Source organism: Ranitomeya variabilis, chromosome 2 (genome assembly GCF_051348905.1).
Source record: "Ranitomeya variabilis isolate aRanVar5 chromosome 2, aRanVar5.hap1, whole genome shotgun sequence".
NCBI classification, from domain to species: domain Eukaryota; kingdom Metazoa; phylum Chordata; class Amphibia; order Anura; family Dendrobatidae; genus Ranitomeya; species Ranitomeya variabilis.
The window spans coordinates 717,834,970-717,979,148 of NC_135233.1; the positions used below are offsets into that span (position 1 = coordinate 717,834,970).

General features: G+C 44.7%; 1 protein-coding gene across 1 annotated transcript; it reads right to left on the bottom strand.

The window, feature by feature from the left end:
* Positions 1-10,165: 10,165 nt before the first annotated feature.
* Positions 10,166-106,054, bottom strand: LOC143807686 (amine sulfotransferase-like). Its single transcript, XM_077289514.1, has 7 exons — positions 105,946-106,054; positions 105,672-105,840; positions 85,036-85,244; positions 43,308-43,434; positions 30,525-30,619; positions 13,137-13,317; positions 10,166-10,770 (listed from the first exon to the last, which is right to left on the bottom strand). Exons 2-7 carry the CDS (start codon positions 105,838-105,840, stop codon positions 10,640-10,642), a joined length of 912 nt encoding a protein of 303 aa, XP_077145629.1. The 5' UTR covers positions 105,946-106,054; the 3' UTR covers positions 10,166-10,639.
* Between the last annotated feature and the right edge of the window lie 38,125 nt (positions 106,055-144,179).

Below are 144,179 nucleotides of genomic sequence, written 5' to 3' on the forward strand. Positions count from 1 at the left end.
TCCCCTGTGTAATCATCGAATTTATTGACAATGCACTGTGGTGGACCCGGGCACTATTCACTCACCTGGTTCTTTAGTTTTATTTAAATACTCTCTATGGCACTCTGCTACAGATGGTCGAAACTTCCTGACTAATTTCTACTGGTTTTGGGTAATAGTGTATCCGTCCTCCCCAAACCAATAACCTATACTCAGAAATATCTACATCGACCACTATCTCCCCTCCGGTATTTCCCCCCCCCCCCCCCCCCTCTCTTCACCCCCAGTTTTTGTTGTTCTTGAGACACATGTTTATTGTTTACTATTTTGTTTTCAGCCTATTGGATTGCACAACCCGAACCTCGTGACCTAAAATCGCCACCAATATTTTAGGCAACTAACTATAGTTATGGTCACCTCGATATTAATATGCAGTTGTATGGTACTTTTTATTCTTTTCAGAAGTATGTAACACGATGTCCCAGATTCATGTGTACCATTTTGTTTGTTCATGTAATTTGAAAATTTGAAAATAAAAAAACTGCTATTTGGGCACATGTGTAAGGAAGTGCACAAGAGAGAAGATGAGTAGAGTTGATGCCTAGCTGAGTAATTGCAAGCAAACACCACCATGTGCTGGTCAAAGGTGAAAGCGAAAGTAAAGGAAGAATTATAGTAATGGGAACCTAATAGTGGAATCGATGTATCCACAGGAAGAGTTTAAAGACAACACCAGGTCAGGTGACACCTGTGTTTTAATTACTAATTATAAAATGCCTGGCAGGGCTGAAAAGAGGCAGTTGGCACTAGAACCTGTACCAGGACAGGTCAAGGGGCTGCGAGGTGGGCTTACAGCCACCTTTGCAACAGAAGGGTCTGAGAGCAGTCAGAAGCTGCAGAAGACCTGAGCTGCAAGTAAGATCCAGGCCTCTTGGCAGTAAAAGTCATTGACCACTGCCAGCAGTAGTCTGTGACCAGTGCCAGTAGAAGTCCATAACCAGCAGCTCCAGTAGCATAATGTAAGCAGCATCAGTAGAAGACCGTGACCACATCTGAACCAGGCTCAGGAGATGATCCGGCTGTAGCAGAGGACCGTTCCTGTGGGCGTTATGTCCAGTGTAGATGAATGATGCAGCATGTGGGCTGGGGCCGTGCTTTAGGGAACGGAGACGGCTAGTGTGGCGAGCACATTGTATATCCAATTATTCACATATCTAGGATCTGCGGCCTAGCGGGAAATACAGGTGATCCCCCCACTAGTGGCAGTGTAACAATCAGATGTGTTTACAGAGACTACGACGAGGACAGTCCTAGTACAGAGAGTGACGCCTGTGAAGTTGAAACATAAAAGTCAATAACAGTTAACTGCTAGATAACAAGAACAGTGTATGTAATAGAATGTTGCATAGATATTGTATTTAGTCACATTGCTGAGTGTCATAATATATTGTATTGAGCCTCTTACAGTAACCAGTCATGAAGTGTTTACGTACATATATTCGCAGAGTCAGAAAGGAAAGAGCGCTATTTAAGTTTTGGAGCATAATTCTGTCTGGAATAGATTGTGGATGCCCCTGATATGCAAAAACGGCAGAAACCCCTGACAAGTGTCCCCATTTTGGAAACTACCCCCCTCAAGGAATTCATATAGTGGTGTACTGAGCATTTTTAACCTATGGTTGATTCACAAAACTTTGTAACATTTACATGTGGCTACTAAAAATTATACCTTTTCCACTAAAAACTGTTTTAGCGCCAAATTTATAATTTCCTTGACTGATAATAGGAGAAAATGGACTCAATAATTTGTTATGCAATTTTCACCAAATGTAGCAGTACCCCATATGTAGTGTACAGTGTTTGAGCACACAGCAGAGATTGGAGGGGAAGGAGTGCTACTTGGCCTTTAGAACACAAATATCATTTGAATACATGCCATTAGCTGAGCCCCTGAGTTGCCAGATCAACTTACTGAATTCATCTAGGGGTGTGATGAGTATATTGAACCCACAAGTGTTACACAGAATTTTTATACTATTGGGACATGCAAATACAGGTCCTTCTCAAAAAATTAGCATATAGTGTTAAATTTCATTATTTACCATAATGTAATGATTACAATTAAACTTTCATATATTATAGATTCATTATCCACCAACTGAAATTTGTCAGGTCTTTTATTGTTTTAACCCCTTAATCCCGTATGACGTACTATCCCGTCAAGGTGACCTGGGACTTAATTCCCGGTGACGGGATAGTACGTCATACGCGATCGGCCGCGCTCACGGGGGGAGCGCGGCCGATCGCAGCCGGGTGTCAGCTGCATATCGCAGCTGACATCCGGCACTATGTGCCAGGAGCGGTCACGGACCGCCCCCGGCACATTAACCCCTGGCACACCGCGATCAAACATGATCGCGATGTGCCGGCGGTGCAGGGAAGCATCGCGCAGGGAGGGGGCTCCCTGCGGGCTTCCCTGAGCCCCCCGCAGCAACGCGATGTGATCGCGTTGCTGCGAGGGTCTTACCTCCCTCCCTGCCTGCTCCAGACCCGGATCCAAGATGGCCGCGGATCCGGGTCCTGCAGGGAGGGAGGTGGCTTCACAGACGCCTGCTCAGAGCAGGCACTGTGAAGCAGCCTGCACTTCTCTCAGATCGGTGATCTGTCAGAGTGCTATGCAAACTGACAGATCACCGATCTGTATTGTCCCCCCCTGGGGCAAAGTAAAAAAGTTAAAAAAAAAATTTCCAAATGTGTAAAAAAAAATTAAAAAAAATATTCCAAAATAATGAAAAAAAAAAAAATAAATATTATTCCCATAAATACATTTCTTTATCTAAATATATAAAAAAAAACAATAAAAGTACACATATTTAGTATCGCCGCGTCCGTAACGACCCGACCTATAAAACTGGCCCACTAGTTAACCCCTTCAGTAAACACCGTAAGAAAAAAAAAAACGAGGCAAAAAACAACGGTTTATTATCATACCGCCGAACAAAAAGTGGAATAACACGCGATCAAAAAGACTGATATAAATGACCATGGTACCGCTGAAAGCGTCATCTTGTCCCGCAAATAACGAGCCGCCATACAGCATGATCAGCAAAAAAATAAAAAAGTTATAGTCCTGAGAATTAAGCGATGCAAAAATAATTATTTTTTCAATAAAATAGTTTTTATCGTATAAAAGCGCCAAAACATAAAAAAATGAGATAAATGCGGTATCGCTGTAAGTGTACTGACCCGAAGAATAAAACTGCTTTATCAATTTTACCAAACGCGGAACAGTATAAACGCCTCCCCCAAAAGAAATTCATGAATAGCTGGTTTTTGGTCATTCTGCCTCACAAAAATCGGAATAAAAAGCGATCAAAAAATGTGACGTGCCCAAAAATGTTACCAATAAAAACGTCAACTCGTCCCGCAAAAAACAAGATCTCACATGACTCTGTGGACTCAAATATGGAAAAATTATAGCTCTCAAAATATGGTAACGCAAAAAATATTTTTTGCAATAAAAAGCGTCTTTCAGTGTGTGACGGCTGCCAATCATAAAAATCCGCTAAAAAACTTGCTATAAAAGTAAATCAAACCCCCCTTCATCACCCCCTTAGTTAGGGAAAAATAAAAAAAAAGTATTTATTTCCATTTTCCCATTAGGGCTAGGGTTGGGGCTAGGGTTAAGGCTACAGTTAGGGTTGGGGCTAAAGTTAGGGTTAGGGTTTGGATTACATTTACGGTTGGGAATAGGGTTGGGATTAGGGTTAGGGGTGTGTCAGGGTTAGAGGTGTGGTTAGGGTTACTGTTGGGATTAGGGTTAGGGGTGTGTTTGGATTAGGGTTTCAGTTATAATTGGGGGGTTTCCACTGTTTCGGCACATCAGGGGCTCTCCAAACGCAACATGGCGTCCGATCTCAATTCCAGCCAATTCTGCGTTGAAAAAGTAAAACAGTGCTCCTTCCCTTCCGAGCTCTCCCGTGTGCCCAAACAGGGGTTTACCCCAACATATGGGGTATCAGCGTACTCAGGACAAATAGGACAACAACCTTTGGGGTCCAATTTCTCCTGTTACCCCTGGGAAAATACAAAACTGGGGGCTAAAAAATAATTTTTGTGGGAAAAACAAAGATTTTTTATTTTCACGGCTCTGCGTTATAAACTGTAGTGAAACACTTGGGGGTTCAAAGTTCTTACAACACATCTAGATAAGTTCCTTGGGGGGTCTAGTTTCCAAAATGGGGTCACTTGTGTGGGGCTTCTACTGTTTAGGTACATTAGGGGCTCTGCAAACGCAATGTGACGCCTGCAGACCATTCCATCTAAGTCTGCATTCCAAATGGCGCTCCTTCCCTTCCGAGCCCTCCCATGCATCCAAACGGTGGTTCCCCCCACATATGTGGTATCAGCGCACTCAGGACAAATTGGAAAACAACTTTTGGGGTCCAATTTCTCCTGTTACCCTCGGGAAAATACAAAACCGGGGGCTGAAAAATATTTTATGTGGGAAAAATTTTTAGTTTTATTTTTACGGCTCTGCATTATAAACTTCTGTGAAGCCCTTGGTGGGTCAAAGCGCTCACCAAACATCTAGATAAGTTCCTTAGGCGGTCTACTTTCCAACATGGTGTCACTTGTGGGGGGTTTCTACTGTTTAGATACATTAGGGGCTCTGCAAACGCAATGTGACGCCTGCAGACCATTCCATCTAAGTCTGCATTCCAAATGGCGCTCCTTCACTTCCGAGCCCTTCCATGCGTCCAAACAGTGGTTCTCCCCACATATGGTGTATCATCGCACTCAGGACAACTTGGACAACAAATTTTGGGGTCCAATTTCTCCTGCTACCCTCGGGAAAATACAAAACTGGGGGCTAAAAAAATAATTTTTGTGGGAAAAAATTTTTGTTTTATTTTTACGGCTCTGCATTATTAACTTCTGTGAAGCCCTTGGTGGGTCAAAGCGCTCAAAACACATCTAGATAAGTTCCTTAGGGGGTCTACTTTCCAAAATGGTGTCACTTGTGGGGGGTTTCAATGTTTAGGCACATCAGTGGCTCTCCAAACGCAACATGGCGTCCCATCTCAATTCCTGTCAATTTTGCATTGAAAAGTCAAACGGTGCTACTTCCTTTCCGAGCTCTCCCATGCGCCCAAACAGTGGTTTACCCCCACATATGGGGTATCAGCGTACTCAGGACAAATTGTACAACAACTTTTGGGGTCCAATTTCTCCTGCTACCCTTGGAAAAATACAAAACTGGAGGCCAAAAAATAAGTTTTGTGGGAAAAAAAAGATTTTTTATTTTCACGGCTCTGCGTTGTAAACTGTAGTGAAACACTTGGGGGTTCAAAGTTCTCACAACACATCTAGATAAGTTCCTTGGGGGGTCTAGTTTCTGATATGGGGTCACTTGTGGGGGGTTTGTACTATTTGGGTACATCAGGGGCTCTGCAAATGCAACGTGACGCCTGCAGACCAATCCATTTAAGTCTGCATTCCAAATGGCGCTCCTTCCCTTCCGAGCTCTGTCATGCGCCCAAACAGTGGTTCCCCCCCACATATGGGGTATCAGCATACTCAGGACAAATTGGACAACAACTTTTGGGGTCCAATTTATCCTGATACCCTTGTAAAAATACAAAACTGGGGGCTAAAAAATCATTTTTGTGAAAAAAAAAAAGAATTTTTATTTTCACGGCTCTGCGTTATAAACTGTAGTGAAACACTTGGGGGTTCAAAATTCTCACAACACATCTAGATAAGTTCCTTGGGGGGTCTAGTTTCCAATATGGGGTCACTTGTGGGGGGTTTGTACTGTTTGGGTACATCAGGGGCTCTGCAAATGCAACGTGACGCCTGCAGACCAATCCATTTAAGTCTGCATTCCAAATGGCGCTCCTTCCCTTCTGAGCTCTGTCATGCGCCCAAACAGTGGTTCCCCCCCACATATGGGGTATCAGCATACTCAGGACAAATTGGACAACAACTTTTGAGGTCCAATTTATCCTGATACCCTTGTGAAAATACAAAACTGGGGGCTAAAAATCATTTTTGTGAAAAAAAAAAAGAATTTTTATTTTTACGGCTCTGCATTATAAACTTCTGTGAAGCACTTGTTGGGTCAAAGTGCTCACCACACATCTAGATAAGTTCCTTAGGGGGTCTACTTTCCAAAATGGTGTCACTTGTGGGGGGTTTCAATGTTTAGGCACATCAGGGGCTCTGCAAACGCAACATGGCATCCCATCTTAATTCCAGTCAATTTTGCATTGAAAAGTAAAATAGCGCTCCTTCCCTTCCGAGCTCTTCTATGCGCCCAAACAGTGGTTTACCCCCACATATGGGGTATCGTCGTACTCAGGACAAATTGCACAACAACTTTTGTGGTCTAATTTCTTCTCTTACCCTTGGGGAAATAAAAACATAGGGGCGAAAAGATCATTTTTGTGAAAAAATATGATTTTTTTATTTTTACGGCTCTGCATTATAAACTTCTGTGAAGCACTTGTTGGGTCAAAGTGCTCACCACACATCTAGATAAGTTCCTTAGGGGGTCTACTTTCCAAAATGGTGTCACTTGTGGGGGGTTTCAATGTTTAAGCACATCAGGGGCTCTCCAAATGCAACATGGCGTCCCATCTCAATTCCAGTCAATTTTGCATTGAAAAGTCAAATGGCGCTCCTTCCCTTCCGAGCTCTGCCCTGCGCCCAAACAATGGTTTACACCCACATATGGGGTATCAGCGTACTCAGGACAAATTGCACAACAATTTTTGAGGTCCAATTTCTTCTCTTACTCTTGGGAAAATAAAAAATTGGGGGCGAAAAGATCATTTTTGTGAAAAAATATGATTTTTTATTTTTACCGCTCTGCATTATAAACTTCTGTGAAGCACTTGTTGGGTCAAAGTGCTCACCACACATCTAGATAAGTTCCTTAGGGGGTCTACTTTCCAAAATGGTGTCACTTGTGGGGGGTTTCAATGTTTAGGCACATCAGGGGCTCTCCAAATGCAACTTGGCGTCCCATCTCAATTCCAGTCAATTTTGCATTGAAAAGTCAAATGGCGCTCCTTTCCTTCCGAGCTCTGCCATGCGCCCAAACAGTGGATTACCCCCACATATGGGGTATCAGCGTACTCAGGACAAATTGTACAACAAATTGGGGGGTCTATTTTCTCCTGTTACCCTTGGTAAAATAAAACAAATTGGATCTGAAATAAATTTTGTGTGAAAAAAAGTTAAATGTTCATTTTTATTTAAACATTCCAAAAATTCCTGTGAAACACCTGAAGGGTTAATAAACTTCTTGAAATTGGTTTTGAGTACCTTGAGGGGTGCAGTTTTTAGAATGGTGTCACACTTGGGTATTTTCTATCATATAGACCCGTCAAAATGACTTCAAATGAGATGTGGTCCCTAAAAAAAAATGGTGTTGTAAAAATGAGAAATTGCTGGTCAACTTTTAACCCTTATAACTCCGTCACAAAAAAAAATTTTGGTTCCAAAATTGTGCTGATGTAAAGTAGACATGTGGGAAATGTTACTTATTAAGTATTTTGCATGACATATGTCTGTGATTTAAGGGCATAAAAATTAAAAGTTGGAAAATTGCGAAATTTTCAAAATTTTTGCCAAATATTCATTTTTTTCACAAATAAACTCAAGTTATATCGAAGAAATTTTACCACTATCATGAAGTACAATATGTCACGAGAAAACAGTGTCAGAATCGCCAAGATCCGTTGAAGCGTTCCAGAGTTATAACCTCATAAAGGGACAGTGGTCAGAATTGTAAAAATTGGCCCGGTCATTAACGTGCAAACCACCCTCGGGGCTTAAGGGGTTAATACTGATGATTTTGGCCTACAACTCCTGATAACCCAAAAAACCTGTCTCAATAAATTAGCATATTTCAACCGTCCAATCAAATAAAAGTGTTTTTTAATAACAAACAAAAAAACCCATCAAATAATAATGTTCAGTTATGCACTCAATACTTGGTCGGGAATCCTTTGGCAGAAATGACTGCTTCAATGCGGCGTGGCATGGAGGCAATCAGCCTGTGACACTGCTGAGATGTTATGGAGGCCCAGGATGCGTCAATAGCGGCCTTAAGCTCATCCAGAGTGTTGGGTCTTGCGTCTCTCAACTTTCTCTTCACAATATCCCACAGATTCTCTATGGGGTTCAGGTCAGGAGAGTTGGCAGGCCAATTGAGCACAGTAATACCATGGTCAGTAAACCATTTACCAGTGGTTTTGGCACTGTGAGCAGGTGCCAGGTCGTGCTGAAAAATGAAATCTTCATCTCCATAAAGCATTTCAGCCGATGGAAGCATGAAGTGCTCCAAAATCTCCTGATAGCTAGCTGCATTGACCCTGCCCTTGATGAAACACAGTGGACCAACACCAGCAGCTGACATGGCACCCCACACCATCACTGACTGTGGGTACTTGACACTGGACTTCAGGCATTTTGGCATTTCCTTCTCCCCAGTCTTCCTCCAGACTCTGGCACCTTGATTTCCGAATGACATGCAAAATTTGCTTTCATCAGAAAAAAGTACTTGGGACCACTTAGCAACAGTCCAGTGCTGCTTCTCTGTAGCCCAGGTCAGGCGCTTCTGCCGCTGTTTATGGTTCAAAAGTGGCTTTTCCTGGGGAATGCGGCACCTGTAGCCCATTTCCTGCACACGCCTATGCACGGTGGCTCTGGATGTTTCCACACCAGACTCAGTCCACTGCTTCCTCAGGTTCCCCAAGGTCTGGAATCGGTCCTTCTCCACAATCTTCCTCAGGGTCCGGTCACCTCTTCTCGTTGTACAGCGTTTTCTGCCACATTGTTTCCTTCCAACAGACTTACCATTGAGGTGCCTTGATACAGCACTCTGGGAACAGCCTATTTGTTGAGAAATTTCTTTCTGGGTCTTACCCTCTTGCTTGAGGGTGTCAATGATGGCCTTCTTGACATCTGTCAGGTCGCTAGTCTTACCCATGATGGGGGTTTTGAGTAATGAACCAGGCAGGGAGTTTTTAAAAGCCTCAGGTATCTTTTGCATGTGTTTAGAGTTAATTAGTTGATTCAGAAGATTAGGGTAATAGGTCGTTTAGAGAACCTTTTCTTGATATGCTAATTTATTGAGACAGGTTTTTTGGGTTATCAGGAGTTGTAGGCCAAAATCATCAGTATTAAAACAATAAAAGACCTGACAAATTTCAGTTGGTGGATAATGAATCTATAATATATGAAAGTTTAATTGTAATCATTACATTATGGTAAATAATGAAATTTAACACTATATGCTAATTTTTTGAGAAGGACCTGTATAACAATTTAGTGGTAAAAGATATTTTTTTATTTGCTGTAAATTTGTTAGTTACACAAGAGTTAATAGATGAAACTAGATCCCACAATTTATTGTGCAATTTTTCCAAAGCTGCAACAGAGACCAGATGGAGTCCAAAGCTTTTTTTTGTATTTACAGGAAAAATCCAGTGTAGCTGCTGAGCGGAGAGTAAAGGATAAATGTGAACTGAGCCTTATTCTTATTTTTGGAAGGCAAAATAACCAAACACACAGCAGTACAAGAATATTTTATCTTATTTTAACTGTTTTATTTTTTGACAATCATCTGCTTGAGGGCTTTTTTTTGTGAGACAAGTTAGCGTTTTTTTCAGTACCATTCTCTTATCTCAGGATGTAACCAGCATTCTCTTTATAAATGATTTAGCAGTAATGTTTGGACCAATTTAGACTAAATAATAACACAAGACATTGTTTGGCATTCTCTCCAAGGGTTTGTGAAAGTAAAGGTACCGTTACACTTAGCGACTTACCAACGATCACGACCAGCGATTGTGATCGTTGGTAAGTCGTTGTGTGGTCGCTGGGGAGCTGTCACACAGACAGCTCTCTCCAGCGACCAACGATCAGGGGAAAGACTTCGGCATCGTTGAAACTGTCTTGAACGATACCGAAGTCCCCTGCAGCACCCGGGTAACCAGGGTAAACATCGGGTTACTAAGTGCAGGGCCGCGCTTAGTAACCCGATATTTACCCTGGTTACCATTGTAAAAATATAAAAAACCACTACATACTCACCTTCTGATGTCTGTCACGTCCCCCGGCGTCCACGCGCTGCTGCAGAGAGCTTTCCCTGCACTGAATGTGTCAGTGGCGCCGGCAGTAACAGCGGTGACGTCACCGCTGTGCTCTGCTTTACGGCTGGCGCTGACAGTCAGTGCAGGGAAAGGTCTCGGCAGCAGCACGTGGACGCCGGGGGACGTGACAGACATCAGAAGGTGAGTATGTAGTGGTTTTTTTTACTTTTACAATAGTAACCAGGGTAAATATCGGGTTACTAAGCGCGGCCCTGCACTTAGTAACCCGATGTTTACCCTGGTTACAAGTGAACACATCGCTGGATCGATGTCACACACACACCGATCCAGCGATAGACAGCGGGTGATCAGCGACGAAATAAAGGTCTGGACTTCTAGCTCCGACCAGCGACATCACAGCGGGATCCAGATCGCTGCTGCGTGTCAAACACAACGAGATCGCTATCCAGGACGCTGCGACGTCACTACAACGTCACGGATCGTTGTCGTTCTCGTTGTAAAGTTGCTCAGTGTGACGGTACCTTTACAGAATTCTAGGATGCAGTTTCTTCATTGATCTCCCACGTAATCTTTATTGGCAGATCTCCCATCTTCTCTTTGTACAATTTATCAAACATCTCACTCTGGGCCACTGTCATTGTAGTTTTCCAGTCACCAACAATCCCTGGTAAAAGAAGAGAACATGCTGAGCCACTATCTTTATGGACAATGGACTGTATAATTCATCAGATTAAAGTATGTCTTCTCCTTGCTAACATTTTATGGAATGGTTTCCAGTGGCAAGAGCTGTCTGGCAACATATTATCCACTGCTCCCCATAAATTTCTAAAATATGTATGCTCAGCCAGCAGTGAAACTAGTAAGTATGGCCAGGGCCGTATTTGCCACTAAGCACTCGAGGGCACGTGCCTAGGACGGGGAGATTCAGGGGGGCGGCACCTGAGCAGGGTTTTTTTTTATTATTATAAAGTCCGGTCCGGCCGTGGTCACCTTAAGACCCCACCCCTCCATCCCCCCCACCCGCCGCTGATGCCTCCTTGCTGGCACAGCCCCCATTGAAGACGTGACTGTCATACTCACCTCACCTGCTCCAGTGGTGCCGGCTGGTCTGCTCTCAGCGACTGCAACTCGCCCTGTGTGAGCGGTCACATGGTGCCGCCTCATTAAGGTGATGAATATGCATGCATATTCATCACCTTAAATGAGCGGTACCACCTGACTGCGGCGCTCACACGACGAGGGACGGTGCTGAGCAGGGACAGAGGTGGAGGATTCCGTTCTTCTGCGCGGTGTGAGGTGAGTATGATGTCAGCCAGGGAGGACGGGGGGAGCCGGGGAGGATGAAGGAGGACCGTGGTGGACGGGGAGCCGAGCCATACAAGATGGGAGCATCGAGGAGCCGATGAGCCACACATACAGCCAGGCCCAGGAGGGAGATGAGCCACGCATACGGCGGGGCCTGGGGGGGGTCGATGAGCCAGTGCCTGAGCCACCCACACAGATACAGGGAGGGGGAGATGAGCCACGCATGGGGGGATGGGAGATGAGCCAGTGCCTAAGCCACCCATGCATACAGGGAGGGGGAGATGAGCCACGCATACAGGGGGGATGGCAGATGAGCCAGTGCCTGAGCCACCCACGCAGATACAGGGAGGGGGAGATGAGCCACGCATACAGGGGGGGATGGGAGATGAGCCAGTGCCTGAGCCACCCATGCATATAGGGAGGGGGAGATGAGCCACACATGGGGGGATGGGAGATGAGCCAGTGCCTAAGCCACCCATGCATACAGGGAGAGGGAGATGAGCCACGCATGGGGGGATGGGAGATGACCCAGTGCCTAAGCCACCCATGCATACAGGGAGGGGGAGATGAGCCAAGCATACAGGGGGGGATGGGAGATGAGCCAGTGCCTGAGCCACCCATGCATACAGGGAGGGGGAGATGAGCCACGCTGCACATACAGGGGGGATGGGAGATAAGCCAGTGCCTGAGCTACCCATGCATACAGGGAGGGGGAGAGGAGCCACGCATACGGGGGGATGGGAGATGAGCCAGTGCCTGAGCCACCCATGCACACAGGGAGGGGGAAATGAGCCACGCATACAGGGGGGGATGAGCCACCTATGCATACAGGGAGGGGGAGATGAGCCATGCATACATGATGGGAGGGGGGGTAGGCCATTATACAGTATGCATGGAGCATCATATGTGGCTATTATACAGTATGGAGCATCATGTGTGGCCATTATATGGTACGAAGTATCATGTGCGGCCATTATACAGTATGGAGCATCATGTGTGGCCATTATAAAGTATGGAGCATCATGTGTGGCCATTATACAGTATGGAGAACTGTGTGGGGCCATTATACAGTATGGAGCATCATGTCTAGCCATTATACAGTATGGAGCACTGTGGCCATATTTTTTTTGTTTATAATTATTGTATATAAAACAGTGTGATCAGCAGTGCTAAATGGCTGTGGTTGGGACGTGGATATGGGTGTGACTAGTTGTGAAATGGGTGTGGTCAGAGGCATGGCCTAAAATTTGCCGCGGCATGCTACGCGCGCCGCACACTTTGTACCTCCTTCCCTTCTTCAAAAGTTGGGAGGTATGGTACCGCATTTGCCAGATCATGGCAAGTGCCGCAAATCCCATAGAGAATGAATGAGGCCAAACGCAGTGTTGCTGTAAGTGATCCGTTACGCGGCACATGCAGAAAAACTGACGGATCTGCTGCAAAAGGCGACTTTCACATCAGCGATTCTTGCTAAAGTCACTGCCGATAGTGTCATACTCACAAAAGGGGGAGGCAGCACTAAAAGTGCCTAGGGCAGCAGAAACCCTAAATACAGCCCTGAGTATGGCACAGTCATGTGCCTACCTGACTGACACAAAATTGCTTGTAGCTTCTATGTAAGACTGATAATGATCAGAGCTTAAATGCTAGATAGATCCAACTTTTTTATTTTATATACATTTATTGCTTTTTTCATCTCCAATAACCCCTTTACTTGTACCTTACCTTTACGTACAAAACTTCCTTTATTCTTGTCTAATAGTTCATTTGAAAGAAATGTATAATTAGCAAGAGGATCATGTTTCATGTTCTTAAAAGTTGCTTTTTCCACCACGATGTCTACTGCTTCATCGTCAAGGTTTATGCCAACAAATTTGCAGATTTTCAGCACAGCATATCGAAGGTCCTAAAATAAGCACAATACCCCAATATAGTTGCATAAATATTAAGCCATCAAGTAATCTGGTACTATATGTATATCATCTATAACATTTTGATAACATTTTGCCAGTTCTACAGCAATAAGGCACACCTCTTATACTACAGCCAACCCAGCAGATGGAGAGACCCAATCAGGATTGTTCACATTTCAAACAATTAGTGGCAGACACCACCAAAACGGCATGAATTTCACCACAGTAGAAATAGTATAATAGGGACCGACGCATCTTCCACTACAGCCAACCCAGCAGATGGAAAACCAACCAGGAGTGTACACATTTCAAAACATGAGTGGCAGACACCAACAAAGTTTCATAATTTTCACAAGAGTAGAAATGGTGTAATAGTGACCGACACATCTTCCACTACAGCAGTGTTTCTCAACTCCAGTCCCCAAGAACCCACAGCAGGTCATGTTTTCAGGATTTCCTTAGTATTGCACAGGTGATAATTTCATCACCTGTTCAAGCATTAATTCCATTGCCTATGCAATACTAAGGAAATCCTGAAAACATGACCTGCTGTGGGGTCTTGAGGACTGGAGTTGAGAAACACTGCACTACAGCAATCTGGAAGATGGAGACCTAATCAGGAGTCTTCAAATTTAAAATAATTAGGGCAGACACCACCAAAGTGACATCAATTTCATCAGAGTAGAAATAGTATAATGGGGAGTGACACATCTCCACTACTGCCAACCCAGCAGAGGGGCACCCAATGAGGAGCCTTTAAATTTCATAAAACAAGGGCCTGGCACCACCAAAGTGGCATCAATAAATAAATAGTATCATAGGGATTGACACACCTTCCACTACAGCAAATATAGAGGTTTGTCTTCCAAGCCTTGGGGATTCTAAGATTCCCCACCTGCCCCCACAGCCACCAAAGTCACCCAGTGCCCAGTCAATGAGATGTAACCATGCTTACTCATCCAAGTGTCTGTGAAATGCACCCTGACAGACATAGATTTAGTCAAGAAACGGGTGATGTTGTCTGCGACATGATGGTGTGGAGCAGACACAGCTTTCTTAGAAAAGTAATGGCGATTGGGTAACTGGTACTGGGGGACTGTGACAGCCAACAGCTTTCTGAATCCATCTGTGTCAACCAGGCGGAAAGGCAGCATTTCTGTGGCCAACAGATTGGAGATGGTGGAGTTCAACCTCTTAGCTTTGTCATGAGTAGGAGGAAACAACTTTACGTGACCAGAACTGCGGGATCATGGGCTGGCTGCAGTGCTAAAAAAGGGCAGATTGTGATGAATAGGACAAACTACTGGACCATGATGGAGATGTTACAGTGGATTGAGAAAGTTGTGGTATGCTCGTTTTCTCAGATCGATCAACAACAGCAGGCATATCCGCTTCCGTTACAGCTGACTCAGCATTACAGGACCGGGTAAAGAACCCGAGGTTCTACGGTCATAGACCTGAGTCACAATACTTGATTTAGTAACAGAGGAGGAGGAAAAAGTAGCAGATGTGATTGATGGGGTGGTTGATGCTTGTTGAGGTCTGCTGGTCCCCATTTTAGCGCAGTGGGATTCCGACCATAATGTTTGTTGATTGCGCATGTGAAGGTTCACACATGTAGTAGTCAAATTATTGAACTGGTTCATCCTTTGTGGTGACAAAAAAAGCTTAGGCTAGGCAACCCTTGCCACCCCTGCAAGCTGTAGACCTGCAGACACTGCTGGCCACAGCCACAGTTGTGGCTGAGGATGCGTTGCTCATCGTGGCTGCATCAATACGTATTTGTGCTGTACGGTGTAATGTAACCTCCTTGTCTTCCTCCTCCACCTCAAGCAAAAAACCACATATGATGAAACAGAATCCTAGAAAAACAAAGGGGCACCTATCGCTGAAAATTAGGGTGTCTACCTCCACTGCCAGGCAGGTGTGCTTATAGGGACTATCTATAGGGTTCACCAGAATTCCTGTATTGCAGGGATCTTCAGAGACTTAAAGGGTGAGCCGTCGAGGAGTGGGGGCGCCTACCATAGAAAAGGAATAGGGTGACAACCTCCACTGCCAGGCAGGGCTCAGTAAAGTTACCCTTTAGCGTCTAACAGGTACACACTTTGTCTTCCCAATTTGTATTGTTATTATGAAAAATATAGTTTTTTAACTTCCTCCTCCACCTTCTCAGATGACCTACTTGGCTGTGTGTCTCTGTGTTCATGCCAACTGAGATCTAAGACCTCATCATCATCCTCTGTTTTATCACATTCTCTCACTGAGAGACATCCTTCTTCTCTTAAGGTACCGTCACACTAAGCGACGCTGCAGCGATACAGACAACGATGCCGATCGCTGCAGCGTCGCTGTTTGGTCGCTGGAGAGCTGTCACACAGACCGCTCTCCAGCGACCAACGATGCCGAGGTCCCTGGGTAACCAGGGTAAACATCGGGTTGCTGGGTTGCTAATCGCAGGGCCGCGCTTAGTAACCCGATGTTTACCCTGGTTACCAGTGTAAAATGTAAAATAACAAACAGTACATACTCACCTTCGGGTCCCCCGGCGTCCGCTTCCCTGCACTGACTGAGTGCCGGCCCTAACAGCAGAGCGGTGACGTCACCGCTGTGCTGTGCTTTCACTTTACGGCCGACGCTCAGTCAGTGCAGGAAGCGGACGGCGGGGGACGCGAAGGTGAGTATGTTCTGTTTGTTTTTTTACATTTTACACTGGTAACCAGGGTAAACATCGGGTTACTAAGCGCGGCCCTGCGCTAGTAACCCGATATTTACCCTGGTTACCAGTGTAAAACATCGCTGGTATCGTTGCTTTTGCTGTCAAACACAACGATACACGGCGATCTGACGACCAAATAAAGTTCTGAACTTTAATCAGCGACCAGCGATATCACAGCAGGATCCTGATCGCTGCTGCGTGTCAAACACAACGATATCGCTATCCAGGACGCTGCAACGTCACGGATCGCTAGCGATATCGTTTAGTGTGACGGTACCTTTACTGCCCTGACAGCACAGTACAGTCCGCATAATAATCAGGATATCTGAGTCTAATCAGGATAATCTCCCCCCCAGGGTTAACGTCTGGGGATGAGGGTCAGGATACTGCTCGGACCCTACTTCGGCCTGCCCCAGATCCAAGCTAAAAAAAAAGTTTGGGCGTCGGTGCAGACGATTTTCAGCTCTTGACTGTGAAGGTTTTGAATACACTTTTGATGCCCATGGCATAGAATGTGTGAGCAGCACTTCAGACTCACCCATCTGTTGTTCCCTGCTGTCAGTTAAACGGTTGGAGAGTTGTGACAAGAAGGAAACAATGGTAATTAAGGTGCCACCTTTCTGGACTGTATTGGGTGTGATATTTAGGTGGAGGAAGAGGAGGGGAGGCCACTGGAAGATGCTCTAGCCATCTGCTTGAGCACATGCGCTTTCTGGGCCTCATTAACAAGGTGTACTGCTGTGCTTCTGCCAAAGAAAGGTAGTACCAGAGTAAAGGGATATCCTAAATAGAACTAAGACGTAAATCCAGGTATGATGAAATAAAAGTTTCTAAGTATAGAGTTACTTTTTCATCAGGGTGGACCACATGTAATAAAGGTAGTGGAGTAGCCCATCCAGTAACAGAAGTTGTTAGTTGTGTTTGAATAGGACGTGATGTTGTTGATTCACTAGTGCTTTCATAAACATTACCACAAACTCCGTGTCCACCTTGAACACCAAGCCTAATCCCCCTTCCACCATGACTTTGCTTTTTCCCAGTCATGTTGCTCAGATAGTGTGGTAGGAGCACAGTGTTAGCAAACAAAAATTAGTTTTTTTACTCTGCACCAGCTCTGCAAACAGCTGAATTTCAGCGGCACTAAATGACAAGGTGAAATATGGCGTGCTGAATTGCGTTAGTCACAGAACAAAGAATTGTTTGAGTGTGGATAAGGCCTGTATGACAAAGAAGATATGCTTCAAACAATTTCAATATTACATCTCCCCTACTATATGATGTTAGTAACAGATTTTTTGTGTGTGTGGATGAGGCCTGTATAACATAGACTAGATTCTCCAAAGAATTTCAAGGTGAGATCTCCCCTACTGCAGGAAGTTAGTAACAGAATAAATTTTTGGGGAGCGATGGGTGAGGACTGTATAAAAAAAGACTAGATGCTCCAAATAATTTCAAAGTGATAACTACCCTACTGTTTGACGTTAGTAAGCGAAAAAAATTTGGGCCTGTGGATGAGGCCTGAATAACATAGACTAGATGCTACAAACAATTTCAAAATGAGATCTCCCTTACTGTACGACATTAGTAGCAGAAGACATTTTTTTTGGCCTGTGGATGAGGCCTGTATAACATAGACTATATTAAGAAATTACAAAGCTGCACTCTGAATTGATTATCTATTGGTTAAAGTACCTAATATTTGGCAGTTGTGTGACTGGCCCAATCTGGGTAGAGATAATCGTATGTGACAATTTATCAGGGGCAATAATCTTCATTACTCCGCTGTGATGCAACTGCAAGGCAGTTGCGCGCAACCTCCCCAAGGGGGTGCAGGTAAGGGGGACAAGGTAGCACTCGCCATGCAGCACCACTGTCATGTCGGACGCTGTTCAGACCAGGTCGTCCGACAGACAGCGGTAGTTCCGCTTTTGACCAGTTTTTGCTCATTGGCGTCGACTAGATTTTGTCTAGCTGTTCCGGGGTTAATTTACCTGATCCTCGGATTGGAAGCTGGGCCATGCCCATTGCCTTTAAATAGCTTTCCTGATCATTGGGCGTCGCCGATTATAGCTTCTGTCTTGCGTTGTTATCTCGGTCTGGAGTGGAGAGCTGGTTGTTGGAGAATCGTTGCTGGTGGTGTATTTTCCTTTGTCTTATTTACTCCTTCCTATATTTGTGTTTATTTTGCCCTGCACATTTATAGTGTATTCCTGAGTGACTGCGGCGTGGTGTGTATTTTCCTTTATCCTTGTCTGTGCTAACTGTGGGTATTGGAGTATTGCATTCACTGGGTGGAGGGCGGAGATTTTCAGCTTAGGGTTGAAACAGGAGGCAGGGTGAGGTTCGAGGCCTGGACATGCACACCAGCAGTGTAAACTTCAGGTAGAGGGTCAGTCAGTATTTCCCTAGTCTGAGGGAAATTGCAGGGGCCCGGGTTATTAGCTCTCGCCCACCTAGTCAACCCGTGACATTATAATCGGCCCAACAAAAAAAAAAAAAAGGGGTTCTTTTTTTTGTGTGTTTTGTCATGAATCCCATGACTTCCATAACCCGCCAGTTGGAGGCGCTGTCCCTACAGGTCACGGAGTTGAGGAGGGCAGTACAGCAACAAGGACGAGCAGTATCTAATGTGCAAGCTGGAGCGACAGGAAGAGTTGCTGAGCCGAAATTTCCTTTGCCTGAAAAATTTGCTGGGGAATGCAGTAAATTTGTTTCTTTTCGTGAAGCTTGCAAACTATATTTCCGTATGCGCCCAATCTCCTCGGGTAATGAGGCTCAGCGTGTGGGCCTGGTGTTGTCATTGTTAAGCGGGGATCCCCAAGCATGGGCGTTTTCTTTGCCATCTGATTCTGCTGCATTTGACTCTGTGGAGAGTTTTTTTTCTTCTCTTGGGAAAATCTACAATGAACCTGACAGAATGGCTCTGGCAGAATCTAAGATACGCTCTATTCGCCAGGGGGAGCGAGTTGCAGAGGATTACTGTTCTGAATTTCGCCGCTGGGCGATCGATACACAATGGAATGATCCAGCATTGTGGAGTCAGTTTATTCATGGGGTTTCTGGAAGGGTTAAAAAAGCCCTTCTGATGTACAAGACTCCTGCTTCTCTAGATTCCGCTATGAGTCTGGTTGTCCGCATTGATCGCCGTTTGCGTCAGGGGGAGCATGAGACACCGCCTCTGGGAGAAGGTTTAGGTTCACGTGAGGTTGCTGCAGGTGAGCCCACGGAGCCTATGCAAATCGCTGGGGTGTCACATGTAAAGCGTCGAGCCCCTGAGCTCAGGAAGCAGGGAGCCTGTTTTTACTGTGGTAAAATTGGTCATTTTATTAACATCTGTCCTCTGCTGACTAAGAAAAACGCAACGGCGGAAAACTTCTAAGCTCAGAGGGTGTGGAGGAGACCAGTCTGAGCTTATGTATATCCTCCATGGTGGTTTCTCAGTGCATGCTCCGTGCTAAGGTTTTTGTTGCTGGCAGTGAGCTGCCAATTACTGTTTTTGTGGATAGTGGTTCAGCCACAAATCTCATTGATGAGGAGTTTGCGCGCACAGCAGGTTTTAGGATTGAAAAACTGTCTCATCCTATCCGCGTGGTCACCATCAATGCAGCTCCTCTCTCTCAGGGGGAGATTACTGAATTTGTGGCTGAGGTGAAACTCCACATTGGGGTTCTACATTCCGAGCGGGTTACATGTAAGGTGCTCAGGAATCTTCCTGCTCAGGTGGTTTTGGGTTTTCCTTGGTTGTCTATGCACAACCCGGTAATTGGAAAACTGAGGACATAATTCAGTGGAGCGAGTTCTGCCAGGAGAATTGCCTGGTCACATGTGTGGCTGCGGTGACTTCAAGCGTTCCGGAGTCACTTCTGGATTTTGTGGATGTGTTCTCTGAGAAGGGTTGTTCAGAGTTGCCGCCACATCGTCCCTATGACTGTTCTATCAGGTTTAAACCAGGGGCCAAATTGCCTAAAGCAAGGATGTTTAACATCTCCGGTCCGAAGAGACAAGCGTTAAAAGATTATATTGCCGAAAGCTTGAGCAAAGGGCACATCCGGCCGTCATCCTCGCCGGTGGCAGCAGGGTTCTTCTTTGTGAAGAAGAAAGATGTCGGATTACGCCCGTGTTTGGATTTCAGGGAGTTGAACCAGATTACGGTTCGTGATCCATACCCTATGCCACTGATACCAGATTTGTTCAACCAGGTGGCAGGTGCTAAGTGGTTTACCAAGCTTGACCGCAGGGGGGCGTACAACCTCATAAGAGTCCGTCAAGGTGATGAGTGGAAGATGGCTTTTCTTTCTTTTCTTTCAACGTTCTTTTTATTGAAAAGCATGTTTATACAAACAGAACAATGAATGCTCATCAATACAAGGTAATTTTAACATATAGATTTCAATTACAGAAAACCGCCAATTTTCCATTCCTTAAGCGCCACAGTCTAGTGAGTATATACACACACATATCTTCATAGTAATAAATGAAAATAATAGAATAAACTGCATTCTTGGCACACATTGGCAAACAGTTCAGGTTTAAAGAGAAATCACCTGTAAAATGGTAGGAAGAGGGGGTAAAAAAAAAAAAAAAAGAAGTGAAAATTAGGGTCAAAGAGTAGGAATGGAAGAGGAGGAGGGGGGGAGGTGGGGGAAAGGGACTACGGCACCCGTGATGTCAATGAGTAGGTTTATGATGTTTTTTCTGTTATTTCAGATATAAAGGGTTGTTGCGTTCTGTATAAGGTCCAAGGTCTCCAGATGCGGTCAAAGTTTCCAAGATTATGATTGACTTTGGCAGCCAGTTCTTCGATGTGATACAATTGTTCTATTTTGAGGAGTAATTGGGTATTAGTGGGTATTGTTTTGGAGTTCCAGTGTTGAGGAATCAAGGATTTCCCCGCTGCTATAATGAATTGAGCTAGTTTATCGGTTGTTTTGTCACCTGTCGCAGCTGGGAAGTGGAGGAATACGTTCTCTGGTTTGCACTTAATGCGCTTATGTAGTAGTTTGCATAATAATGAGTTAACATTTTCCCAGAGGGGGGCTAATGCCGAGCAGGACCACCATATGTGTAGATAATTTCCTTCCTCCACTCCGCATCTCCAACAGTCTGCAGAAGCAGCAGGGTTCCACTTTTGGATTTGTTTGGGTGTGATATACCATCTGGTGAGTAGTTTAAAAGAATTTTCTTGGATTCTCACACATTTTGAGAGGCCGTGTGAGTTTCTATAAATGTTTTGGATTTGTGAGTCAGAAAAGGAGCAACCTAGATCTCTCTCCCATCTGGCTAAATAGGCGCGTTTCAACGTTGTGTCGATTTTTATTAATGATTGATATATGGTTGATAAAATTTTGGTAGGGGGTCTCAGTTCAGCACATAATTTTTCGTAAGCGGTTAATGATCTATTAAGATCGGCTTGACGGGCATATTGATTGATTATATGGGAAAGTTTTCTATGCTGCAGAAATGTGAGGCCTGAGAGACCTGAAATCTTGTGCAATTTTTCCAATGATAAAAGGGCACCATCTTCTATTATGTGCTCCACTGAGATTTGCGAAGCCTGTTTTGGGAGAGATTCTAGTAAGTCTGTAAGTGCTGCCAAGGGAGATATAGGAGGAGCTAAATTATGGCGATATTTTCCCCATACTTTAATTGTGGCTGAGGTATGAATATTTTGTATTTTTGTTGGGTACAGAACAACGTTTTGTCCTAGTAATATCGAACGCAGAGGATAAGGCGACATTTCCTGTTCTATATTTAGCCATTGTTTGTTTTCAGTAGATCTGATCCAATGAATTGTTCTAGAGATGTGTGCAGCATGATAGTATTTTATTATGTCTGGAGCGTTTATCCCTCCCATCTCCCTTGGTAATGTAAGGGTTTTTGAGTTGATTCGTGGCTTATTATTTTGCCAAATATAACTAAAAAAGGTTGAATGCACTTTAGAGAGGAAGGAGGAAGGGACTTGGATTGGGAGCATGTTAAATACATATAGAAATTTTGGCAGAATTATGCTCTTTAGTATATTTTTTCTGCCCACCCATGACAAGTGTGCGTCCTTCCAGGAGTGGAGGGTTCTCGTTGTATTTTTTAATAGTCGATTGAAATTAAGCTCAAATAGGTCCTTTTCTGACGCACTCAATTGTATACCCAAGTATTTAAGGCTTTCTGTTTGCCAAGGGAATGAGTACATTCGTTTAAGCATATTTACTACATGTATGGGGAGGCCTAAATTTAAGAATTCCGACTTTGTTTCATTTATTTTGAAATTCGATAGTTTGCTAAACTTTTCCAAAATTGCAAGTATGGCTGGGATAGTCTTCAGAGGTCTAGTGATTATCAACAAGAGGTCGTCCGCAAACGCTACAGTTTTGTAGTGGGTTCCCTGGATCTGCAGACCTGTTATTTCAGTGCATTGTTGGATGGCTTGAATAAGCGGTTCGATCGACAATACAAAAAGTAGCGGGGATAGAGGGCAACCCTGCCTCGTGCCATTGTGTATTTGAAATGAGTCTGTCAAAGAACCATTTAGTTTAATTCTCGCTGAGGGGCATGAGTACATTCCCATGATTGCTATAATTACTGATAAGGGGAAGCCGAATCGTGACAATGTTTCCTGTAAGAAAATCCAGTCGACCCTGTCGAACGCCTTCTCAGCATCAATACCCATTAGTGCCAATGGCAATTTTCTCCATTTAGCAAATTGTATCAAGTGTAAAATTTTGTAAGTGTTGTCCTTCCCCTCTCTTCCCTTTACAAACCCAGATTGGTTCAAGGAAATTAACTGGGGGAGCACCGCTGCAACTCTATCCGCCATCATTCTCGCATATATCTTCAGATCCGTATTCAGTAATGATATGGGTCTATAACTGCCACATTGCTCTGGATCTTTACCTTCTTTGAATATCAAAGATATTCTGGCTTCAAGCAGCTGCCGCGGCGCCACCCCTCCTTCCCGGAGACCATTACACATGTTAAGCAGATGAGGAAGTAATAGCTCAGAATTGATGCTGTAGTAATGAGTCGAAAAGCCGTCTGGACCTGGAGCTTTCCCTCTAGGACATTTCGACAGGGTCGACCGGAGTTCTGCTATAGTGAACGGCTTAAGTAATCGATCTTGTTGGGATTTAGATAAGGTTGGGAGCTTTAAGTGTTTTAGAAAAGATTGGATATCCTGTCTCCTTTGGCTCTTTTCATTTTCATCTTCTTCAGGGCTCAAATGATATAAAGACTTATAGTAGGACAAGAATTCTTTCTCTATCTCAGAGTAATTTTGGGTCTTTAAACCTGACTTCGTTTTAATAACATGAACGAACGTGCGGGCTTGTCTTTTTTTTATTAGTGACATAGTTAGCTTTGACGCCTTATCTCCATGTACATATATACGGTTTTTAAGAGAAGCAAAAAACTTAACTGATTGCTCCCTCAGAATATCTTTTAGTCTCTGTCTCTTGGTTGTGAGTTCTAACAGGACCGGAAGATGGCTTTTAATACCCCTGAGGGTCATTTTGAAAATTTTGTGATGCCATTTGGGTTGACTAACGCACCTGCAGTGTTCCAACATTTCATCAATGATGTGTTCTCGCATGTTTTGGAGAAATTCGTTATCGTGTACCTAGATGACATTCTCATATATTGTTGCGACCGTGATGCTCATTTAGATCATGTCAGGCAGGTGTTACAGCTTCTCAGAGAGAATAAGCTGTATGCTAAACTTGAGAAATGTGTATTTTTTGTTCAAGAGTTGCCGTTCTTGGGTTATATTGTGTCTGCTTCTGGTTTTAAAATGGACGCCGCTAAGGTGCAAGCGGTGCTGCATTGGGAACATCCTGATAACCTGAAAGCACTTCAGCGGTTCCTTGGGTTTTCTAACTACTATAGGAAATTTATCAAGGATTTTTCCATCATTTAAACAGCTAACTGACATGACTAAAAAGGGTACCAATTTCTCCGTTTGGCCTGAGGCTGCTGTGTGCGCATTTGAATTTCTTAAGAACAGTTTTGTTTCAGCCCCCATTCTTGTGCAGCCAGACGTATCAAAATCCTTTGTGGTGGAGGTCGATGCGTCTGAGGTTGGTGTGGGGACGGTACTATCTCAAGGCTCATCTTTGAGTGGTTTGCGTCCGTGCGCCTATTTCTCCAAGAAACTGTCGTCTGCCGAACGTAACTACGATATCGGCAACAGGGAGTTGTTGGCAATTAAGTTGGCCTTTGAGGAATGGCGACACTTCTTGGAGGGGTCGGTACATCATGTAACTGTTATTACTGATCATAAGAATCTGCTGTATCTGGAGTCAGCCAAGCGTCTGTCCCCCAGGCAGGCTCGCTGGGCATTGTTTTTCACGCGGTTCAATTTTGTTGTCATTTATAGACCGGGGTCTAAAAACACTAAGGCGGATGCTCTGTCCAGGTGTTTTCCGGGGGGAGAACCTCGGGAGGATCCAGTACCCATCCTCCAAAAGGGTGTTGTTGTTTCGGCTCTCACTACCGAGGTTGAGGCTGAGATTGCCGAGGCTCAGGAGGAGGTACCATCTGAGCTTCCCATCAACAAATCTTTTGTACCGCTTCATCTCCGCTTAAAGGTTTTGGCGGAGCATCATGATGCTGTCCTGGCTGGCCACCCAGGGGTTAGAGGTACCTTGGAGTTGGTGTCACGTCGGTTTTGGTGGCCCAAGATCCGACAGGACGTGGTCTCATACGTGGTCTAAGACGCCCCGCTCCCGTCCTGTTGGCACACTACTTCCTCTTGAGGTACCTAGTAAGCCGTGGACGGAAATCTCCATGGATTTCATCACTGATTTGCCCTCATCAGCTGGGAACACGGTCATCTTGGTGATTGTTGATCGGTTTTCTAAAATGTCGCACTTTGTGTCTTTGCCTTCGTTGCCTAACGCTAAGACTCTGGCTCAAGTATTTGTGCAGGAGGTGGTCAGACTTCATGGGGTTCCGTCTGACATCGTGTCTGATAGGGGGTCTCAGTTTGTGGCAAAATTTTGGAAAGCATTTTGCTCACGGCTGGGGATCAAGTTGTCTCATTCTTCGGCGTTTCATCCTCAGTCAAGTGGTCAGACGGAGCGTATGAACCAAAATTTGGAACAGTACTTACGCTGCTTTGTCTCTGATAACCAGGAGGAGTGGTCTACCTTTCTTCCTTTGGCTGAGTTTGCCATCAATAATCACCGCCAGGAGTCGTCTGGGGAGTCTCCGTTTTTTTGTGTTTACGGGCTACATCCTCAATTTTGTACTTTGAGTCAGAGGGGCTCTTCCGGCGTTCCGGAGGAAGACCAGTTAGGAGCACAATTGTCATCAGTCTGGAGGAGAGTTAAACAGCGCCTGTTGAGTGTGGGTGCTAGGTACAAACATGTGGCTGACAGTAGGCGTGTGCCAGGTCTGGACCTGAGTGTGGATGACTGGGTGTGGTTATCCACAAAAAACATAAGATTCAAAATACCGTCCCTTAAATTGGGTCCACGGTTTATTGGTCCATTTAGGGTCACCGCCGTCATTAACCCAGTAGCGTACCGACTGGAGCTCCCTACGGTGTATAAGATACACAATGTGTTCCACAGGTCTCTTCTGAAGAAGGTGGTGGGTTCTGTGGACGTGGCGCCTATGCCACCTCCAGTCTTGGTGGATGGTAACTTGGAATTTGAAGTCTCCAAGGTGGTTGACTCTCGTGTAGTGCGCCGCACTTTACAGTACTTTGTACACTGGCGTGGTTATGGGCCTGAGGAGAGGTCCTGGGTACCAGCCTCAGACATTCATGCGGATCGGCTAGTCAGGTTGTTTCATCATCGCCATTTGGACAAGCCGGGTCCTATAAGCCGTGAGGGCCCTGGGGTCCCTCACAGAAGGCGGGGTACTGTCATGTCGGATGCTGTTCAGACCAGGTCGTCCGACAGACAGCGGTAGTTCCGCTTTTGACCACTATTTGCTCATTGGCGTCGACTAGATTTTGTCTAGCTGTTCCGGGGTTAATTTACCTGATCCTCGGATTGGAAGCTGGGCCATGCCCATTGCCTTTACATAGCTTTCCTGATCATTGGGCGTCGCCGATTATAGCTTCTGTCTTGCGTTGTTATCATGGTCTGGAGTGGAGAGCTGGTTGTTGGAGAATCGTTGCTGGTGGTGTATTGTCCTTTGTCTTATTTACTCCTTCCTATATTTGTGTTTATTTTGCCCTGCACATTTATAGTGTATTCCTGAGTGACTGCGGCGTGGTGTATATTTTCCTTTATCCTTGTCTGTGCTAACTGTGGGTATTGGAGTATTGCATTCACTGGGTGGAGGGCGCAGGTTTTCAGCTTATGGTTGAAACAGGAGGCAGGGTGAGGTTCGAGGCCTGGACATGCACACCATCAGTGTAAACTTCAGGTAGAGGGTCAGTCAGTATTTCCCTAGTCTGAGGGAAATTGCAGGGGCCTGGGTTATTATCTCTCGCCCACCTAGTCTCCCCGTGACAACCACAGTGCAAAGTGTGGAGCGCCACTAGGAGGTGGCAGAGTAGTCAGACATGCCAACAAACAGGAGATGAGGTACCAGAAGTAACAGCAGAGCACGTAGTCACAGACAAGCCAGAAGTCAGAGCCAAACGGGAGCTGGGTATTCAAAACGTGAGACGTAAGACGAAGTCGGGGTACAAGCCAGAGAGTCAAAAGCCGGTCGGGGAATGTGGTACAGAGGGAGAAAAGAAGAGGCGGCATCAGAGATCAGGCCGTCATACACAGTAGGGAACTGGTCTAATACAATAAGGGAAGTCGGAGGCAGAAGGAATACTAGGGTATACAGGTCAGTTGCTCTAGTCAGGAAGCATGAACTATCAATGATGCCGGCCTGCAGACTACGGAGGACTTAAAAAGCCCAGCCAGCTCCAAAACAAGGCCGAGAGGATTAACTCCAGCATGACCAGTCCAGAGAGGGAACAGCAGAAAATTACCTCCGAACTAGATCATGACATCCACATTTGGAGAGTGCCAGCAAGACAACTAAAAAAAATTATAGTTTTCTATTGGTTTAAATAATAGTGTATCTTTATCTAGCAGTTGTGTGACCAGCACAATACAGGTAGAGATAATCTTACGTTACAATTTATCAGGGACAATAAACTTCATTACTCCGCATTTGGAGTGTGTCAGCAAGACGATTGGAAAAAATCAAAATTTTCTATTGGTTTAAAAAATAGCGTATCTTTGTCTAGCTGGTGTGTGGCTGGTGCAATCTAGATAGAGGCAATCTTACGAGACAATTTAGCAGGGACATTAATCATCATTACTCTGCATTTGGAGTGTGTCAGCAAAGTGACCTTTAAATGCAATCATAACTTTTCATTGGTTTAAAAAATAGAGTATGTTTATCTAGCAGTTGTGCGAAAGGCGCAAGTTCTGCAAAGATACGCAAACGTAACTTTTTACCTGTAATTTACGCAACTGTGCTGTTGCTGTGTATAATCAAGCTGCGTTCTCAAAAAAAATAGCTACACATTGCTAGATACAGGGAATTTGCACATAAGACTTTTGTAAGGGTACTTGTGAAAATAAAGCCAGTATTTTTTTAGTTCATCATAAGCATAATGCATTCACGATGAGAAAGAGTGACGCTAAGGGATGTGAATGTGGTGGTGCCCACCAAGGCTGTGTGACAGATCCGAAGTTGACTGTATCTCATCATAGGTTCCTGTCAAAATTTGGTCAGTGCACTATACCACTAACGAACTCAGACAAGTGCAAGGATATTGTGGGTTGGATTGCAGACAAAGGCTCCAGTGTGTTGACAAACAGCACCACAAAGTCTTCCAGACAGTTCAGTCTCAGTAGCCAGGCTGAGCCTCTGAATCCTCAACCTGGCCCTTCTTCCTCCCACCATCAAGAGTCACAGGAGACAAATAACTCCAACACTGGCCAGAGTAACTGTTTAGGTTCCCTTGTAATTTGTCAGACCTCTCAACGTGCACCATTAAAGAGGGTCACGAGGAGTGGAAGTGCAGTGATGCCCAAACATTTGAGCACCCACAGCCAGGAGAAAGTTACGTTGCATTAGGTCAATTCATGTCTGAAGAGGTGGAGGATAATCAGGAGGCACAGTTGCCATCAAGTCAGCCTCCAATTGTAACTTTTAAGGAGGATCAGATTGAGGAATTGGAAGACGATGTAGTCGGTGATGAGTGGCACACTGGCACGCCTAGCGAGCACAGCAGTGCAGAGAGGGATGGATTTGTAGCAATAAAACAGGCAAGGAGAGGAAGTGATTTTACCAGAGGGAGAACTTGATCAAGTGTTCCACAGACCCTTCCTAGTCAGCTAGATAGCAGGCCAAGGGTACATTGTTCCCCTGTATGGCAGTTTTTTCTTAAATTCCTTCTTATAAATGAACTGTAATTTGCAGCATCTGCCGAACCAAGCTAAGAAGAGGCAAGAACACTGCCAACCTGAGCACCCCCAGCATTCAAAAGCACATGGCAGCCAAGCACCCGAGTAGGTAGGTGGATCACCTGGGTACAAGGTCAGTGTCTGAGGGTCAAACTACTGCCCCTTCCTCTGTGAAACGGCCTTCCCAACCATGAAGCAGGCTGACGAAGCCACCAGCAGGTGGCGGCACGCGTTGGGTAGTTGTGTAGCCCACACTTAGAGTTTGTCTAACTGCATTATTCACCTGTGTACTGGGGGCTGCCAGATCATTGGTAACTATATGTGGTTTTACCACTAAATGGCTATGCTTATTGTTGGCCGCTTGGCTCTTTCTATCTCTAAAAGCATGGTAAACTGTTCATCACACCTGGGATCTGAGTAGCCTCTTGTGGCTTTTGCATTATTTTTTCCTTTTAGCCAAGTTGCCATATATTTGCTCCCTTTTTGTTGATGAGGGTGTATTGAGGCATTTTGTGTGGTGTATGTATTGAACTCTTTATTAACCCCCAATTTCTAGCCTTATTTCTATATGTATTCATCCACAAGGTTTTGAATTTATTGTGCATTTAATTTGGCTATTTTTATTGCAAGGTTATGCTGTTCATGCAGTCTAGGTAATACTATGGTAACTATTACATTTATTTAGTGAGTTCAGTGTGGGCTACTAACCTTATTGTGGGTTTGTTTGTATGGCAACTATATGCCTTTTTAGTGTTTTTAAAACTGTATGTGGTTTGCTATTTATATTGTTGTTACTTGAATAAAGTTGTGTCTTCCAAATATAGTTTTAGTCCAAGTGTGGTGATCCTTAAAATATAGACCTAGTCTGTCTCTTCTTTTTTGTTGTACTGGTATATTTTTAGGTCTTAGTGTGATCCCACGATCCGTGGTGCCCCCTCAAAACTATCTTTGTCTCATGGATTTCAGTACCACCTTTATGTTGAGGACACTCAGATCTACCTTTCTGGCCCAGACATCACCTCCCTGCTGTCCAGAATCCTGGAGTGTCTATCAGCCATATCCTGCTTCTCCTCTCGCTTCCTCAAACTCAATGTGGACAAATCTGAACTCATCATCTTTCCTCCATCTCATAGATCTCCCTTACCTGATCTATCTATCGCAATTGACGACATCACGCTTTCTCCCATACCGTAAGTCCGCTGCCTCGGTGTAACCCTTGACTAAGCCCTGTCTTTCAAACTGCACATCCAAGCTCTTTCCACCTCCTGTCACCTCCAGCTTAAAATATCTCCAGAATCCGTCCTTTCCTCAACCGTCAATATACTAAAATGCTTGTGCATGCCCTGACCATCTCCCGCCTTGACTACTACTACATCCTTTTCTGTGGCCTCCCTGCTAACACCCTTGGAACTCTCCAGTCCATCCTTAACTCTGCTGCCCAACTAATTAATCTCTCTCTTCCCTACTCCCCTGCTTCCCCCTCTGCAAATCTCTTCACTGGCTCCCATTCCCTCAGCGTATCCAGTTCAAATTACTAATACTGACCTACAAAGCCATCCATAACCTGTCTCCTCCATATATCTCTGAACTAATCTCCCGACATCTTCCCTCACGTAATCTCCGTTCCTCCCAAGACCTCCTTCTCTCCTCCACACTTATTCGCTCCTCACCCAACTGCCTCCAAGACTTCTCCTGAATATCCCCCATCCCCTGGAATTCTTTGTCCCAACACATCTCAACCACGTTCGGATCCTTCATCAACCACGTTCGGATCCTTCAGATGGAACCTGAAAACCCACCTCTTCAAGAAAGCCTACAGCCTGCACTAACCCTGCTGCCTCCTCACCACTACCGAAGCTACCGCCTCACCAACACCGGAGCTCCTGCAACCCTCAACCTATTGTCTCCTTCCCCACCATCCTGTAGAATGTAAGCTCGCCAGGGCAGGGTCGTCACCCCTCTGTATCAGTCTGTAATTGTTAGTTTACTTACTGTAAGTAATATCTGTAATTTGTATGTAACCCCTTCTCATGTACAGCACCATGGAATCAATGGTGCTATATAAATGAATAATAATAATAATAATAATAATAATAATAATAATGTACATGATCTTAATTACCTTTATCATTTCCTCATATGTCAAGAAAAGTATGTCAAAATCCTCTTTGTGCTTGTACCAGCCCCTTACATGATCAAACCACGAGCTACCTATGACTGTAAAACAAGATAAAATTTATCATTATAGAATTTGTAAATACATTAACAGTTTACAATTTTGATGATCACTCTTGCTTTAAATTTGAGGACTAATCTCAAGACTAGAAACTACCACTTTGTCAGGAAGCACTATGGCAGAAACAGTCTCTGTTTTCAGTTTGTTGCTATAGAAAGACTTAAAGGCATTCTGTCACCAGCTTTATGCTACACTATCTCAGAGCAGCATAATGTAGGGGCAACGACTCTGGTTCCAACATTGTGTAATTTACCAGGCTTCTGGCTGCAATTTTAATAAAATCACTGTTTAATCTGCAATTCTATCAGTCCTCTGAATACTGAGTTCCTTATAACACCACCCGATAGTTTTCTGTGTACACTTACCATTGGCAGAAAGCTGCTAAACAGTAGTGGAGGTATGGTTATAAAGAGCTCATGAATATGGAGAATTATATGGGAGAAGGTTTATTAGTCCTCTAGTGATAATCTCCTGGTGATTAGATGGTGATTTAAAAAAAAAAATAATACAGTAAGTAGCCCTGTAAGTGAAACATCACTGACATCAGGGTCTCTGGCTCTACATAATGATGCTCTCAAATTCGGTGGTAACAACCTTTTATCTTTCACTAGCTATAATCAGATACTGTTTTAGATAGATAGATAGATAGATAGATAGATAGATAGATAGATAGATAGATAGATAGATAGATAGATAGATATCTAACTTTAGCTAGTGAAAGATGTAGAAATATACTGTGGGTAAAATAAGTATTTGATACTGTAGAAGGAAAGTACCCCAAAATGTACATCTTTACAGAGAGATGTGTATAGTGATATATAATTCCTCCACATGTGCTCAGTAGCCCCTCCTCCACCTTGCACCATGTGCTGGTATCAGGATTGAGGGGATGTACCTTTGCCAGTGGACAATAGACTTGTAACCTCATCCCCACACACCTGGGGCTGAACACACCTCTTCTTGGCTGGACATAAAAGGGACAACACATGTGCTTGGAGCTGTCTTACCTCTTGCTTCCTGGGATGGACACACATGGCCATGGCTGAGTATACTCTACTTACTAGGCCTTAGGGATAGATGAGCCATAGGTGGGAGGGCTGATATTGAATGTGTGATCTGGGTGATTTGGGCAGTTAATTGTGGGTTTTTATACTGTGTGACATTACAGGATGTTGTGGGTTATTACTGTGTGATATTGTTGGGATATCACTGTATACTGTAGTGATACAACTGTATTAGTGTTGTAGTATCAGCATAATTGTGTATATATATATATATATATATATATATATATATTTATATTTATAGTCGCCAGCTTGGGTATAAATATATATGTACAGTATGTTATAGACTGCAGACTTGTGTGTGTAATAAATATCCTTTATTATGACACTGTTTTGTCTCAGCTAGTATATAATATAAGGAAAAGATAACGCTGAGGCATATTTAGTGGATATTAATTATTAATAGTCAAGTTTGGCAATAACAGTTAATATCGGACCTCAATAGAGGTGTAAGGAGAGTTCCTCTTTGGTATCCATAAGTTTAGTAATATTTGTAGGAGGGAACCCTGTCCTTTTACAGATACACAGCCAATTTTGCAACTTTTCCCACCTATAAAGAATGAAGAGGTCTGTAATATTTATCATAGGTACACTTCAACTGTGAGAGACAGAATCTAACAATAAAACACAGAAAATCACATTGTATGATTTTTAAATAACTAAATTGCATTTTATTGCATGAAATAAGTATTTGATCACCTACCAACAAGCAAGAATTCCATCTCTCACAGACCTGCTACTCTGCACTCATTACCTGTAATAATTGCACCTGTTTGAACTTGTTACCTGTATAAATAACAACTGTCCACACTAGGGTTGAGCGAAACGGATCGTTCATTTTCATAAGTCGCCGACTTTTGGCAAAGTCGGCGTCTCATGAAACCGAGCCGATCCCTGTGTGGGGTCTGCCATGCGGTACGCGACTTTTGCGCCAAAGTCGCGTTTCAATGACGCGAAAAGCGCCATTTCTCAGCCAATGAAGGTGGACGCAGAGTGTGGGCAGCGTGATGACATAGATCTCAGTCCCCACCATCTTAGAGAAGGGCATTGCAGTGATTGGCTTGCTTTCTGCGGCGTCACAGGGGCTATAAAGGGGCGTTCCCGCCGACCGCCATCTTACTGCTGCTGATCTGAGCGTAGGGAGAGGTTGCTGCTGCTTCTTCGGAAGCAGGGATAGTGATAGGCAGGGTACATAAAGCTACAAACCGCTTGTGCTGTAGTGATTTCCACTGTCCAACACCACCTTTTGATTGCAGGGACAGTGGAAGCTACATTTTTTTTTCCTCAGCGCTGTAGCTCATTGGGCTGCACTAGAAGGCTCCCTGACCCTGATAGCTGCGTTGCTGTGCCTGTGTGTACGCCGCTGTGCAAACCAACTGCTTTTTTCAAAGCACAAATCCTGTTTTTCCTTCCTTTCTGCACAGCTATCTTGTGTGTTTGTCCACACTTTTGTGTGCAGCAGTCCTTTTTATAGCTTTAATAGATAAATATTGTCAAGTCTGCCTCCGTGCCATTGCTGTGTGTGGTATCTGTCTCTCATTGTGTGGCACCGAAAACTCTGTGTAATACTTGGCCTTTTTTTTTTTTTTTTGCTAAATTCTCCCTTTTCCAAAAAAAAAATTAGTGGGAGATAAATATTGGCAAGTCTGCCTCCGTGCCATTGCTGTGTGTGGCATCTGTCTGTCATTGTGTGGCACCGAAAACACTGTGTAATACTTGGCCATTTTTTTTTTGGGGGGGGGGTACATTCTCCCTTTTCCAAAAAAAAAATTAGTGGGAGATAAATAATGGCAAGTCTGCCTCCGTGCCATTGCTGTGTGTGGTATCTGTCTCTCATTGTGTGCCACCGAAAACACTGTGTAATACTTGGCCATTTTTTTTTTTTTGCTAAATTCTCCCTTTTCCAAAAAAAAAATTAGTGGGAGATAAATATTGGCAAGTCTGCCTCCGTGCCATTGCTGTGTGTGGTATCTGTCTCTCATTGTGTGCCACCAAAAACACTGTGTAATACTTGGCCATTTTTTTTTTTTTTTGCTAAATTCTCCCTTTTCCAAAAAAAAAATTAGTGGGAGATAAATATTGGCAAGTCTGCCTCCGTGCCATTGCTGTGTGTGGCATCTGTCTGTCATTGTGTGGCACCGAAAACACTGTGCAATACTTGGCCATTTTTTTTTTTTTTGGGGGTACATTCTCCCTTTTCCCAAAAAAAAAATTAGTGGGAGATAAATATTGGCAAGTCTGCCTCCGTGCCATTGCTGTGTGTGGTATCTGTCTCTCATTGTGTGCCACCGAAAACACTGTGTAATACTTGGCCATTTTTTTTTTTTTTTTTGCTAAATTCTCCCTTTTCCCAAAAAAAAATTAGTGGGAGATAAATATTGGCAAGTCTGCCTCCGTGCCATTGCTGTGTGTGGCAATTGTCTGTCATTGTGTGGCACCGAAAACACTGTGTAATACTTGGCCATTTTTTTTTTTTTTAGGGTAAATTCTCCCAGAAAAAAAAAAAAAATAGTGGGAGATTAAGATTGGCATTTCTGCGTGAGTGCTGGTCCTGTGTGTGCCATCTGTCTCAAATTATTGGGGCACAGAAAACCTAGTGTGTACCATTGGGCCTGATTTTCCTTTCAGTGTCAGGCACCTATAAAGGTATATATAAATCCTACAGAAGTTTGAGTTCACCTGATAAGTTGTTTTACAGTAACAAATAGCGTTACTTTGGTTACGTTTTGCAAACAATGAGGAAGTCTAGTGGAAGAGGTCGTGGCCGTGGGCGGTCATTGTCAGCTGGTAATGATGGTAGTGGTGGTGGAGCATCAGGTGGTCGTGGTAAAAGCAGTACAGCACCTAAGTCTCGAGTTGTTGAGCCAGGTTCGTTGTCTGGCTACACAAGGCCTCGAACGCTCTCTTTTCTGGGAGTAGGAAAACCACTTTTGAAGCCGGAGCAGGAGGAACAAGTATTGGCTTTCATTGCTGACTCTGCCTCTAACTCTTTTGCCTCCTCCTCGGAAAGTGCCAAATGTCAGAGCAGTGCATCGTCAGTGGATGCTCCCGGTCAGGAACAAGTCGCTTCCTTGTGTCCTTCACTAAAAACAACAGTGAAGGATGCGTCAGTCGACACAACAGGTTACTCCATGGAGCTCTTTACACATACCGTTCCTGGGTTACACAGTGAAACAGTTAACAGGCTATGCCCATTAGAAGTTGAATCGGACATGGAGTGCACAGCCACAGCCAGATTACTATGCTGTTCCTTTGACTCAGACCAGAACATTGCCCTCGCAGTGTACTGAGGCAGAATCAAAACCAGCGGAGACTATGGTGCTCCGTCACGAACGCAATACCACCGGCTTACACGGTGACACAGACCAAGTTGCACACATCATAGAAGAGGAGGTCATAGATGACCCAGTTGTGGACCCCGATTGGCAGCCATTGGGGGAACAGGGTGCAGGCGGCAGTAGTTCTGAAGCGGAGGAGGAGGAGCCGCAGCAGGCATCAACATCACAACAGGTTCCATCTACCGGGCCCGTATCTGGACAAAAACGCGTGGCAAAACCTAAACCAGTTGGAGGACAGCGTGGCCATCCGGTTAAAGAAGTTCAGTCTGCAATGCCTGAAAAGGTGTCCGATAGTAGAAAGAGTGCAGTCTGGCATTTTTTTAAACAACATCCAAATGATCAGCGCAAAGTCATCTGTCAAAAATGTTCAACTACCTTAAGCAGAGGTCAGAATCTTAAAAGTCTAAATACAAGTTGCATGCATAGACATTTATCCACCATGCATTTGCAAGCCTGGACTAACTACCAAACGTCCCTAAAGGTTGCAGCACCCTCGGCCAATGAAGCTAGTCAGCAACGCTACATCCCTTCCCTCCCTGTAAGCCGACCATTTCCCACACCACCTGCAGTATCTGTGCAGCTTTCGTCGCCAGGCCAAAGCAGTCAGGGAATCACCAGGTTAGTAGTAGGAAACACTGCATGTAGGGCACCGGCAAGAATACCATCTCCAACCCTCTCTCACTCACCCATGTCCACCGGCACCACCGCTAGTTCCACGATCTCCAGCTCTCCAGTCCAGCTCACCCTACATGAGACTCTTGTTAGGAAAAGGAAGTACTCATCCTCGCATCCGCGTACACAGGGTTTGAACGCCCACATTGCTAGACTAATCTCATTAGAGATGATGCCCTACCGGTTAGTTGAAAGCGAAGCTTTCAAAGCGCTGATGGACTACGCTGTACCACGCTACGAGCTACCCAGTCGGCACTTCTTTTCTAGAAAAGCCATCCCAGCCCTCCAACGGCATGTTAAAGACCGCATCGTCCATGCACTCAGGCAGTCTGTGACTACAAAGGTGCACCTGACAACAGATGCATGGACCAGTAGGCATGGCCAGGGACGTTACGTGTCCATCACGGCACACTGGGTGAATGTGGTGGATGCAGGCTCCACAGGGGACAGCAATATTGGGACAGTTCTGCCTAGCCCACGGTCAAGGAAAGAGTTGGCTGTAGGCGTTCGCCCCCCCTCCTCCTCTTCCTCCTCCTCCTGCAGAAGCGAGAGCTCGTCCACAGACCGCAGTCGCACATCCACTCCATCCGCAGCTGCCACTGTTGCACACCAGGTGTGCCATTATGGGACAGCTAGTGGCAAGCGTCAGCAGGCTGTATTGGCAATGAAGTGTTTGGGCGACAACAGACACACCGCGGAAGTTCTGTCCGAGTTCTTGCCGAAAGAAACTCAGTCATGGCTGGGCACTGTACATCTTGAGGCAGGCAAGGTAGTGAGTGATAACGGAAGGAATTTCATGGCTGCCATAGCCCTTTCCCAACTGAAACACATTCCTTGCCTGGCTCACACCTTAAACCTGGTGGTGCAGTGCTTCCTGAAAAGTTATCCGGGGTTACCCGACCTGCTCCTCAAAGTGCGCAGACTTTGCTCGCATATCCGCCGTTCGCCTGTACACTCCAGCCGTATGCAGAACTATCAGCGTTCTTTGAACCTTCCTCAGCATCGCCTAATCATCGACGTTGCAACAAGGTGGAACTCCACACTGCACATGCTTCAGAGAGTGTGCGAACAGAGGCGTGCTGTTATGTATTTGTGGGAGGATACACGGGCAGGCAGTTGGATGGCAGACATGGAGTTGTCAGGTGTGCAGTGGTCGAAGCTACAAGACCTGTGTCAAGTCCTTCAGTGTTTTGAGGAATGCACACGGCTGGTTAGTGCAGACAACGCAATAATAAGCATGAGCATCCCCCTAATGCGTATGCTGATGCAAAGTTTGACGCACATAAAGGAGCAGGCGTCTGCAGCCGAGGAAGAGGAAAGCCTTGATGACAGTCAGCCATTGTCTGGTCAGGGCCGTGTAGAGGACGCGGTAGCGGGCGAAGAGGAGGAGGAGGATGATGGGGATGAGTACTTTTTTAATGAGGAAGCTTCTCCTGGGCCAACAGAAATTAGTGGCGTTGCAAGGCCGGGTTCTGTTTTTGTAAGGGAGACAAGTGACGTAGATTTGCCTGTAACTGCCCCTCAAACCAGCACAACCACAGATTTGCCAACTGGAACTTTGGCCCACATGGAGGATTATGCCTTACGTATCCTCAAAAAGGACCCACGCATTATTAAAATGATGAGCGATGACGATTACTGGTTGGCCTGCATCCTTGACCCTCGCTATAAAGGCAAATTGCAAAATATTATGCCACATGAGAACCTCGAACAAATATTAGCAACCAAACAAGCTACTCTTGTAGACCGTTTGATTCAGGCATTCCCAGCACACAGCGCTGGTGATGGTTCTCACACGAGCTGCAGGGGGCTATAGGGCAGAGGTGTTAGAGGTGCACAGATCAGAAGTGGCGTTGGACAGAGGGGTTTTCTGACCAGGTTGTGGAGTGATTTTGCAATGACCGCAGACAGGACAGGTACTGCAGCATCTATTCAAAGTGACAGGAGACAACATTTGTCCAGTATGGTTACTAACTATTTTTCAGCCCTTATTGATGTTCTCCCTCAACCGTCATTCCCATTTGATTACTGGGCATCCAAATTAGACACCTGGCCTGAATTGGCAGAATATGCTTTGCAGGAGCTTGCTTGCCCAGCAGCTAGTGTGCTATCAGAAAGAGTATTCAGTGCTGCTGGTTCAATATTAACCGAAAAAAGGACTCGTCTGGCTACCCAAAATGTGGATGATCTCACCTTCATTAAAATGAACCACTCCTGGATTTCAAATTATTTTGCCCCACCTTTCCCGGCTGACACCTAGCTTTCCTATAAAAAGGTCTTGCTTGTGGACTGGTCTTACTGAGTGTTAAAATCTCTTAATTTGCAGCAGCTGTTTGACCAGCATACGACATGTTTACACATCCCCCAATGGGAAAACTCCCCCCACGGGGCCGTTGTCTCACTCTCGACACTTGGCGCAAGCACCCGTTAGTTAAAGTGCTGTTTGTCAGAAGAGGTGGGTGTGCTCGCTTTTGGTCGACGGCACTGCCACTGGGTCCCTCATAGTACAATGTAGTGTCTCTGGCGGTGGTCGTGTGCACCCAACGTCAGACACACCGTTGTAACATGAGGGGCCCTGGGGCGGTACCGCCGGCCACAAGAGAGTTCCCCCCCCAGCTCAAACTGTGCTCTACCACGTGCCAAATTATCTCGCACAGCTCCACCAATGTTTAGTCTATGCGCTGACATCATTCAATGCCTGGCACTGACAATCAATACCAATTTGTTGACATCTATGATGATAGTTACAGTAGTCTTGGTCAGTGTCCTATATTGACACCAGTAAATACTAATTTACTGCCAAATTACTTTGTCATAAACTCTGCAGATGAGCCCACCCCTGTACCTAAGCATGCCACCCTTTTTTTTATTTATAGTTGTTTTGCGAGACATTAACATCTATTTATTTTTTGGGAGTACTAACTGTGTCAGACACTTCTTGCAATACTCCTCCACTGACCACAATGCTGCCTGGAGTGCCTGCCTGTGTATCCATGTAACCGATTTTAAACTGCCATGCCTGCCTACTGTTTGTTATTTTAGGCCTTTGATAGCCTGTCTGCAGCCCCTACTTGCAATACTCCTCCACTGACCACAATGCTGCCTGGAGTGCCTGCCTGTGTATCCATGTAACCGATTTTAAACTGCCATGCCTGCCTATTGTTTGTTATTTTAGGCCTTTGACAGCCTGTCTGCGGCCCCTACTTGCAATACTCCTCCACTGACCACAATGCTGCCTGCCTGTGTATCCATGTAACCGATTTAAAACTGCCATGCCTGCCTATTGTTTGTTATTTTAGGCCTTTGATAGCCTGTCTGCGGCCCCTACTTGCAATACTCCTCCACTGACCACAATGCTGCCTGGAGTGCCTGCCTGTGTATCCATGTAACCGATTTAAAACTGCCATGCCTGCCTATTGTTTGTTATTTTAGGCCTTTGATAGCCTGTCTGCGGCCCCTACTTGCAATACTCCTCCACTGACCACAATGCTGCCTGGAGTGCCTGCCTGTGTATCCATGTAACCGATTTAAAACTGCCATGCCTACCTATTGTTTGTTATTTTAGGCCTTTGATAGCCTGTCTGCGGCCCCTACTTGCAATACTCCTCCACTGACCACAATGCTGCCTGGAGTGCCTGCCTGTGTATCCATGTAACCGATTTTAAACTGCCATGCCTGCCTATTGTTTGTTATTTTAGGCCTTTGATAGCCTGTCTGCGGCCCCTACTTGCAATACTCCTCCACTGACCACAATGCTGCCTGGAGTGCCTGCCTGTGTATCCATGTAACCGATTTTAAACTGCCATGCCTGCCTATTGTTTGTTATTTTAGGCCTTTGACAGCCTGTCTGCGGCCCCTACTTGCAATACTCCTCCACTGACCACAATGCTGCCTGGAGTGCCTGCCTGTGTATCCATGTAACCGATTTAAAACTGCCATGCCTGCCTATTGTTTGTTATTTTAGGCCTTTGATAGCCTGTCTGCGGCCCCTACTTGCAATACTCCTCCACTGACCACAATGCTGCCTGGAGTGCCTGCCTGTGTATCCATGTAACCGATTTAAAACTGCCATGCCTACCTATTGTTTGTTATTTTAGGCCTTTGATAGCCTGTGTGCGGCCCCTACTTGCAATACTCCTCCACTGACCACAATGCTGCCTGGAGTGCCTGCCTGTGTATCCATGTAACCGATTTTAAACTGCCATGCCTGCCTATTGTTTGTTATTTTAGGCCTTTGATAGCCTGTCTGCGGCCCCTACTTGCAATACTCCTCCACTGACCACAATGCTGCCTGGAGTGCCTGCCTGTGTATCCATGTAACCGATTTTAAACTGCCATGCCTGCCTATTGTTTGTTATTTTAGGCCTTTGATAGCCTGTCTGCGGCCCCTACTTGCAATACTCCTCCACTGACCACAATGCTGCCTGGAGTGCCTGCCTGTGTATCCATGTAACTGATTTTAAACTGCCATGCCTGCCTATTGTTTGTTATTTTAGGCCTTTGACAGCCTGTCTGCGGCCCCTACTTGCAATACTCCTCCACTGACCACAATGCTGCCTGCCTGTGTATCCATGTAACCGATTTAAAACTGCCCTGCCTGCCTATTGTTTGTTATTTTAGGCCTTTGATAGCCTGTCTGCGGCCCCTACCTGCAATACTCCTCCACTGACCACAATGCTGCCTGCCTGTGTATCCATGTAACCGATTTAAAACTGCCATGCCTGCCTATTGTTTGTTATTTTAGGCCTTTGATAGCCTGTCTGCGGCCCCTACTTGCAATACTCCTCCACTGACCACACCAATGCTGCCCGTGTACCCCTGGAACCTATTTAAAAGTTCATAGAGCCTAGTTATATATTTTATTTACTATTAATAAGGCCATGATGGACTACGCTGTACCACGCTACAAGCTAACCAGTCGACACTTCTTTTGCGAGAAAAGCCATCCCAACCCTCCACCAGCATGTAAAAGACCGCATTGTCCATGCACTCTGGCAATCTGTGAGTACAAAGGTGCACCTGACAACAGACGCATAGACCTGTAGGCATGGCCACGGAAGATTACGTGTCCATTAAGGCGCAATGGGTTAATGTGGTGGATGCATGGTCCACAGGGGACAGCCTACTAAGTCTGTCTGCAGTCCCTAATTCAAATTGTCCTCCACTGTCTAAATCGGAGCTTCCACCTTCTGGCTTTCGGCCTATAGTATCAGAAATTAAACTGCATTTGGCCTTCAACTTTGGTTACGGCCTACTAACGGTGTCTGCCCCTGCCTGGTGTTTGTCCTCAACTGAATAAAGCTGAGCTTCAACCTTCTGGCTCTCATTAAGTGCTGTGTTTTTAAAAATTGGTGGTTAGGGCCTACTAACAGTGTCTGCCCCTCCCTGGTGTTTGCCCTCAACTGAATAAAGCTGAGCTTCCACCTTCTGGCTTTCGGCCTATAGTATCAGATATTAAACTGCATTTGGCCTTCAACTTTGGTTACGGCCTACTAACGGTGTCTGCCCCTGCCTGGTATTTGTCCTCAACTGAATAAAGCTGAGCTTCAACCTTCTGGCTCTCATTAAGTGCTGTGTTTTTAAAAATTGGTGGTTAGGGCCTACTAACGGTGTCTGCCCCTCCCTGGTGTTTGCCCTCAACTGAATAAAGCTGAGCTTCAGTCTTAGGCTTTTGGCCTAAAGTATCAGATATTAAACTGCATTTGGCCTATTAGTGTGTTTGGGCCCTTAAAACAGTGTCTGCTGCTCCTGGGTTTGCTACTCCACTGAACAAAGCAATGCCGCCTGTTTAGTCCTGTTACCAATTTTGAACTGCATTTAGCCTACTTTATTCTTTGGCCCTATATCTGTTTCCTCCTCATCCTGTCCATTGCCCAGCCACTGCTAGATGAGTCTGCTGGTACATTGACCTAGACCACTACATTCCCCTTGCACTCTACACAGCCAGAATCTGACCCTGCTGAAAGTAAGGTTCCCCTTCCCGCATGTTATACCACCTTACACAGGGACAAAGAGGAAGGTGCAGATGAAAGTGCAGGTTCCTTCATCAGGTGGGGGGGGGCATACTCGTTGGCGACGTCACTGGCACAGGGCCCCTCAGAGTACGCAAAAGTGTCGCTGCTGGTGGGAGGCGCCCCCGCCGTGCAAACACACCGCTGTACTTTGAGGGGCCCTGTGCCAGTGCCAATGCGAACAAGTGTGCCCCCCTGCTTGCTCAGGATCACAGCACTTGCAACGTTGAAATACTTACCTCTCCCTGCTCCACCGCCGTGACGTAGTCCACGATTCCTGGGCCCACTAAAACCTTGAACCAGCCCTACCCCCCACAACTTTTGCCAAATGACCCCCAAGTTCCATTGAACAACTATTATTATAAAGTTAATTAAGATTGACAAGCTTCAGAAACAAGAATGGATGTTTTTGGCATTAAAATGGGCACTGTAGGTGTTTTCCTGGCCTCCACTCACTGCCGACTATGCTTCCCCATTGACTTGCATTGGATTTCGTGTTTCGGTCGATCCCCGACTTTTAGCGATAATCGGCCGACTGCACTCGACTCGACTCTGGACAAAGTCGGGTTTCACAAAACCCGACTCGATCTTTAAAAAATGAAAGTCGCTCAACCCTAGTCCACACAGTCAATCAATCACACTCCAACCTTTCCACCATGGCCAAGACCAAAGAGCTGTTTAAGGACAACAGGGACAAAATTGTAGACCTGTACAAAGCTGGGATGGGCTACATGACAATAGTCAAGCAGCTTGGTGAGAAGGCAACAACTGTTGTCACAATTATTAGAAAATGGAATGCACAAACACAAGGTGACTGTCAATCTTCCTTGGTCTAGGGCTCCATGCATGATCTCGCCTCATGGGATAAGGATGATTTTGAGAAATTTCAGGAGTCAGCTCAGAACTACACAGGAGGACCTGGTCAATGACCTGAAGAAAGCTTGGACTGCAGTCACAAACTTTAGCATTAGTAACACACGGGGTGGAGCCGCATATTCATCACTGTAATGAGCGGTACCACGTGACCGCTCACACAGGACAAGCTACCGACACAGAGGAGGCATTGCGGGAGCTGGGTGAGTATTTCTCTGCAAGCGGGCGGGCGCACGGGGGGTGGGAGGCGGGAGGTGACCTCCAAACTTTATTTTTAACAAAAAAACCAAAAACGTGATTTCTCATCTCTTCTCTCCTGCAGTAGAAGAGATGAATGCCGCCTTCAGCACCACACGCAGGGGGGACAGCGCTTACTGTAGCGCTGTCTCTCCTGCATGGTCCGTGTGGTCCTCAGGTGGCACACAGGCGGCACATGGCTGCCGCACGTGTGCCACACTGATGTGCGACGTGAGCACACGGACACCTCCGGTACCGATTTCTCCGGTACCGGAATTATCTGGACGTGTGAGACTGGCCTAAGCTGAATCACAGAAGTAATTGAAGCCTAAAGTTTACTTTCAAAATACCTTTAGTTTTTGTGCTCATTTTGCATATATAAAGACCAATCAATTTAAAAACTGAAAACAAAAAATGATTATCATTGCATTGCTCATAATCACATGAAAAAATAATTCCTTGCTTCTACATTACCTTTCCCTGATATGAAGAGGTCTATAAATGTTTCCCAATTTATTGTGCATTTCAATTGTGGATACATTTTGTGAAAGTGGTAGAATGACACCAGGACATCTTTTGGGTTTCGACTCACATATATAATCTGAAAAAAAACAAAAAAAACATAAATCTGAACTTTTGATTTTATGGGCTTGTTTAATATTTTGTTAATAAATGTTCAATAAGTTATGTAAATATTTCTTCATCAGTTAATAACTATTTAAAACAGCATATATAAGACATATAGAAGACTTTCATGTGCTTATATAGAAGAGTTAGTTAGGTTCACACCAGCATTGAGCTATGTTCACAGGTTGCAGATTTGACTGTGGAATTTTATGTTCAGATTCTGCATTTCTTGGCAGAAAACCCAGGTCAGAATCTGCGCCTTTTTCCTGTTGCAGATTTCCTGCAGATCTGCAGCTGCGCTAATGGTGCAGAAAAATCTGCACGGAAAACACAGCAGATTCAAAAAAGGACCATGTCAATTCTTTGTGCAGAACTGCTGCGTTTCTGCAGCCGCTCCATAATAGAAATCTGCAGGGGTAAAAAAAGGAAGAAATACGCACAAAAATCTGCAACTTGTGCCCATACCAAAAAAGGTGCAGATTCTGACCTGCGTTTTCTGCCAAGAAATGCAGAATCTGCAAAACGGCTGAGAAAAAAAATGCTGATGTGAGCAGCCCCATAGATGAATACTGATCCGAGTGCTATGCGATGTTTTATCGCATAGCACTCATCCGTATTCATCGCTAGTGTGACCCCGGGCTTAGAGGAGTAATGATGAGCACAGAACAATCACCAATAGATCAATCTGTCCCCATACAGTATCATGTTATCAGGAACATATCTGCAGTTTACACCAGATGTGCTGCTGGAAAATAATGATTTTTGTCCCGGCATAAATAGTCCAGTCAGTGCAGTCACTCAATCAACATCATTTTGCTCATTTGTTGAGTGATTAACGACATGTTTAAATCTATGAATTCACATCTGGCTGCCAGTATTTATATAAATTGATGCTGCCTACACACAGTAAGTGACACAAACATTGTACAGTATGTTGCACACACGTATAGACACAATGCACGATACACAGATTTATGTACATACACATAGCATGCACACATTCACAGCTCTGGCAAAAATTAAGAGACCACTGCAAAATGTTCAGTTTGTCTGATTTTTCTCTTTATAGGTATATTTTTGAGTAAAATGTAAATTGTTCTTTTAGTCTATAAACTTCTGACAACATGTCTCTGAATTTCCAAGTAATACATTTTGGGTTTTTTTTCTGAAAAGGAGAAATGGTCAAAATAAAAAAGTGCTTTCAGACCTCAAACAATGCAAAGAAAACAAGTTCATAACGGTTTAGAAACAACAATACTAATGTTTTTACTCATGAACAGTTCAGCTATCAATATTCTGTGGAATAACCACGATTTTTAATCACAGCTTTCATGCGTCTTGGCATGCTTGCCACCAGTCTTTCACGCTGCTTTTAGGTGACCTTATGCTACTCCAGGTACAAAAATGTAAGCAGTTCTTCTTTGTTTGATGGCTTGTGACAATCCATCATCCTCTTGATTACAATCCAGAGGTTTTCAATGGGATTCAGGTCTGGAGATTGGGCTGCCCATGACAGGATTTTGATGTGGAGGTCTCTTAATTTTTGCTAGAGCTGTAGGCACAGAGCACATACATACTGTATAAAGTAAGCATGCACATAGAACACATACATGTATACACAGAAAACAAATATACAGTATATTTATATGTATCTATATATAGGGGTTGGACAAAATAATGGAAACACCTATCGTTTTGGCATCATAATCTTCGAACATGTAGTAAACATGCAAACCGTGACATATGGTAATGTTTTGTAGTTGATTATTTGTGTTATGTGATATGTGTATGTAAATTAACCATTTGTTTTGTGGAATTGTAAGAACATTAATGAGAACCTGATACCAATGGCAGACCTCTCGGATTTTCAAAGAGGCCAAATTGTTGGTGCTCGTATGGCAGGCGCTAGTGTAACAGAAAGTGCCTGAACGCTTGGCGTGTCAAGAGGTACTGTCTCCAAAGTAATGACTGCGTTTGAAAGAAGGAAAAACGTCCGCAGCAAAGCACAGGTCCGCTCGAAAGTCAAAGTTGACTGAGAGAGACCGTCGAACTCTAAAGCAAATTGTGTGAGAGGATCGCAAGACCACGGCTCCGAAAATCATTGCTGAGCTCAATGAACACCTACAGAACCCAGTTTCCACGAAAACTGTTTGTCAGGAGCAGCACTAATCTGGATTCCACAGAAGAGCTGCAATTAGAAAACTGCTGCTCTCAATGACAAACGTTTCCAAGCATTTAGAGTGGTGCAGAAACCTCCAGAATTGGTCCCTCGAGCAGTGTAAACATGTGATATTCTCAGACGAATCATCGTTTACCCTATTTCCGACCTCCGGCCGAGTGTACGCTTGGAGACAGCGGAAAGAAGCATTCCATCTAGACTGCCTTCTCCCAACCATAAAATATGGTGGAGGTTCTGTGATGATCTGGGGTGCTATTTCGTGGAGATCCGCCGGCCCAATGATATCCCTTCATGGAAGAATTAACAGCCGAGATTATTTAGGCATTTTGAGAGACCAAGTGCATCCAATGGTTCAAGCACTGATCCCCGAGGGGAACGCCATCTTTCAGGATGATAATACACCAATTCATACAGCTAGAATTGTTAAAGCATGGCACGAGGAACATTCTAATGAAGTTGAGCATCTCATCTGGCCCCCACAATTCCCAGACCTCAACATTATTGAGCATTAATGGACGATTTTAGAGATTCAAGTTAGACGTCGATTTCCGCCGTCATCGTCGCTCAAAGAACTGGAGGGTGTTTTAACTGCAGAATGGGCTAAAATTCCTTTAGAAACAATTCACACCTTGTATGAATCCATACCTCGAAGAATTAAGGCTGTAATCGCCGCAAAAGGTGGACCTACACCATATTAAACTAACTTTTGTTGATGTTTCCAGGTGTTTCCACCTGGGCTAGCGGAAAGCACCGAGTATAGGTAGGAAGGTGCGTTCGCAGCCCGGGGTCCACCGTGCAGAGATATCTGCTGAAAAATAATGGCGGATAAACTCTGAGCTCACACGTGGGTTAAGCTTCACCCCGTGTGATCTGAAAGCAATTTCTGTTGCCGCACAGAGTCGCGCTGTACACAAAAACTATTGCCCTAACTAGGGTTGTGCTTGCAAGCAAGCCAATGGCTAATTGCCCTCACTCACGCTAACTGCCTGCCTGAGTGTACAGTCCCAGCGCTACAGTCTCACACTACATATATATATAGAGTGGTAAAGTATCCACTGGCATAAGCCAAATACATTTGATACTAGCGCATGGCCGTGTGGCCATGCAAATCTTTTATAGTTGCAGCTCTTTCAGGACCTTCCTGGAGGACCAATAGGCGCTGCTACAGGGCCTGAGCATGTGACCCCCGACCTCCAATGAGAGGTCCTTCCCTGGGCATGCTCAGTGTGTGCAAAGCAGGACTTAGTCCCAGAAAAGCCTGCTCGCCGCTGACCAGTGCTGGCTACAAAGGGAGAGCCTGGAAGGGCAGCAGTAACCCTTTGCACAGTATCAGGCTGAGCCAGACGCTGGGACCGACATCTCCGCTGAGCAGGCTCCACTGTGGCTGATGTAGAATGGGAGACTGCAACAGACATGGTTCAAGATTCCCCATTTGCAGCGGTGGGAACTCGACACCTAACAGCCACTTTTTGCTTTGATGACTGCTTTGCACACTCTTGGAATTCTCTTGATGAGCTTCAAGAGGTAGTCACTGGAAATGGTTTTCACTTCACAGGTGTGCCCTGTCAGGTTTAGTAAGTGGGATTTCTTGTCTTATAAATGGGGTTGGGACAATCAGTTGTGTTGTGCAGAAGTCTGGTGAATACACAGCTGATAGTCCTACTGAATAGACTGTTAGAATTTGTGTTTTGGCAATAAAAAAGCAGCTAAGTAAAGAAAAACGAGTGGCCATCATTACTTTAAGAAATGAAGGTCAGTCAGTCCAAAAAATTGGGCAAAGTTTGAAAGTGTCCCCAAGTGCAGTGGCAAAAACCATCATGCGCTACAAAGAAACTGGCTCACATGAGGACCGCCCCAGGAAAGGAAGACCAAGAGTCACCTTTGCTTCTGAGGATACATTTATCCAAGTCACCAGCCTCAGAAATTGCAGGTTAACAGCAGCTCAGATTAGAGTCCAGGTCAATGCCACACAGAGTTCTATCAGCATAAACATCTCTACAACAACTCTTAAGCGGAGACTTTGTGCAGCAGGCCTTCATGGTAAAATAGCTGCTAGGAAACCACTGCTAAGGACAGGCAACAAGCAGAAGAGACTTGTTTGGGCTAAAGAACACAAAGAATGGACATTAGATCAATGGAAATCTGTGCTTTGGTCTGATGAGTCCAAATTTGAGATCTTTGGTTCCAATCACCGTCTCTTTGTGCGAAGCAGAAAAGGTGAACGGATGGACTCTACATGCCTGGTTCCCACGTGAAGCATGGAGGAGGAGGTGTGATGGTGTGGGGGTGCTTTGCTGGTGACACTGTTGGGAATTTATTCAAAATTGAAGACATATTGAACCAGCATGGCTACCACAGCAACTTGCAGCGGCATGCTATTCCCTCTGGTTTGCGTTTAGTTGGACCATCATTTATTTTTCAACAGGACAATGACCCCAAACACACCTCCAGGCTGTGTAAGGGCTATTTGACCAAGAAGGAGAGTGATGGAGTGTTATGCCATATGACCTGGCCTCCACAGTCACCAGACCCGAACCCAATCGAGATGGTTTGGGGTGAGCTGGACCGCAGAGTGAAGGAAAAAGGGCCAACAAGTGCTAAGCATCTCTGGGAACTCCTTCAAGATTATTGGAAGACCATTCCCGGTGACTACCTCTTGAAGCTCATCAAGAGAATGCCAAGAGTGTGCAAAGCAGTCATCAAAGCATAAGGTGGCTACTTTGAAGAACCTAGAATATAAGACATATTTTCAGTTGTTTCACACTTTTTGTTAAGTATATAATTTCACGTGTTAATTCATAGTTGTGATGCATTCATTGTGAATGTACAATTTTCATAGTCATGAAAATACAGAAAAGTCTTTAAATGAGGTGTGCCAAACTTTTGGTCTGTACTGTAAATATATATATATATATACACAGAGCACATACATTGTACACATATTCCCCAAAACATTTTTACTCAATACGTATTGTATTGCATGTATATGCCTTTATATGCTGCATTGCATATAGCGAAAGAAAGCGACTCACGATTAAATGATACACAGAAGAAAAAGAGTCATGCTAAATATTAGAAATATAATAACACCTTTTATTGGTTAAATAGATCACACAAAGAATATTAAATATTAAAAACTAGGGCTTAGAAGAGCACAAAAATAGCCCACAATTGAACAGAGCAATAAATACAAAAGTACAAAAGTATGGCAGGTGAGTGACTAGTAGTCCAAGGTAAAATAGGAGCGAGGTGTAGCCTCAGGATATATAGGGCAAACTCACAGGTAAGTGATAATTTCTCTATTGCACAGTTCCCATGCAGAGGCACAGAGGGAAGGAGGGAAAATCACCCAACAGTGGGATCACACGGAAATATATTAAGTATATGGCACATAATATCTACCAACATAATTTCCTCTCTCTATCCCAATACTGCAACTGCAGCGGTGCCTATATATATAAATAACATGTGCAACATGTTGGGGAAGGAGCTGCGGTATAGCTTTCAGGACGTAATGATGGGTAATATACTTCATTAATATCACCTTATGTTGCACATGTTGTTTATATATATAGGCACCGCTGCAGTTGCAGTATTGGGATAGAGAGAGGAAATTATGTTGGTAGATATTATGTGCTATATACTTAATATATTTCCGTGTGATCCCATTGTTGGGTGATTTTCCCTCCTTCCCTCTGTGCCTCTGCATGGGAACTGTGCAATAGAGAAATTATCACTTACCTGTGAGTTTGCCCTATATATCCTGAGGCTACACCTCGCTCCTATTTTACCTTGGACTACTAGTCACTCACCTGCCATACTTTTGTACTTTTGTATTTATTGCTCTGTTCAATTGTGGGCTATTTTTGTGCTCTTCTAAGCCCTAGTTTTTAATATTTAATATTCTTTGTGTGATCTATTTAACCAATAAAAGGTGTTATTATATTTCTAATATTTAGCATGACTCTTTTTCTTCTGTGTATCACAGAGCACATACATGCAGACATACAGTATGTATACACAAAGCACATACAGACAGATGTATGTATACAGCTCTGGCAAAAATTAAGAGACCACTGCAACATTTTCAGTTTGTCTGATTTTTCTCTTTATAGGTATATTTTTTATTAAAATGTAAATTGTTCTTTTATTCTATAAACTACTGACAACATGTCTCCGAAGTTCCAAGCAATACATTTTGTTTTTATTTTCTGAAAATGAGAACTGGTCAAAATAACAAAAAAAATGTATTGCTTGCAGACCTCAAATAATGCAAAAAAAAAAAGCACAAGTTCATAATCATACAAAAAAGCAACAATACAAATGTTTTAACTCGGGAAGAGTTCAGAAATCAATATTTTGTGAAATAACCATGATTTTTAATCACAGCTTTCATGCGTCTTGGCATGCTTGTCACCAGTCTTTCACACTGCTATTTTGTGACCTTATGCCACTTCTGGTACAAAAAATTAAGCAGTTCTTCTTTGTATGATGGCTTGTGACTATCCATCTTCCTCTTGATTACATTCCAGAGGTTTTAAATGGGGTTCAGGTCTGGAGATTGGGATGGCATGACAGGGATTTGATGTGGTGATCCTTCATCAACACCTTGATTGACCTAGCAATGTGGCATGGTGCATTGTCCTGCTGGAAAAACCAGTCCTCAGAGTTGGTCAACACTGCCTGAGCAGAAGGAATCAACTGTTTTTCCAGGATGACCTTGTATGCGGCTTGATTCATACACCTTTCGCAGATTAACCTGCCCAATGTAAATAATCAGAGCGCCTACTTACAGATATATGTAAACACAGAGCACATATATAAAGAAACATATATAAACAGTGCACATACATATTAATAAAAATAAAATATAAACATCTCTAAAAATAGTTAAAAAGTATGTTCAACTTGAATGCTTTAATTAAACAGTAGGTAAGTTGGAACCAGGGTCGTGATGCAGGGAATGAAGAGGATCGGTGTGACGTGCGTACCATGTACCAAGTAACTCATCAGTCTGGGACTCGCGTTCTAGCAGGTAGAATTGTTGACCCCCATTAGGGCCTGTGTGACGTTTTGAGCTGCCAAGAGAAAAGATGATGGTGATGGGCCCAGTAATGAGAGTAATGCCTGTTAGGTTGAGGCAATAAGATTAGCTATTACTCATGATTAGAGATGAGGGAATATTTCAATATTCGGTTCGGGTTACGTTCACCGAATGTGAACATTACCAAACACCATTATAGTCAATGGGAGGCAAAAAACAAATGCATGCACAACACCTTAGAAATGTCCCAAATGCTGCCAAAACACATCAAATTAGGGACAGAGACCAGGAAATTGGCTCCAATTCACCCACAGTAAAAATTGAGCATGGAACTGCAGCAATTAGCCAGGCATGATGTATCAGGGTCTGGGACAGCATTTACAGCTTTCCAATCAACTTCACAGTAAGATGAGGTGGGTGAGGGATCGGTGGAGGGCCCCTTTGCTGGGAGCCGTAATAACACATGCAACAAGACCTGCTTTCATGCTGAACTACACTCAGGTGGTAGAAATATCAGTTTTCTAGACTACCAGTGTCAGAAAAATTTAAGGATAGTAACACGGGTAGTTGAGTGCAAGGATATGGAGGCCTGACGGTCTCGGAGGCCTACTGCTGCAGGCAACACGCATGAAGGAGACATAACCAGGAGTGTTCACATTTCCAAAAATTATTGGCAGACACCACCAAAGTGACATCAATTTCACCACAGTAGAAATAGTAGAATAAGGACTGACAGGTCTTTCACTACACCCAATCCAGCAAATGGACACCCAACTTAGAGTGTACACATTTTAAAAAATGAGGGCCTGTCACCACCGAAGTGGAATAACTTTCACGAGAATAGAAATAGTATAATTGGGACTGACATGTCTTTCACTACAGCTAACTCTGCAGATGTTGACCAACCATGACTGTTCACATTTCCAAAATTTGTTTTAGCATCAGCAGCAGCCACACAAGCGACACTAAAGATATCACAGTGCAGTTATGTTACATTAATGCATCACGTCACAGAGAAAAATGCAGAGATGTTTACCTGCTGAAGCCTCCAACCAAATGCACTAGCAGGGTGCGGCGGGCATGATTAATGATGGCAAAAACACAGATGCAAAAAATACAGATGAAACAACCACTTTCAATCCAGTGTTGGCTGTTTAGCATTAGTGCACAAAAAGATTAGCGATGGCATAGAATGTGTGAAGAACAGCTCTTCAGCATCACCCATCTGTGGTTCCGTGCAGGCAGTTGAACATTTGGATAGTTGGGAAGCAAGGGGAATTTGGGTGCCACATCTGTGGACTGTACTGGGTGTGATGTTGAGGTGGAGGAAGAGGAGAGGTCACTTGAAGCTGCACTTGCCAACCACAAGGCGCACCGCTGTGCGGCTGCCAAATAAAGGTAGTGGTATAGCCTGTCCAGCAACATAAGTTGTCAGATATCTTTGCATAGGACGTGATGTTGCTTCACTAGTGCTTTCACCAACATTACCACCTACCCCACAAACACCTTGAACACCAAGCATAATTCCCCTTCTGCCACGGCCTCGCTTTTTCCCAGCCATGTTGCTCAGATAGTGTGGCAGAAGCACAGTATTAACTAAAAATTAGATTTTAAACTCTGCACCACCTCAGCAAACAGCTGACTTTCAGCGACAGTAAATTCAAAGTTGAAATATGGCATGCTGTATAGTGTTAGTCACAGAAAAAAAACATTTTCTTTGGACCAAGGATCAGGCCTCTATAACACACTAGATACTACAAACTTTTTTAAATACTGGTCCCTTATTGTATGATGTTAATAACACAAGTATTTTTTGTGGGCTATGTATCAGGCCTCTATAACACACCAGATGCTGCATGGTATTTTTCAAGTCAGGTCCCTTACTGTATGACGTTAATAACAGAAAAATTTGTTTGTGGCCTCTGGATCAGGCCTCAACAGCTTAATTTCAACACAAGCAAATGACAAAGTGTGATACAGCGGGTTGTCTAACGTTTTGCAACTGAAAAATTATATATTTTTTTAATGTGCCTTATGTCTGCAGACAGTTTCATACCACAGCCACAAAATGAGAAGGTGGGATACAGTAGGCTGTTTCACATTTAGCAACAGAATAAATTATACCTTTTTTCAAATGTGCCTTAGGTCTGCAGACAGTTTTATTTCACCACAGCACTAAATTACAAAGTGGGATACAGCAGGCTGTTTAACCCCTTTCTGTCATTGGACGTACTATTCTGTCCATGTGGGGTGGGCCCTACTTCCCAAGGACAGAATAGTACATCCAGCGCGATCGGCCACGCTCACGGGGGGAGCGCGGCCGATCGCGGCCGGGTGTCAGCTGCCTATCGCAGCTGACATCCGGCGCTATGTGCCAGGAGCGGTCACGGACCGCCCCCGGCACATTAACCCCCGGCACACCGCGATCAAACATGATCACGGTGTGCCGGCGGTATAGGGAAGCATCGCGCAGGGAGGGGGCTCCCTGCGGGCTTCCCTGAGACCCCCGCAGCAACGCGATGTGATCGCGTTGCTCCGAGGGTCTCCTACATCCTTCCTCGCTGCAGGTCCCGGATCCAAGATGGCCGCGGCATCCGGGTCCTGCAGGGAGGGAGGTGGCTTACCGAGTGCCTGCTCAGAGCAGGCGCTGGTAAGCCTGCAGTGCTCTAATTCAGATCGGTGATCTGACAGAGTGCTGTGCAAACTGTCAGATCACCGAACTGTGATGTCCCCCCCTGGGGCAAAGTAAAAAAGTTTTAAAAAAAATTTCCACATGTGTAAAAAAAAAAATAAAAAAAAATTCCTAAATAAAGAAAAAAATATATATATATATTATTCCCATAAATACATTTCTTTATCTAAATAAAAAAAAAAAACAATAAAAGTACACATATTTAGTATCGCCGCGTCTGTAACGACTCAACCTATAAACTGTCCAACTAGTTAACCCCTTCAGTAAACACCGTAAGGAAAAAAAAAAAAAAACGAGGCAAAAAACAACGCTTTATTATCATACCGCTGAATAAAAAGTGGAATAAAACGCGATCAAAAAGACAGATATAAATAACCATGGTACCGCTGAAAGCATCATTTTGTCCCGCAAAAAAAGAGCTGCCATACAGCATCATCAGCAAAAAAATAAAAAAGTTATAGTCCTCAGAATAAAGCGATGCCAAAATAATTATTTTTTCTATAAAATAGTTTTATTGTATAAAAGCGCCAAAACATAAAAAAAAATGATATAAATGAGATATCGCTGTAATTGTACTGCTTTATCAATTTTAACAAACACGGAACGGTATAAACGCCTCCCACAAAAGAAATTCATGAATAGCTGGTTTTTGGTCATTCTGCCTCACAAAAATCGGAATAAAAAGCGATCAAAAAATGTCACGTGCCCGAAAATGTTACCAATAAAAACGTCAACTCATCCCGCAAAAAAACAAGACCTCACATGACTCTGTGGTCTCAAATATGGAAAAATTATAGCTCTCAAAATGTGGTAACACAAAAAATATTTTTTGCAATAAAAAGCGTCTTTCAGTGTGTGACGGCTGCCAATCATAAAAATCCGCTAAAAAACCCACTATAAAAGTAAATCAAACCCCTCTTCATCACCCCCTTAGTTAGGGAAAAATTTAAACATTAAAAAAACGTATTTATTTCCATTTTCCCATTAGGGCTAGGGTTACGGTTAGGGCTAGGGTTAGGGTTAGGGCTAGGGTTACGGTTAGGGCTAGGGTTACGGTTAGGGCTAGGGCTAGGGTTAGGGCTAGGGTTAGGGCTAGGGTTAGGGCTAGGGTTAGGGCTAGCGTTAGGGTTAGGGCTAGGGTTAAGGCTACAGTTAGGGTTGGGGCTAAAGTTAGGGTTGGGGCTAAAGTTAGGGTTAGGGTTTTGATTACATTTACGGTTGAGAATAGGGTTGGGATTAGGGTTAGGGGTGTGTCTGGGCTAGAGGTGTGGTTAGGGTTACCGTTGGGATTAGTGTTAGGGGTGTGTTTGCATTAGGGTTTCAGTTATAATTGGTGGGTTTCCACTGTTTAGGCACATCAGGGGCTCTCCAAACGCGACATGTCATCCGATCTCAATTCCAGCCAATTCTGCGTTGAAAAAGTAAAACAGTGCTCCTTCCCTTCCGAGCTCTCCTGTGTGCCCACACAGGGGTTTACCCCAACATATGGGGTATCAGCGTACTCAAGACAAATTGGACAACAACTTTTGGGGTCCAAGTTCTCCTGTTATCCTTGGGAAAATACAAAACTGGGGGCTAAAAAATAATTTTTGTGAGAAAAAAAAAGATTTTTTATTTTCACGGCTCTGCGTTATAAACTGTAGTGAAACACTTGGGGGCTCAAAGTTCTCACAACACATCTAGATAAGTTCCTTGGGGGGTCTAGTTTCCAATATGGGGTCACTTGTGGGGGGTTTCTACTGTTTAGGTACATTAGGGGCTCTGCAAACGCAATGTGACGCCTGCAGACCAATCCATCTAAGTCTGCATTCCAAATGCTTCAACGGACCCACTGATTCTGAGATTGTTTTTTAGATAAATTGTACTTCATAATAGTGGTAATATTTCTTCGATATGACTTGTGTTTATTTGTGAAAAAAATGAAAATTTGGCAAACATTTTGAAAATTTAGCAATTTTCTAATTTTAATTTGTATGCCCTTAACTCAGGGATTAATATCACAGAAAATAGTTAATAAATAACATTTCCTGCGTGTCTACTTTACATCAGCACAATTTTTGAAGCATTTTTTGTTAGGAAGTTAGAAGGGTTAAAAGTCGACCATCGATTTCAATTTTTTTCAACAAAATTTACAAAACCAATTTTTTTTAGGGACCACATCACATTTGAAGTGACGTGGAAGGGTCTATATGACAGAAAATACCCAAATGCTACAACATTCTAAAAATTGCATCCCTCAAGGTGCTCAAAACCACATTCAAGAAGTTTATTAACCCTACAGATGCTTCACAGGAACTGAAGCAACGTGGAAAGAAAAAATGAGCATTTAACTTTTTTCACAAATATTTAGATTTAGACACTTTGTTTTATTTTCACTTGTAAAAAACTACTGTTTGGGCACTTGGCAGGGCTCAGAAGCGATGAGGCTGCATTTGACTTTTTGAATGTAAAATTTGCTGGAATCATTAGCGAAAACCATTTTACGTTTGGAGACCTCCTGATGTGCCTAAACAGTGAAAAAAAAAGAGACAAGTAATCCCATTTTGGAGACAAGACCCCTCAAGGAACTTATCTAGACATGTGGTGAGCACCTTGAACCCACATGTGGTTCACAGAATTTTGCAACATTGATCAGTGAAAATGAAAATATTTTTTTCCGCAAAAATTTTACTTTAGCCACATTTTTTTAACATTTTCACAATGATAGCAAGTAAAAATGGACCTTAAACCTTTCCGCGATCGAAAGGAATAGTACGTCCGATGGCAGTAAGTCTATAGTAGGTCCCCTAGTTAAGTCTGTACGAGGGCATCAAGATATTCTTGTGGTCATGGACTATGTGATCTGGTACCCTGAAGCAGTACTACTAAGGAACTCTTAAGCCAAAAGTATTTTTAAGTCAGAGAAGTTGGGCTCATATGTCATCATCTCGTCTCCCTGTCCAGCGAGGACACATATGGGAAACTCCTCCATCTTTGATTTTGGTGGAGTCTCTTCCCAAGGGATCTGACTTTTGTCAAAGACACACTGTATAGCACCCTTTTGTCACAAGTATAAATCCTGCCCCAGTATGAGGATGAGCCCAACCTCATGGGACTTAGTACCACAGTCTATTCCCATGGTCACTATGGCCATTGGGTAGAGCTTGGCATCCCTGTGTATGCAGTGGATGCCCATAAACCTCTCAGGGACCAACTGGTGGGGCAATGTAGCACGGATTAGGTTCACTAGTAGTGTTGAGCGATACCGTCCGATACTTGAAAGTATCGGTATCGGAAAGTATCGGCCGATACCGGCAAAGTATCGGATCCAATCCGATACCGATACCCGATACCAATACAAGTCAATGGGACTCAAGTATTGGACGGTATCCCTGATGGTTCCCAGGGTCTGAAGGAGAGGAAACTCTCCTTCAGGCCCTGGGAACCATATTAATGTGTAAAATAAAGAATTAAAATAAAAAATATTGCTATACTCACCTCTCCGACGCAGCCTGCACCTTACCGAGGGAACCGGCAGCGTTGTTTGCTTAAAATGCGCGCTTTTCCTTCCTTCTGTGACGTCACGGCTTCTGATTGGTCGCGTGCCACCCATGTGGCCGCGACGCGACCAATCACAGCAAGCCGTGACGTAATTTTCAGGTCCTTCTAGGCATTCAGTATTTTAAAATTACATTTCGGCTTTGTGATTGGTCGCGTCGCGGTCACATGGGCGACGCGACCAATCACAAGCCGTGACGTCACGGGAGGCAGGAGACGCGCGCATTTTAAAATGCGCGCGTGTCCAGCCTCCCGTGACGTCACGGCTTGTGATTGGTCGCGTCGCCCATGTGGCCGCGACGCAACCAATCACAGCAAGCCATGACGTAATTTCAGGTCCTTCAGGATTTTAAAATTACGTTCTGGCTTGTGATTGGTCGCGTCGCGGCCACATGGGCGACGCGACCAATCACAAGCCGTGACGTCACGGGAGGCTGGACACGCGCGCATTTTAAAATGCGACGCGACCAATCACAAAGCCGGAACGTAATTTTAAAATACAGAATGCCTAGAAGGACCTGAAAATTACGTCACGGCTTGCTGTGATTGGTCGCATCACGGCCACATGGGCGGCACGCGACCAATCAGAAGCCGTGACGTCACGGAAGGAAGGAAAAGCGCGTATTTTAAGCAAAGAAGGCTCCCGGTTCCCTCGGTGAGGTCCAGGCTGCGTCGGAGAGGTGAGTATAGCAATATTTTTTATTTTAATTCTTTATTTTACACATTAATGTTGTATTTTACACATTAATGTTGTTTCGATACCCGATACCACAAAAGTATCGGATCTCGGTATCGGAATTCCGATACCCGCAAGTATCGGCCGATACCCGATACTTGCGGTATCAGAATGCTCAACACTATTCACTAGACTTGCAGAGTCCAAAAGTCCATGAACCAGTACACTATTGATGGACACGGTACATGTCTGTGGCCCCACACTAAAGGCAAGATAGGCATAATAGAAACAGCTCCTGTCTAGGCTACAGTCCATTGGTTCAGGGGACATATGACAATGGATGTCTATGTGTCCAGAATTGTGACATCGCCAACAGACCACATCATTAACAAGAGCTTTAGGAGACTCCTCAGCGGGATTGGGACATCCCCACTTGTGGGTCTAGATGCCCTCCCCTCAGTGGTGAGCCCGCCCCATTTGGGTATCATAGTACAGTGAAGTGGCAATGTCTGGTTTCCCAATGTATTTCTCAACAGCCTTGTACATCTCTATGAGGCTAACCAGGTTTTCCACATTCCAAGGGTCGCTTTGGACAACCCAGGTCTGTATTGGCCTCGGAAAAGAGTGGATGAACCTGTCCATCACCACACGCTCCACCATCTGGGCAGGAATGGAAGTCAAACAAAAGTCAAACATCTGCGAGTGAGGGGGTTTGTCACCAACATACACCCAGCAGTGAACTTGTTGAGTTCTAACCGACATAGTTACTCACAGGCGTACCAAAATTTCGATCTTCAATGTGGTGTATTCTTTGGCATTCTGGAATGCTAAGTTATAATATGTCTTTTGGAGTTCGCCCTACAATTATGGCACCAGCACCTCCTCTCACTGCTCTGGTGGAAGCTTGTCCTATTCAGCCACCCACTCGAAAACAGTCAGAAAAGCTTCAACATCATACCCGGGTCATCTTTTGCATGTTTCATCTTACCGGTTTCCGGACAAACGAGTCATCACCTGGAGTTGGAGAGGAGACTGCCGGCCTCACTTGAATGGCCTTTGCAAGGAGCTCCATCTGCCACGTTAGCGTCTCCTGTTGTTCTTGCTGCTGCTGGAGCTAATGTGCCAACAGTTTATTCATTTCCTGTTGTTGCATTTGCAGCTGTTGACTTACTACCTACTGCTGCTGTTGTACCTGGACCAGATACTTGGCAAGCTACCCCATAATGCCTGACATCTCCTGCTGGATGGCAGATTTTACCCAGGACAGGCAGTTTATTCACAGTTGCTATGCATGTTGCTGGATCGTTGCCCACATTCGAAACACCAACTGTGAGGGGTTGACTCACTCAGTTGCTTGCAGAGGTAAACACAGGAATGCTTCTTGGGTAAATCACCTGCAGATTTATTAGAGCACAGAAAAAACCATAACAAGATTGATCAATATAAATATGGTCTTTCTGGCCTAACAGTAAAACAAAAGATAAAGTCCAGCAAAGTCTTTATGTTTGCGGGATTTGCCTTCTCAGACCACCATCTCCACCATCAGCTCCTCCTGATAAAAGGTGAAGTGTCTGAATCTGTGCTGCTGAAGAATCCAGGAAACCAATGGTTTCTTTAAAAGATTCTTTAAAAGCTTTATTCAGAACAGGTTTTAAACGTCAACGTATTTCGAAGTCGCACAGGGCTTCTTCCACAGGACAAAAGCCAGTGTGTAGAATAACAGATCAAGGCAGTTTTTATAAGTGTTAATTTTGGGGAAAAAAAACTGCCAAACCAGGCTTGTTATATAAAAGTTCAAGCATTGCATGATCAGTGTATACCTGATCATGGAATGATTAAAATAAAGGACTTATATAAATAAAATGTGCATCAGAGAAATAAAAAAACCAATACGTGGAGCATTTTTATGTCATTAGATAGGGTACCTGGAACCCATGTTCAATAGGTGACTGTGAACAAAGAGCACAGTGATTTAGTGGCATCTGCCACCGATGAGATGATAAAATGCAATTAAAAGCCAAGTGAAGGTTGGATACTATACAATAAATCTAAGGAAATTGCTATGTCTATTTGATGTAGAATAAATGGAGACTTTAGGTTATATGAATAGTGCAATAAAAGTTTTTTAAATATAATAAAAAAAGATGTACCGTATATTATCACCCATATAAGCTGAGCTGTGATCACCAACGAGCTGACTCAGTGTGCGCCATACCGTTATGCTGGTGAAAGGGTCTGGTCTCCTGATGGGGGGGTGGGAGAAATGATTAGCTCAGGGGTTAAAAAGTAAAAAAAAAAAAAAATGCAGGAGCTGGCTGTACGGGTAAGAAGTTTAGCAGGTAGGACAAAAAATCTACTTGCCGCATCTCTTAGCAGATCATTTGTCCTATCTGTTAAACTTCCTACCCGTATAGTGAGCTACTTTTTTAGGATCGAGTCGGGTTTCGCGAAACCCGACTTTCTCAAAAGTCGGGTCAGGTGAAATTGGCCGATTATTGCGAAAAGTGGGGGGCCGACCGAAACACGAAACCCAATGCAAGTCAATGGGGAATCAAAGTCGGCAGTGAGTGGAGGACAGGAAAACACCTACAGTGCCCATTTTAATGCCAAAAACATCAATTCTTGTTACTTAAGCTTGTCAATCTTAATTTACCCTATAATAATAGTTAGTCATTGAAAATTGGGGGGCATTTGGCTAAAATTGTGGGGGGGTAGGGCTGGTTCAAGTTTTTCGTGGGCCCAGGAAACGCGGACTACGTCACGGCGGTGGAGCAGGGAGAGGTAAGTATTTCAACTTTGCAAGTGCTGTGATCCTGAGCAAGCAGGGGGGTCCACTCGTTCGCATTGGCACTGGCACAGGGCCCCTCAGAGTATGGCGGTGTGTTTGATGGCGGGGGCGCCTCCCACCGGCAGAGACACTTTTGTGTACTATGAGGGGCCCTGTGCCAGTGACGTTGCCAACGAGTATGCCCCCCCAACTGATGAAGGAACCTGCACTTTCATCTGCACCTTCCTCTTTGTCCCCGTTTAAGGTGGTATAGTATGCGGGAAGGGGAACCTGACTTTCAGCATGGTCAGATTCTGGCTGTGTAGAGTGAAAGGGGAATGTAGTGGTCTGGGTCAATGTACCAGCAGACTCATCTAGCAGTGGCTGAGCAATGGGCAGGATGAGAAGGAAACACAGATATAGGCCCAAATAATAAAGTAGGCTAAATGCAGTTCAAATGTGGTAACAGGACTAAACAGGCGGCATTGCTTTGTTCAGTGGAGGAAAACTGTAATGAGTGGCAGACACAGTTAGTAGGCCCAAGTAATAAAGTGGGCAAAATGCAGTTCAAAATTGGTAACAGGAGTAAACAGGCGGCACTGCTTTGTTCAGTGGAGGAGAACAACAAGGAGCGGCAGACACCGTTAGTAGGCCCAACCAAACAAGTAGGCCAAATGCAGTTTAATATTCAAAATAGGATGAAAATTGAGGCTCAGCTTTGTTCAGTGGAGGAGAACAGCAAGGAGCGGCAGGCACCGTTAGTAGGCCCAACCAAACAAGTAGGCCAAATGCAGTTTAATATTCGAAACAGGAGTAAACAGGCGGCATAGCTTTGTGCAGTGGAGGTCAACTGTAAGGAGTGGCACAGACAGACTTAGTAGGCCTAAAATGAAAAAGTAGACTCAACGCAGTTCAAAATAGGTTACAGGAGTACGCAGGCGGCATAGCGTTGTTCAGCGGAGGACAATTGTAAGGAGTGGCGCACACAGACACAGGTAGTAGGCCTAAAATAAAAAAGTAGGCTCAATGCAGTTCAAAACTGTAACAGGAGTAAACTGGCGGCATAGGTTTGTTCAGCGGAGGACGATTGTAAGGAGTGGCGCAGACAGACACAGGTAGTAGGTCTAAAGTAAAAAAGTAGGCTCAATGCTGTTCAAAATTGGTTACAGGAGTACGCAGGCGGCATAGCATTGTTGTGCACCACCACTGTCAGAGACACTTCATTGTACTATGAGGGACCCTGTGCCAGTGCCGTCGCCCAAAAGTGGGCACACCCACCTGTCCAGGCAAACGGCACTCGCACGGGTGCTTACGCTAGGTGGTGACTACGGCCCTGTGGGGGGAGTCAGGCCATTTAGGGAGGAAAAAAATGGCCTATGGTGGACATTCAGCAGCTGCAAATCGAGGAATTGGAGCAGTCAGTAAGAGGAGGCCAAAAGCAAGACATTTTTCAGGCAAGCTACATGTCAGCAGGGGAAGGTGGGGCACAATAATTTGAAATCCATGATTGGTTCATTTTAATGAAGGTTAGATCATAAACATTTCGGGTAGCCAGACGAGTCCTTTTTTCGGTCAGTATTGAACCAGCAGCACTGAAGACTCTTTCTGATAGCACACTAGCAGCAGGGCAAGTGAGATCCTGTAATGCATATTCTGCCAATTCAGGCCAGGTATCTATTTTAGATGCCCAGTAATCAAAGGGGAATGACCTGTGAGGGAGAACATCGATAAGGGAGGAAAAATAGTTCGTAACCATACTGGACAAATGCAGTCTCCTGTCACTTTGAATCGATGCAGCAGTAACTGTCGTGTCTGCGGTCATTGCGAAATCACTCCACAACCTGGTAATAAAACCCCTCTGTCCAACGCCACTTCAGATTTGTGCACCTCTAACACCTCTGCCATGTTGCCCCCTACGGCTCGTGTGAGAACCATCACTGCCGCTGTGTGCTGGGAATGCCTGAACCAAATGGTCTACAAGAGTTGCTTGTTTGGTAGCCAATGTTTGCTCAAGGTTCTCATGTGGCATGATATTTTGTAATTTTCCTTTATATCGTGGATCCAGGAGGCAGGCCAACCAGTAATCGTCATCAGTCATCATTTTGATAATGTGGGGGTCCCTTTTTAGGATACGCAAGGCATACTCAGCCATGTGGGCCAATGTTCCAGGTGTCAATTCACTGCTTGTGCTGGGTTGAAGAGCACTTTCTAGCAAATCAACATCACTTCTGTCCCTTAGCAAGACTAGCGTGTATACAATGAGAATGGTATGGACTTTACTTCTACATTGAACAACGGTGACGTGGAGTCTTCTATATAACTCTGTTTGGAGATGCAGCTTTAGCCGAAGGTGTGCAGTGGAAAGTCTTCAGGTAGACAGGCTGTGGGCGCTGCCCCGGCCGGTGGCAGAACGCTCCAGGCTCACCTACCACGTGGAGTGAATGAACACTTGTGGAGCCGCTGGGTTCTCTGCCGAAGCAGGACCTTCCGTGACGTCACGGTCACATGAATGTTCACGTGACTGGGCTAGGGAAAGCGAAATGGACCAATTCTAATGCGTTTCGGAACTGACGTGTTCCTTCCTCAGGGATGGTCTGTAGTAGCAACCCCGTGCTTTAAATAACCGATAGCGCTCACGAGTCGCCATTATCCATTAAAGGCAAAAAGCTCTATCTCACTATTTAGACCCCTCGGAGCCAGAGTGTCCAGTTCAAAAATCATTTTGGTTTCTTCTCTGGACATCTGTTTAATGTAATCACCTTTTCTCCAACTCTTATGTACAACTTTCAAGCATGTAACACAAGTGCCCTTGAATGAGCCACCATGATGAATTAAAAAGTGTTTGGATAACGGATGACCCTGGAATTTTTTATCGATATTTCTCAGGTGTTCATTAATCCTCACATGAAGGGGACGCTTAGTCTTACCTATATATGTCTTATCACAGGGACACCTTATTGCATAAATGACCCCTTCTGTGTTACAGGATATATAATCCTTGATTTGCCAGTCTCTGGTGGTGTTAGGAAGTAGAAATTGTTTTTTTTATATTTAATAATCTGCAGGGTTTACATCTCGAACAGGGGTAAAAACTTGGACGTTTACAAAAGAAGGGATACGATTTTGTAAAATGGGAATGTGGCACTGTAGGGGCTATTTTATTTCCCAAATTGTTCGCCCTTCTGTAAATAAGTACTGGACATTCAGGAATTTTCTCTCCTATAATTTTGTCTTCTTTTAAAATGTCCCAATGCCTGTTTACTATCCGCCTGAGTAGATGGGTATTGGCATTAAACTGTGTAATAATAGGGACCATTTCGAGTGAGGATTGCTTGTCCGTTTTCTTTTTGTTTTTAAGAAGTTGGGATCTGGGAATCCCACTGATTATATCCTTTGTATTGGATAGGGAGCTGTGACAATAACCCTTATGGACAAATTTATTCGTCAGAATATCTACTTCCTGGTTGAAATCTTGTACCCTAGAGCAATTTCTATGTGCACGTATAAATTGACTCTTGGGGACATTCATCAGCCAACTAGGGAGATGGCAACTACCCAAAGATATATAATTATTCACATCCGTAGGCTTATGGAAGGTTTTGGTGCAAATTTTTCCGTTTTCAATAAAAATGGTGAGATCCAAAAAGTCAATAGAAACAGTACTGGTGGTGGCTGTAAAATTTTTAAAAAATGGGTTTCTATTTAAATTAGTGATAAAATCTAACAGTAGGTTGGGACCACCAGACCAAATAAAAACAATATCATCAATAAAATGTTGCCAGAGTACCAGGTTCGCACCCAACGACCCCCCATCATAGATTGTATGGTGCTGCCATTCTCCGACATAGAGATTAGCGGTGCCCCACTGCTGGGAGTAGTAGTGCACCTCATATTTAAAATAATTATGAGTTAGTATGAATCTCATACATTCTAAAAAGGAGAAAAGGTGATTACATTAAACAGATGTCCAGAGAAGAAACCAAAATGATTTTTGAACTGGACACTCTGGCTCCGAGGGGTCTAAATAGTGAGATAGAGCTTTTTGCCTTTAATGGATAATGGCGACTTGTGAGCCCTATAGGTTATTTAAAGCACGGGGTTGCTACTATGGACCATCCCTGAGGAAGGAACACGTCAGTTCCGAAACGCGTTGGAATTGGTCCATTTCGCTTTCCCTAGCCCAGTCACGTGAACATTCACATGACCGTGACGTCATGGAAGGTCCTGCTTCGGCAGAGAACCCAGCGGCTCCACAAGTGTTCATTCACTCCATGTGGTAGGCAAGCCTGGAGCGTTCTGCCACCGGCCGGGGCAGCGCCCACAGCCTGTCTACCTGAAGACTTTCCACTGCACACCTTCGGCTAAAGCTGCATCTCCAAACAGAGTTATATAGAAGACTCCACGTCACCGTTGTTCAATGTAGAGGTAAAGTCCATACCATTCTCATTGTATACATGCTAGTCTTGCTAAGTTTAGCTCTGCACAGTTCCTCATTCGGTTTTCCCTTTTTATGGTAACGCTTTGACACATATAAATAGACAGTGGAGGATTTTTATCCAGTGCAGGGATATTATTTATTTATTATCTTTTATAGACTACGATACAAAAAGGGTGGTTTTGTATTATTACCTGCTGCGGGTTTTTTAGGCTAGAAGCGCTACTGGTCTTTTAATATTTTGTTAATTTTGTCAATTTTTTAAACCACTCCTACCAGTTAGCAGCATCTTATTATCCTTCACCATGAAAGATCTTTGTTCTGATAGAAACATAAGAATGCAAACTATAAGGAAGTTTTTCAACTTGGCCCAATCTGTGTCTCCAAGGAGATCAAATAGAGACAACACCACAAAGGCGATAGAATCTCTGAAAAGTCTGGAAAATCATTTGATCAAGGAAATGAGAGATCTCTGGGAGATCGCAACATTGGAACGATACCTGTCTTTTAACTGTATACCTAAAGGTCTAACAGTGTACAAATCAATATCAGGTGATATTGGCGACCAAGAGACGGTAAAAGAGTGGGATGCTATGTTCAAAGAATTCTCGATTAGGACAGTGTCCTTCATTATTGAAAAAGAAGAGAACATCTCAATTTACTCAAAAATAATATTTCTAAACTTTTTGATGACATAAGACCATTTGAACAGCATCCTGATATCATCAAACTCTCAAAGAGTATCAGGAGTAGAATTCTAGCCAAAGAAAAAGAAATCTTGGACAAGAAACTAACTAAATTTGGTAGAGATCTGATCCCCAACTGGGAAAACCTGGTTTCCCCGAAAGGCCACGCCAATCAAAATAGTATTGGCTATTTGATGAATGATAGTGAAAAGAGGGAGGTATATCAAAATGACAACACTATCAACCAATTTGTAACACTAAATGAGACAACTAATAGTATTACCTCTATGGACAGATTTTCAATCCATCCCACAGAGGATGTGGAAGATATTGAGCCGCAGGAGGTTTCCAATACAGTGGAAACAAAGAATGACTCCGTGGAATCTTGGCCCTCGGGTCATGATATCTCCATTTATACACCTATATCATCACAAGCATTTCAGAACAGGTACCAAGTTCTAGATAATGGCGATGAATTTCCATCAACAAGTAGGACGGAAATTCTGAACCTAAATAGTGAACTGAATTCTCCAATTAGAAAATCAAAAACCTCCAAGAAATGTGTGAAAAAAACTGTAAAATCAAATATGGACACTTACCATACCGAGTCAATTTCACAAAAAAATAAACATCGTCATCACCCTTTTTTTCAATTGGCTCAAAAAAAGACAAGAAAAAGGGGATGTAGGGGCGGGAAATTTGCCCAAAAAAAGAGGAAACAAAAAGAATTAGAGAAAATAGTGGACCAACAACAACAAACAATTTTTAATTTGAGCAAACACACTTTAAATACCAATGAAATTTCCCTGCTTAATAAAGGATTAAAATATGCCCCAAACGCTAAATTTGATAAGTTTCAAGCCTTTGTTGGCATTAAATTATTTATGAGACAACTGGCCATCAAAATTTTTTTTATGAAAAATAATGGTATAACTATCAGTGGTACCACCTCTTCTCCCCCAAGACATGATCCTTTTCTCCATACCTCTCTAAGGGCTAAATCTAATTTTAATCCGATTCAGGAATATTCAGAATCGCTAGAAGCCTTTCAAAAAAATGTAATATGAGATTTTAAGAAAATTTCCAACAAAAGGTGTTCCAAATTTAAAAACAATCTGACAAATGAGGAACGTAAGGCTATAAAACAGATTCAAGCTAATAAGGAAATAATAATTCGACCAGCGGACAAAGGAGGAGGGATTGTTATTCTTAATGCTGAAGATTATGCAAAAGAATCATCACGTCTACTTGGGGACAAACAAACGTATAGTCTCCTGTTGGAGGATCCATCAAATGCATATATCCAAGAAATGAATACCCTGATCAAAAAGGGACTCGAACAGGGCATTCTTACCAAGCGGGAATTCGAGTTCATTAATACAGAACATCCAAGAAGTCCGTATTTTTATTATCGCCCCAAAATACACAAAAGTTTAACTAACCCCCCCAGAAGACCAATTATATCCGGGATTGGGTGCTTAACAGCAAATATGTCCAAGTACGTCGATTGCCATCTACAAAAGCTGGTTCCCAAGCTTCCCTCATATTTGAAGGACAGTACACACATGTTGAGGATTCTAGAGGGGGTGGAATGGAAAGATCATTATATCTTGGGAACGCTGGATATCACATCCCTATACACAGTTCTTTTTGGAGGAGCAAGGTAATCTTCCAAAAGAACAAGTATTGTTTATTTTAGAATGTATGAGATTCATACTAACTCATAATTATTTTAAATATGAGGTGCACTACTACTCCCAGCAGTGGGGCACCGCTATGGAGTAGGTGGTACCTGTACTGACCACAAACCCTAAACTGACACCGCAACTAGAAGTAGCCGTGGGGTGTGCCTAACACGTCCTAGACACCTCGACACAGCCGGAGGACTAAATACCCCTATAGATGGAAATGGGAATTCTATCTTGCCTCAGAGCAGAACCCCAAAGGATAGGCAGCCCCCCACAAATATTGACTGTGAATATAAGAGTAAAGACATACACAGGCAGAAAAACAGAATTTAGCAAAAGAGGCACTTCTAGCTAAATAGAAAAGGATAGGACAGAATTCTAAGCGGTCAGTATTAAAACCCTAAAAATATCCACAGCAGATAACACAAAAAATTCTACATCTAACTAAAGACATAGAATGTATATCTGCATCTCCAGAGAATCCAGCATGACTGAAAAATCCAAACAAAGTCTAAGCTGGACAAAAACACAATGAATTGCACTGAATTGAAAAGCACACTGCATGTGTGCTACAGAGACAAAAAAAACAGAAACTTATCTTAGCTGAATTGACAGCAGGGCATGAGGAGCCAGAGAGAGATGCAATCCCTCCAAGAACAATGGACAACTGGCAAGGACTAATGGATCCAGCACACCTAAATACATAGTAGAGCTGAAATCAGCAGAAACACCTGCCCTGGCTTACAACCCAGAGACAACTGCACTACCACCAACAACCACCGGAGGGAGCCCAAGAGCAGAATTCACAACAGTACCCCCCTTGAAGAGGGGTCACCGAATCCTCACCAGAGCCCCCAGGCTGATCAGGACGAGCCAGATGAAAGGCACGGACCAAATCAGCAGCATGGACATCAGAGGCAAAAACCCAAGAATTATCCTCCTGGCCATTACCCTTCCATTTGACAAGGTACTAAAGCTTCCGCCTCGAAAAACAAGAATCCAAAATTTTCTCAACCACATACTCCAACTCCCCATCAACCAACACAAGGGCAGGAGGATCAACAGAGGGAACAACGGGCACCACATATTTCCGCAATAAAGATCTATGGAAAACATTATGGATGGCCAAAGAGGCCGGAAGGGCAAAACGAAAAGACACAGGATTGATAATCTCAGAAATCCTATAAGGACCAATAAACTGAGGCTTAAACTTAGGGGAAGAAACCTTCATAGGAACATGACGAGAAGACAACCAGACCAAATCCTCAACCCGAAGCCGGGAACCAACACACCGACGACGGTTAGCAAAACGCTGAGCCTCCTCCTGAGACAACACCAAATTGTCTACCACATGAGCCCAAATCTGCTGCAACCTGTCAACCACAGAATCCACACCAGGACAATCAGAAGGCTCAACCTGCCCTGAAGAAAAACGAGGATGAAAACCAAAATTACAAAAGAAGGGCCAAACCAAGGTAGCCGAACTAGCCCGATTATTAAGGGCAAACTCGGCCAATGGCAAGAAAGCCACCCAATCATCCTGATCAGCAGACACAAAGCATCTCAAATAAGTTTCCAAAGTCTGATTAGTTCGCTCGGTCTGGCCATTTGTCTGAGGATGAAATGCGGAAGAAAAAGACAAATCAATGCCCAGCCTAGCACAAAAGGCCCGCCAAAACCTAGAAACAAACTGGGAAACTCTGTCGGACACAATATTCTCCGGAATACCATGCAAACGAACCACATGCTGAAAAAACAACGGAACCAAATCAGAAGAGGAAGGCAATTTAGGCAAAAGCACCAAATGAACCATCATCTTAGAGAACCGGTCACAAACCACCCAGATAACCGACATCCTCTGGGAAACCGGAAGATCTGAAATAAAATCCATAGAAATATGCGTCCAGGGCCTCTCAGGGACCGGCAAAGGCAAAAGCAACCCACTAGCACGGGAACAACAAGGCTTGGCCTGCGCACAAGTCCCACAGCACTGCACAAAAGAATGCACATCACGTGACAAAGAAGGCCACCAAAAGGACCTACCAACCAAATCTCTGGTACCAAAAATACCAGGATGGCCAGCCAACACAGAACAATGAACCTCAGAAATCACTCTACTAGTCCATCTATCAGGAACAAACAGTTTCCCCACTGGACAACGGTCAGGTTTGTCAGCCTGAAATTCCTGAAGAACCCGTCGTAAATCAGGGGAAATGGCAGAAAGGACCACCCCTTCTTTCAGAATGCCGACCGGTTCAAGGACCTCAGGAGAATCAGGCAAAAAACTCCTAGAGAGGGCATCAGCCTTAATATTCTTAGAACCCGGAAGATACGAGACCACGAAATCAAAACGGGAGAAAAACAGGGACCATCGAGCCTGTCTAGGATTCAGCCGTTTGGCAGACTCGAGGTAAATCAGATTTTTATGATCGGTCAAGACCACAATACGGTGCTTAGCTCCCTCAAGCCAATGTCGCCATTCCTCAAACGCCCACTTCATAGCCAACAACTCCCGATTGCCGACATCATAATTGGGTCCAGCAGGCGAAAACTTACGGGAAAAGAAGGCACACGGTTTCATCAAGGAACCACCAGAATTCCTCTGAGACAAAACGGCCCCTGCCCCAATCTCAGAAGCGTCAACCTCAACCTGAAATGGAAGAGAAACATCCGGTTGACGCAACACCGGGGCAGAAGTAAATCGGCTTTTAAGCTCCTGAAAGGCAGAGACAGCCGCAGAGGACCAATTCGTCACATCAGCGCCTTTCTTCGTCAAATCGGTCAAGGGTTTAACTACACTGGAGAAGTTAGCAATGAAACAGCGATAAAAATTAGCAAAGCCTAAAAATTTCTGAAGGCTCTTCACGGATGTGGGCTGAATCGAATCACGAATGGCCTGAACCTTAACCGGATCCATCTCTATAGATGAGGGAGAAAAAATGAAGCCCAAAAAAGAAACCTTCTGTACTCCAAAGAGACACTTAGACCCCTTCACAAACAAAGCATTATCACGAAGGATCTGAAATACCATCCACATGAGACTCCCAATCATCGGAAAAAATCAAAATGTCATCCAAATATACAATCATGAATTTATCAAGATAATTCTGGAAGATATCATGCATGAAGGACTGAAAAACAGATGGAGCATTAGAGAGTCCGAATGGCATCACAAGGTATTCAATATGGCCTTCGGGCGTATTAAACGCAGTTTTCCATTCATCACCCTGCTTAATACAAACAAGATTATATGCCCCCCGAAGGTCAATCTTAGTAAACCAACTAGCCCCCTTAATCCTAGCAAACAAATCGGAAAGCAAAGGTAAAGGGTATTGAAACTTGACCGTGATCTTATTCAAGAGGCGATAATCAATACAGGGTCTCAAGGAGCCATCCTTCTTAGCAACAAAAAAAATCCCGCTCCCAACGGTGAAGAAGATGGCCGAATATGCCTTTTCTCCAAAGACTCCTTAACATACCTCCGCATGGCGGTATGTTCAGGCACAGACAGGTTGAAAAGTCGGCCCTTAGGAAACTTACAGCCTGGAATCAAGTCAATAGCACAATCACAGTCCCGATGAGGTGGAAGGGAACTGGACCTGGGCTCATCGAATACATCCTGAAAATCAGACAAAAGCTCTGGAATTTCAGAAGAGGAGGAAGAGATTGACATCAAAGGAACATCATTATGAACCCCCTGACAACCCCAACTAGTCACAGACATAGACGTCCAATCCAACACAGGATTATGTACCTGCAACCATGGAAAACCCAGCACAATAGCATCATGCAAATTATGCAACACCAGAAAACGACAATCTTCCTGATGGGCTGGCGCCATACACATGGTCACCTGTGTCCAAAACTGGGGTTTATTATTAGCCAAAGGTGTAGCATCAATGCCCCTTAAAGGAATAGGGTTCTGCAAAGACTGCAAGGGGAAACCACAACGCCTGGCAAATTCAAAGTCCATTAAGTTCAAAGCGGCGCCTGAATCCACAAACGCCATGACAGAAAATGACGACAATGAGCAGATCAAGGTCACAGATAACAGAAATTTAGGTTGTACAGTACTGATGGTAACTGAACTAGCGATTCTCTTTGTACGCTTAGGGCAGACTGAAATGACATGAGAAGCATCGCCACAATAAAAACACAACCTATTCTGACGTCTGAATCCTTGTTGTTCCGTTCTAGACAGAATCCTATCACACTGCATAGGCTCAGGCATCTGCTCTGAGGACAACGCCACAGAGCGCACAGTTCTGCGCTCCCGTAAGCGCCGATCAATATGAATGGCCAGAGACATAGAATCACTCAGACCAACAGGCGTTGGAAACCCCACCATAACATCTTTAACAGATTCAGAAAGACCCTTTCTGAAAATTGCCGCCAAAGCATCCTCATTCCATTTAGTCAGCACAGATCATTTTCTAAATTTCTGACAATACAATTCTGCCGCTTCTTGACCCTGAGAAAGGGCCAACAAGGTCTTCTCCGCTTGATCCACAGAATTTGGTTCATCATATAATAATCCTAGAGCCTGAAAAAAGGCATCTACATTAAGCAAGGCCGGATTCCCAGATTCCAGGGAAAATGCCCAATCCTGAGGATCGCCACGCAGCAGGGAGATGACAATTTTATCCTGCTGAATGGGATCACCAGAGGAACGAGGTTTCAGAGCTAAAAACAGTTTACAGTTGTTTTTAAAACTCAAAAATTTGGACCTGTCCCCAAAAAACAAATCAGGAGTAGGAATCCTAGGCTCTAAAACCGGAGTCTGAACAATATAAACAGAAATACCCTGTACCGTAGCAGCAAGCTGGTCTACAAGAGAAGCTAATCCCTGAATATCCATGCTAGCACAAAACTCCTCAGTCACCCAGAGGAAAAGAGGGAAGGAAAGACAAAACAGGCTACAGAAAAAAAAATGGCTCAACACCTTTCTTCCCTTCTTCTGAGATGCATTTAACTCATTGTCGGCCAGTTGTACTGTTATGATCCGGTGAACTTGGAGCCGCATGAGACTTTCTCTGGAGTAGGTGGTACCTGTACTGACCGCAAACCCTAAACTGACACCGCAACTAGAAGTAGCCGTGGGGTGTGCCTAACACGTCCTAGACACCTCGACACAGCCGGAGGACTAAATACCCCTATAGATGGAAATGGGAATTCTATCTTGCCTCAGAGCAGAACCCCAAAGGATAGGCAGCCCCCCACAAATATTGACTGTGAATATAAGAGTAAAGACATACACAGGCAGAAAAACAGAATTTAGCAAAAGAGGCACTTCTAGCTAAATAGAAAAAGATAGGACAGAATTCTAAGCGGTCAGTATTAAAACCCTAAAAATATCCACAGCAGATAACACAAAAAATTCCACATCTAACTAAAGACATAGAATGTATATCTGCATCTCCAGAGAATCCAGCATGACTGAAAAATCCAAACAAAGTCTAAGCTGAAATCAGCAGAAACATCTGCCCTGGCTTACAACCCAGAGACAACTGCACTACCACCAACAACCATCGGAGGGAGCCCAAGAGCAGAATTCACAACAAATTTCTATGTCGGAGAATGGCAGCACAATACAATCTATGATGGGGGGTCGTTGGGTGCGAACCTGGTACTCTGGCAACGTTTTATTGATGATATTGTTTTTATTTGGTCTGGTGGTCCCAACCTACTGTTAGATTTTATCACTAATTTAAATAAAAACTCATTTTTAAAATTTTACAGCCACCACCAGTACTGTTTCTATTGACTTTTTGGATCTCACCATTTTTATTGAAAACGGAAAAATTTGCACCAAAACCTTCCATAAGCCTACGGATGTGAATAATTATATATCTTTGGGTAGTTGCCATCTCCCTAGTTGGCTGATGAATGTCCCCAAGAGTCAATTTATACGTGCACATAGAAATTGCTCTAGGGTACAAGATTTCAACCGGGAAGTAGATATTCTGACGAATAAATTTGTCCATAAGGGTTATTGTCACAGCTCCCTATCCAATACAAAGGATATAATCAGTGGGATTCCCAGATCCCAACTTCTTAAAAACAAAAAGAAAACGGACAAGCAATCCTCACTCGAAATGGTCCCTATTATTACACAGTTTAATGCCAATACCCATCTGCTCAGGCGGATAGTAAACAGGCATTGGGACATTTTAAAAGAAGACAAAATTGTAGGAGAGAAAATTCCTGAACGTCCAGTATTTATTTACAGAAGGGCGAACAATTTGGGAAATAAAATAGCCCCTACAGTGCCACATTCCCATTTTACAAAATCGTATCCCTTCTTTTGTAAAGGTCCAGGTTTTTACCCCTGTTCGAGATGTATACCCTGCAGATTATTAAATATAAAAAAAATTTCTACTTCCTAACACCACCAGAGACTGGCAAATCAAGGATTATATATTCTGTAACTCAGAAGGGGTCATTTATGCAATAAGGTGTCCCTGTGATAAGACATATATAGGTAGGACTAAGCGTCCCCTTCATGTGAGGATTAATGAACACTGAAGGACTTGACAGAGGTCTTGTAGCTTCGACCACTGAACACCTGACAACTCCATGTCTGCCATCCAACTGCCTGCCTGTGTATGAGTATCCTCCCACAAATACATAACAGCATGCCTCTGTTCGCACAGCCTCTGAAGCATGTGCAGTGTGGAGTTCCACATTGTTGCAACATCGATTACACTGGGGAACAATTTGAAAACAAATTTCTGTTGAGTTAGGTTTTTGAGCTGATTTATACTAAAATTGGCATGCTGATTCCAAAAATGTAGTCAGTTTATTTCTAGCACGTCAAGTTTTTCCTCCACAACTTACCTGCCAGAGAAGCACAATTGCACTGATATCTGTAATAAGACTTGTTATCTGATTACAATTCGACAATTCGATATTATATATCCTTTGTAAAAAACATGATAGTGTTAAAAAACATATTTGTCATGCCTATTTCTTATATATTTTCATTTTTTGTTCATATTTGTACTATTTAAAAAAAAACAAAACACTTTTTAGGTACAGTAGTTTTATTTTTGAGAAGACAAAAATCCTATAGTTCAAAAACTTGACGTGATAGAGAAAAACTCAGATCATTTCTGGATTCAGCATCCAAAAATTAATTAAGAACAGTTGTCTGACCTAACTCTTAAAAAATTGTGTTCCCCAGTGTTATTAGACAGTGCTGGGGAAGCTTCAGCGATCGCTGATGGTTCAGCATATGGCTGGAGTGTACGGGCGACCGGCGGATGTGCGAGCAAAGTCTTCGCACCTTGAGGAGCAGGGCTTGTAACCCCGGATAATTTTTCAGGAAGCACTGCACCACCAGGTTCAAGGTGTGAGCCAGGCAAGGTATGTGTTTCAGTTCTGAAAGAGCTATGGCAGCCATAAAATTCCTTCTGTTATCACTGTACACTGCCCAGCCATGACTGAGTTTCCTGCTGCAAGTACTCTGCCAGAACTTCCGTGGTGTGTCTGTTGTCACCCAAACACTTCATTTCCAACACAACCTGCTGACGCTTACCACTAGCTGTTCCATAATGGGACACCTTGTGTGCAACACTGGCAGCTACGGATAGAGTGGTCATGCGACTGCGCTCTGTGGACGAGCTTTCGCTTCTGGAGGAGGAGGAGGAGGGGTGGCGAAAGCCTACAGCCAACTGTTTCCTAGACCGTGGGCTAGGCAGAACTGTCCCACTATGGCTGTCCCCTGTGGACCCTGCATCCACCACATTAACCCAGTATGACATGATGGACACATAACGTCCCTGGCCATGCCTACTGGTCCATGCATCTATTGTGAGGTGCACCTTTCTACTGACTGATTGCCTCAGTGCATGAAGAATGCAGTCTTTGACATGCTGGTGGAGGGCTGGGATGGCTTTTCTCGCAAAGAAGTGTCGACTGGGTAGGTCATAGCGTGGTACTGCGTAGGCCATCAGGGCTTTCAAAGCTTCACTTTCAACCAACCGGTAGGGCATCTCTAACGAGATTAGTCTAGCAATGTGGGCGTTCAAACCCTGTGTACGCGGATGAGAGGGAGAGTACTTTCTTTTCCTAATGAGTCTCTTGTAGGGTGAGCTGGACTGGAGAGGTGCATATGGTGGAACTAGCGGTGGTGGTGGTGGTGGACATGGCGGATTGAGAGAGGGTTGGTGATGGTATTCTTGATGTTGACCTACATACAGTGTTTCCTAGCAAAAACCTTGTGGATTCCCTGACTGCTTTGGCCTTGCGACGATACCTCCACATTTGCTGCTGGTGGTGTCCTAACCGGTGGGCTTACAGTGAGGGAAGCAATGTAGCGTTGCTGACTACCTTCATTCTGAGCAGGTGCACCAACGGTACGGGACGTTTGGTAGTTAGTCCAGGCTTGCAAGTGCATGCTGGTTAAATGTCTACGCATGCACGTTGTATTTAAATTTTGGGGATTCTTCCCTCTGCTAAAGGCCTTTGAGCATTTGTTACAGATAACCAAGATCCGAATGATCAGTGCAAAGTTAAAAAATTGCCACACTCCACTATTCCAACTATGGGATACCTTTTCAGGCATTGCACGCTGTGCTACTTTCACCGGATGGCCACCCTGTCCTAAAACTGTTTTTTTTGGTTGACAAATGTTTTTGGCCTGAGATGGGCCTGCCAGATGAAAGCTGTTGCGATGTAGATGGCTGCTGCAGATCATCCTCCTCCGCTTCTGAGCTACTGTCAGCGGCACCCTCTTCCCCCAATGGCTGCCAATGTGGGTCAACAACTGGGTCATCTATCACCTCCTCTTCAATGTCATGTGCACCTTCCTCTGTGTCACCGTGTAAGGTGCTATAGAGTTTGGGATGGCGCACCATAGTCTCCTCAGGGTCAGATTCTGGCTCAGTACACTGCGAGGGCAATTTAGTGATCTGAGTCAATGGAACAGCATAATAATCTTGCTGTGGCTGTGCATCAGTGCACTCCATGTCCGATTCATCTTCTAATGGGGGGTTAACAATTTCCCTTTCTAACCCAGGCACGGTATGTGTAAAGAGCTCCATGGAGTAACCTGTTGTGTCGCCTGACGCATCCTTCACTGTTGGTTTGGGTGAAGGACACAAGGACTGTTCCTGCCTGGGAGCACCCACTGATGACTCGCAGCTTTTAAATATGGAACTTTCGGAGAAGGAGGCGAAAGAGCTAGAGGCTGAGTCAGCAAGGAAAGCCAAAACTTGTTCCTGCGGCTCTGGCTTTAACCCCTTTCTGTCATTAGACGTACTATTCCGTCCATGTGGGGTGGGCCCTACTTCCCAAGGACGGAATAGTACGTCCAGCGCGATCGGCCGCGCTCACGGGGGGAGCGCGGCCGATCGCGGCCGGGTGTCAGCTGACTATCGCAGCTGACATCCGGCACTATGTGCCAGGAGCGGTCACGGACCGCCCCCGGCACATTAACCCCCGGCACACTGCTATCAAACATGATCGCGGTGTACCGGCGGTATAGGGAAGCATCGCGCAGGGAGGGGGCTCCCTGCGGGCTTCCCTGAGACCCCCGGAGCAACGCGATATGATCGCGTTGCTCTGAGGGTCTCCCACCTCCCTCCTCGCCGCAGGTCCCGGATCCAAGATGGCCGCGGCATCCGGGTCCTGCAGGGAGGGAGGTGGCTTACCGAGTGCCTGCTCAGTGCAGGCGCTGGTAAGCTTGCTGCACTCTAAGTGAGATCGCCGATTTGACAGAGTGCTGTGCACACTGTCAAATCACCGATCTGAAATGTCCCCCCCTGGGACAAAGTAAAAAAGTAAAAAAAAAATGTCCACATGTGTAAAAAAAAAATAAAAAAAAAATTCCTAAATAAATAAATAAAATAAAAAAATTATTCCCATAAATACATTTCTTTATCTAAATAAAAAAAAAATCAAACAATAAAAGTACACATATTTAGTATCACCGCGTCCGTAACGACCCCACCTATAAAACTATATCACTAGTTAACCCCTTCAGTGAACACCGTAAAAAAAAAAAAAAAACGAGGCAAAAAACAACGCTTTATTCTCATACTGCCAAACAAAAAGTGGAATAACACGCGATCAAAAAGACGGATATAAATAACCATGGTACCGCTGAAAATGTCATCTTGTCCCGCAAAAAACGAGCCGCCATACACCATCATCAGCAAAAAAATAAAAAAGTTATAGTCCTCAGAATAAAGCGATGCCAAAATAATTATTTTTTCTATAAATTAGCTTTTATCGTATAAAAAAAAATGATATAAATGAGGTATCGCTGTAATCGCACTGACCCGAAGAAAAAAACTGCTTTATCAATTTTACCAAACGCGGAACGGTATAAACGCCTCCCCCAAAAGAAATTCATGAATAGCTGGTTTTTGGTCATTCTGCCTCACAAAAATCGGAATAAAAAGCGATCAAAAAATCTCCCGTGCCCGAACATGTTACCAATAAAAACGTCAACTCGTCCCACAAAAAACAAGACCTCACATGACTCTGTGGACTCAAATATGGAAAAATTATAGCTCTCAAAATGTGGTAACGCAAAAAATATTTTTTGCAATAAAAAGCGTCTTTCAGTGTGTGACGGCTGCCAATCATAAAAATCCGCTAAATAACCCGCTATAAAAGTAAATCAAACCCCCTTCATCACCCCCTTAGTTAGGGAAAAATTGAAAAAATTTAAAAAATGTACCGTATTTTCCGGCGTATAAGACGACTGGGCGTATAAGACGACCCCCCAACTTTACCAGTTAAAATATAAAATCTTCTTAAAAGTCGGGGGTCTTCTTATACACCCTATGTCGTCTTATAGGGCCGGTGAATATGTGCCTTTTGGGGGGGGGGGAGTGATCCTGATGACGAGGGGGCGTCTCACAGGAAAGTGAGTATCCCCCATTACCTTATCGTAGCGGTGCAGCGTGGGGGTCTCAGTGCTGGGAGTGGCGGCGGCGGCTGCTGTGCTCTGGTGCGGCGGCTGCTGTGCTCTGGTGCGGCGGCTGCTGTGCTCTGGTGCGGCGGCTCCTCTTCTGTGTGGGGCCTCTGTGCTGTGCGGTGGCGGTGGCGGCGGCATATCTTTATCCAGTTGGGGCTCCTCCGGCATCTCCTTAGCCCTGGAGGCCCCGCCGCAACTCCATCGGTGCAATGCAGCGGCCATTTTCCCGGAGGCAGCTCAATAGGTGCGATGCGGTGGCCTCCGGGAAAATGGCCGCTGCTCAGATTCAGATCTCGTCCCGAAATCTCGGGACACGAGATCTGAATCTGAGCAGCGGCCATTTTCCCGGAGGCCACCACATTGCACCGATGGAGTTGCGGCGGGGCCTCCAGGGCTAAGGAGATGCCGGAGGAGCCCCAACTGGATAAAGATACGCCGCTGCCGCCGCCACCTCACAGCACAGAGGCCCCACACAGAAGAGGAGCCGCCGCACCAGAACACAGCAGCCGCCGCCGCTCCCAGCACTGACACCCCCACGCTGCACCGCTAGGATAAGGTAATGGGGATTACTCACTTTCCTGTGAGACGCCCCCTCGTCATCAGGATCACTCCCCCTCCCCACCCACCATATACACCGGCGTACAAGTCGATTCCCGGCGTATAAGACGACCCCCGACTTTTAAGAAGATTTTCGGGGGTTAAAAAGTCGTCTTATACGCCGGAAAATACGGTATTTATTTCCATTTTCCCATTAGGGTTAGGGCTAGGGTTGGGGCTAAAGTTAGGGTTAGGGTTTGGATTACATTTACGGTTGGGAATAGGGTTGGGATTAGTGTTAGGGGTGTGTCTGGGTTAGAGATGTGGTTAGGGTTACCGTTGGGATTAGGGTTAGGGGTGTGTTTGGATTAGGGTTTCAGTTATAATTGGGTGGTTTCCACTGTTTAGGCACATCAGGGGCTCTCCAAAGGTGACATGGCGTCCGATTTCAATTCCAGCCAATTCTGCGTTGAAAAAGTAAAACAGTGCTTCTTCCCTTCCAAGCTCTCCCGTGCGCCCAAACAGGGGTTTACCCCAAGATATGGGGTATCAGCGTACTCGGAACACATTGGAGAACAACTTTTGGGATCCAATTTCTCCTGTTACCCTTGGGAAAATACAAAACTAGGGGCTAAAAAATAATTTTTGTGGAAAAAAATTTTTTTTTTATTTGCATGGCTCTGCGTTATTATCTGTAGTGAAACACTTGGGGGTTCAAAGCTCTCACAACACATCTAGATGAGTTCCTTAGGGGGTCTACTTTCCAAAATGGTGTCACTTGTGGGGGGTTTCTACTGTTTAGGTACATTAGGGGCTCTGCAAACGCAATGTGACGCCTGCAGACCATTCCATCTAAGTCTGCATTCCAAATGGCGCTCCTTCCCTTCCGAGCCCTCCCATGTGCCCAAACGGTGGTTCCCCCCCACATATGGGGTATCAGCGTACTCAAGACAAATTGTACAACAACTTTTGGGGTCCAATTTCTCCTGTTACCATTGGGAAAATACAAAACTGGGGGCTAAAAAATAATTTTTGGGGGAAATTTTTTATTTTTTTTATCTTCACGGCTCTGCGTTATAAACTGTAGTGAAACACTTGAGGGTTCAAAGTTCTCACAACACAACTACATAAGTTCCTTGGGGGGTCTAGTTTCCAATATTGGGTCACTTGTGGGGGGTTTCTACTGTTTAGGCACATTAGGGGCTCTGCAAATGCAATGTGACGCCTGCAGACCAATCCATCTAAGTCTGCATTGCAAATGATGATCCTTCCATTCCGAGCTCTGCCATGCGCTCAAACGGTGGTTCCCCCCCCAGATATCAGGTATCAGCGTACTCAGGACTAATTGGAAAACAATATATAGGGTCCAGTTTCTCCTGTTAACCTTGGAAAAATACAAAACTGGGGGCTAAAAAATAATTTTTGTGGAAAAAAAATATTTTTTATTTGCACGGCTCTCCGTTATAAACTGTAGTGAAACACTTGGGGGTTCAAAGCTCTCACAACACATCTAGATGAGTTCCTTAGGGGGTCTACTTTCCAAAATGGGGTCACTTGTGGGGGGTTTTACTGTTTAGGTACATTAGGGGCTCTGCAAACGCAATGTGACGCCTGCAGACCATTCCATCTAAGTCTGCATTCCAAATGGCGCTCCATCCCTTCCGAGCCCTCCCATGCGCCCAAACGGTGGTTCCCCCCCACATATGGGGTATGAGCGTACTCAGGACAAATTGGACAACAACTTTTGGGGTCCAATTTCTCCTGATACCCTCGGGAAAATACAAAACTGGGGGCTAAAAAATAATTTTTGTGGGAAAAAATTTTTGTTTTATTTTTACGGTTCTGCATTATAAACTTCTGTGAAGCACTTGGTGGGTCAAAGTGCTCACCACACATCTAGATAAGTTCCTCAGGGGGTCTACTTTCCAAAATGGTGTCACTTGTGGGGGGTTTCAATGTTAAGGCACATCAGGGGCTCTCCAAACGCAACATGGCGTCCCATCTCAATTCCTGTCAATTTTGCAGTGAAAAGTCAAACGGCGCTCCTTCCCTTCCGAGCTCTCCCATGCGCCCAAACAGTGGTTTACCCCCACATATGGGGTATCAGCGTACTCAGGACAAATTGTACAACAACTTTTGGGGTCCAATTTCTTCTCTTACCCTTGGGAAAATAAAAAATTGGGGGCGAAAAGATAATTTTTGTGAAAAAATATGATTTTTTATTTTTACGGTTCTGCATTATAAACTTCTGTGAAGCACTTGGTGGGTCAAAGTGCTCACAACACATCTAGATAAGTTCCTTAGGGGGTCTACTTTCCAAAATCGTGTCACTTGTGGGGGGTTTCAATGTTTAGGCACATCAGTGGCTCTCCAAACACAACATGGCGTCCCATCTCAATTCCAGTCAATTTTGCATTGAAAAGTCAAATGGCGCTCCTTCGCTTTCGAGCTCTGTCATGCGCCCAAACAGTGGTTTACCCCTACATATGGGGTATCGGCGTACTCAGGACAAATTGTATAACATCTTTTGGGGTCCATTTTCTCCTGTTACCCTTGGCAAAATAAAACAAATTGGAGCTGAATTAAATTTTGTGTGAAAAAAAGTTAAATGTTCATTTTTATTTAAACATTCCAAAAATTCCTGTGAAACACCTGAAGGGTTAATAAACTTTTTGAATGTGGTTTTGAGCACCTTGAGGGGTGCAGTTTTTAGAATGGTGTCACACTTGGGTATTTTTTATCATATAGACCCCTCAAAATGACTTCAAATGAGATGTGGTCCCTAAAAAAAAATGGTGTTGTAAAAATGAGAAATTGCTGGTCAACTTTTAACCCTTATAACTCCCTAACAAAAAAAAATTTTGGTTCCAAAATGGTGCTGATGTAAAGTAGACATGTGGGAAATGTTACTTATTAAGTATTTTGTGTGACATATCACTGTGATTTAATTGCATAAAAATTAAAATTTGGAAAATTGCGAAATTTTCAAAATTTTCGCCAAATTTCCATTTTTTTCACAAATAAACGCAGGTAATATCAAAGAAATTTTACCACTATCATGAAGTACAATATGTCACGAGAAAACAATGTCAGAATCACCAGGATCCGTTGAAGCGTTCCAGAGTTATAACCTCATAAAGGGACAGTAGTCAGAATTGTAAAAATTGGCCCGGTCCATAACGTGCAAACCACCCTTGGGGGTGAAGGGGTTAAAAGCAGTTTTCCTACTCCCAGATAACGGGAGCCTTCGAGGCCTTGTGTAGCCAGATGATGAAGCTGGCTCAACACCTCCAGCCTTAGCTGCTATTTTGCTTTTCCCACTACCACCAGATGCTTCACCACCACCACCACCATCATTACCAGCTGGCAACAACCGCCCATGGCCTCTTCCACCACACTTCCTCATTTTTGAGAAAATGTAACCAAAATAACAACCGTTATATGCTACTGTAAAACAAGGTAGAAGGTCTATCTAAACTTGTTGAGAATTTAAATCTCCTTTCTTTGGGGGGAGACTGCAGCAAAAAACAGGCCCTGTGTATTACACTATACAATGTAAGTGGCAGAACGTGGCTGGCAGATATACGACAAACAGAACTGATGCATATAAACTTGGCAATTTAAATCTCCCTTTTTTGGGGGGAGACTGCAGCGAAAAACAGGCCCTGTTTATTACACTACACAATGTAAGTGGCAGAACGTGGCTGACAGATATACGACAAACAGAACTGACGTATATAAACTTGTTGGCAATTTAAATCTCCCTTTTTTTTGGGGGGTAGACTGCATGCAAAAACTGGCCCTGTGCATTACACTACACAATGTAAGTGGCAGAACGTGGCTGGAAGATATATAAAAAAATACAAGGACTGTACTACAATCTCAATCTCCCTACAATGATCTCAGGACAAGAATGGCAGCCAGCAATAAAAAGGTCTGCTGCACACAAAAGTGTGGATAATTAATCAAGATAACTGTGCAGAAAGGAGCAACAGGATTTTTGCTTTTAAAAAAGCAGTTGGTTTGCACAGCAGCAGTGCAAACAGCAATGCAGCTATCAGGGAGTCTTATAAGGCAGCCTAATAAGCTACAGAACTGATGCACAAAAATCTAGCCTCCATTGTCCCTGCAAAGAAAAGGTGGTGTTAGACAGTGGAAATCGCTACAACACAAGCAGTTTGGGGGTTAATCTTCCCTCCCTAACTATATCCCTGCTTCTGATGAAGCTGCAGTAACCTCTCCCTATGCTACGATCGGCAGAAGTAAGATGGCGGTCGGCATGCATGCCCCTTTATAGCCCCTGTGACGCCGTAGAAAGCAAGTCAATCACTGTCATGCCCTTCTCTAAGACGGTGGGGACCGAGACCTATGTCATCACGCTGCCCACACTCTGCGTCCTCTTTCATTGGCTGAAAAGTGGCGCTGAAAGCGTCATATGAAATGCGACTTTGGCGCGAAGATCGCCGACCGCATGGCCGATCCCACACTGGGATCGGGTCCGGTTTCACGAAACCCGACTTTGCCGAAAGTCGGCGATTTTTGAATTTGTCCGATCCGTTTCGCTCAACCCTACTTATCACTTGTTTTCCACCCCCCCTCCCAGGGTTCCTTTCACTGGCATATCGGTATGGAGCAGCTACCACAGTCGAAGTTCCAGCTTGCACTGAGTCAATGCATTGGTTATCACAGCTCAGCTTATATGGGTGCTAATTTACATTTTTTCCATATATATATATATATAAAAAAAACTTTATTTGCACTATTTATTCTACATCAAATTGACATCGCTCTTTCCTTAGATTTATTGCATAATATCCACTCATCGGTGGCAGATCCCACTAAATCAGTGTGTGCTTGCTCACAGTCACCTATTGAACATGGGTTCCAGACACCCTGTCTAATAAAATAAAAGCATTCTACATATTTGATTTTTTTAAATTCATTTTTTTATTTCTCAGTCGCACATTTTATTTATTTCATTTATTTTAAACATTTCATGATCAGATTTGCACCTTATATATATATCGTTGTTATTTACAATGTTTCCGTTACCACAAGATTTAAAATGTTGCAGTGCTTGAAGTTTGATGTGCCCGGTTTGGTGTTTTTTTTCCTTCAGAATTACTGCTTGTAAAAACTGCCTTGATCTGTTATTTTACACACTGGGTTTTGTCCTGAGGAAGACGTCCTGTGCAACTTCTAAATGAGCTGAATTTTTAAAACCTGTTCTGAATAAAACTTTTAAAGCAACCGCCAGTTTCCTGGATTTTTCATCAGCGCCGATTCGGACACTTCACCTTTTGTCAACTAATTTACTATGGTCTGCTGACTCCTGTCCTGCTGCAGCTGATTCATGTGTATAACATGTTGCTAATGCACAACTCTATCAGGTTAAACACCTCTGTTTTTTACTCACCTTGTTACTAGATAAGACCCTATTGCACTTGCTTTGCATCCCAGTTTCTACAGTATTATTTCCGCTACTCCTGAAGCCACATCTGGAGACTTTGCACAACACAAAAAAATAAACAGTGACTGCACATTTAACTCCCAGCCACACCCTTGAGGTGGAGATATGGTGAGTAGGCACCCACCAATCTCTTACACCTTCTCACAAAAAAACCAAACCCTTGTGATGGCTAGTTAACCCCTTCACCACATAGCATGCTGGAGAGAAACTTATGGGTTTCAGATCGCGGAAGAAAGCAATCTTCGTGACACATATCTCCCCTCATATACAGTGCCTGTGACCGTCACAATATCTATATAATGAAAGAACACTTTAGTGTATACTCACACATATGTGCACATCCGAACAACAACATAACCACAGTTGCTACATCCATGATACACACACTACATACATTACTTTCACAACAAGTTCCTGGACACATGCCTTTACAAACACATAACTACTCCTTACAGTTTATGCAAAAATATGCACAGGCGTATCTGCACATACAAACACTCACATCAACACATGGAATAGTCCGTTATACTGCCGGCTGGAAGAACCACCGGGCAAAGTTATCCTGTGGTTACTGTGTCTGTTGTTCGGCCAAAGACTCTGTACAAAAACTGGAAATACTTATCAGCAAACCCAATCTCAAAACACTTCCTTGTATTTTCTCCTTATTTATAAGAAAATAAGCTACCCTAGGAAAAATAATTGCTCTCGGCATTTTGTTTCCTGCATTATGATTTTTTTTTCCATGCATACCCATTTTATTATGTTATGCCCTGTCTGTTTGCAGGTAGGCAAATGTGACTAAAATGAAAAAAAAATTCTGGAAGATAATTCTAATGTTGTTATTTTTTGCCACAAAGTTTCTCAAAACTCCAATATTGTAAAATCTATAAAAGATTCAATATGATAAATATTGTAAAAGAATACTTATGTGATTTACTTTTCCCATCCTGTACTTCAGATCTTTAGGCATTAGATAATAAGGCAGGTGACTTGTGAAGAGACGAGGAGATGGACGGCTGTTGTAGTCAACGTTGTTAAGGTTATACTCAATCCATGGAACTCTGTCAAAGGTTTCAATCTGTTCTGTTCTGTTTCGATGGCCTTCATTAAATATTAGGCTTAGAATTTGCTGTGTCCAAATTGTGCCTGCAGAATAGCATGTATTAATTAACATTTTAACATGCAAAAAATTTAAGGACAAGTGATGAAATGATCGCAGCTTCTAGTCTCCCATGGAGACTATTAAAGCTAGTAAAAAGTTAAAAAAAAGTTTGTAACAATATAAAAAATAAAAAATAATAAAAGTTTAAATCATCCCCCATTCTCCCCATTCCAAACAAAACAATTAAAAAAAAGAAAAAATACACATATTTGGTATCACTCTTTCAGAATTGCCCGATGTATCAACATATAAAAATAATTTATCTGATCGGTAAACGGCGTAAGGAGAAAAAAATCAAAAAGCCTGAATTACGGTATTTTTGGTTGCCGTAACAGTGCACTAAATTGAAATAATGGGCAATCAAAAGATTGTATATGTTACTGTAAAAGTCAGAAGGACGGTAAAACCTAGGATTTATCGGTCAATCTGGACATTCACCGAGGCCGTCGGTAAAGGCTCAAAATGAAAAGTAAAATTGGACTTTTACCGGTGAAGTCTTGGTAAATGTTAACATTTCTCAACAGTGTTGGTAAAAGTCAGAAATATCTGGTGTGAAGATGGAACATCTGACTTTAACCAAGCGCAGTTGGTAAATGTGCACATTTGCCACGGCTTCTTGGTAAATGTAGCTGAGAAGGGTGTAATAAAAAGAGTAAGCCACCGTGGGCGAGGAAATGGAGGACACAGTGGGAAAGGTGTCTGACTCAAAATGCGTTTAGTTAACTTTTACCACCATCATCTGCTGGTCAGAGTCAGAATTCTGTGACTCAAAGTTACTTTTACCAACACATGCTGGTAAATGTCAAGATTTACCAAATCGCCCAGGTAAAAGTCCAAAATCGTTCGTTTATACGGAATACATCTGACTTTTACCAACACTGTTGAGAAATGTTAACATTTACCAAGACTTCACCGGTAAAAGTCCAATTTTACTTTTCATTTTGAGCTTTTACCGACGGCCTCGGTGAATGTCCAGATTGACCGGTAAATCCTAGGTTTTACCGTCCGTCTGACTTTTACAGTAACATATATATAAGAAAATGGTATCAATAAAAACAGCAGCATGGCACGCAAAAAATGAGACCTCACCCAGCCCCAGATCTTGAAAAAATGGAGACACTATGGGTCTAGTGACTTTTTTTTTTTTTTACAAACTTTTGATTTTTTTCACCATATAAATAAAAAAGAACCTACACATGTCTGGTATCTACGAACTCATAATGACCTGGAGAATCATAATGGCAGGTCAGTTTTAGCACACGTTAAAACTCCCTGCCCAAAAAAAACAGTTGCGGGATTGCAGTTTTTTGCAATTTCACCACATTTTAATTTTTTCCCATTTTCCAGTACACTATTTCGTAAAACTGATGGTGTTGTTCAAAAGTAAAACTCATCCCTCAAAAAACAAGAGCTAACATGGCCATATAGATGGAAAAAATATTAAACTTTCGCTTTTGGGAAGAAGGGGAGCAAAAAACGGAAACTCAAATACAGAAAAATCCAAGGTAATGAAGGGATTAAATTCTCCTCAGCTTTTTACTGTGAATATACACTACTATAATGTGCACTTGGGATGCATCTTCTGTGTCCCATGGTCATCCTTGGCCTATGCTATAGGACAAGGTGATGTGTTAGAAGTTCACTTGGCAGTGTTTTATAATGCTCAGAGCAGCGATCAGCCATGCATAAGGTTACAGCACCTGAGGCAATGTGGCGGATTAATCTGGAAGGTTGGAATGTGGCAAGACCTGTGAAGGCATGCCACAAGTAGTTGAGCTACACTAGTGGAGTATCCTGAGAGGGTTATTTTTTTATTATGTACTGACACTTAGGGACCTGTGCATTAAATTAAATATACTCCAGAGTTACTATTAATGCACTAATACCAAGGGATTTGTGCAATATATTAATAAATTCTGAGCATGAATGAATGCAGGCTCTTTAATTTAAGGCTTGGGCATACCTCCCAACTTTTGAAGAAGGGAAAGGGTGAGAAAATTTGCAGCGCGCCTAGTGGTCCGTGGCAAATTTTAGGTCACGCCCCTGACCACACTCATTTCACAACTAGTCACACCCATATTCACACCCCAACCACACCCATTTAGCACTGCAATAATTATAAACAGAAAAAATAAATTTATTTACAAGTAATGAATTAAAGTTTTATTGCAAACTTGGTAATACATAACAAATCCACTCTATTAGATAAAATATCTTTGACAATATTGTGCTTTTGGTTAATGGGAGGAATTAGAGAATAGTTGACTTATTGTTCTGGATATCTGCTGAAATCATGAGAAACATTACCCTCACCTCTCTCAACAGTGAGATCAAATTAAGCAGAATGACAAGCAAGAGCATCTGTGACCACTAATCGGCACCAGGCAGAACAGACAGCAGTAGTTAACTACTTGCCTGTGAATTCTTAGCTCCTTAATTTAAAAAATACAAAGGTCCTGGATGGATAACCCCAATTAACCAAGATCGTATTTATTGTTTAATAGATGGTGGCCCGATTCTAACGCATCGGGTATTCTAGAATATGTATGTAGTTTATTTATGAAGTTTTCAGAATAATGCAATTTATACACAGGATTCGGCCGGCGTGCCTGTTGCTGATTGTTCACGGCCGGCCGGGCGTGACCAATCGGTGAAGCCAGGGCCGCCTCCTGGCATGGTTCAAATTCCACACCAATTCGCAGCCGGACTGTGCCTGTCGCTGATTGTTCGCGGCTGGCCGGGCGTGACCAATCAGTGAAGCCAGGGCCGGCTCCAGATTTTTGAGGGCCCCAGGCAAAAGACTCTCAGTGGGCCCCCCTCTTTAACACATACCACGATTCATGATGCATAGATACAGCAGAGAAATATACCACAGCCAAGTAGCATATAACACAGCCCACGTAGCATATAGCACAGCCAAGTAGTATATAGCACAGGCCACGTAGTATATAACACAGCCCACATAGCATATAGCACAGCCACGTAGCATATAACACAGCCACGTAGCATATAGTACAGCCACGTAGTATATAGCACAGCCACATAGTATATAGCACAGCCACATAGTATATATCACAGCCCACGTAGTATATAGCACAGCCCACATAGTATATAGCACAGCCCATGCAGTGTATAACACAGCCCACACAGTATATAGCACAGCCCATGCAGTATATAACACAACCCACGTAGTATATAGCACAGCCATGTGGTATATTGCCCAGCCATGTATATCGCACAGCTACATAGTATATTGCACAGCCCACATAGTATATAACATAGCCACGTAGTATATACAGTAGCACAGCTCACGTAGTATATAGCACAGCTCACGCAGTATATAACACAGCCATGTAGTATATTGCCCAGCCACGTAATATATTGCACAGCTACATAGTATATAGCACAGCTCACGTAGTATATAGCACAGCTCATGTAGTATATAACACAGCCACATAGTACATTGCCCAGCCACGTAATATATTGCACAGCCCACGTAGTATATGGCACAGAGACGCAGTATATAACACAGCTCACAAAGTATATAACACAGCCTACGTAGTATATAGCACAGCTATGTAGTATATAGCACAGCCCACATAGTATATAGCACGGAGACATAGTATATAACACAGCCCATGCAGTATATAAGACAACCCACGTAGTATATAACACAGCTCACGTAGAATATAGCAATGTGGGCACCAAATCCCTGTAAAAAAAGAATTAAAAGAAAAAATAGTTATATACTCATCTTCCGTCGGAACCCGGATTCAGGTGAGGCATTTACCGATGCTACTCGCGATGCTCCGGTCCCAAGAATGCATTGCGGTCTCGTGAGATGATGACGTAGCGGTCTCGCGAGACCGCTACGTCATCATCTCGCTAGACCACAATGCATGGCCCGGAGCGTCGCGAGGAGCGGGAAAGGTGCCGAAAGGTGAGTATATAATGATTTTTTATTTTTTTTATTATTTTTATGATTAGATCTTTTTACTATTTATGCTGCATAGGCAGCATCAATAGTAAAATGTTGGTCACACAGGGTTAATAGCAGCGTTAACGGACTGCATTGCGCCGTGACATAACGCGGTGTAATGTAGCCATTAACCCTGTGTGAGCGCTGACTGGAGGGGGCACTGACAGAGAGTAGGAAGGGGCAAATTCGCAGCCGGACTGTGCCCATTGCTGATTGGTCGCCAATCAGCGACGCGGGATTTCCGTGACAGGCAGACAAACAGACAGACAGACAAATAGACGGAAGTGCCCCTTAGACGATTATATATAGATTTGTGCTATTTTTGTCCTTAAAGGAGATAATTCCTGTCACTTTAAGGGTAGGTTCACATTGCATTTCTGCTGTCCATTTAACGCATCCGTTTGACAGCAGCAAAAATGCAATGTAATGAAGACGTTAATGCCTCTATAGGCTTGCATTCAACAAACGCATCCAAACGCATGCCAAAATAGGCATGTGTTTGCAAGTATGCGTTTGTTGAAATGCACAGGCAAACGCTGACTGCAGTGCTTTTATGTCCATTTAGCAAACAAACGCAATATAACGTCATGCTACAGATTTGTACAAATCTGCAGCATTGCATTATACACTCACCGGCCACTTTATTAGGTACACCATGCTAGTAACGGGTTGGACCCCCTTTTGCCTTCAGAACTGCCTCAATTCTTCGTGGCATAGATTCAACAAGGTGCTGAAAGCATTCCTCAGAGATTTTGGTCCATATTGACATGATGGCATCACACAGTTGCCGCAGATTTGTCGGCTGCACATCCCAAAGATGCTCCATACAAGGCAGGATGGATCCATGCTTTCATGTTGTTTACGCCAAATTCTGACCCTACCATCCGAATGTCGCAGCAGAAATCGAGACTCATCAGACCAAGCAAAGTTTTTCCAATCTTCTACTGTCCAATTTCGATGAGCTTGTACAAATTGTAGCCTCAGTTTCCTGTTCTTAGCTGAAAGGAGTGGTACCCGGTGTGGTCTTCTGCTGCTGTAGCCCATCTGCCTCAAAGTTCGACGCACTGTGCGTTCAGAGATGCTCTTAGGCCTACCTTGGTTGTAACGGGTGGCGATTTGAGTCACTGTTGCCTTTCTATCAGCTCGAACCAGTCTGCCCATTCTCCTCTGACCTCTGGCATCAACAAGGCATTTCCGCCCACAGAACTGCCGTTCACTGGATTTTTTTTCTTTTTCGGACCATTCTCTGTAAACCCTAGAGATGGTTGTGCGTGAAAATCCCAGTAGATCAGCAGTTTCTGAAATACTCAGACCAGCCCTTCTGGCACCAACAACCATGCCACGTTCAAAGGCACTCAAATCACCTTTCTTCCCCATACTGATGCTCGGTTTGAACTGCAGGAGATTGTCTTGACTGTTATGGTTCTCAATGGCAAGAGAACATAGCCCAGCATACATAGGAACTAGCTCTTGGAAGGATGGAAACTTAAACTGACCATGAACTAAACCTGTCGCACAACTAACAGTAGCCGGGTAGCGTAGCCTGCGTTTTATCCCTAGACGCCCAGCGCCGGCCGGAGGACTAACTAATCCTGGCAGAGGAAAATATAGTCCTGGCTCACCTCTAGAGAAATTTCCCCGAAAGGCAGACAGAGGCCCCCACATATATTGGCGGTGATTTAAGATGAAAATGACAAACGTAGTATGAAAATAGGCTTAGCAAAATCGAGGTCCGCTTACTAGATAGCAGGAAGACAGAAAGGGTACTTTCATGGTCAGCTGAAAACCCTATCAATACACCATCCTGAAATTACTTTAAGACTCTAGTATTAACTCATAACATCAGAGTGGCAATTTCAGATCACAAGAGCTTTCCAGACACAGAAACGAAACTGCAGCTGTGAACTGGAACAAAATGCAAAAAACAAACAAGGACAAAAGTCCGACTTAGCTGGAAGTTGTCTGGTAGCAGGAACATGCACAGAAAGGCTTCTGATTACAATGTTGACCGGCATGGAAGTGACAGAGGAGCAAGGTTAAATAGCGACTCCCACATCCTGATGGGAACAGGTGAACAGAGGGGATGATGCACACAAGTTCAATTCCACCAGTGGCCACCGGGGGAGCCCAAAATCCAATTTCACAACACTTGACCATGTCTACATGCCTAAATGCACTGAGTTGCCGCCATGTGATTGGCTGATTAGAAATTAAGTGTTAACAAGAAGTTGGACAGGTGTACCTAATAAAGTGGCCGGTGAGTGTATTATGTTTGTGATAGATGATAGGATAGATAGACAGAAGATAGGATAGAACGATGATAGGATAGAAAGATAGAAGCGAGAATAGCATAACCAGTGTCCCCGTTCTCTCTTGCTTCCACTGCCACTCATTAAGCTCATGAATATTCACCTAATAACCACTTGCTCATAACAACCACTTAAACACTGGTATCACCACTTATGGGCTCAGGGGGGTTATCTCATCATCACACCGGCATCACCACTAATGGGTACAGAGGGGAACATCTCATCACACTGGCATCACCACTAATGGGCATAGAGGGGGTCATCTCATCACACTGGCATCACCACTAATGGGTACAGAGGGGGTCATCTCATCACACTGGCATCACCACTAATGGGTACAGAGGGGGTCATCTCATCACACTGGCATCACCACTAATGGGTACAGAGGGGGTCATCTCATCACACTGGCATCACCACTAATGGGTACAGAGGGGGTCATCTCATCACACTGGCATCACCACTAATGGGCACAGAGGCGGTCATCACATCACACCGGCATCACCACTAATGGGCACAGAGGGGGTCATCTCATCACACCGGTATCACCACTAATGGGCACAGAGGCGGTCATCTCATCACACCGGCATCACCACTAATGGGCACAGAGGGGGTCATCTCATCATACCGCCATCACCACTAATGGGCACAGAGACGGTCATCTCATCACACCGCCATCACCACCAATGGGCACAGAGGGGTCATCTTATCACACCGGCATCACCACTAATGGGCACAGAGGGGGTCATCTCATCACACCGGCATCACCACTAATGAGCACAGAGGGGGTCATCTCATCACATGGGCATCACCACTAACAGGCACAGCCAAAAGTCACAGAGAGGTCAATGGTTAATAAATTGTACCAGGTTATGTATGGGCAGTCACTGATTGGCACATTAGTGCCCAAAGCTGCATAATCTAAACAGTTGGGCGTACACATAATGGAGCTTCATGTGTGAACAGTGACTAAAGGTTGGGAGAGACCCAACAATCTATAGAAGGAATTACATTACTACGAACGGGCTAGGAGCATTAAAGCAGTTTTCCCACAAAGTTAATATAAAATCAATATATTTTGGAATATTAATAATTTCCAAAATTTGATTTGTTTAAAGATGATCTCATAAATGTGCCCCTGCTGTGTACTGTGTAATGGCTGTGTCTGACTGTACAGGAACATGGTCTGTTCATACCACAGCAGAGAAGGAAGCAGAAGAAGAAAGAATCAGCTGTGATCCTGTGTTGTAATGTCTGTAAACTCTCCTGCGGTCCCCTCTGCTCAGGAGCTATCCAATTGTGGAAATTATTATTATTACATGATGTATTGATTAAAATTAACTTTCTGGGAAGACCCCTTTAAGAATGACTGCATACTGTCCCCGTAATGGTACCTATAAGTACAGTTTTACGGCCTCCGTACCTGTATACTGTGTATAGTGCAGTGTACTGGCCTCCGTACCTGTATACTGTGTAGAGTGCAGTGTACCGGCCTCCGTACCTGTATACTGTGTAAAGTGCAGTGTACCGGCCTCCGTACCTGTATACTGTGTACAGTGCAGTGTACCGGCCTCCGTACCTGCATACTGTGTACAGTAAACGCGCGTCGAGGTGCGCACAGGCCATACGACCCCCTTACCCGCGGCTAAATATGACTACAGGTAATCATTACTGTTAACTGTGATTTATTATTTTTTACCTGTGCACATGTATATATATTCAGGGATACTGGAGCATAACTATAGCCATACATCATGTGTTGACGTAATTTATATACCATAGCTAGCCGGCTACGTGGTATGTCCATTTGGACTTTATGGCAAGTGGTTACTCCGCTTAGGACTGTGTATAGGGGCCCTATTGGTCTGTAGCTTTTTGTTTCTGGACTTTGCTTCCGTTTATTATAACGGCTCACCAGCATGTGTGTGTTTTTTATCTGTATGTGTTTTTAGATACGTTTTGTAATAAAATTGGGATTTTATACTTACCCTATGATCCTGAGTCTTCATAGTCCTCTATTGGTGTGCAATATGTATCCGTGAAGGGATCCTATTATAAAACATGGGAGTTTTGTGTTTTGTTCTATACTGTGTACAGTGCAGTGTACCGGTCTCCGTAGCTGTATACTGTTTACAGTGCAGTGTACCGGTCTCCGTAGCTGTATACTGTGTACAGTGCAGTGTACCGGCCTCCGTACCTTTATACTGTGTAAAGTGCAGTGTACCGGCCTCCGTACCTGTATACTGTGTACAGTGCAGTGTACTGGCCTCCGTACCTGTATACTGTGTATAGTGCAGTGTACTGGCCTCCGTACCTGTATACTGTGTAAAGTGCAGTGTACCGGCCTCCGTACCTGTATACTGTGTACAGTGCAGTGTACTGGCCTCCGTACCTGTATACTGTGTATAGTGCAGTGTACTGGCCTCCGTACCTGTATACTGTGTAAAGTGCAGTGTACCGGCCTCCGTACCTGTATACTGTGTAAAGTGCAGTGTACCGGCCTCCGTACCTGTATACTGTGTACAGTGCAGTGTACCGGTCTCCGTAGCTGTATACTGTATACATTGCAGTGTACCGGCCTCCGTAGCTGTATACTGTATACATTGCAGTGTACCGGTCTCCGTACCTGTATACTGTGTAAAGTGCAGTGTACCGGCCTCCGTACCTCTATACTGTGTACATTGCAGTGTACCGGCCTCCATACCTGTACTCTGTATACAGTACAGAGATCACAGACTTCAGGGTCCGATCTCACAAATATCAGCTGATAATACACCAATGTGATCTCACATAGATCCATAGCACAGTGGCAGATCACGCTCTTCCAATGTGATCTGACAGATCAGCAGACACAGACCTCACATCTGTGATGCATCGGCGGACAATACACTTCACCAATGTGATCTCCTCCTACAGATGCATGTTGCATATCAGCAGATCACAGAGCTCAGTCACCAGTGATCTCACAGATCACGACACCATAGACCTGATATATTTCTCTAACACATCAGCAGATTACACTTTGCCAATGAAATCTCACATAGATTCCTGACAGATCACAAGCTTCACCCATGGGATCTCCTCACATAGGAGGGTGACATAAGCTTAGACAATCACCAATGTGATCTCCTGATATAGATCTCTTGCATATTAACAGATCACAAACTCTGAGTGATCTGACAGCTCAGCAGCCCACAGACCTGCACAATGTGATCTGACACATCTGGGTTTTGTTAGCCGATCCCTCTTGTGATCTCACGCTTGGACATACCCGGAGTGTGCCGGCAGAAGGATGGCAGACAGATGCTGGCACATTATACAATCATCTCCCCGCGACAGAGCCTGTGTGCTCAGTGATGTATGAGATGACATGGACGCAGCCTCCTTCCCTTCCCCTGGTACTTGGTGTTCCCGTCTTCCAGTCCAGTGTCCCAAAGACCCTGCCAACTGTGTCGCCTCTGTGAGCTCCATTAGTCTCCATGTCAGTACCACCTCCGGTGCAGAGGGCGCTCCCCGCTGTTCCCCAGTGCCCGGGCCGCGCCACACTATCTCTGCTTCTCTCTCTTTTCTCTGCGGTTGTCAAGCGGATCCGTCTGTAACCAATCACAAGCCGCAGTGTGAGGACTCCGGGCAGTGCTGATCGCAGCTCTGCCTGAGAAGGCATGGTGCATACGATGGGATATGGGGGCAGAGCTGTCATGTGACCACAGGCTGAGGGTCTGGTACTGACTGCTGAGGGTCTGATAGTGACTATTGAGGGTCTGATACTGATTGCTGAGGGTCCGGTATGCAAAGGGTGTGTGGCCCACATGAAGAGGGGGTGTGGCTGGCACCCAGAGCTACATGGATGAATCAAGAGGGGGGCGTGGTGGCGGATTCTCAGTGCAGCAGGGGCAGACACTGACAGCTTGGGGCCCTTGAAAGAAATGTGTCTGGGCCACTCTCCTTCTATGGCGACAAAGCTACACACACACACACATATATATATATATCCAAACATACATGTATATATAGCTCTTGCAAAAATTAAGAGACCACTGCAAAATGTTCAGTTTGTCTGATTTTTCTCTTTATAGGTATATTTTTGAGTAAAATGTAAGTTGCTCTTTTATTCTATAAACTTCTAACATGTCTCCAAATTTCCAAGCAATAAATTTTGTATTTTTTTCTGACAAACAAAAATGGTCAAAATTAAAAAAATCTAGTGCTTTCAGACCTGAAATAATGCAAAGAAAACAAGTTCATAATCATTTAGAAACAACAATACTAATGCTTTAACTCAGGAAGAGTTCAGAAATTAATATTTTGAGGAATAACCATGATTTGTAATCACAGCTTTCATGCGTCTTGGCATGCTTTCCACCAGTCTTTCACACTGCTTCTTGCACAAAAATGTAAGCAGTTCTTCTTTGTTTGATGGCTTGTGACTATCCATCATCCTCTTGATTACATTTCAGAGGTTTTCAGTGGGGTTCAGATCTGAAGATTGGGCTGCCCATGACAGGGTTTTGATGTGGTGGTCTCTTAATTTTTTCCAGAGCTGAATATTACATAATGTCCTTTATTATGTATATTGCCATCCCTTATTATACAGTGCCCTCTCTTGTTATGTACAGCACCGTCCCTTACATATTGGATTATATAGAGCCCTGTTTTTTATTTCATACCGTTCTGTCTTGTTAGCTGCATAGTATAATGATTGCTGATAGAGCATGGGAAAGCTTCTCTTCTAATGGAGGAGCTGATGGTCTGGTAGTCTGGTCATCGACTCCTCCATCAGCAGTCATTTTATATCTAACAAGAGAGGGGACTACATAATAAAAGAGGGCACTGTGAATAACAAAAACAACAAGAATACACTATGTAAGAGACAGCACTGTACATAACAGCAGAGGAAGCAATATAATAAGGGATGGCATCATAAAAAGTGACTATGCTATATACTGAGGGATGGTGCTATATATAATAAAAGAGAACACTATATACTAAGGGACTGTGCTATACATAATAATTGTGTACACTATATACAAAAGGGCTGTGCTTTGTATAATAAGTGAGTACACTATATATTAAGGGAATGTAGACATAATAGGTGATAATACCATCTTCCTCCACCTCTCTATTATAAATCCCCCTTCCTCTCATCCCAATCCCCCACACCCCTCTTTGTTCTCCTCGCAACCGCATCCCATTATTGTCCTCTCCCCCACCCCAATCATTGCCCTCTTCACCACCTCCATCATTGCCTTCTCCCCCACCACCCCCATCATTCCCATTCCACCACATCCATCATTTCCTCCTCCCCCACACCTCCATCATTGCCCTTTCCACCATCATTGTCCTTTCCACTACCACGGAGTCAATTAAACAACAGGACAAATCGAACGAGATACTTCCGAAGCCTATAGGAATACAACTTGTATATACCAAGGAAATAATAATAATAATAATTTTTATTTATATAGAAATTATTATTATTATTATTATTTCCTTGGTATATACAAGTTGTATTCCTATAGGATTCGGAAGTATCTCGTTCGGAAAAAGACTATAGGACATGCAAACGGGGATCACCTTTGAAAAATGTTACATAACTTTATTGGGTGCAAAAAGCAGAACAACACACATTAAAATCATTTAAAAGTCACACACATGACATAAACATATGCTCATAATAAAGCTACAGCCCCAAACCAGGTGACATGCAGAAAGCTCTGATCATGCATAAAAATATATGGATACAAACAGCACACCACAGGATTCAAAAGTGGGATATACCTATGTTTCAAAAATATGTCAATGATTATATGGGCTGCTCTAGATCAGTAGAACTATTATCAGAATATGAACAAATACACATGCAATACCATATAGAAAGACAGTAAATCAATATGAGAACAGCACATAGACCCATAAGAATGAAGGAGTACAAATAAGAGTATGACAAGATTGCCAATACCTGAAAAGGAAGGCAATATATAAAGAGAATTAAACTCAGAAAATTCTGAAGAGAACTGGAATATCATATGTAGACAGGAATGGCCCGCTATCTAATTCAAGGACCCAAATAACCCTTCAGTATAAAGGGTCAACAACCAAATAGCTGATACTTCACATCACCTGAGGAAGCCAACGAGAGTGGCAACACGCATCAGGAATCTTCTCAGCCCATTCCATGTGACTTGTGTACTTTGTAGGCCGCACTACTAAATGCTTCCCTATTGATGTGAGGTATCAGCTATTTGGTTGTTTTCACCTCTCCACATGCTCTTGATGGCAGCTTCCTCTCTCTGGCACAGCCGGGGTGCTGAATGATGATGTCATCCAGCCGCACCACTGACTGTGTGAGAGACAGGAAGCGCAGGCAGGGAGCAGGACAGATCGCTGCAGCACCGCTACTATTTTCTATTGCAGGCAGCAAAGCTGCAGGGATCTCTCACTGCCTGCCGCACATGAGGGCAATCTGGCCAGGCCCCCCTCGGAGCCTCGGAGTCAGAAAAACAGGCTAGTTTGCCCTCATTATTAACCATCCTGCAGGATCCCCCCTCCACTGCCAGGCCCCTGTGTGTCCACCCCTGCAGTGCAGGAAAAGTAAGATCCAGGCCGGGGCAGTGGGACAGAGTCTCAAAATTGGGACTGTCCCAATGGATCCGGGACAGTTGGGAGGTATGCTAGGGAGAGGCATATGAGATATGCCATAGCTGGTGATACTATTAAATTTACGTTCAGTATATATCCTGATACATTTATCCTAAAGGATATGTGCAATAAATAAATAATTAAAGTTATGTGCAGCTTGGGATCTTTAATATAATTAAAGGTTTTGATATGCAAAATATAGGGCCTTGTATTAATTTAAAGAAGCACTCCTCCTCCCATCAAAGTTTTTATCCTCCTTATATATTACAATCATCATATTATATAGCACTGTGGACTTGTGATTTGTCATTTTGCATTTCTACCCAGTAAATTATCCTCTTTATTTTCTGAACTATATAGAAACAGGAAGTCTTGTGTTCTGCATTTCTCACTCCTCCCCCTACCAGAGACTTTTGCAGTGACTCATGACTTGTGCAGAGATAATTGACCTCCTGTTTCTACATAGAAAGATTCAGCTAGTCAGTTTTTAATCACATGATGTCATAGACCTAATAGAAAACAGAATAATTATCTAGATAGAAAGGCAAAATGAGCCATTGTAAGTACACAGTGCTATAAATGATGATTGCAGTATATTAAAAGAATGCAAACTTTGATGGGAGTGCTTCTTTAACCCTTTCCTGACATCAGACGTACTATCCCGTCGAGGTGGGGTGGGCCCGTATGACCGCCGACGGGATAGTACGTCATCATCGATCAGCGGCGCTCACGGGGGGAGCGCGGCCGATCGCGGCCGGGTGTCAGCTGCATATCGCAGCTGACATCCGGCACTATGTGCCAGGAGCGGTCACGGACCGCCCCCGGCACATTAACCCCCGGCACACCGCGATCAAACATGATCGCAGTGTACCGGCGGTATAGGGAAGCATCGCGCAGGGAGGGGGCTCCCTGCGGGCTTCCCTGAGACCCCCGGAGCAACGCGATGTGATCGCGTTGCTCTGAGGGTCTCCTACCTCCCTCCTCGCCGCAGGTCCCGGATCCAAGATGGCCGCGGCATCCGGGTCCTGCAGGGAGGGAGGTGGCTTACCGAGTGTCTGCTCAGAGCAGACACTTCGTAAGCCTGCAGCCCTGCACAGCAGATCGCAGATCTGGCAGAGTGCTGTGCACACTGCCAGATCAATGATCTGTGATGTCCCCCCCTGGGACAAAGTAAAAAAGTAAAAAAAAAAATTTTCCACATGTGTAAAAAAAAAAATAAAAAATTCCTAAATAAATAATAATAAAAAAATATATATTATTCCCATAAATACATTTCTTTATCTAAATAAAAAAAACAAAACAATAAAAGTACACATATTTAGTATCGCCGCGTCCGTAACGACCCAACCTATAAAACTGCCCCACTAGTTAACCCCTTCAGTAAACACCGTAAGAAAAAAAAAAAAAAAAAAAAAGAGGCAAAAAACAACGCTTTATTACCATACCGCCGAACAAAAAGTGGAATAACACGCGATCAAAAAGACTGATATAAATAACCATGGCACCGCTGAAAATGTCATCTTGTCCCGCAAAAAACAAGCCGCCATACAGCATCATCAGCAAAAAAATAAAAAAGTTATAGTCCTGAGAATAAAGCGATACCAAAATAATTATTTTTTCTATATTTTAGTTTTTATCGTATAAAAGCGCCAAAACATAAAAAAATGATATAAATGAGATATCGCTGTAATCGTACTGACCCGACGAATAAAACTGCTTTATCCATTTTACCAAACGCGGAACGGTATAAACGCCTCTCCCAAAAGAAATTCATGAATAGCAGGTTTTTGGTCATTCTGCCTCACAAAAATCGGAATAAAAAGCGATCAAAAATGGTCACGTGTCCGAAAATGTTACCAATAAAAACGTCAACTCGTCCCGCAAAAAACAAGACCTCACATGACTCTGTGGAGCAAAATGTGGAAAAATTATAGGTCTCAAAATGTGGAGACGCAAAAACTTTTTTGCTATAAAAAGCGTCGCTGGTTTCACACTTGCGTTTTTGTCTGCAGCGTTTTTTGCACAAAAAAACGCATGCGTTTTTTCCCTATATTTAACATTGAAAACGCATGCGGTTTTTTTGTACGCGTTTGGTCGCGTTTTCAAACGCATGCGGTTTTTTTCTGCATGCGTTCATTTTCAGAAATACAACCTGCAGTATTTTCTTGCGTTTTTAAGCACATGCGTTTGTTTGCGTTAAAAATGCATGCATTTTTATCGAAAAAAAACAGAAAACACACTGAAAAGCCACCCACCACCATCAAGGTGATAAAGGGATCCAAACCCTAACCCTAACTCTACCCCTAACCTCACCCCTAACCGTTTAATGAACATTTTCTGACAGTATTTTCTGATAGTGCCACGTATTTCAGTGCCACGTATTTCAGTGCCACGTATTTCAGTGCCACGTATTTCAGTGCCACGTATTTCAGTGCCACGTATCACGTATTTCAGTGCCACGTGTTTCAGTGCCACGTATTTCAGTGCCACGTATCACGTATTTCAGTGCCACATATTTTAGTACCACGTATTTCAGTGCCACGTATTTCAGTGCCACGTATTTCAGTTCCACGTATTTCAGTGCCACGTATTTCAGTGCCACGTGTTTCAGTGCCACGTATTTAAGTGCCACGTATCACATATTTCAGTGCCACGTATTTAAGTGCCACGTATTTAAGTGCCACGTATTTCAGTGCCACGTATTTCAGTGCCACGTATTTCAGTGCCACGTATTTAAGTGCCACGTATCACATATTTCAGTGCCACGTATTTCAGTGCCACGTATTTCAGTGCCACGTATTTCAGTGCCACGTATTTCAGTGCCACGTATTTCAGTGCCACGTATTTCAGTGCCACGTATTTCAGTGCCACGTATCAAATATTTCAGTGCCACGTATTTCAGTGCCACGTATCACGTATTTCAGTGCCACGTGTTTCAGTGCCACGTATTTAAGTGCCACGTATCACGTATTTCAGTGCCACGTATTTCAGTGCCACGTATTTCAGTGCCACGTATTTCAGTGCCACGTATTTCAGTGCCACGTATTTCAGTCACGTTTAGGGTTAGGGGTAGGGTTAGGGTTAGGGTTAGGGTTGGAGGTAAAGTTAGGGTTAGGGTTTGGATTACATTTACGTTTGGATTAGGGTTGGGATTAGAATTATGGGTGTGTCAGGGCTAGGGGTGTGGTTAGGGTTACCGTTGGGATTAGGGTTAGGGGTGTGTTTGGGTTAGGGTTTCAGGTAGAATTGGGAAGTTTCCACTGTCCAGGCACATCAGGGGCTCTCCAAGCGCGACATGGCGTCCAATCTCAATTCCAGCCAATTCTGCGTTGAAAAAGTAAAACAGTGCTCCTTCCCTTCCGAGCTCTCCCGTGCGCCCAAAAAGGGGTTTACCCCAACATATGTGTTATCAGCGTACTCGGGACAAATTGAACAACAACTTCTGGGGTCCAAGTTCTCTTGTTATCCTTAGGAAAATAAAAATTTGGGGGGCTAAAAATCATTTTTGTGGAAAAAAAAAGATGTTTTATTTTCACGGCTCTGCGTTATAAACTGTAGTGAAACACTTGGGGGTTCAAAGTTCTCACAACACATCTAGATAAGTTCCTTGGGAGGTCTAGTTTCCAATATGGGGTCACTTGTGGGGGGTTTGTACTGTTTGGGTACATCAGGGGCTCTGCAAATGCAACGTGACGCCTGCAGACCAATCCATTTAAGGCTGCATTCCAAATGGCGCTCCTTCCCTTCCGAGCTCTGTCATGCACCCAAACAGTGGTTCCCCCCCACATATGGGGTATCAGCGTACTCAGGACAAATTGGACAACAACTTTTGGGGTCTAATTTATCCTGTTACCCTTGTGAAAATACAAAACTGGGGGCTAAAAAATCATTTTTGTGAAAAAAAAAAAGAATTTTTATTTTCACGGCTTTGCGCTATAAACTTTAGTGAAACACTTGGGGGTTCAAAGTTCTCAAAACACATCTAGATAAGTTCCTTGGGAGGTCTAGTTTCCAATATGGGGTCACTTGTGGGGGGTTTGTACTGTTTGGGTACATCAGGGTCTCTGCAAATGCAACGTGACGGCTGCTGACCAATCCATTTAAGTCTGCATTCCAAATGGCGCTCCTTCCCTTCCGAGCTCTGTCATGCGCCCAAACAGTGGTTCCCCCCCACATATGGGGTATCAGCGTACTCAGGACAAATTGGACAACAACTTTTGGGGTCTAATTTATCCTGTTACCCTTGTGAAAATACAAAACTGGGGGCTAAAAAATCATTTTTGTGAAAAAAAAAAAGAATTTTTATTTTCACGGCTTTGCGCTATAAACTTTAGTGAAACACTTGGGGGTTCAAAGTTCTCAAAACACATCTAGATAAGTTCCTTGGGAGGTCTAGTTTCCAATATGGGGTCACTTGTGGGGGGTTTGTACTGTTTGGGTACATCAGGGGCTCTGCAAATGCAACGTGACGGCTGCTGACCAATCCATTTAAGTCTGCATTCCAAATGGCGCTCCTTCCCTTCCGAGCTCTGTCATGCGCCCAAACAGTGGTTCCCCCCCACATATGGGGTATCAGCGTACTCAGGACAAATTGGAAAACAAATTTTGGGGTCCAATTTATTCTGTTACCCTTGTAAAAATACAAAGCTGGGTGCTAAAAAATCATTTTTGAGAAAAAAAATAAAAATTATTTTCACGGCTCTGCGTTATAATCTGTAGTGAAACACTTGGGGGTTCAAAGCTCTCAAAACACATCTAGATAAGTTCCTTAGGGGGTCTACTTTCCAAAATGGTGTCACTTGTAGGGAGTTTCAATGTTTAGGCACATCAGGGGCTCTCCAAACGCAACATGGCGTCCCATCTCAATTCCAGTCAATTTTGCATTGAAAAGTCAAATGGCGCTCCTTCCCTTCCAAGCTCTGCCATGCGCCCAAACAATGGTTTACACCCACATATGGGGTATCAGCGTACTCAGGACAAATTGCCCAACATTTTTTGGGGTCTAATTTATTCTCTTACCCTTGGGAAAATAAAAAATTGGGGGCGAAAAGATCATTTTTGTGAAAAAATATGATTTTTTTATTTTTACGGCTCTGCATTATAAACTTCTGTGAAGCACTTGGTGGGTCAAAGTGCTCACCACACATCTAGATAAGTTCCTTTGGGGGTCTACTTTCCAAAATGGTGTCACTTGTAGGGAGTTTCAATGTTTAGGCACATCAGGGGCTCTCCAAACGCAACATGGCGTCCCATCTCAATTCCAGTCAATTTTGCATTGAAAAGTCAAATGGCGCTCCTTCCCTTCCAAGCTCTGCCATGCGCCCAAACAATGGTTTACACCCACATATGGGGTATCAGCGTACTCAGGACAAATTGGCCAACATTTTTTGGGGTCCAATTTCTTCTCTTACCCTTGGGAAAATAAAAAATTGGGGGCGAAAAGATCATTTTTGTGAAAAAATATGATTTTTTATTTTTACGGCTCTGCATTATAAACTTCTGTGAAGCACTTGGGTCAAAGTGCTCACCACACATCAAGATAAGTTCCTTAGGGGGTCTACTTTCCAAAATGGTGTCACTTGTAGGGGGTTTCAGTGTTTAGGCACATCAGGGGCTCTCCAAACGCAACATGGCGTCCCATCTCAATTCCAGTCAATTTTGCATTGAAAAGTCAAATGGCGCTCCTTCCCTTCCAAGCTCTGCCATGCGCCCAAACAATGGTTTACACCCACATATGGGGTATCATCGTACTCAGGACAAATTGCACAACATTTTTTGGGGTCCAATTTCTTCTCTTACCCTTGGGAAAATAAAAAATTGGGGGCGAAAAGATCATTTTTGTGAAAAAATATGATTTTTTATTTTTACGGCTCTGCATTATAAACTTCTGTGAAGCACTTGGTGGGTCAAAGTGCTCACCACACATCAAGATAAGTTCCTTAGGGGGTCTACTTTCCAAAATGGTGTCACTTGTAGGGGGTTTCAGTGTTTAGGCACATCAGGGGCTCTCCAAACGCAACATGGCGTCCCATCTCAATTCCAGTCAATTTTGCATTGAAAAGTCAAATGGCGCTCCTTTCCTTCCGAGCTCTGCCATACGCCCAAACAGTGGTTTACCCCCACATATGGGGTATCAGCGTACTCAGGACAAATTGTACAACAACGTTGGGGGTCCATTTTCTCCTGTTACCCTTGGTAAAATAAAACAAATTGGAGCTGAAATAAATTTGTGTGAAAAAAAGTTAAATGTTCATTTTTATTTAAACATTCCAAAAATTCCTGTGAAACACCTGAAGGGTTAATAAACTTCTTGAATGTGGTTTTGAGCACCTTGAGGGGTGCAGTTTTTAGAATGGTGTCACACTTGAGTATTTTCTATCATATAGACCCCTCAAAATGACTTCAAATGAGATGTGGTCCCTAAAAAAAAATGGTGTTGTAAAAATGAGAAATTGCTGGTCAACTTTTAACCCTTATAACTCCGTCACAAAAAAAAATTTTGGTTCCAAAATTGTACTGATGTAAAGTAGACATGTGGGAAATGTTACTTATTAAGTATTTTGCGTGACATATGTCTGTGATTTAAGGGCATAAAAATTCAAAGTTGGAAAATTGCAAAATTTTCAAAATTTTCGCCAAATTTCCATTTTTTTCACAAATAAACGCAAGTTATATCGAATAAATTTTACCACTAACATGAAGTACAATATGTCACGAGAAAACAATGTCAGAATCGCCAAGATCCGTCAAAGCGTTCCAGAGTTATAGCCTCATAAAAGGACAGTGGTCAGAATTGTAAAAATTGGCCCGGTCATTAACGTGCAAACCACCCTTGGGGGTGAAGGGGTTAAAGAGCTTGGTAGGGGTTCAATTCAGTCCTAGGAGATGTCAGCAGTGTTCTAACTCAGCAGTGTTATACATGTTTTTTCAGGGAAATTCAAGAAATTGAAATACTTGTGATTTGCTTCAAATTTCTTTTTGTTATTAATATCGTTATAAATGCATTTATTCTCTAAATGGGTCCCTGGTGGAACGGAAAAGGCTCACCTATGAAGATTTAATATACAAAGACATGTTGGCCATGGTCTATATGGGATAATTCCATGAGCTGCTCTATCTATTACTATTATACTGAGGGCCCTTTTCCCTATATACTAGCTTTAGTGCACTTTAGCTAGTAGTAATGTTCTGTTTTTTTAAAATGTAATAAAAGTTAAATTTTATGGATTTAACCCTTTTTCAGTGAGTCCTTTCAATCCATTCTGTTTTGATGTCCTTCATTAAATATTAGGCTTAGAATTTTCTGTGTCCAAATTGTGTCTGCAGAATAGCATGTATTAATTAATATTTTAACATGTAAACTATATTAATTTCTCTTCAGCTTTCTACTATGAATATGCACTTTGAAAAATATTACCTTTAACAAACTATTCCAAAAAATTAAAGTGTTTTTACACAATTGGGAAAAATATCAAACAATGTCGCACCTGATTTTGGGTACGTGACTAGAAACACATCACCATCCCTAATTTCCATATGCTCGATATCATCTATTGCTTCAGGTGATGTAAACTTGTTCTCAAAGTATATGCCTTTATGCTTCATTTGTACTGCTTTCAAGGCTTCATTAAGTGCATCTAGGTCCATTGTTGCCATCTAGAACGAAAAAAAATAATATTTTTAATATGTATTTGTCAATAAAGTAATGGTAATAAAAATATAAATGATAATAATAATAAAAATGATCCACATTTATATTACCTTATATGCAAATGTCCTTCTCTGTTCAGATGGAAGCAATTAAATGCTTGAGCTCAGTAGGCTATGCTGATTTATACATGTCTGATTTAACCTTTAATCTTTTTGGAACAATTTGTTAGTGTTCTGCACATCAATTCTGAAATTGCAAACTCATCGCAGGAAGATCTATTAATTATTAATTACCATTAATCCAAAATAACCTTTTAATGCAAACAATTTCTTTTAGTCCTGGATGACAAGTGTATACTTAAACATTTTGGATCAAATGTAAAATCTGTAGTAGGGACTCCTACCTACTATGGTTAGAAAACAATTTGATGTATATACATTAGTTAGAAACAGCTATAAGGATTAGATATAAGCAAACCCGAACTGTAAAGTTTGAGGTTCTAATTGGGCACCAAGTGTTTGGTGCTGAAATGCAAATACAGACTTCTCACCAAAGTCTGTTTTAGTGTTCAGTAGGGTTGAGCGAAACGGATCGGTCATTTTCAGAAATCGCCGACTTTTAGGCAAAGTCGGGTTTCATGAAACCCGAACCGATCCTAGTGTGGGATCGGCCATGCGGTACACGATCAGAGCGCCAAAGTCGCGTTTCGTATGACGCTGTTACCGCCGTTTTTCATCCAATGAAGGAGGACGCAGAGTGTGGGCAGCGTGATGACATAGATCTCTGTCCCAACCATCTTATACAAGGGCATGGCAGTGATTGGCTTGCTGTCTGTGGCGTCACAGGGAGTATAAAGGGGCGTGCACGCCGACCGCCATCTTACTTCTGCCGATCTGAGCATAGGGAGAGTTTGCTGCAGTTAGTCAGAAGCAGGGACAGAGTTAGGGAGGAAATATAAACCCCCAAACCGCTTGTGCTGGAGCGATTTTCACTGTCCCACACCACCTTTTTGTGCAGGGACAGTGGAGGTCGTATTTTAGTGCAGCAGCTGCATAGCTGTGTGCACGGTGCTGTGCAAACCAACTGCTTTTTTCAAAGCAAAAATCCTGTTGCTTCTTTCTGCACAGTTACCTGTCTTGTTTATTTGTCCACACTTTTTTGTTCTGAAGTCCTTTTTATTGCTGCCATACTTGTCCTGAGATCATTGTAGGGACTAGGGAGCGTGTTATTGCAGTAATTTATTTTTTTTTAATAATAATAATAATTACAGCCACTTTCTGCCACGTTCATAGTGTTGTGTTATACCACTGTGCCAGAGTTGTGGTTCAGTGTCTCCCCCCAAAAGTGAGATAGTAATTCTCACACAGTTTATATTCTGCAGTACTGCTAGTGTGTCATATATCAGGCAGCCACTTTCTGCCACGTTCATAGTGTTGTGTTATACCACTGGGCCAGAGCTGTGGTTCAGTGTCTCCCCCCAAAAGTGAGATAGTATTTCTCACACAGTTTATATTCTGCAGTACTGCTAGTGTGTCATATATCAGGCAGCCACTTTCTGCCACGTTCATAGTGTTGCGTTATACCACTGGGCCAGAGCTGTGGTTCAGTGTCTCCCCCCAAAAGTGAGATAGTATTTCTCACACAGTTTATATTCTGCAGTACTGCTAGTGTGTCATATATCAGGCAGCCACTTTGTGCCATGTTCATAGTGTTGTGTTATACCACTGGGCCAGAGTTGTGGTTCAGTGTCTCCCCCCAAAAGTGAGATAGTATTTCTCACACAGTTCATATTCTGCAGTACTGCTAGTGTGTCATATATCAGGCAGCCACTTTCTGCTACGTTCATAGTGTTGTGTTATACCACTGGGCCAGAGTTGTGGTTCAGTGTCTCCCCCCAAAAGTGAGATAGTAATTCTCACACAGTTTATATTCTGCTGTACTGCTAGTGTGTCGTATATCAGGCAGCCACTTTCTGCCAGGTTCATAGTGTTGAGTTATACCACTGGGCCAGAGTTGTGGTTCAGTGTCTCCCCCCAAAAGTGAGATAATATTTCTCACACAGTTTATATTCTGCAGTACTGCTAGTGTGTCGTATATCAGGCAGCCACTTTCTGCCACGTTCATAGTGTTGTGTTATACCACTGGGCCAGAGTTGTGGTTCAGTGTCTCCCCCCAAAAGTGAGATAGTAAATCTCACACAGTTTATATTCTGCAGTACTGCTAGTGTGTCATATATCAGGCAGCCACTTTGTGCCACGTTCATAGTGTTGTGTTATACCACTGGGCCAGAGTTGTGGTTCAGTGTCTCCCCCCAAAAGTGAGATAGTATTTCTCACACAGTTTATATTCTGCAGTACTGCTAGTGTGTCATATATCAGGCAGCAACTTTGTGCCACGTTCATAGTGTTGTGTTATACCACTGGGCCAGAGTTGTGGTTCAGTGTCTCCCCCCAAAAGTGAGATAGTGTTTCTCACACAGTTTATATTCTGTTGTACTGCTAGTGCGTCGAATATCAGGCCGCCACTTTCTGCCACGTTCATAGTGTTGTGTTATACCACAGGGCCAGAGTTAGGGTTCAGTGGCTCCCCCCAAAAAATGGAGATTCAAATTCTCACACAGTATATATTCAGCTGTACTGCTAGTGCTTCGTATATCAGGCAGCCACTTTCTGCCACGTTCATAGTGTTGTGTTATACCACAGGGCCAGAGTTAGGGTTCAGTGTCTCCCCCCAAAAGCAAGTCATCTTTCAGGCAAGCTACATGTCATCAGGGGAAGGTGGGGCAAAAGAATATGAAATCCATGATTGGTTAATTTAAATGAAGGTTAGCTAATCAACATTTTTGGTAGCCAGACGTGTCCTTTTTTCGGTCAGTATTGAACCAGCAGCACTGAACACTCTTTCTGAAAGCACACTGACAGCAGGCAATCGAGGTCCTGTAATCCATATTCTGGTAATTCAGGCCAGGTGTCTAGTTTAGATGCCCAGTAATCAAAGCGGAATGACCTGTGAGGGAGAACATTGATAAGGGCGGAAAAGAAGTTTGTAACCATACTGGACAAATGCTGTCTCCTGTCACTTTGAATCGATGCAGCTGTCCTTGTCGTGTCAGCGGTCATTGCGAAATCATTCCACAACCTTGTCATAAAACCTCTCTGTCCAATGCCACTTCGGATTTCTGCACCTCTAGCACCTCTGCCATGTTGCCCCCTGCAGCTCGCGTGAGAACCATCACCGCCGCTGTGTGCTGGGAATGCCTGAACCAAACGGTCTACAAGAGTTGCTTGTTTGGTAGCCAATATTTGACCTAGGTTCTCATGTGGCATGATATTTTGCAGTTTTCCTTTATATCTTGTATCCATGAGGCAGGCCAACCAGTTGTCGTCATCGGTCATCATTTTAACAATGCGGGGGTCCCTTTTTAGGATACGCAAGGCATACTCAGCCATGTGGGCCAATGGTTCAGGTGTCAATTAACTGTTTCTGCTGGGTTGAGGACCACTTTCTTGCAAATCAACATCACAAGTGTCCCGCAATAAACCTGTACCAGACCTTGCAATGCCACCAGTTTCTATTGCCACCTGAGAATCATCCTCCTCCCATACATATTCATCCCCATCATCCTCCTCATCCTCTTCGTCCGCCAATTCGTCCTGGACAGTTCCCTGAGCAGACAATGGCTGACTGTCATCAAGGCTTCCCTCCTCCTCGGCTGCAGACGCCTGCTCCTTAATGTGCGTCAAACTTTGCATCAGCAGACGCATAAGTGGGATGTTAATGCTTATGATGGCGTCGACCACTGCACACCAGACTGCTCCATGTCTGCCATCCAAGTGCCTGCCCGTGTATCCTCCCACAAATTAATTACAGCATGCCTCTGTTCGCACAGCCTCTGAATCATGTGCAGTGTGGAGTTCCACCTTGTTGCAACGTCGATTATTAGGCGGTGCTGGGGAAGATTCAGCGATCGCTGATGGTTCAGCATACGGCTGGAGTGTATGGGCATCCGGCAGATGTGCCAGTAAAGTCTTCGCACCTTCAGGAGCAGGACTGGTAACTTTGGATAATTTTTGAGGAAGCCCTGCACCACCAGGTTAAAGGTGTGAGCCAGGCAAGGTATGTGTTTCAGTTCTAAAAGGGCTATGGCAGCCATAAAATTCCTTCCGTTATCACTGAATACCTTGCCTGCCTCAAGATGTACACTGCCCTGCCATGACTGAGTTTGTTGCTGCAAGTACTCCACCAGTACTTCCGCGGTGTGTCTGTTGTCACCCAAACACTTCATTTGAAACATAGCCTGCTGACGCTTACCACTAGCTGTTCGATAATGGGACACCTGGTGTGCAACACTGGCAGCTGCGGATGGAGTGGTAGGGCGACTGCGCTCTGTGCACGAGCTTTCGCTTCTGGAGGAGGAGGAGGAGTGGCGAACACCTTATGCCAACTGTTTCTTTAGACTGTGGGATAGGCTGAACTGTCCCACTATGGCTGCCCCCTGTGGACCCTGCATCCTACACATTAACCCAGTGCGCCGTAATGGACACGTAATGTCCCCGGCAATGCCTACTGGTTCATGCATCTGTTGTGAGGTGCACCTTTCCATTGACTGATTGCCTCAAGGCATGGAGAATGCGGTCTTTGACATGCTGGTGGAGGGCTGGGATGGCTTTTCTCGCAAAGAAGTGTCGACTGGGTAGGTCATAGCGTGGTACTGCGTGGGCCATCAGGTCTTTGAAAGCTTCGCTTTTAACCAAACGGTAGGGCATCATCTGTAATGAGCTTAGTATAGCAATGTGGGCGTTCAAATCCTGTGTATGCGGATGAGAGGATGAGTACTTTCTTTTCCTAACGAGAGTCTCCTGTAGGGTGAGCTGGACTGGAGAGCTGCATATGGTGGAACTAGCGGTGGTGGTGGTGGACATGGCGGATTGAGAGAGAGTTTGTTATGGTATTCTTGTTGCTGGCCTACATACAGTCTTTCCTACCAATAACCTTGTGTTTCCCTGACTGCTTTGGCCTTACGACGATACCTCCACATTTGCTGCTGGTGGTGTCCTAACCGGAGGGCTTACAGTGAGGGAAGCAATGTAGCATTGCTGCCTACCTTCATTCCGAGCAGGTGCACCAACGGTACGGGACGTTTGGTAGTTAGTCCAGGCTTGCAAGTGCATGCTGGTTAAATGTCTAAGCATGCACGCTGTATTTAAATTTTGAAGATTCTTCTCTCTGCTAAAGGTCTTTGAGCATTTCTTACAGATAACTTTTGACTGATCATTCTGATCTTGGTAAAAAATTTGCTACACTACACTCTTCCTACTATCGAAGACCTTTTCAGGCATTGTGCGCTGTGCTACTTTCACCGAATGGCCACGCTCTCCTAAAACTGTTTTTGTTTTTCGCAACCATTTTTGGCCTGATACGGGCCTGCCAGATGACAGCTGTTGCAATGTAGATGGCTGCTGCGGATCATCCTCCTCTGCTTCTGAGCTAGTGGCAGCAGCACCCTCTTCCCCCAATGGCTGTCAATCTGGGTCAACAACTGGGTCATCTATCACCTCCTCCTCAATGTCATGTGCACCTTCCTTAGTGTCACCGTGTAAGGTGCTATAGCGTTCGGGACAGGGCACCATAGTCTCATCAGAGTCACATTCTGGCTCAGTAAACTGCGAGGGCAATGTAGTGATCAGAGTCAATGGAACAGCATCGCAATCTAGCTGTGGCTGTGCATCAGTGCACTCCATGTCCGATTCTTCTTGTAATTGGCAGTGTACAATTTCCCTTTCTAACCCAGGCACGGTATGTGTAAAGAGCTCCATGGAGTAACCTGTTGTGTCGCCTGATGCATCCTTTACTGTTGTTCTGGATGAAGGACACAAGGAAGCGACTTGTTCCTGACCGGGAGCATCCACTGACGATGCGCTGCTTTTAAATTTTGCACTTTCCGAAGAGGAGGCGAAAGAGCTAGAGGCAGAGTCAGCAAGGAAAGCCAAAACTTTTTCCTGCTGCTCCGGCTTTAAAAGCGGTTTTCCTATTCCCAGAAAAGTGTGCTTTCGAGGTCTTGTGTAGCCAGACGATGACGCTGGCTCAACAACTCGAGACTTAGGTGCTATTTTGCTTTTCCCATGACCACCTGATGCTCCACCACCACTACCATCATTTCCAGCTGGCAATGACCGCCCACGGCCACGACCTCTTCCACCAGACTTCCTCATTCTTGGAAAAATGTAACCAAACTAATAACCTTTGTATGGTACTGTAAAACCAGGTAGAAGGTGTACGTAAACTTGTTGTGAATTTAAATCACCCTTTATAGGTGTGGGTGACTGCTGGGAAAATCAGGCCCACTGTATTACACTACACAGTTTCAGAGTCAGAAAGTGGCTGACAGATATGCCACAAACAGGACTGATGCAGATGCACTTAGTGGCAATAGAAATTTCCCTTTATAGGTGTGGGAGACTGCTGGGAAAATCAGGCCCACTGTATTACACTACACAGTTTCAGTGTCAGAAAGTGGCTGACAGATATGCCACAAACAGGACTGACGCAGATGCCCTAAGTGGCAAAAGAAATTTCCCTTTATAGATGTGGGAGACTGCTGGGAAAATCAGGCCCACTGTATTACACTACACAGTTTCAGTGTCAGAAAGTGGCTGACAGATATGCCACAAACAGGACTGACGCAGATGCACTTAGTGGCAATAGAAATTTCCCTTTATAGGTGTGGGAGACTGCTGGGAAAATCAGGCCCACTGAATTACACTAACTACACAGTTTCAGTGTCAGAAAGTGGATGACAGATATGCCACAAACAGGACTGATGCAGATGCCCTTAGTGGCAATAGAAATTTCCCTTTATAGGTGTGGGTGGGAGACTGCTGGGAAAATCAGGCTCACTGTATTACACTACACAGTTTCAGTGTAAGAAAGTGGCTGACAGATATGCCACAAACAGGACTGACGCAGATGCACTTAGTGGCAATAGAAATTTCCCTTTATAGGTGTGGGAGACTGCTGGCAAAATCAGGCCCACTGTATTACAGTAACTACACAGTTTCAGTGTCAGAAAGTGGCTGACAGATATGCCACAAACAGGACTGACGCAGATGCCCTTAGTGGAAATAGAAATGTCCCTTTATAGGTGTGGGATACTGCTGGGAAAATCAGGCCCACTGTATTACACTGCACAGTTTCAGTGTCAGAAAGTGGCTGACAGATATGTCACAAACAGGACTGACGCAGATGCACTTAGTGGCAATAGAAATTTCCCTTTATAGGTGTAGGAGACTGCTGGGAAAATCAGGCCCACTGTATTACACTACACAGTTTCAGTGTCAGAAAGTGGCTGACAGATATGCCACAAACAGGACTGACGCAGATTCACTTAGTGGCAATAGAAATTTTCCTTTATAGATGTGGGAGACTGCTGGGAAAATCAGGCCCACTGTATTACACTACACAGTTTCAGTGTCAGAAAGTGGCTGACAGATATGCCACAAACAGGACTGACGCAGATGCCCTTAGTGGCAATAGAAATTTCCCTTTATAGGTGTGGGTGGGAGACTGCTGCGAAAGTCAGGCCCACTGTATTACACTACACAGTTTCAGTGTCAGAAAGTGGCTGACAGATGTGCCACAAACAGGACTGACGCAGATGCACTTAGTGGCAATAGAAATTTCCCTTTATAGGTGTGGGAGACTACTGGGAAAATTAGGCCCACTGTATTACACTAACTACACAGTTTCAGTGTCAGAAAGTAGATGACAGATATGCCACAAACAGGACTGACGCAGATGCCCTTAGTGGCAATAGAAATTTCCCTTTATAGGTGTGGGAGACTGCTGGGAAAATCAGGTCCACTGTATTACAGTAACTACACAGTTTCAGTGTCAGAAAGTGGATGACAGATATGCCACAAACAGGACTGACGCAGATGCCCTTAGTGGCAATAGAAATTTCCCATTATAGGTATGGGTGGGAGACTGCTGGGAAAATCAGGCCCACTGTATTACACTACACAGTTTCAGTGTCAGAAAGTGGATGACAGATATGCCACAAACAGGACTGACGCAGATGCCCTTAGTGGCAATAGAAATTTCCCATTATAGGTATGGGTGGGAGACTGCTGGGAAAATCAGGCCCACTGTATTACACTACACAGTTTCAGTGTCAGAAAGTGGCTGACAGATATGCCACAAACAGGACTGACGCAGATGCACTTAGTGGCAATAGAAATTTCCCTTTATAGGTGTGGGAGACTGCTGGCAAAATCAGGTCCACTGTATTACAGTAACTACACAGTTTCAGTGTCAGAAAGTGGCTGACAGATATGCCACAAACAGGACTGACGCAGATGCCCTTAGTGGCAATAGAAATTTCCATTTATAGGTGTGGGTGGGAGACTGCTGGGAAAATCAGGCCCACTGTATTACACTACACAGTTTCAGTGACAGAAAGTGGCTGACAGATATGCCACAAACAGGACTGACGCAGATGCCCTTAGTGGCAATAGAAATTTCCCTTTATAGGTGTGGGAGACTACTGGGAAAATTAGGCCCACTGTATTACACTAACTACACAGTTTCAGTGTCAGAAAGTAGATGACAGATATGCCACAAACAGGACTGACGCAGATGCCCTTAGTGGCAATAGAAATTTCACTTTATAGGTGTGGGAGACTGCTGGGAAAATCAGGTCCACTGTATTACAGTAACTACACAGTTTCAGTGTCAGAAAGTGGCTGACAGATATGCCACAAACAGGACTGACGCAGATGCCCTTAGTGGCAATAGAAATTTCCATTTATAGGTGTGGGTGGGAGACTGCTGGGAAAATCAGGCCCACTGTATTACACTACACAGTTTCAGTGACAGAAAGTGGCTGACAGATATGCCACAAACAGGACTGACGCAGATGCCCTTAGTGGCAATAGAAATTTCCCTTTATAGGTGTGGGAGACTACTGGGAAAATTAGGCCCACTGTATTACACTAACTACACAGTTTCAGTGTCAGAAAGTAGATGACAGATATGCCACAAACAGGACTGACGCAGATGCCCTTAGTGGCAATAGAAATTTCACTTTATAGGTGTGGGAGACTGCTGGGAAAATCAGGTCCACTGTATTACAGTAACTACACAGTTTCAGTGTCAGAAAGTGGATGACAGATATGCCACAAACAGGACTGACGCAGATGCCCTTAGTGGCAATAGAAATTTCCCATTATAGGTATGGGTGGGAGACTGCTGGGAAAATCAGGCCCACTGTATTACACTACACAGTTTCAGTGTCAGAAAGTGGATGACAGATATGCCACAAACAGGACTGACGCAGATGCCCTTAGTGGCAATAGAAATTTCCCATTATAGGTATGGGTGGGAGACTGCTGGGAAAATCAGGCCCACTGTATTACACTACACAGTTTCAGTGTCAGAAAGTGGCTGACAGATATGCCACAAACAGGACTGACGCAGATGCACTTAGTGGCAATAGAAATTTCCCTTTATAGGTGTGGGAGACTGCTGGCAAAATCAGGTCCACTGTATTACAGTAACTACACAGTTTCAGTGTCAGAAAGTGGCTGACAGATATGCCACAAACAGGACTGACGCAGATGCCCTTAGTGGCAATAGAAATTTCCATTTATAGGTGTGGGTGGGAGACTGCTGGGAAAATCAGGCCCACTGTATTACACTACACAGTTTCAGTGACAGAAAGTGGCTGACAGATATGCCACAAACAGGACTGACGCAGATGCCCTTAGTGGCAATAGAAATTTCCCTTTATAGGTGTGGGTGGGAGACTGCTGGGAAAATCAGGCCCACTGTATTACACTACACAGTTTCAGTGTCAGAAAGTGGCTGACAGATATGCCACTAACAGGAGTGACGCAGATGCACTTAGTGGCAATAGAAATTTCCCTTTATAGGTGTGGGAGACTGCTGGCAAAATCAGGCCCACTGTATTACAGTAACTACACAGTTTCAGTGTCAGAAAGTGGCTGACAGATATGCCACAAACAGGACTGACGCAGATGCCCTTAGTGGAAATAGAAATTTCCCTTTATAGGTGTGGGTGGGAGACTGCTGGGAAAATCAGGCCCACTGTATTACACTGCACAGTTTCAGTGTCAGAAAGTGGCTGACAGATATGTCACAAACAGGACTGACGCAGATGCACTTAGTGGCAATAGAAATTTCACTTTATAGGTGTGGGAGACTGCTGGGAAAATCAGGCCCACTGTAGTACACTACACAGTTTCAGTGTCAGAAAGTGGCTGACAGATATGCCACAAACAGGACTGACGCAGATGCACTTAGTGGCAATAGAAATTTCCCTTTATAGGTGTGGGTGGGAGACTGCTGCGAAAATCAGGCCCACTGTATTACACTACACAGTTTCAGTGTCAGAAAGTGGCTGACAGATATGCCACAAACAGGACTGACGCAGATGCACTTAGTGGCAATAGAAATTTCCCTTTATAGGTGTGGGAGACTGCTGGGAAAATCAGGCCCACTGAATTACACTAACTACACAGTTTCAGTGTCAGAAAGTGGATGACAGATATGCCACAAACAGGACTGATGCAGATGCCCTTAGTGGCAATAGAAATTTCCCTTTATAGGTGTGGGTGGGAGACTGCTGGGAAAATCAGGCTCACTGTATTACACTACACAGTTTCAGTGTCAGAAAGTGGCTGACAGATATGCCACAAACAGGACTGAGGCAGATGCCCTTAGTGGCAATAGAAATTTCCCTTTATAGGTGTGGGTGGGAGACTGCTGGGAAAATCAGGCCCACTGTATTACACTACACAGTTTCAGTGACAGAAAGTGGCTGACAGATATGCCACAAACAGGACTGACGCAGATGCCCTTAGTGGCAATAGAAATTTCCCTTTATAGGTGTGGGTGGGAGACTGCTGCGAAAGTCAGGCCCACTGTATTACACTACACAGTTTCATTGTCAGAAAGTGGCTGACAGATATGCCACAAACAGGACTGACGCAGATGCACTTAGTGGCAATAGAAATGTCCCTTTATAGGTGTGGGAGACTGCTGGGAAAATCAGGCCCACTGTATTACACTAACTACACAGTTTCAGTGTCAGAAAGTGGATGACAGATATGCCACAAACAGGACTGACGCAGATGCCCTTAGTGGCAATAGAAATTTCCCATTATAGGTATGGGTGGGAGACTGCTGGGAAAATCAGGCCCACTGTATTACACTACACAGTTTCAGTGTCAGAAAGTGGCTGACAGATATGCCACAAACAGGACTGACGCAGATGCACTTAGTGGCAATAGAAATTTCCCTTTATAGGTGTGGGAGACTGCTGGCAAAATCAGGTCCACTGTATTACAGTAACTACACAGTTTCAGTGTCAGAAAGTGGCTGACAGATATGCCACAAACAGGACTGACGCAGATGCCCTTAGTGGCAATAGAAATTTCCCTTTATAGGTGTGGGTGGGAGACTGCTGGGAAAATCAGGCCCACTGTATTACACTACACAGTTTCAGTGACAGAAAGTGGCTGACAGATATGCCACAAACAGGACTGACGCAGATGCCCTTAGTGGCAATAGAAATTTCCCTTTATAGGTGTGGGTGGGAGACTGCTGGGAAAATCAGGCCCACTGTATTACACTACACAGTTTCAGTGTCAGAAAGTGGCTGACAGATATGCCACTAACAGGAGTGACGCAGATGCACTTAGTGGCAATAGAAATTTCCCTTTATAGGTGTGGGAGACTGCTGGCAAAATCAGGCCCACTGTATTACAGTAACTACACAGTTTCAGTGTCAGAAAGTGGCTGACAGATATGCCACAAACAGGACTGACGCAGATGCCCTTAGTGGAAATAGAAATTTCCCTTTATAGGTGTGGGTGGGAGACTGCTGGGAAAATCAGGCCCACTGTATTACACTGCACAGTTTCAGTGTCAGAAAGTGGCTGACAGATATGTCACAAACAGGACTGACGCAGATGCACTTAGTGGCAATAGAAATTTCACTTTATAGGTGTGGGAGACTGCTGGGAAAATCAGGCCCACTGTAGTACACTACACAGTTTCAGTGTCAGAAAGTGGCTGACAGATATGTCACAAACAGGACTGACGCAGATGCACTTAGTGGCAATAGAAATTTCCCTTTATAGATGTGGGAGACTGCTGGGAAAATCAGGCCCACTGTATTACACTACACAGTTTCAGTGTCAGAAAGTGGCTGACAGATATGCCACAAACAGGACTGACGCAGATTCACTTAGTGGCAATAGAAATTTCCCTTTATAGATGTGGGAGACTGCTGGGAAAATCAGGCCCACTGTATTACACTACACAGTTTCAGTGTCAGAAAGTGGCTGACAGATATGCCACAGACAGGACTGTTGCAGATGCTCTTAGTGGAAATAGAAATTTCCCTTAATAGGTGTGGGTGGGAGACTGCTGGGAAAATCGGGCCCACTGTATTACACTACACAGTTTCAGTGTCAGAAAGTGGCTGACAGATATGCCACAAACATGACTGACGCAGATGCACTTAGTGGCAATAGAAATTTCACTTTATAGGTGTAGGAGACTGCTGGCAAAATCAGGCCCACTGTATTACACTACACAGTTTCAGTGTCAGAAAGTGGCTGACAGATATGCCACAAACAGGACTGACGCAGATGCCCTTAGTGGAAATAGAAATTTCCCTTTATAGGTGTGGGAGACTGCTGGGAAAATCAGGCCCACTGTATTACACTGCACAGTTTCAGTGTCAGAAAGTGGCTGACAGATATGCCACAAACAGGACTGATGCAGATGCTCTTAGTGGAAATAGAAATTTCCCTTTATAGGTGTGGGTGGGAGACTGCTGGGAAAATCGGGCCCACTGTATTACACTACACAGTTTCAGTGTCAGAAAGTGGCTGACAGATATGCCACAAACAGGACTGACGCAGATGCCCTTAGTGGCAATAGAAATTTCCCTTTATAGGTATGGGTGGGAGACTGCTGGGAAAATCAGGCCCACTGTATTACACTACACAGTTTCAGTGTCAGAAAGTGGCTGACAGATATGCCACAAACAGGACTGATGCAGATGCTCTTAGTGGAAATAGAAATTTCCCTTTATAGGTGTGGGTGGGAGACTGCTGGGAAAATCGGGCCCACTGTATTACACTACACAGTTTCAGTGTCAGAAAATGGCTGACAGATATGCCACAAACAGGACTGACGCAGATGCCCTTAGTGGCAATAGAAATTTCACTTTATAGGTGTGGGAGACTGCTGGGAAAATCAGGCCCACTGTATTAGGGCTGTACCACACGTCCAGATAATTCCGGTACCGGAATAAATCGGTACCGGAGTTATCCGTGTCCGTGTGCCTGGGAACTCACGGAGGCCATACGTGCGGCACACGTGTGCCGCCCGTATGGCGAGTGGGTACCACACGGAGCGTGTGGTACCCACTCTGCATGGTGCTGAAGCTGCGATTCATATCTTCCCTGCAGCAACGTTTGCTGTAGAGAAAATATGAAGAATAGTGTTTAAAATAAAGATCCATGTGTCCGCCGCCCCCCCCCACCCCCTGTGCGCCCCCCCGCTGGTCAGAAAATACTTACCCGCTCCCTCGCTGCTTCCTGGTCTGGCCGCGGCTTCACCTGCATGCGGTCACGTGGGCCCGATCATTTACAGTCATGAATATGTGGCTCCACCTCCCATAGGGGCGGAGCCGACTATTCATGATTGTAAATGATCGGCCCCACGTGACCGCATACAGTAGGAGGCGCGGCCAGACCAGGAAGGAGCGAGGGAGCGGGTAAGTATTTTCTGACCAGCGGGGGGGCGCACAGGGGGTGGGGGGGCGGCGGACACATGGATCTTTATTTTAAACACTATTCTTCATATTTTCTCTATAGCAAACGCTGCTACAGGGAAGATATGAATACCGGCTTCAGCACCATGTGGGGGGGACAGCGCTTACTGTAGCGCTGTCTCCTGCACGCACACGGACCCCAGACGGAGAATGTCCGTGTGAGGTCCGTGTTTTACGCGGACCCATTGACTCTATTGGGTCCGTGTAAAACGTGCACTCCCACGAACACTGACATGTCTCCGTGTTTGGCACATGGAGACACGGTCCGCAAAAAATCAATGACATCTGAACAGATGCATTGATTTTTATGTGTCTACGTGTGTCAGTGTCTCCGGTACGTGAGGAAACTGTCACCTCACGTACCGGAGCCACTGACGTGTGAAACCGGCCTTACAGTAACTACACAGTTTCAGTGTCAGAAAGTGGCTGACAGATATGCCAGAAACAGGACTGACGCAGATGCCCTTAGTGGCATTAGAAATTTCCCTTTATAGGTGTGGGAGACTGCTGGGAAAATCAGGCCCACAGTATTACACTACACAGTTTCAGTGTCAGAAAGTGGCTGACAGATATGCCACAAACAGGACTGACGCAGATGTGCAGCGCCCCAGAGTCCTGGTCGTTGCAGTGCTGTGGCTTCGCCGCTAAGGGGAGCCATGGTACGTTCGATGGCACCGAAGGAGTTCCTCCAATCAGGTATCACAGACACCAATATGTTTCACAGCTGGGCCTCCGGGGGGAGCTAAGGGTGCTATTCATTAGGCCACTCCCCACCATAGTGGGTAAACTGGGGGTCAGGCAGGAAGTTAGACAGAACGCTGACGGGATTGAACGGAGCAACACCCTGTGGCAGGGGGTGTTGTGAAGGGAGAGACTGTAGGGTCTCTGCCAGGGGTGGGATCCTGGCAGAGGCTTGGCATTGAAAGAACGTAACGGGTCCGCGCAGGCTCCTGGAAGCGGCGGGACTCAAGAAAGGACTAGAAGCGAGATAGATTGTGCTGAGTGAGAAACGAGATCAAGCAGAAGGAGAATACCAGCAGGGGTTTTGTTGAAAGAGGCAGCACCCTGCTGAGGCGCAATACCGGTGGCCGGAACGCCGAGGGAGTGGATTAGAATACAGCTTCAAGCCATACTCCAAACAGCGGCAGGACAGTCGGTCTCAGGCGGGCTGTCTACCACATATCACCTATGAAGTCTTGGGGGGCAATTGCGGGAGAGGGGCGACTCTAGGGTCCCGGAAGAACTCCAGGCCTACCTGACAAACGGGTGCCATTCCAACCTGAATACAGGGAAGGGGTGGATTACAGAGGAACATCAAATCGAGTTGTGAGGGAACTTAAGAAACAGACACAACCGTTGTGGGGTTACTTTCCGTGAGCACAGCAGGGAAGGACTACAACACATAGCGCTAGAAGGAAGGCACAGATTTCCACCTGAGAGGAGAACTCTGGAGGTGCCATCGGACCGGCCGGACTTGCGTAGCCTGGTGAACCGTGTTCTGGACTGAGGACTCAGAGATCTCCAGTAAAGAGGTAAAGAGACTGCAACCTGGTGTCCTCGTTATTTACCGCGACTTACACCCCACAACCGCACCGCTACATCGCTACCATTATTACCACCTATTTCACCGGACGTCCCCCACTGACGGACAGGGCCACGGACCGGGTCTAGCCACCGTGACAACCCCGAGACTGAGAACTAGAGGCCCGGCTCCGGGTACCCCTCGGCCCTGCGGCGGTGTGGGGGCGCGCCGCAGACTTGGCGTCACGAACAGGATCTACTTAAGCCTGAAGAATCAGGTCATGTGTGCCTAGAGACTGTGATTTGTTGTGCTTGGACTGTACTTTATTGTAAGACTGTGCTGCGCCAGTTGCCGCCAAAATCCGCCGCCATTGCAGCGCTGAGGAGAGCGCAGGAAGAGAAGAGGGGCGTGGAGTGGGCGTAGACGAGCTGGAGAGCGCGAAGAATAATGGCCGCCCAGTCTAAATATTTCTGTGCAGTGAGGACGTGTCCGTCGGCAGCAGAGATCCGCCTCCTAATCCTTAATGGGGGGCGGAGGCAGAGAAAACGAAACTGCTCACGCAGGAGAGAGCGGGAAAAAGACCAGGAAGCGACCCACGTGGAGGACGCTATGGCCAGCAGCTCCGAACCCGACAGCGGGGTTGAAGTGGAAGTCTCCCCTGACTACCCGGATGAGCCCAGCAGCCTGTCCTCCGTGGATAACACCAAATTCCTGAGAGCCGAGATGGAGGATTTATATAACCAGCTGCTCCAACTGCATGTAAGAGTCCAGGCCCCGCATCAGGTGGGACCGGCAGTGGATTCCCGGACATCGGAAGAACCAGCGGGACCTGTTGCGGAAAGTGGAATCGTACCAGTGGGTGAGTCCGCCGATCCTGCCCCACCAGCAGAGGGTGTGTTAGTGGGTCCCGTAGCAGCACCACCTCTCCCGGGGACCCATAGACTTCAGCGCCTGTTACCATGGGAGGAAGCCACGGGCATGGAACACCGTATGCGAGCCCCAATCACCCCTACTCCCTTGCCGTGTGAGGTCAGCGCGGAGCGCACGGTGTGCCGCTGGGTGAACCCTGGATCCAATCTCATGGGGTTCCCCGGGGTGGAGACCCAGAAGGGAGAAATGGTACAGGCCCTAAGCTGGGAAGAATACCAGATCCAGCTAGAACAGCGGTGTCGAGAGGAAGAGGAAACACATCAGGCTAAACGGGAGGCCTACCATCAAAAAGATTTGGCGGTCAAGGACCGGGCCCGTAAGGACCCCACCACTCACCAGGCCCCGCGCAGGCAGGGCATCATCACCGTCTTTAAACTCCAAAGAGGCTGGGGCTTCATTAAAGAACCGGGGCTATACGCGGAGGTCTTTGTTAACCGACGGGATGTCGAGTCACACCTTAGAGAGGGTCACCCCGATCGAGACCTCTATCCGGGAGACAGTGTTACCTACACCCGGCATCTTGGGGAAAAGGGGTGGTTCGCTCTGAACGTCTACAAGGAAGAGAAACCAGCCCCTGTGGCCAAAGTGCCGCCGTGTGACCGATCTGTAACCACCCTGGTCGGCCCCACCTGCCTGACCACAGAACTTGCGATCTGCCACCCGATCGCCGCCACCACCGTCGTGCCTAAGGAGGTGCCCCTTCGAGTGACCGATGTTCCGGATGTACCAGCACAGAGAGAAGTGGGGACACAGACCTTGATCGCCGCGCACGACCTGGTCGTGCAACAGACCCGAACCCATGGGGTGTATCTGGCAGCGGGAGTGGACCTGAAACCTGAATTGCAGGGGTCCGCCCGCCAGGTGGCGCCTCATGGAAACTTCTGAAAGAAGAGTAAGATTTCGCTTTGTGAAAATGTAAATAGTTACTGTTTGTTCTTTTAAGTTGCTGCTAAACCTGTCCAGGGTTAATGGATCCCTTTGTTGACCCGGGATCCCCTTTGTTTGTTTTTCTTTTTCTTGAAGTTTTTGCACCAAGTTACACAAACTGCAGAAATCATGGACTGTGCATGATTCGAACTTTCTTTTGTAAATAGTTTGCACCTTCTTAAAGGTGCTCCCTACTGGTTTTAGCCAAAGACACTTTGCGAAGATACCATACCGGAACCTTTGCGTGGGCTGGTAGGCTGAGAAGACGAGCTACCTCAGAAAGACTTGGTCCCCTCTTAAAGGGGATGTGTGAAATTGAACTTGAGAAAGATACTGTTGCAGAACAGTAATGTGATAATGAAGCTTGAAAAAGAAATGTAACTGTTTTACATGCTAAGTTATATGTGTTGAATTTGTTGAAATGTGAAATCTAAATAATGTTTTGCAGAAAGAAAAGATGCAGAGAGCCCGTAGGGGTAGAGATAGAGATCTGCATAGCTGAAAGTAAGGAAGTAATGATGAAGGTGAGGATAGAAGGTCAACCCTGCGTCCCCATAGAAAGTTACTTTGTTACTAAGGACAGAAGGCGAACCCGTAGGGGTTAGAGAGTGAGTCCTTAAAGGAGCCGAGTAGAGCGGGCTCAGAGTTCTTTAAACGAAAGGAATGTTATGTCTATACTATGTATAGTAGCGAAAGGCAGTAGGCCCTGGCTGAACGGGGCGGTCCTGTAAAAGAAAGGAGAGGCAGTAGGTCTGGTGCCATAGGGACAGGCGGTCCTGCAGGTTCAAAGTAGGAGAATGTGAAGTTACCTTACCCTGTAATGTGATTATAGGAAGGCCTTTGGTAAACTAAGAGTGTATGTTTCTTAAAGGCAATGTTAATTTATTGTTCCAGAATTTGCACTAAGTAGAATACCCGGTTGGGTAACAGGAGTTATGCATAGCCTGTAATTTATAATGTTGACCATGTTTGTAACGTTAAAAGTGTCCTCACCTCCCATAAAGGGAAGCCTGTTCAAGTATACTTATCGTTTTGCACTCAACAAAATTGTATGTCTTTTTGCTAATCTGTATTGTTGTTTTTCTTCCCAGTCCCGGAGTACTGTGTTTAACCAGGGGGGAGTGCAGCGCCCCAGAGTCCTGGTCGTTGCAGTGCTGTGGCTTCGCCGCTAAGGGGAGCCATGGTACGTTCGATGGCACCGAAGGAGTTCCTCCAATCAGGTATCACAGACACCAATATGTTTCACAGCTAGGCCTCCGGGGGGAGCTAAGGGTGCTATTCATTAGGCCACTCCCCACCATAGTGGGTAAACTGGGGGTCAGGCAGGAAGTTAGACAGAACGCTGACGGGATTGAACGGAGCAACACCCTGTGGCAGGGGGTGTTGTGAAGGGAGAGACTGTAGGGTCTCTGCCAGGGGTGGGATCCTGGCAGAGGCTTGGCATTGAAAGAACGTAACGGGTCCGCGCAGGCTCCTGGAAGCGGCGGGACTCAAGAAAGGACTAGAAGCGAGATAGATTGTGCTGAGTGAGAAACGAGATCAAGCAGAAGGAGAATACCAGCAGGGGTTTTGTTGAAAGAGGCAGCACCCTGCTGAGGCGCAATACCGGTGGCCGGAACGCCGAGGGAGTGGATTAGAATACAGCTTCAAGCCATACTCCAAACAGCGGCAGGACAGTCGGTCTCAGGCGGGCTGTCTACCACATATCACCTATGAAGTCTTGGGGGGCAATTGCGGGAGAGGGGCGACTCTAGGGTCCCGGAAGAACTCCAGGCCTACCTGACAAACGGGTGCCATTCCAACCTGAATACAGGGAAGGGGTGGATTACAGAGGAACATCAAATCGAGTTGTGAGGGAACTTAAGAAACAGACACAACCGTTGTGGGGTTACTTTCCGTGAGCACAGCAGGGAAGGACTACAACACATAGCGCTAGAAGGAAGGCACAGATTTCCACCTGAGAGGAGAACTCTGGAGGTGCCATCGGACCGGCCGGACTTGCGTAGCCTGGTGAACCGTGTTCTGGACTGAGGACTCAGAGATCTCCAGTAAAGAGGTAAAGAGACTGCAACCTGGTGTCCTCGTTATTTACCGCGACTTACACCCCACAACCGCACCGCTACATCGCTACCATTATTACCACCTATTTCACCGGACGTCCCCCACTGACGGACAGGGCCACGGACCGGGTCTAGCCACCGTGACAACCCCGAGACTGAGAACTAGAGGCCCGGCTCCGGGTACCCCTCGGCCCTGCGGCGGTGTGGGGGCGCGCCGCAGATGCACTTAGTGGCAATAGAAATTTCCCTTTATAGGTGTGGGAGACTGCTGGGAAAATCAGGCCCACTGTATTACACTACACAGTTTCAGTGTCAGAAAGTGACTGACAGATATGCCACAAACAGGACTGACGCAGATGCCCTTAGTGGAAATAGAAATTTCCCTTTATAGGTGTGGGAGACTGCTGGGAAAATCAGGCCCACTGTATTACACTACACAGTTTCAGTGTCAGAAAGTGGCTGACAGATATGCCACAAACAGGACTGACGCAGATGCACCTAGTGGCAATAGAAATTTCCCTTTATAGGTGTGGGAGACTGCTGGGAAAATCAGGCCCAGTGTATTAAACTACACAGTTTCAGTGTCAGAAAGTGGCTGACAGATATGCCACAAACAGGACTGACGCAGATGCCATTAGTGGCAATAGAAATTTCCCTTTATAGGTGTGGGAGACTGCTGGGAAAATCAGGCCCACTGTATTACACTACATAGTTTCAGTGACAGAAAGTGGCTGACAGATATGCCACAAACAGGACTGACGCAGATGCCCTTAGTGGCAATAGAAATTTCCCTTTATAGGTGTGGGTGGGAGACTGCTGGGAAAATCAGGCCCACTGTATTACACTACATAGTTTCAGTGACAGAAAGTGGCTGACAGATATGCCACAAACAGGACTGATGCAGATGCCCTTAGTGGCAATAGAAATTTCACTTTATAGGTGTGGGAGACTGCTGGGAAAATCAGGCCCACTATATTACACTAACTACACAGTTTCAGTGTCAGAAAGTGGATGACAGATATGCCACAAACAGGACTGACGCAGATGCCCTTAGTGGCAATAGAAATTTCACTTTATAGGTGTGGGTGGGAGACTGCTGGGAAAATCAGGCCCACTGTATTACACTACACAGTTTCAGTGACAGAAAGTGGCTGACAGATATGCCACAAACAGGACTGACGCAGATGCCCTTAGTGGCAATAGAAATTTCCCTTTATAGGTGTGGGTGGGAGACTGCTGGGAAAATCAGGCCCACTGTATTACACTACACAGTTTCAGTGTCAGAAAGTGGCTGACAGATATGCCACAAACAGGACTGACGCAGATGCACTTAGTGGCAATAGAAATTTCCCTTTATAGGTGTGGGAGACTGCTGGGAAAATCAGGCCCACTGTATTACACTACACAGTTTCAGTGTCAGAAAGTGTCTGACAGCTATGCCACAAACAGGACTGATGCAGATGCACTTAGTGGCATCTCTGCCAGTCGTGTCTGTGGTTTCTGTCAGTTCTTTTGTGCCACAGAAACTATACTGTGATATAGTGGGCCTGATTAAATCACTTGTCTCCCATATCCCAAAAACAAAAAAATTAAAATAAAGGGAGAATAATCTTGCCAATGCTGTGCATCTGTGCCAGTGCTGTCTGTGGTATCGGTCATTCATTTTGTGTCACAGAAACTATACTGTGATATAGTGGGCCTGATTAAATCACTTGTCTCCCATATAAAAAAAATAAAAATAAAATAAAGGGAGAATAATATTGCCAAATCTGTGCATCTGTGCCAGTGCTGTCTGTGGTATCTGTCATTCATTTTGTGCCACAGAAACTATACTGTGATATAGTGGGCCTGATTAAATCACTTGTCTCCCATATATAAAAAATAAATAAAATAAAGGGAGAATAATATTGCCAAATCTGTGCATCTGTCCCAGTGCTGTCTGTGGTATCTGTCATTCATTTTGTGCCACAGAAACTATACTGTGATATAGTGGGCCTGATTTATTCACTTGTCTCCCATATAAAAAATAAATAAATAAAGGGAGAATAATCTTGCCAAATCTGTGCATCTGTGCCAGTGCTGTCTGTGGTATCTGTCATTCATTTTGTGCCACAGAACCTATACTGTGATATAGTGGGCCTGATTTATTCACTTGTCTCCCATATCAAAAAAAAAATAAAATAAATAAAGGGAGAATAATCTTGTCAAATCTGTGCATCTGTGCCAGTGCAGTCTGTGGTATCTGTCATTCATTTTGTGCCACAGAAACTATACTGTGATATAGTGGGCCTGATTTTTCCCTGCATTCTCCCACACATAAAGAAGGAGATTTCTATTGCCAGTGTGTGCATCTGCGTCAGTCCTGTTAGTGGCATATCTGCCCGCCTCTTTCTGCCAATCAAACTGTGTAGTGTAATACAGTGGGCCTGATTTTTCCCTGCATTCTCCCACACATAAAGAGGGAGATTTCTATTGCCAGTGTGTGCATCTGCGTCAGTCCTGTTAGTGGCATATCTGCCCGCCTCTTTCTGCCAATCAAACTGTGTAGTGTAATACAGTGGGCCTGATTTTTTCCTGCATTCTCCCACACATAAAGAGGGAGATTTCTATTGCCAGTGTGTGCATCTGCATCACTCCTGTTAGTGGCATATCTGCCAGCCTCTTTCTGCCAATCAAACTGTGTAGTGTAATAAAGTGGGCCTGATTTTTCCCTGCATTCTCCCACACATAAAGAGGGAGATTTCTATTGCCAGTGTGTGCATCTGCGTGCATCAGTCCTGTTAGTGGCATATCTGCCAGCCTCTTTCTGCCAATCAAACTGTGTAGTGTAATACAGTGGGCCTGATTTTTCCCTGCATTCTCCCACACATAAAGAGGGAGATTTCTATTGCCAGTGTGTGCATCTGCGTCAGTCCTGTTAGTGGCATATCTGCCCGCCTCTTTCTGCCAATCAAACTGTGTAGTGTAATACAGTGGGCCTGATTTTTTCCTGCATTCTCCCACACATAAAGAGGGAGATTTCTATTGCCAGTGTGTGCATCTGCGTGCATCAGTCCTGTTAGTGGCATATCTGCCAGCCTCTTTCTGCCAATCAAACTGTGTAGTGTAATACAGTGGGTCTGATTTTTTCCTGCATTCTCCCACACATAAAAAAGGGAGATTTAAATTCACAACACGTTTACGTACACCTTCTACCTGGTTTTACAGGACCACATAACGGTTGTTAGTTTGGTTACATTTTTCCAAGAATGAGGAAGTCTGGTGGAAGAGGTCGTGGCAGTGGGCGGTCATTGCCAGCTGGTAATGATGGTAGTGGTGGTGGTCGTGGAGCATCAGGTGGTCGTGGGAAAAGCAATATAGACCCTAAGTCTAGAGTTGTTGAGCCAGCGTCATCGTCTGGCTACACAAGGCCTCGAACGCTCCCTTTTGTGGGAGTAGGAAAACCGCTTTTAAAGCCGGAGCAGCAGGAACAAGTTTTGGCTTTCCTTGCTGACTCTGCCTCTAGCTCTTTCGCCTCCTCCTCGGAAAGTGCAAAATGTAAAAGCAGCGCATCATCAGTGGATGTTCCCGGTCAGGGACAAGTCACTACCTTGTGTTCTTCACCCAGAACAACAGAGAAGGATGCGTCAGGCGACACAACAGGTTACTCCATGGAGCTCTTTACACATACCGTTCCTGGGTTAGAAAGGGAAATTGTTAACAGGCCATGCCCATTACAAGATGAATCGGACATGGAGTGCACAGATGCACAGCCACAGCCAGATTATTATGCTGTTCCTTTGACTCAGATCAGAACATTGGCATCACAGTGTACTGATCCAGAAACTGACCCTGATGAGACTATGGAGCCCCGTCACGAACGCTATAGCACCGGCTTACATGGTGACCCAGAGGAAGGTGCACAGGACATAGAAGAGGAGGTCATAGATGACCCAGTTATTGACCCCGATTGGCAGCCATTGGGGGAACAAGGTGCAGGCGGCAGTAGCTCTGAAGAGGAGGAGCCGCAGCAGGCATCAACATCGCAACAGGTTCCATCTGGCAGGCCCGTATCTGGCCAAAAATGTGTGGCAAAACCAAAACCAGTTGTAGGACAGCGTGGCCATCCGGTTAAAGTAGCTCAGTGTGCAATGCCTGAAAAGGTATCCGATAGTAGGAAGAGTGCAGTTTGGCATTTTTTTTAACCAAGATCCAAATGATCAGTGCAAAGTCATCGATAAGAAATGCTCAAGGACCTTCAGCAGAGGTCAGAATGTTAAAAATCTAAATACAAGTTGCATGCGTAGACATTTAACCACCATGCACTTGCAAGCCTGGACTAACTACCAAACGTCCCTTAACGTTGTAGCACCCTCTCACAATGAAGCTAGTCAGCAACGCTACATCCCTTCCCTCACTGTAAGCCCACTGTTTACCACACCACCTGCAGTAAATGTGGCGGTTTCGTCGCAAGGCCAAAGCAGTCAGGGAATCACCAGGTTTGTGGTAGGAAACACTGTATGTAGGGAAACAGCAAGAATACCATCACCAACCCTCTCTCAGTCACCCATGTCCACTGGCACCCCCGCTAGTTCCACCCTATGCAGCTCTCCAGTCCAGCTCACCCTACATGAGACTCTCATTAGGAAAAGGAAGTACTCATCCTCGCATCCGCGTACACAGGGTTTGAACGCCCACATAGCTAGACTAATCTCGTTAGAGATGATGCCCTACCGGTTAGTTGAAAGCAAAGCTTTCAAAGCCCTGATGGACTACGCTGTACCATGCTACGAGCTACCCAGTCGACACTTCTTTTCGAGAAAAGCCATCCCAGCCCTCCACCAGCATGTAAAAGACCGCATTGTCCATGCACTCAGGCAATCTGTGAGTAGAAAGGTGCACCTGACAACAGATGCATGGACCAGTAGGCATGGCCAGGGGCGTTACGTCTCCATCACAGCACACTGGATTAATGTGGTGGATGCAGGGTCCACAGGGGACAGCAATATTGGGACAGTTCTGCCTACCCCACAGTCTAGGAAACAGTTGGCTGTAGGCGTTCATCCCCCCTCCTCCTCCTCCTCGTCCTCCAGCAGAAGCGAGAGCTTGTCCACAGACCACAGTCGCACAACCACTCCATCCGCAGCTGCCACTGTTGCACACGAGGTGTCCCATTATGGAACAGCTAGTGGCAAACGTCAGCAGGCTGTATTGGCAATGAAGTGTTTGGGCGACAACAGACACACCGCAGAAGTTCTGTCCGAGTTCTTGCAGCAAGAAACTCAGTCATGGCTGGGCACTGTACATCTTGAGGCAGGCAAGGTAGTGAGTGATAACGGAAGGAATTTTATGGCTGCCATAGCCCTTTCACAACTGAAGCACATTCCTTGCCTGGCTCACACCTTAAACCTGGTGGTGCAGTGCTTCCTGAAAAGTTATCTGGGGTTACCCGACCTGCTCCTGAAAGTGCGCAGACTTTGCACGCACATCCGCCGTTCGCCCGTACACTCCAGCCGTATGCAGAACCATCAGCGTTCTTTGAAACTTCCCCAGCATCGCCTAATCATCGATGTTGCAACAAGGTGGAACTCCACACTGCACATGCTTCAGAGACTGTGCGAACAGAGGCGTGCTGTTATGTATTTGTGGGAGGATACACATACACGGGTAGGCAGTTGGATGGCAGACATGGAGTTGTCAGGTGTGCAGTGGTCGAAGCTACAAGACCTGTGTCAAGTCCTTCAGTGTTTTGAGGAATGCACATGGCTGGTTAGTGCAGACAACGCAATAATAAGCATGAGCATCCCCCTAATGCGTCTGCTGATGCAAAGTTTGATGCACATAAAGGAGCTGGCATCTGCAGCCGAGGACGAGGGAAGCCTTGATGACAGTCAGCCATTGTCTGGTCAGGGAAGTCTACAGGACGAGGTGGCTGGCGAAGAGGAGGAGGACGAGGAGGATGATGGGGATGAGTATTTTTTGGATGAGGAAGCTTCTCAGGGGGCAATAGAAACTGTTGGCGTTGCAAGGTCGGGTTCAGGGTTTTTGAGGGAGACAAGTGACGTTGATTTGCCCGAAAGTGCTCCTCAACCCAGCACATGCACTGATTTGACAACTGGAACATTGACCCACATGGCTGATTATGCCTTGCGTATCCTCAAAAGGGAACCACACATTAGAAAAATGATGACCGATGACGATTACTGGTTGGCCTGCCTCCTTGATCCTCGCTATAAAGGCAAATTGTAAAATATCATGCCACATGAGAACCTTGAACAAATATTGGCAACCAAACAAGCAACTCTTGTAGACCGTTTGATTCAGGCATTCCCAGCACACAGCGCCGGTGATGGTTCTCACACGAGCTGCAGGCGGCAACAGGGCAGAGGTGTTAGAGGTGCACAAATCAGAAATGGCGTTGGACAGAGGGGTGTTCTGACCAGGTTGAGGAGTGATTTCGCAATGACCGCAGACACGACAGGTACTGCAGCATCAATTCAAAGTGACAGGAGACAACATTTGTCCAGTATGGTTACTAACTATTTTTCCTCCATCATCAATGTTCTCCCTGAACCGTCATTCCCCTTTGATTACTGGGCATCCAAAATAGACACCTGGCCTGAATTGGCCGAATATGCATTGCAGGAGCTTGCTTGCCCAGCAGCTAGTGTGCTATCAGAAAGAGTATTCAGTGCTGCTGGTTCAATACTGACCGAAAAATGGACTCGTCTGGCTACCCAAAATGTTGATGATCTAACCTTCATTAAAATGAACCACTCATGGATTTCTAATTATTTTGCCCCACCTTTCCCGGCTGACACCTAGCTTTCCTGAAAAAAGGTCTTGCTTTGGGACTGGTGTTACTGACTGTTCCAATCTCTTAATTTGCAGCTGCTGTTTGTACAGCATACGACATGTTTACACCTCCCTAAATGGCCTAACTCCTCCCACGTCAGAGTGCCGTTTGTCTGAAGAGGTGGGTGTGCCCACTTTTGGTCGACGGCACTGCCACTGGGTCCCTCATACTACAATGAAGTGTCTCTGGCGGTGGTGGCGCGCACCCAACGTCAGACACACCGTTGTAACATGAGGGGCCCTGGGCCTGTACCGCCGGCCACGAGAGTGTCCCCCCCCAGCTCAAACAGTGCTCTACCACTTGCAAAATTATCTCTCACTGCTCCACCACTGTTTAGTCTATGCGCTGAAATCCTTCAATGCCTGACACTGACAATAACAATTTGTTGACATGTATGATGCTAGTTAAAATAGGCAGGGGCCCTGTCCTACATTTACACCAGTAAATACTTTGCGCCAAATTACAATGTCTGAAAGTCAGCATAGGAGCCCACCCCTGTACCTAAGTATGCCACCCTTTTTTGGGGGGGGTTTTGTTTTTTTTGCGAGACATTAACATCTATTTAGTTTTTGGGAGTACTTACTGTCTGCTGTCCCTCCTTCCAATTGTCCTACGCTGAACACACCAATGCTGCCTGTGTACCCCTGCCACATAATGGAAGCTGCATAGTGCCTATTTTGTTATTTTAGGCCTACTAAGTCTGTCTGCGGCCCCTCCTTCCAATTGTCCTCCGCTGACCACACCAATGCTACCTGTGTACCCCTGCCACATAATGGAAGCTGCATAGAGCCTATTTTGTTATTTTAGGCCTACTAAGTCTGTCTGCGGTCCCTCCTTCCAATTTTCCTCCGCTGACCACAACAATGCTGCCTGTGTACCCCTGCCACATAATGGAAGCCGCGTAGAGCCTATTTTGTTATTTTAGGCCTACTAAGTCTGTCTGCGGTCCCTCCTTCCAATTTTCCTCCGCTGACCACAACAATGCTGCCTGTGTACCCCTGCCACATAATGGAAGCCGCGTAGAGCCTATTTTGTTATTTTAGGCCTACTAAGTCTGTCTGCGGTCCCTCCTTCCAATTGTCCTCCGCTGACCACAACAATGCTGCTGTGTACCCCTGCCACCTAATGGAAGCCGCATAGAGCCTATTTTGTTATTTTAGGCCTACTAAGTCTGTCTGTCGTCCCTCCTTCCAATTGTCCTCCGCTGACCACAACAATGCTGCCTGTGTACCCCTGTAGCCTACTTTAAACTGCATAGAGCCTACTTTCTATTGTAGGCCTACTACCTGTGTGTCTCGGCCAGTCCACTCCTTACCGTTGTCCTCCACTGCACAAAGCTATGCCGCCTGTGTACTCCTGTTACCAATTTTGAACTGCATTTATCCTACTTACGTATTTGTGCCTAGTAACTGTGTAAGCCTCTCATAACAGTTGTCCTCCAACACAGAACCCAGCTATGCCACTTGTGTATTCCTTTTACCAATTTTGAACTGAATATAGCCTTCCTTTTTATTTTAGGCCTACCTCGTGTGTCAGAGCCACTAATTACACATGCCCTCCTCTGCTGAACCACGCTATGCTGCAAGTGTACTCCACTTACCAATTTTGAACTGCATTTTGCCTAATTACTTATTTAGGCCTACTTATTGTGTCTGTCTCCCATTACATTTACAATCCCATTATTAGGGTGTCTGCCGCTCCCTGGTGTTGTCCTCCACTGCATAAAGCCGAGCTTCAATCTTCAGGCTCTCATTCAGTAGTTGTTGTTAATATAACAGTGCAGTTGGCCTACTATTAAGGTTGGAGCCTACTAACGGTGTCTGCCGCTCCCTGGTGTTGTCCTCCACTGCACAAAGCTGTGCTTCAATCTTCAGGCTCTCATTAAGTAGTTGTTGTTAATATGACAGTGAAGTTGGCCTACTATTTTGGTTGGGGCCTAATAACGGTGTCTGCCGCTCCCTGGTGTTGTCCTCCACTGCACAAAGCTGAGCTTCAATCTTCAGGCTCTCATTAAGTAGTTGTTGTTAATATGTGTGGTTGTGGCCTACTAACGGTGTCTGCTGCTCCAAGGTGTTCTCCAGGTTTACTTGCCTGAGCTGCAATCTTCAGGCTCTCATTAAGTAGTTGTTGTTAATATAACACTGCTGTTGGCCTACTATTTTGGTTGGGGCCTAATAACGGTGTCTGCCGCTCCCTGGTGTTGTCCTCCACTGCACAAAGCTGAGCTTCAATCTTCAGGCTCTCATTAAGTAGTTGTTGTTAATATGTGTGGTTGTGGCCTACTAACGGTGTCTGCTGCTCCAAGGTGTTCTCCAGGTTTACTTGCCTGAGCTGCAATCTTCAGGCTCTCATTAAGTAGTTGTTGTTAATATAACACTGCTGTTGGCCTACTAGTGTGGTTGGGGCCTACTAACGGTGTCTGCCGCTCCAAGGTGTTCTCCAGGTTTACTTGCCTGAGCTTCAATCTTCATGCTCTCATTAAGTAGTTGTTGTTAATATGACAGTGCAGTTGGCCTACTATTTTGGTTGGGGACTACTAACTGTGTCTGCCGCTCCCTGGTGTTGTCCTCCACTGCACAAAGCTGAGCTTCAATGTTCAGGCTCTCATTAAGTAGTTGTTGTTAATATGTGTGGTTGGGGCCTACGAATGGTGTCTGCCGCTCCAAGTTGTTCTCCAGGTTTACTTTCCTGAGCTTCAATATTCAGGCTCTCATTAAGTAGTTGTTGTTAATATAACAGTGCAGTTGGCCTACTATTTTGGTTGGGGCCCACTAATGGTGTCTGCCGCTCCCTGGTGTTGTCCTCCACTGCACAAAGCTGAGCTTCAATCTTCAGGCTCTCATTAAGTAGTCGTTGTTAATATGTGTGGTTGGGGCCTACTAACGGTGTCTGCCTCTCCAAGGTGTTCTCCAGGTTTACTTGCCTGAGCTTCAATCTTCAGGCTCTCATTAAGTAGTTGTTGTTAATATGACAGTGAAGTTGGCCTACTATTTTGGTTGGGGCCTAATAACGGTGTCTGCCGCTCCCTGGTGTTGTCCTCCACTGCACAAAGCTGAGCTTCAATCTTCAGGCTCTCATTAAGTAGTTGTTGTTAATATGTGTGGTTGTGGCCTACTAACGGTGTCTGCTGCTCCAAGGTGTTCTCCAGGTTTACTTGCCTGAGCTGCAATCTTCAGGCTCTCATTAAGTAGTTGTTGTTAATATAACACTGCTGTTGGCCTACTAGTGTGGTTGGGGCCTAGTAACGGTGTCTGCCGCTCCCTGGTGTTGTCCTCCACTGTACAAAGCTGAGCTTCAGTCTTCAGGCTTTCGGCCTATAGTATCAGATATTTCACTGCATTTGGCCTACTTGTCTGGTTGGGCCCTACAAACGGTGTCTGCCGCTCCTGGGTTTTCTCCTGTTTGGTTTTCTTGAGCTTCAATCTACAGGCTCTCATTAAGTAGTTGTTGTAAATATAACACTGCAGTAGGCCTACTAGTGTGGTTTGGGCCTACTAACGGTGTCTGCCGCTGCTTTCTGTTCTCCACTGAACAGAGCTGAGCTTCAATCTTCAGGCTCTCATTAAGTTGTTGTTTAGATAACACTGAAGCTGGCCTACTATTTTGGTTGGGCCTAGTAACGGTGTCAGCCGCACCTTGGTGTTGTCCTGTGTTATTTTCCAGAGCTTCAATCTTCAGGCTTTCGGGCTATATTTGTAATATTAAACTGCATTGGGCCTACTAGTGTGGTTGGGCCCTTAAAACGGTGTCTGCCGCTCCTGGGTTTTCTCCTGTTTTGTTTTCCCGAGCTTCAATCTTCAGGCTTTCGGCCTTTATTTGTAATATTAAACTGCATTGGGCCTACTACTGTGGTTGGGCCCTTAAAATGGTGTCTGCCGCTCCTGGGTTTTCTACTCCACTGAACAAACCAATGCCGCCTGGTTAGTCCTGTTACCAATTTTGAACTGCATTTAGCCCACTTTATTATTTGGGCCTATATCTTGGTTTCATCCTCATCCTGCCCATTGCCCAGCCAGTGCTAAATGAGTCTTGTGGTACATTGACCCAGACCACTACATTCCCCTTGTACGCTACACAGCAACAATCTGACCCTGCTGAAAGTCAGGTTCCCCTTCCCGCATACTATACCACCTTACACAGGGACAAAGAGGAAGGTGCAGATGAAAGTGCAGGTTTCTTCATCAGGTGGGAGGGCATACTCGGCGACATCACAGGCACAGGGCCCCTCAGAGTACACAAAAGTGTCACTGCCGGTAGGAGGCGCCCCCGCCGTGCAAACACACCGCCGTACTTTGAGGGGCCCTGTGCCAGTGCCAATGCGAACGAGTGCCCCCCCCCTGCTTGCTCAGGATCAAAGCACTTGCAAACTTGAAATACTTACCTCTCACTGCTCCACCGCCATGACGTAGTCCACGTTTCCTGGGCCCACTAAAAACTAGAACCAGCCCTACCCCCCACAACTTTAGCCAAATGACCCCCAATTTCCAATGCCTAACTATTATTATAAAGTTAATTAAGATTGACAAGCCTCAGTAACAAGGTTTTGCCATTAAAATGGGCACTGTAGGTGTTTTCCTGGCCCCCACTCACTGCCGACTATGCTTCCCCATTGACTTGCATTGGGTTTCGTGTTTCGGTCGATCCCCGACTTTTCGCGATAATCGGCCAATTGCACTCAACTCGACTTTTGAGATAGTCAGGTTTCACAAAACCCGACTCGACCCCAAAAAAGTAAAAGTCGCTCAACCCTAGTTAGGTCATCTTTTTTCTGGACTAAATAATCCTAATTTTCCTAATCTCTCTGGATATTGTAGTTCCCCCATCCCTTTTATTGTGTTGCCCTCCTTTGTACTCGCTCTAGTTCCATTATATCCTTCCTGAGCATCGGTGCCCAAAACTGTACACAGTACTCCATGTTTGGTCTAACCAGGGATTTGTACAGAGGCAATATAATTTTCTCATCATGTGTGTGGCACCCCACGAGTACGGTTGCCACAGTGGCATTGCCTTCCCCACAGGGAGTAATGTCATGCCTGGAAGCAAGGAGGGGTCCCTTTACCAGGTGTCAGTAGGAGAGAAGTAGAGCAGAACCTGAGGAGTTGAGATGTGATTAAACTCACCCCAGAGCTGAGCATTAGGAACTAGATACCGGAGTCTGTGGTTGCGTGGGTACTGAAGTCCCGGCAGCTAAATCCAGAGGGCAGGGGACTGGAGGTCTCCTGGCCCGATCTAATACCCAGCAGCACAGCAGCACACCAGAGCCTCGAGCCGACACAGAGGAGTGGCACCTGTGATAGGCTCAAGCTGCCTGCCATGCGGGCAATGGTGACTTTTTAAAAACAGAGACAGTTAGCAGCAGGGGGTGACTGTTAGGCAGCAAGGAAAAAGTGAGGACAGAGCAGAAGGATGGCCTCCGTATGTACCTACCTAGTCAGATGTATCCAAAAATTGCTTCCAGGCTGCATGGCTCTCCATTACGATTTGTTACCAGTACCCCAGTCTGTACTATCAACCATCAAGAAAAAGAAAACTACAGCCCTTGTGTCATTCAGTGATCGCTTGTGCCCTGAGTCCTGCACCACAAGTTACACGAAGCCTGACATAAACGGTACTGGTAGCCCTGGGGATTTGCTCTACCTGTGGGGAGCAGAACCATCCCAGCTGCGTCACCATCATCCCCAGCGGTCTCCATTAGTAGCATCGGCCATCCGTTGCTGAACACCACAGGGGGCGTCACGTTCAATCCCATAATATATTCCCCATTTTATGGCACAGCCAGGCCCATGGAGTCGGGTCACGGCCCTGTGACTTCCCCAATGAACTGTCTGACCCGGTTCTGAGTACCCCACTGCCCTGGTGTGCATGCAATGTTTATCCAGATCTCTTTTAATGCACCTCATGATCCTGTTTGCCTTGGCAGCTGCTGCCTGGCACTGACTGCTCCAGGTAAGTTTATCATTAACTAGGATCCCCAAGTCCTTCTCCATGTCAGATTTACCCAGTGGTTTCCCATTCAGTGTGTAATGGTGATATTGATTTCTTCTTCCCATGTGCATAACCTTACATTTATCATTGTTAAACAGCATCTGCCACAATCTTGCCTTATGCAGGCATGTACTACGGAGGACAGAGAATGAACTTCAATCCAATATTGCAGCCAGCATGCAGCCGGTGGGTTAGGAAAGGGTGCATCAAACACCCGAAAACCCCGCCCCTATGGCTAAAGATTTTTCCCTCCAAATTCAGGTGACAGTGTCCCTTTAAGGGGCCTACACTTTCACTTATGATTCTTTTACTATTGATTTAGTTACACAACAGTTTGGGATTAATTTTACTCTCCTTAGCAATGTGCTTCTCTGTTTCCTTTTTGGCAGCTTTAATTAGTTTTTTAGATAAAGTATTTTTCTCCCTATAGTTTTTTAGAGCTTCAGCGATGCCATCCTGCTTTAGTAGTATAAATGCTTTCTTTTTACTGTTAATTGCCTGTCTTACTTCTTTGTTTGTCCACAATGGGTTTTTCCTATTTCTTGTCCTTTTATTCCCGAAAGGTATAAACCACTTACAGTGCCTATTTAGGATGTAGGATGTTCTTAAACATTTCACATTTACTATCTGTTATTTCTGAGGACATTGTCCCAGTCAACCAAATTAGGGGCATCTCTAAGCTGGTCAAACTTTGCCTTCCTAAAGTTTAGTGTTTTTATGACTCCCTGACAAGTCCTTGATAATTTTAAACAATTTAGTTCTTTTCTTTCTATACAATTTTTTATTTTTGACCTGCCTGTGGTCACAAATGAGAGGAAAATGATGACTCTGCGGAAAGCGCATAGTGGTGACCTGGAAATAAGTGTATTCTTAACAATTTGGAAAAAAGTGTATAATTTTCTAAAAGAAGTCAAGGAATTTAGGTTTGATAACTTTACACAATTTTCCCCTTTGTGACCTGCCCCTGTTCAGGACCACACACACACACACACACACACACACACACACACACACACACACACACACACACACACACACACACACACACACACACACACACACACACACACACACTGTTCAGTTCTGGCCAGAAACCATTCACTGTACAAAAGCTTTACCGAAAAGGGAATTAAGATTTTCCTTGTAATATTCCAATTTCCCCTTCAAGAGAATTTGTTAATAATTTTGAAAAAAAACTATATTCCTGTAAAAATCCATTTTATCTTCAGTTATGTATGTGTTATTGTCAGTCCGTAAAAGTGGAGTAATACGGAACGCCCGACAGGGCCGTGGGATACTCGGTACTGGGTCCGATACTTAAAGGGATGTGTCACGGCGGCAGCGAACCACTCCGTGGCCCTGGGCGCCCATGTGAAAGGGAAGGTCTTTAAATGGGATTGAATAAAGTTTGTTTTCGTGATGCAACCTGTGGTATTCGGTCAGGGATGACCGACGCTGCTTAACGGGCTCCACTGGGGTGATGTTATGGCAGCTAAGATGGTATAACTTCCCACAGGTGAAGCTGGGTCCCCAGGGCTCCTGGTGTGGTGGAAAAGGATGGTGTAGTAAGAAACGGAGGACACAGGTTTGCAGTCTCTTTACCTGGTTAACTGAAGACTTCAGGCAGCCACAGTCCAGGGCACCAGATCACAGGTACAGGCAGGGTCCGGCCAGCTTGGAAGCGAGTTCAGAGTCCCCTTTACCAGGTGGAGTTAGAAGCCTTCTTTCTAGTGCTGTGGTGTAGTCCCTTGCTGCCTGTGGCTTCTGTCAAGGTCCTCACTGTTCAATCTGTTCCCCTTAAAGGAGGGTCAATAATCCATTTGAGAGGTGGCTCGAGCCTTTTTTCAGGGTCTCTATCATGACCAGAGCTCTATGCGCCACTGTGTCTCCAGGTGTCAGGGCGGACAGGTGACGTGTAGTCCAGCTGTCCTGCCGGTTTCTGCTGTGCTTTTTTGAGTACGACACAACCTCAGTCTTCCGGCTACCGGTGTTTGTGGTCTGCAGGGAGGTAGCTCAGTCGCAGCTATCCTCCCCAGGTCTCACTCTCCCATGCTTCGCTCTCCTACACGCTCACTACAAGCTGTTCTTCTTTCTGTGTAATCTCTGTCCAGGAGCTGCAGCATCCTCTTGGTTGCATGGCCCCCTCAGTCCTTCCGACACTCACTGTCTGACTGCTCTCTTCTCTGTCTCTCTGACAGACTGACTGACTTCACTTTCCCTTCAGACCAGAATATATATAGGGGAGCCACCCACAAGCTGGATCAGAGTTCCCCCTTCTGACCTGGAGTGTGAACATGTTTCATGCTTGTGGTTACGTGATAAGAGAGATTTTCCTTCGCTTCCAAGCGTGACATCACTCTCCCCGTGAGGAAAGCAATGCCACTGTAACAACCAGGACCCTGGGTTGTTACACTCCCCCCATTAAATCCACTACTCCCGGACTGGGAAAAGAAAAACAACAGTAACAGGTTAAATAAATGACATACAAAAATTTTTGAAAATGCATATAAACAGGTTAAACAGGTGTAAACTTTGACTTCCCTTTCTGGGAGGTAATTAATTTTTAAATGTTGCAGGAACATATATACATAGTATAAATAACTTTTCAAAAATATAAAACTTTCCTATAACATACTATAAAACGGTGACTACCCTTTACGGGTATACTATCTTTAGAACTCTCTTAAATCAAAGTGCAAAAACATCAGCTTTACTTCCAATTTACAAACTCACTATAATATTCAATATTATCTCCATATTTTATCTATCAAACATATACTATATCAGCTCACCTCCTCTAACAACACTAAACATTATCATTTGCATAAAGTGCAACAAATTCTAACATTCTCTATATTGAGGTCAATCAATTTTCAAGTCATTACATTTTAATAGCAGCAACAAGTGGGGACCCATCATAAACCCCCAACTTAGGCTTGGGCTGGCTACAAGGTGTAACATCCTGACCTGGTCTTCACCGGCGCCAGACGTTTTTTCTTCAGGTCACTGTAAAACAAATCAACTTTTTAGTGCAAAACGATGATGAACAGTATCTTTAACGGTTCCTTGTAAAAGCAGTTTGAAAGCACCCAAGTAGGTGCCAACTATATACAATGGAGAGTTTGTGGACCATTCACCGTCCATGGCCTCAGTGTCTTTAAACAAATGAATTTTTTTTAAACGGAAACCTGGTCAGGTTAATCAAACTTTATAACTATTCACAGTCATGTTTTTTTCAGTGCTAATTTACTGCTTCCATGGACACACTTGGACATTACAGTCTCTTAGCCGAGAGTTCAGGCGTATGCCAGGTACAATGTACAGTTGATCAGTACCCACTATGGGAGTTTCTGTGCTCCTTGAATGCAGTTCTACTGTAATTGGGTAGCCCTGGAACACATGGTGGTTGCTTCCTTGATGGGTACAGGTGCAGGGATTACTATTGTGAATTCTGCTCTTGGGTTCCCTCCGGTGGTTGTTGGTGGTAATGCAGTTGTCCCTAGATTGCAATCCTGGGCAGGTGTCCCTGCTGATTGCAGTGCTGACTGGGGTATTTAAGGTTGCAGGATTCATTAGTCCTTGCCAGTTGTCCATTGTTCTTGGACGTTTTGGATCTCAGTCTGGTTCCTCCTGCCCTGCTGCCAAATCAGCAAAGATAAGTGTCTGGTTTTTGTTTCTGCAGCACACTTGCTGTGTGCTTTACAGATCAGTGCTATTTATTGTTTTTTCTTGTCCAGCTCAGACTGTGTCAGGATTTTTCCAGTCAAGTTGGATTCTCAGGAGATGCAGATATACGTTCCATGTCTTTAGTTAGATGGTGGAATTTTTGTATTTTCTGCTGTGGATATTTTCAGGGTTTTAATACTGACCGCTTAGCATTCTGTCCTATCCTTTCCTATTTAGCTAGAGTGGCCTCTTTTGCTAAACCCTGTTTTCTGCCTGCGTGTGTCTTTCCTCTAATACTCACAGTCAATATTTGTGGGGGGCTGCCTGTCCTTTGGGGTTCTGCTCAGAGGCAAGATAGGATTCCCTTTTCCATCTATAGGGGTATTTAGTCCTCCGGATGTGTCAAGGTGTCTAGGATTGTTAGGCACACCCCACGGCTACTTCTAGTTGTGGTGTTAGTTCAGGGTTTCCGGTCAGTACAGGTTCCACCTACTCCTGAAAATGTCTCAAGCGGCTCCAAGGTCACCGGATCATAACAGTACAACTGGCCAACAATGAGTTAAATGCATCTCAGAAGAAGGGAAGAAAGGTGTTGAGTCATTTTTTTTCTGTAGCCTGCTTTGTCTTCTCTTCCCTCTTTTTCTCTGGGTGGCTGAGGAGTCTGGTGCTAGCATGGATATTCAGGGATTAGCTTCTCGTGTAGACCAGCTTGCTGCTAGGGTACAGGGTATTTCTGATTATATTGTTCAGACTCCGGTTTTAGAGCCCAAGATTCCTATTCCTGATTTGTTTTTTGATGACAGGTCCAAATTTTTGAGTTTTAAAAACAACTGTAAACTGTTTTTGCTCTGAGACCTCGATCCTCTGGTGATTCCATTCAGCAGGTTAAAATTGTCATCTCCCTGCTGCGTGGTGATCCTCAGGATTGGGCATTTTCCCTGGAATCTGGGAATCCGGCCTTGCTTAATGTAGATGCCTTTTTTCAGGCTTTAGGATTATTATATGATGAACCAAACTCTGTGGATCAAGCAGAGAAGACCTTGTTGGCCCTGTCTCAGGGTCAAGAAGCGGCAGAATTGTATTGTCAGAAATTTAGAAAATGGTCTGTGCTGACTAAATGGAATGATGATGCTTTGGCGGCAATTTTCAGAAAGGGTCTTTCTGAATCCGTTAAAGATGTTATGGTGGGGTTTCCTACGCCTTTCGGTCTTAGTGATTCTATGTCTCTGGCCATTCAGATTGATAGGCGTTTGCGAGAGCGCAGAACTGTGCGCGCTGTGGCGTTGTCCTCAGAGCAGATGCCTGAGCCAATGCAATGTGATAGGATTCTGTCTAGAACGGAACAACAAGGATTCAGACATCAGAATAGGTTGTGTTTTTATTGTGGCGATGCTTCTCATGTCATTTCAGTCTGCCCTGAGCGTACAAAGAGGATCGCTAGTTCATTTACCATCAGTACTGTATAACCTAAATTTCTGTTATCTGTGTCCTTGATCTGCTCATTGTCATCATTTTCTGTCATGGCGTTTGTGGATTCAGGCGCCGCCTTGAACTTAATGGACTTTGAGTTTGCCAGGCGTTGTGGTTTTCCCTTGTAGTCTTTGCAGAACCCTATTCCTTTAAGGGGCATTGATGCTACACCTTTGGCTAAAAATAAACCCCAGTTTTGGACACAGGTGACCATGTGCATGGCGCCAACCCATCAGGAAGAGTGTCGATTTCTGGTGTTGCATAATTTGCATGATGCTATCGTGCTGGGTTTTCCGTGGTACATAATCCTGTGTTAGATTGGAAGTCTATGTCTGTGACTAGTTGGGGTTGTCAGGGGGTTCATAATGACATTTTCAGGATGTATTCGATGAGCCCAAGTCCAGTTCCCTTCCACCGCATAGGGACTGTGATTGTGCTAGTGACTTGATTCCAGGCTGTAAGTTTCCTAAGGGCCGACTTTTCAACCTGTCTGTGCCTGAACATACCGCTATGAGGAGTTATATTAAGGAGTCTTTGGAGAAAGGGCATATTCGGCCATCATCTTCACCGTTGGGAGCGGGATTTTTTTTTGTTGCTAAGAAGGATGGCTCCTTGAGACCCTGTATTGATTATCGCTAGGGTTGAGCGACTTTGACTTTTTTAGGGTCGAGTCGCGTTTCGCGGAACTCGACTATCTCAAAAGTCGGGTCGAGTGAAATCGGCTGATTATCTCGTAAAGTTGGGATCGTCCGAAACACGAAACCGAATGCAAGTCAATGGGGCAGCAGAGTCGGCAGTGAGTGGGGGCCAGGAAAACACCTAGAGTGCCCATTTTAATGGCAAAAACATCCATTCTTGTTAATGAAGCTTGTCAATCGTAATTTCCCTTATAATAATAGTTAGGCATTGGAAATTGGGGGTCATTTGGCTAAAGTTGTTGGGGGTAGGGCTGGTTCAAGTATTTTGTGGGCCCAGGAAATCTGGACCACGTCACGGCAGTGGCGCAGGGAGAGGTAAGTATTTCAACTTTGCAAGTGCTGTGATCCTGAGCAAGCAGGGGGGCCCACCCTTTGGCATTGGCA

Bases quoted from the DNA above. Each gene is read 5' to 3' on its own strand.
- LOC143807686 (XM_077289514.1), bottom strand. From the start codon at position 105,840: ATGGCAACAATGGACCTAGATGCACTTAATGAAGCCTTGAAAGCAGTA. The intron at 85,245-105,671 runs GTGCGACATTGT...GCTATTCTGCAG, and splicing joins AGTCACGTACCCAAAATCAG to GCACAATTTGGACACAGCAA. The intron at 30,620-43,307 runs GTAATGTAGAAG...CTTGTTTTACAG, and splicing joins CCTCTTCATATCAGGGAAAG to TCATAGGTAGCTCGTGGTTT.